Genomic DNA, 144179 nt, shown 5'->3' with positions numbered 1-144179 from the left:
AACCTAAGCCCTATGCATGCCTGGGAACCTTGTGAATATGCAGTTCTGATCCAGGAGGTATGGGGTTGGGGGTCAGGGAGCCTGCATTCCTAAGGTGTTCCCAGCGCGGGCCTGAGTTTCTTGTCGGTGGCTCACACTTTAAGTAACAAGGAGCCGGCATCTGAACCATCCCTTCCGACGGGGCTTTAACGTGCTACTGACAGCACGGGTGACCTTTGAACAACGTGCGGGGGAGGAGGGGTGCCAAGCTCCCTGTGTTTGAAAACCTTCATTTAAATCAGAGTCGGTCTTCCTCCATATATGTGGTTCCTTCATTTCTGCTGTTCCTCCGTATCCAGTTTTGTATCCAAAAATTTAACCGTGGGTCATGTAGTATTGTAGTATTTATTACTGAAAAAAAAAATCCACACGTAAGTGGATGCACACGATTGTTCAGGGGTCAGCTGTCTGTGTACTTTGTCTCCTGCAGAATGCCTCTGCCCTTTTCCTGAAGTTGGGTTTGTTATTTATTGAAGAAGCCATAAGACACCAGTGACCTAGCTGTTCTGTTTCTAGTGATTCATAAACACTAAGGTAGTGTCTATGTAGTGAATCTTCTGGATTCAGGTGACAGTGAGTCTTCTTTCTCTGGAAACTACTCCTCACATTCAAAGGGCACTCCAACCCCCAAGGCCAAATCTTAAAGTGGACAGAGCTCAGGGGCTCTAGAGCCTGGCAGTGTGGGTTCAAAGCCTGGCTCTGACACCTGCTAGCCATGTGACCTTGGGAAAGTCACTTGGCTTTTCTAAGCCTCCATTTTCTCCCCTCACTTCAAAGGGCTGATCTCCAGATTAAAGAAGATAAGATGTATAAAATGCATAGACAACAGCAGCCCAGAGTAAGCTCTCATTACGCACTAGCAGTGGTAATTTTGCTATTTCCTGACCTGATCCTTTAAGTATAGTTGATGGATCCAGGGGTGTGTCTGAGCCAGGCTAGAGCAATCACATCCCCTCTAGGAATTTGGAATTGGACAGTGAAGGCCTCAGAGAATGAATGCTGTCAAAATAGCAGCATAGAATGTTGCTGCTCAAATGTTTGTCAGAGGATCAGTAGCATCAGTATCACCTGGGAGCGTGTTACACGATACACAATCTCAGGCTCCTTCCCAGACCTACTGAATACAGATGGATTTTTCACAAGGTGAACATTTCAGTTTGAGACACACTAGGAGAAACATCTACTATCTCCTTGGAAGGCATCCATCATGAGCTTTGTTTCTTCAAACCTGCAGCAATACCAATGCAGATTTTTATCAAATTGTTCAGTCGCTCAGTTGTGTCTCACTCTTTGTGTCCCCATGGACTGCAACACGCCAGGCTTCCCTGTCCTTCACCATCTCCCGAAGTTTGTTCAAACTCATGTCTATCGAGTCGGTAATACTATCCAACCATCTTATCCTCTGTCGTCCCCTTCTGCCTTCAATCTTTCCAGCCTCAGGGTCTTTTCCAATGAGTTGGCTGTTCACATCCGGTGGCCAAAGTATTGGAGCTTCAGCATCAGTCCTTCCAATGACTATTCAGAGTTGATTTTCTTTAGGATTTTAGGTCGTATTGTATTGAGTGTGACCAGCTAATGCCTTGTCTTTTTTTTTTTTTTAACATTAAAAAAAAATACTTGTATTTCTGGCTAAGACACATTTTAGCTCCATCTTCGTTGCTGTGTGTGGGCTTTCTCTGGTTGCAATACGCTGGCTTCTCCTTGTACTGCTTTCTGTTGTTGCAGAGCACAAATTTTAGATGCTGGGGCTTCAGTAGCTACAGCACAAGGGCCCTAGAGGGCGGGCTTAGTAGTTGTGGCACACGGTCTTAGAGGAATCTTTCTGGACCAGGGATTAAGCGCATGTCCCCTGGATTGGCAGGCAGGTTCTTCAATCACTGGGCTACCACGGAAGTCCTGCTTTATCTTTTTTTGTTTGTTTGTTTGTTTTAATTTTAAAATCTTTAATTCTTACATGTGTTCCCAAACATGAACCCCCCTCCCACCTCCCTCCCCATAACATCTCTGTGGGTCATCCCCATGCACCAGCCCCAAGCATGCTGTATCCTGCGTCAGACCTAGACTGGCGATTCAATTCTTACATGATAGTATACATGATAGAATGCCATTCTCCCAAATATCCCACCCTCTCCCTCTCCCTCTGAGTCCAAAAGTCCGTTATACACAGCTGTGTCTTCCTGTCTTGCATACAGGGTCATCATTGCCATCTTTCTAAATTCCATATATATGTGTTAGTATACTGTATTGGTGTTTTTCTTTCTGGCTTACTTCACTCTGTATAATCGGCTCCAGTTTCATCCATCTCATCAGAACTGGTTCAAATGAATTCTTTTTAACGGCTGAGTAATACTCCATTGTGTATATGTACCACAGCTTTCTTATCCATTCATCTGCTGATGGACATCTAGGTTGTTTCCATGTCCTGGCTATTATAAACAGTGCTGCGATGAACATTGGGGTACATGTGTCTCTTTCAATTCTGGTTTCCTCGGTGTGTATGCCCAGCAGTGGGATTGCTGGATCATAAGGTAGTTCTATTTGCAATTTTTAAAGGAATCTCCACACTGTTCTCCATAGTGGCTGTACTAGTTAGCATTCCCACCAACAGTGTAGGAGGGTTCCCTTTTCTCCACACCCTCTCCAGCATTTATTGCTTGCAGATTTTTGGATCGCAGCCATTCTGACTGGTGTGAAGTGGTACCTCATTGTGGTTTTGATTTGCATTTCTCTGATAATGAGTGATGTTGAGCATCTTTTCATGTGTTTGTTAGCCATCCGTATGTCTTCTTTGGAGAAATGTCTATTTAGTTCTTTGGCCCATTTTTTGATTGGGTCATTTATTTTTCTGGAATTGAGCTGCATAAGTTGCTTGTATATTTTTGAGATTAGTTGTTTGTCAGTTGCTTCATTTGCTATTATTTTCTCCCATTCAGAAGGCTGTCTTTTCACCTTGCTTATATTTTCCTTTGTTGTGCAGAAGGTTTTAATTTTAATTAGATCCCATTTGTTTATTTTTGCTTTTATCTCCAGAATTCTGGGAGGTGGATCATAGAGGATCCTGCTGTGATTTATGTCTGAGAGTGTTTTGCCTATGTTCTCCTCTAGGAGTTTTCTAGTTTCTGGTCTTACATTTAGATCTTTAACCCATTTTGAGTTTATTTTTGTGTGCGGTGTTGGAAAGTGATCTAGTTTCATTCTTTTACAAGTGGTTGACCAGTTTTCCCAACACCACTTGTTAAAGAGATTGTCTTTACTCCATTGTATATTCTTGCCTCCTTTGTCAAAGATAAGGTGTCCATATGTGTGTGGATTTATCTCTGGGCTTTCTATTTTGTTCCATTGATCTATATGTCTGTCTTTGTGCCAGTACCATACTGTCTTGATGACTGTGGCTTTGTAGTAGAGCCTGAAGTCAGGCAAGTTGATTCCTCCAGTTCCATTCTTCTTTCTCAAGATTGCTTTGGCAATTCGAGGTTTTTTGTATTTCCATACAAATCTTGAAATTATTTGTTCTAGTTCTGTGAAAAATATGGCTGGTAGCTTGATAGGGATTGCATTGAATTTGTAAATTGCTTTGGGTAGTATACTCATTTTCACTATATTGATTCTTCCGATCCATGAACATGGTATATTTCTCCATCTATTAGTGTCCTCTTTGATTTTGTTCATCAGTGTTTTATAGTTTTCTATATATAGGTCTTTAGTTTCTTTGGGTAGATATATTCCTAAGTATTTTATTCTTTTCGTTGCAATGGTGAATGGAATTGTTTCCTTAATTTCTTTTTCTACTTTCTCATTATTAGCGTATAGGAATGCAAGGGATTTCTGTGTGTTGATTTTATATCCTGCAACTTTACTATATTCATTGATGAGCTCTAGTAATTTTCTGGTGGAGTCTTTAGGGTTTTCCATGTAGAGGATCATGTCATCTGCAAACAGTGAGAGTTTTACTTCTTCTTTTCCAATTTGGATTCCTTTTATTTCTTTTTCTGCTCTGATTGCTGTGGCCAAAACTTCCAGAACTATGTTGAATAGTAGCGGTGAAAGTGGACACCCTTGTCTTGTTCCTGACTTTAGGGGAAATGCTTTGAATTTTTCACCATTGAGGATAATGTTTGCTGTGGGTTTGTCATATATAGCTTTTATTATGTTGAGGTATGTTCCTTCTATTCCTGCTTTCTGGAGAGTTTTTATCATAAATGGATGTTGAATTTTGTCAAAGGCCTTCTCTGCATCTATTGAGATAATCATATGGTTTTTATTTTTCAATTTGTTAATGTGGTGAATTACATTGATTGATTTGCGGATATTGAAGAATCCTTGCATCCCTGGGATAAAGCCCACTTGGTCATGGTGTATGATCTTTTTAATGTGTTGTTGGATTCTGATTGCTAGAATTTTGTTGAAGATTTTTGCATCTATGTTCATCAGTGATATTGGCCTGTAGTTTTCTTTTTTTGTGACATCTTTGTCAGGTTTTGGTATTAGGGTGATGGTGGCCTCATAGAATGAGTTTGGAAGTTTACCTTCCTCTGCAATTTTCTGGAAGAGTTTGAGTAGGATAGGTGTTAGCTCTTCTCAAAATTTTTGGTAGAATTCAGCTGTGAAGCCGTCTGGACCTGGGCTTTTGTTTGCTGGAAGATTTCTGATTACAGTTTCAATTTCCGTGCTTGTGATGGGTCTGTTAAGATTTTCTATTTCTTCCTGGTTCAGTTTTGGAAAATTGTACTTTTCTAAGAATTTGTCCATTTCTTCCACGTTGTCCATTTTATTGGCATACAACTGCTGATAGTAGTCTCTTATGATCCTTTGTATTTCTGTGTTGTCTGTTGTGATCTCTCCATTTTCATTTCTAATTTTATTGATTTGATTTTTCTCTCTTTGCTTCTTGATGAGTCTGGCTAGTGGTTTGTCAATTTTATTTATCCTTTCAAAGAACCAGCTTTTGGCCTTGTTGATTTTTGCTATGGTCTCTTTTGTTTCTTTAGCATTTATTTCTGCCCTAATTTTTAAGATTTCTTTCCTTCTACTAACTCTGGGGTTCTCCAATTCTTCCTTTTCTAGTTGCTTTAGCTGTAGAGTTAGGTTATTTATTTGACTTTTTTCTTGTTTCTTGAGGTATGCCTGTATTGCTATGAACTTTCCTCTTAGCACTGCTTTTATAGTGTCCCAGAGGTTTTGGGTTGTTGTGTTTTCATTTTCATTAGTTTCTATGCATATTTTGATTTCTTTTTTGATTTCTTCTGTGATTTGTTGGTTATTCAGAAGTGTGTTGTTCAACCTCCATATGTTGGAATTTTTAGTAGTTTTTCTCCTGTAATTGAGATCTAATCTTAATGCATTATGGTCAGAAAAGATGCTTGGAATGATTTCGATTTTTTTTAATTTATCAAGTTTAGATTTATGGCCCAGGATGTGATCTAGCCTGGAGAAGGTTCCATGAGCACTTGAAAAAAAGGTGAAATTCATTGTTTTGGGGTGAAATGTCCTATAGATATCAATTAGGTCTAATTGATCTAATGTATCATTTAAAGTTTGCGTTTCTTTGTTAATTTTCTGTTTAGTTGATCTGTCCATAGGTGTGAGTGGGGTATTAAAGTCTCCCACTATTATTGTGTTATTGTTGATTTCCCCTGTCATACTTGTTAGCATTTGTCTTACATATTGCAGTGCTCCTATATTGGGTGCATATATATTTATAATTGTTATATCTTCTTCTTGGATTGATCCTTTGATCATTATGTAGTGGCCTTCTTTGTCTCTTTTCACAGCCTTTGTTTTAAAGTCTATTTTATCAGATATGAGTATTGCCACTCCTGCTTTCTTTTGGTCTCTATTTGCGTGGTATATCTTTTTCCAGCCCTTCACTTTCAGTCTGTATGTGTCCCTTGTTTTGAGGTGGGTCTCTTGTAGGCAGCATATAGAGGGGTCTTGTTTTTGTATCCATTCGGCCAGTCTTTGCCTTTTGGTTGGGGCGTTCAACCCATTTACGTTTAAAGTAATTATTGATAAGTATGATCCAGTTACCATTTACTTTATTGTTTTGGGTTCGGGTTTATACACCCTTTTCGTGTTTCCTGTCTAGAGAATATCCTTTAGAATTTGTTGGAGAGCTGGTTTGGTGGTGCTGAATTCTCTCAGCTTTTGCTTGTCTGTAAAGCTTTTGATTTCTCCTTCGTATTTGAATGAGATCCTTGCTGGGTACAGTAATCTGGGCTGTAGGTTATTGTCTTTCATCACTTTAAGTATGTCTTGCCATTCCCTCCTGGCCTGAAGAGTTTCTATTGAAAGATCAGCTGTTATCCTTATGGGAATCCCCTTGTGTGTTATTTGTTGTTTTTCCCTTGCTGCTTTTAATATTTGTTCTTTGTGTTTGATCTTTGTTAATTTAATTAATATGTGTCTTGGGGTGTTTTGCCTTGGGTTTATCCTATTTGGAACTCTCTGTGTTTCTTGGACTTGGGTGATTATTTCCTTCCCCATTTTAGGGAAGTTTTCAACTATTATCTCTTCAAGGATTTTCTCATGATCTTTCTTTCTGTCTTCTTCTTCTGGGACTCCTATAATTCGAATGTTGGAGCGTTTCATATTGTCCTGGAGGTCTCTGAGATTGTCCTCGTTTCTTTTAATTCGTTTTTCTTATTTCCTCTCTGATTCATTTATTTCTACCATTCTATCTTCTATTTCACTAATCCTATCTTCTGCCTCCGTTATTCTACTATTTGTTGCCTCCAGAGTGTTTCTGATCTCATTTATTGCATTATTCATTATATTTTGACTCTTTTTTATTTCTTCTAGGTCCTTGTTAAACCTTTCTTGCATCTTCTCAATCCTTGTCTCTCGGCTATTTATCTGTGATTCCATTTTGATTTCAAGATTTTGGATCATTTTCACTATCAATATTCGGAATTCCTTCTCAGGTAGATTCCCTACTTCTTCCTCTTTTGTTTGGTTTGGTGGGCAACTCTCCTGTTCCTTTACCTGCTGAGTATTCCTCTGTCTCTTCATCTTGGTTATATTGCTGCGTTTGGGGTGGCCTTTTTATATTCTGGTAATTTGTGGAGTTCTCTTTATTATGGAGCTTCCTCACTGTGGGTGGGGTTCTATCAGTGGCTTGTCAAGGTTTCCTGGTTAGGGAGGCTTGTGTTGGAATTCTGGTGGGTGGAGCTGGGTTTCTTCTCTCTGGAGTGCAGTGGAGTGACCAGTAATGGGTTATGAGACATCAAAGGTTTTGGAATAATTTTGAGCTGCCTGTATATTGAAGCTCAGGGGAGTGTTCCTGTGTTGCTGGAGAATTTGAGTGGTATGTCTTGTTTTGGAACTTGTTGGCCCTTGGGTGGAGCTTGGTTTCAGTGTAGGTATGAAGGCATTTGATGAGCTCCTATTGCTTAATGTTCCCTGAATTCAAGAGTTCTCTAATGTTTTTAGGCTTTGGATTTAAGCCTCCTGCTTCTGGTTTTCAGTTTTATTTTTACAGTAGCCTCTAGACTTCTCCATCTATACAGCACCGATGATAAAACATCTAGGTTAAAGATGAAAAGTTTCTCCACATTGAGGGACACTCAGAGAGGTTCACTGAGTTACATGGAGAAGAGAAGATGGAGGGGGTAGTTAGAGGTAACTGGAATGAGATGCGGTGAGATCAAAAGAGGAGAGAGCAAGCTAGCCAGTAGTCACTTCCTAATGTGCGCTCTATAGTCTGGACCGCTCAGAGGTATTTATGGAGTTATACAGGGAAGAGGAGAGGGAGGAAGTAGACAGAGGTGGCCAGGAGGATAAGAGAGAGGAATGAGAAGGAGAGAGGCAAATCCTGCCAGTAACCAGTTCCTTAGGTGTTCTCCACCATCTGGAACACACAGAGATTCACAGAGTTGGATAGAGAAGAGATGGGGGAGAAAAGAGACAGAGGCCACTTGGTGGAGAAGAAGGAGAGTCCAAAGGAGGAGAGAGTGGTCAAGCCAGTAATCTCACTCTCAGGTAAACTTGGGTAGTGAAGTTTGGGTTTTTAAATGTACAAAATTGACAACAAAAACCTAAGAGCAAAGATTAAAAATCTAGAGTAGAGGTTGGATTTTCAAAAATACAATATTAAAGAAAAGAAGCAGAAGGAAAAAGGAGGAAAGAAAGAAAGAAAAAAAAACAAGAATTATTAAAAACAAAAAAACAAAAAACAAAAAAGAAACAAAAAACCACCAACAACCATCCAAAGGCTATATATGGTGTTTGCCTTAAAAAAAAAAAGTCTTTTTTTTTTTTTAAATAGTAATAGTAGGTTATAGTAATAAAAATTAGAGGAGAAATAGAAGACTTAACAATTTTTAAAAAAGTTAGAAAAAAAAGAAAAAAAGAAAAGGAATGATTTTAAAAATAGTAAAAATATATCTGGCCCTTCTCTGATGTTTTGGGCCGTGTGGGATCACTTCCAAGGTGGTTCCCTCTGTTTAACTTCTTCCGTTTGCTGGTTTTTTAGGCTCACTAGTTCAGTCGCACTGTGGGGAGGGGGGATGCTGCAAACAAATAGCACTGTCGTGTGCACACAGTGTCTCAGCCCCGCTTGACCTGTCACTTCTTGCGGTGCACAAACCGCTCCGGCTCTATGATGCTCAGCCGGGAACCGTCTGGGGCCGGCCCTAGGCTGCGTGCACTTCCCCAGTCCAAGCCGCTCAGGTTCGGCGCTCAGGCCGCCCTCAGAGGCACAGATTCGGCTGGGACTGCGCTTTGTGCCCTTCCCAGGTCCGAGTAGCTCAGGAGTTTGACGAGCGCGATCGCCGCGGCTTGTCACCTTTTCTGCCGCTGCTGCTCAGCTTTCTGGGTGGACCGCTGGCGTCCCCCGTGAGGCAGATTGTGACTGTCCAGCACCCCCAGAAGTCTTAGCAAAGAAGCCTGCTTGCAGTTAGGTAAGTAAAGTCTCTCCGGGTCTGCAATTGCCCCTTTCCAGTCCTTATGGCTCTGGCTGCCTGTCCCCGGCGGGGGATGGTCTGCAGCCAGCTTTTTCCGTTCCGTCCTTTGTTCTGTGCTCGGTCCTGGCGGTGTCTTATGTTCGAGCTTTCCGTGCGGTAGCTATCCCACAGTCTGGTTTGCTAGCCCAAGTTAGATCGTTCTGGTTGCGCGTGGGGCGTTCCTGCCCGATTCTTACAAAGCACTGCAGCCCGCGCCTCCCGCGCGTCCCTGCCCTGCCCCCACTTCCCAATGGCGGATGCAGGCGTCTGTGCCGCTTTTCCGCTGGGGGAGTTACTGGTGGGCTTGTCATCTCTTGGTTTTAATTATTTCTTTATTTTTCCTTCCTGTTATGTTGCCCTCTGTGTTTCCAAGACTCGCCACAGACTCGGCAGGGAGAGTGTTTCCTGGTGTTTGGAAACCTCTCTTCTTAAAATTCCCTTCCCGGGACGGGCTTCCCTTCCCAGGACGGGCTTCCCTTCCCGGGACGGAGCTCCCCCCCCACCTCCTTTGTCTCCTTTTTCGTCTTTTATATTTTTTCCTACCTGTTTTTGAAGACAATGGTCTGCTTTTCTGGTTGCCTGATGTCCTCTGCCAGCCTACAGAAGTTGTTTTGTGGAGTTTGCTCAGCGTTGAAATGTTCTTTTGAGGAATTTGTGAGGGAGAAAGTGGTCTTCCCGTCCTATTCCTCCGCCATCTTTATGCTCCTCCTCCCTGCTTTATCTTTTATAAGTTTGGGCTAGCTTTCTGATTCTTGTAACCCTGCAGTCTCAATAGCACTGCTGACTATATTGAAGAAATCTTGCAGGACGCTATAGCTTTTCCACTGTATCCTATCATGAAGATGAATCTAGAATCAGAGGAGGGGTTTAGCTTCTAAAGTTAGCACATAAGGTGAGAATTAGGTCTGGTCAAAATGATGCCAGAAAATGTATTAGAGATGTGCCACGTGAAACAGTGCTGTGTCATCTTTCAGCCACTGCAGTACACTGCCGGAGAAGGCAACGGCGACCCACTCCAGTACTCTTGCCTGGAAAATCCCATGGACGGAGGAACCTGATAGGCTGCGGTCCATGGGGTCTCGAAGAGTCGGACACGACTGAGCAACTTCACTTTCACTTTTCACTTTCATGCATTGGAGAAGGAAATGGCAACCCACTGCAGTGTTCTTGCCTGGAGAGTTCCAGGGACGGGGGAGCCTGGTGGGCTGCCGTATATGTGGTCGTACAGAGTCGGACACGACTGAAGCGACTTAGCAGCAGCAGCAGCAGCAATACACTGCTACATCTTCACTTGAGCCCCAGCTGAAGTAGCTTCTCCTTCATGACCACATGGTACTTATTTTTAAACCCTAGATGCACATTTTGCACAAAAAGATCTCACTATGGAAGCTGAGAAATGGATGCATATTTCCCAGTTCATATCCACTCTGGGACATAAGCTCATTGAATGAAATGGCAATCAACTTTACCTGCACGATTTATTTTTTCCTTTCTTGTTCTCTCTCTTGTTTCTCCTATCTCTGTCTCTCTCTGGTGTATAGAGTTGACTGTTCATAAATTAATGTGAGCATGTTAGGATGCTAAGTCTGTTGGTTCTCAAATCTTTGACATACATGGCACACTGTCCAACTGAGGTATTTCTAACAGTTACTAAAAGGCATTAAAGGCTCTACGAGATAATAAAGAAGCCGGCAACCATCGCCACATAAGCACCGCTGCAGCGTCACCATGCTCGTCTCTAAAGGCCTCCAGGCAGCACGCCCTTCACCTGCCTTCCAGCCTGACCGTCACTTCTCCTCTGCTGTCTCCCGGCAGTTGTATCCCACATCTGGCCGTGTCACTGTCTAACAAGTTTCACCATAAACCAACCATGTGTGGCCTCAGTCCCAGTAAATATAAGTTTTTTCATATATTGAGCAAAATTTGGCAGAACATGGTGAAAGTCTCTAGTCCACTGCTCTGCTTAAGGATAGTCCTCATACTGCCATGTGGATGAACCTAAAGAATGTTACGCTAAGTGAAAAAAGTCAGACACAAAATGACAAATACTATATGAGTCCACTTCTACAAAATGTCCAGAACAGGCAACTTCATAGAAACAGAACATAAATTCCAGGTTACTAGGGGCTGGGAGAAGAAAAGGGAAGTCCCTGCTTGATGGTTGCAGAACTTCTGTGATGAAAACCTTTGGAAATCATGGTGATGGTTACATTGCATCATCATAAATATAATTATTGCCACTATAATTAATGGAAAATTTTATGGGACACATATTTTCCTACAGTTTAAAAAAGTGGGGAAAGTAGTGCTCTACTGTCCATATTACCTGTGGTTCAGGTGGTAGGAAATCTGCCTGCAGTGCAGGAGACTGAGGCTCGATTCCTGGGTCGGGAAGATCCCCTGGAGAAGGAAATGGTAACCCGCTCCAGTGTTCTTGCCTGGATAGTCCCATCAGACACACCTAAGCAGCTAATATACCCTGTCCATTTTTAGTCAGCTCAGTTCAGTCACTCAGTCATGTCTGACTCTGCAACCCCATGGACTGCAGCACGCCAGGCTTCCCTGTCCATCACCAACCCCCGGATCTTACTCAAACTCATGTGCATCAAGTCAGTGATGCCATCCAACCATCTCATCCTCTGTCATCCCCTTCTCCTCCCACCTTCAATCTTTCCCAGCATCAGGGTCTTTTCAAATGAGTCAGTTCTGCACATTACCAGGTCTGAATTCTTAAGACTCTCATATTTCAGTTAATGGTACTGCTTCATTCATCTCCAAAGAACACCATCTACTCCATTCAAAACTCTTCCCATTCTCTCTTCATTCTCTCAAAGGCCACCACACCTGTGTATGCAAACACACTCTGGATGTTTTCCCATTTCCTTAGTTTTCCACATGCTCAAGAATTACTTATAAATTATTAATTTAAAAGATTATTACCTATTCTGTGCAAGGTGCTGGGAATAGCACATTCTCATACATGGGCTCCACCCCTTAGAAGTTTGAAATCTAATCAGGGACTCAATCAAATTCATAGGTCATTGGAATATAGTGCAAAGTGATATGATCAGGGACGCAGAATGAAGAGTGGGCAGTCAACCTCTCTGGGGGCAGGGTGCAGTCAAGGAAGGCTTCCTGAGGGACGTAACCTCTGATTCTGTGTGTATATTCAATATTTCCATTACTTTGTTAAACAAAAAGAGAAAAAAGATTTTTTAGGCAATATTGTATAGTCGCCATCTAAGAGCTGAGTCAGCAGCAAGCAGTGTGTGGTGTTAACATTGCAGGGCACTGGCCAGTTAATAGGTTCTTGTCCAGAAACCATAGCTACACAACCATCCTGACTGTAATGGACCCTCTATCCTGCAGTAATCCAAGCACATCAGAACTAAAATGACCATTATTTTCAAAAGTTAAAAAAAGAAAAAGAATAAAAAAATGTTGACCAGGGTATGGGAAAACTTATTTTTATATATTACTACTAAAAATATATGTTAGCATAACCATTCCAAGGGCTATTTCAAAGCAACTGTAAAATTAAAATCCATGGTGGATGGAGGAGGGATTGATTGGGAGTTTGGGATTAGCAAATTCAAACTATAAAACATGTATAACTGAATCACTGTGCTGTACCAGAAACTAATAAAACATCATAAATCAACTATACTTCAATAAAATGATTTTTTTAATTAAAAAATATTATGATTTTCTTTTGCTTTTCTTTAAAGATTTGTTTCCTTTTTTTTGGCTGTGCTGGGTCTTTGTTGCTGCACACAGGCTTTCTCCAGTTGCAGAGAGCAGGGGCTTTTCTTGCTGCAGAACATGGGCTCTAGGTGTGCGGGCTTCAGTAGCGAGGGCTCAGTAGGCACACGGGCTTAGCTGCTCCGTGGCATGTGGGATCTTCCCAGACCAAGGATCGAACCCATGTCCCCTGCATTGGCAGGCAGATTCTTAACCACTAGGCAGCCAGGGAAGCCCTGTGATTTTCTTAAAATCTGAAGGACAGGATACCTTTAGACCAAGGAAACAGCACATATAAAATGCTTGGTCTTTAGTTTCTTTTTCTTCCCTCCTCCTTTTTGAGGGTTAGGAGGAAGGGTTCTGGAAATTAATACGTTAAACTTGGGAGATAGGAAAAAGTGTCTGTGTATGACACCTCTGAGCCATCGCTAAGACTACATGTAAATAACTGAAAAAATGGTGGCTCCTGCTTTTTGGATGTCAAGTGATACAGTGGAAAGAACACAGGCTTTGGGGCCGCTTTCTCACATGGTGGTCTTCTTAGTAGAAATAATGATAAGACCTAATTGTCTTGTCATGCAGTCAGTTTCTGCATATGCTGTCACGTTTAAGCCTCACGGTGTACCCATAAAGCAAGTACTATCATTACTCCCGTTTTATTTATTTGTATTATTTTTTGAAAAGCTCTCTGAAGAAGCTACAGAATTTTTGTTGTTGGTGTTGTTATTTTTATTTGTTTTAGTTTTGGCCATGCCGTACAGCTTTCAGGATCTCAGTTCCCCAGCCAGGGATTGAACCTGGGCCATGGCAGTGAAAGCACCAAATCCTAACCACTAGACGACCAGGGAACTCACCCCCGTTTTATAGATAAGCAAACTGATGCTTTATTAGGTTACATGCCCAAGGTCATTTTCCTCAGCCCTCAGATGGGACTGAAGGGGCTGATTTGTTGCTGTTAGACGTGATTAGGAAATATCCATGTATAGTATCTAACACAGGAGTTGGTTCCTCTGCCTGGGATTAATGCCACTGGACCACTTTAGAAAGGAGCCCTCTCTGGCACCATCCCCTTTGCTTGCTTAAGAAACCAATACCTTTTGGCTGGAGCCCCATTTGGAAAAGCCTCATGGAATACATGTCTTTAAAAAGTTTCAAATTCTGGTTCCAGTTAACACATGCACCTCAATAATTAAATGGTGATGTATATAGATTTGATGCATAAATAATACTAGCCTAGCAATGAAGGGCCAACCTACCCTTCAGAAGCTGTTGCCTTGACACACCCTGCAGGTCTAGCACAGTCTCAGCAGAGCAGGAGGTTTGGTCTGGAGATCTACCAAGGATCTCAAGGGATATAGACATCGTGAGCCCAGTGTCTGTGTTAGGGCAGTGTCAGAAGTTACTGTGCCCTGAGACTAACGAGGTAATCAGATAAACCCAGAGGGAGAAAGAAAATAGTTCCAAACTCAGAGTCCCTAGATTCTGATCAACAGTATATTTTTAACAAGCAGAAGAGTGGCCTAAATCTATGCCTGTTCTTTCAATCAATTTAGTGGCGTTAATAAAGCAATTGTTAACCTTTCTTTAAAGATAATATATGAAATATTAACCCTTTTTTAAAGATAATAAGTGAAAAGGGAGATTTATGTCAATTTAAACTAAATTATGCATCAACTCTTAGTTGTAATTATTCTTTGACACAGGCTGTTCTTACATCACAAACAAAACCTATCTGGGAAGACCAAATTTGTGTTCTAATCTTCTAAATTCATTCCCAACATAGAGGACAGTAGTTGTACAGCTGATCCGAAAGAAGCTAAATAGAATCTCAGTTTGGTTTTATAAATATGATTTTCAATCACATATTTACTTTTATACTTAGCTTTACAAAGGATTCATTGTTGTTATGTTCCTTGGGTTCTACTACAGTTCGTTTTATTTATTTATTTTTGGCTGTGCTGAATCTTTGTTGCTGCTCAGGCTTTTGGCTCAGACAGTAAAAGCATCTGCCTACAATGCGGGAGACCTGGGTTTGATCCCTGGGTTGGGAAGATCCCCTGGAGAAGGAAATGGCAACCCATTCCAGTATTCTTGCCTGGAAAATTCCATGGACGGAGGAGCCTGGCAGGCTACAGTCCATGGGGTCGCAAAGAGTCGGACACCACTGAGCGACTTCACTTCAGGCTTTTCTCTAGTTGTGGCGAGAGGGGACTACTCTTTGTTGAGCTGTGCCGGGCATGGGCTTCTCATTGCAGCAGCCTCTCTTGTTGTGAAGCAAAGGCTCTAGAGAGTTCGGGCTTCAGTGGTCGTGACACGTGGGCTCAGTAGTTGTGGCGTGCAGGCTTAGTTGCCCTGAGGCATGTGGGATTCTCCTAGACCTGGGGTCAAACCCACGTCTCCTGAATTGGCAGGCAGACTCTCATCCACTGAGCCATCAGGGAAGCCTCCTGCAATTTGCTTTAAACAAATAGTTTCATAATGATACTAATAACTGTTCTCATAACTAGGAATTCTAAAAATCTCTTGGTAGGGCCCTGCTCTCTCTGGCACATTTTTCTTGTTTGCTCCTGTGTTATAGGAAAGTTAAATGTACAAACTTAGGAAGAAACATGGCGTGTGATCAATTATACTTTAAGACATAGATGCTAGGGGATATTTCATGAGTGGCTCTTGGTCCAAGGTCCCTTTTTGTATATGGGGGTGTATACGGGGAGACTCCTACTTTTCTCTACTTATTTTTTTCTCTAGGACAGAATTTCCTACCTCTGCACTATGGACCTTCGGGGCCACATTCTTCTGTTGTAGGCCCTGTCCTTAGGATGTTTAGCACCATGCTTTGCATAAAATAAAATCCACAGAACTTATGCATCTTACCACTAAAGTTTGTGCCCTTTGACCAACATCCCCTCAGTCCCTGGAACCACCATTCTACTATTGGTGTCTATGAGTTTGGCCTTTTTTAGATTCTAGATGTAATTGAGATCATACAGTATTTGTCTTTGACTATCTGCCTTTCTTGGCTTCCCAGGTGGCGCTGGTGGTAAAGAACTCGCTTGCCAGCGCAGGAGACAAAGGAGACGTGGATTTGATTCCTGGGTTGGGAAGTTCCCCTGGAGGAGGGCGTGACAACCCATGCCAGTATTCTTGCCTGGAAATCCCATGGACAGAGGAGCCTGGTGGGCCATTGTTCATAGGGTCACGAAGACTCGGACACAACCGAAGCAACTTAGCATGCACACATCAGACTTTCCTTGTTTCACTGCCTTCAAGGTCCATATATGTTGTTGCAAGAGGCACAATATTTCCTTTTTGGTGTCCAAATAATATTCTTTCATGTGTGTGTATAATATATAATATGTATATCAGATTTTCTTTGTGCATTCATCTGTCAGTGGTCACTTAGGCTCTTTCCACGTCTTGGCTATGGTGACTGTTTTGCAATGAACATGAGCGATTTCTTTGAGGTCTGATTTAAACTTTTTTGAATATATACCCAGACATGAGATTGCTGGGTCATATGGTGCTTCTATTTTTGATTTTTTGAGGAGCCTCTGTATTGTTTTCCATCATGGTTGTACCAGTTTGCATTCTCACCAACAGTGGACAAGGGCCCTGTTTTCTCACCAAGAGAGCTGTTCTCTTATCCAACTCTTTGCGACCCCATGGACTGTAGCCTACCAGGCTCCTCTGCCCATGGGATTTTCCAGGCAATAGCACTGGAGTGGATTGCCATTTCCTTCTCCAGGGGATCTTCCCGACCCAGGGATCGAACCCAGGTCTCCCACATTGTAGACAGACGCTTTACTGTCTGAGCCACCAGGGAAGTCCTTTTTTGATACTAGCTATCCTAATAGGTGTGAGGTGCTATCTCACTGTGGTTTTAGTTTGCATTTCCTTGATGATTAGTCATGTTGAGCATCTTCTAATGTACCTGTTGACCATTTATATGTCTTCTTTGGAAAATGTCTGTTCAGATTGCCTGCCAATTTTTTATTGGATTATTTGGGGGATTTTTTGCTGTTGAGTTGTATATATCCCACACATACATTTGTGTGTGTGTGTGTGTGAGTGTGCGTGTGCATGGGTGCACACTCAGTCATGTCCAACTCTTTATGACCCCATGGATGCAAAGGGCTCCTCTGTCCATGGAATTTTCTATGCAAGAATACCGGAGTGGGCTTCCATTTCCTACTCCAGGAATCCTCCCAACCCAGTGATTGAACCAGCATCTCCTCCTTGGCAGATGGATTCGGTTACTACTGAACCGCCTAAGAATGAGATTATATATATAATTTCCACTTTGTTGAGAACTTTTACCATGAAAGTGTTGAATTTTGTGAAATGCTTTTTCTGTATTGACTGATAGGGTCACATGATCTTAATCCTTAATTCTATTAATGTGATTTATCACATTTATTTATTTGTGTATGTTAAGCCATCTTTGCATCCCAGGGATAAATCCCACTTAGTCATGGTCTGTGATCCTTTTACTGTGCTGTTAAATTCAGTTTGCTAATATTTTGTTGAGAACTTTTACATCTATATTCATCAGAGATATTGACCTGTAGTTTTATTTTCTTGGCCTGTTCTTATCTGGCTTAGGTATCAGAGTAATGCAGGCCTCATAAAATGAGTTTGGAAGCATTCATTCCTCTTCAGTTTTTTTTTAACAGTTTGAAAAGGACTATTATTAGTTCTTGAAATGTTTGGTGACAGTCACCAGGGAAGTTGTCTGATCCTGGATTTTTCTTTGTTAAGAGGTTTTTGATTACTATTTCAAATTCCTTAGTCATTATTGGTCTGTTCAGATGTTTTATCTTTTTTGAAATTTTATTTATTTATTGAAGTATAGTTGACTTACAATTGTTGTCAAGTTTCAATACACAGCAAAGTGATTCAGTTTTATATATATATATGTATGTATATATGTATATAAATTTCTTTTCAGATCCTTGGGAGTTCCCTTGTGGTCTGGCAGGTAGGACCTGGCATTGTAGTGGCTTGAGTTCAACCCCTGGTTGCAGAACTAAAACTCCACAAGCTATGAGGCCCCTCCAAAGAAAGCTGCAAAAAACAACCCCCTAAAACAGATTATTATCCATTATAGATTATTACAAGATACTGAGTATAATTCTGTGTGCCCTACAGCATGTCCTTGTTGGTTATCTTTTTATATTTAGTACTATATGTATGTGGATCCCAAATTCCTAATTTATCCCCCTCCTTTTCCCTTTGAAAATCATGGGTATGTATTCAGATTTTCTATTTCTTCATGACTGATTCTTGGTAGGTTGTATGTTTCTAGGAAAGTTTTCATTTTTAAGTTAGGCAGTTTTTGGTGTATAGTTACTCATAGCAGTTTCTTAGGATCCCTTGTATTTCTGTGATATCAGTTGTAATGTCTCCTCTTTCATTTACAATTTAGTTTATTGGAGTCTTCTTTTTCTCTTGGTAAGTTTAGCAAAAGGTTTGTCAGTTTTTTACCTCCTCAAAACACCAACCTTTATTTTCATTGACTCTTTCCCTTGTCTTTCTAGCCTTTATTTCTTTTATTTCTGCTCTAATCTTTATTATTTTCTTCTCTCTTTTAACTTTGGGATTGTTTTTTTAATCATTGTGTCAGACTCTTTTGAGACCCCATAGATTGTAGCTTACCAGGCTCCTCTGTCCATGGGATTTCCCAGGCAATAATAGGGGAGTGGGCTGCCATTACTGTCTCCAGAGGATTTTCCCAACCCAGGGATCCAGCCAGTGTCTCTGGCTTGACAGGCAGATTCTTTCCACTGAGCCACCAGGGAAGCCCAACTTTGGGATTAGATTGGTTTTATTTTTCTAATCCCTTGAGGATTAGAAGCTAGGTTGTCTATTTGAGATTCTTCTGTCTTAATAAAGGCATTTGTTGCAATCAACTTCCTTCTTAGAACTGTTTTTGCTGCATTTTATGAGTTTTAATATATTGTGTTCACATACTATTGAAGCCTAGCTTGGAGAATTTTGAACATGACCTTGCTAGTATGTGGAATGAGTGCAGTTGTGCAGTAGTTTGAACATTCTTTGGCATTGCTTGTCTTTGGGACTAAAATGAAAACCGACCTTTTCCAGTCCTGTGGCCACTCCTGAGTTTTCCAAATTTGCTGGCATATTGAGTGCAGCACTTTCACAGCATCATCTTTTAGGATTTGAAATAGCTCAACTGGAACTCCATAACCTCCACTAGCTTTGTTCGTAGTGATGTTTCCTAAGGCCCACTTGACTATATACTCTGCACTGTGGCTCTAGGTAAATGATCATACCATCATGGCTATCCAGGTCATTAAGATCTTCTTTTGTATAGTTCTTCTGTGTATTCTTGCCACTGCTTATTAATATCTTCTGCTTCTGTAAGGTCCATACTGTTTCTGTCCTCTGGGTTGGGAAGATCACCTGGAGAAGGGAAAGGCTACCCACTCCAGTATTCTGGCCTGGAGAATTTCATGGACTACAGTCAATCGAGTCGCAGAGTCGGACATGACTGAGTGACTTTCACTTTCACTTTGTTGCATGAAATGTTCCCTTGGTATCTAATTTTCTTGAAGAGATCTCTAGTCTTTCCCTTTCTAGTATTTTCTTCTATTTCTTTGCATTGTTCATGTAGGAAGGCTTTCTTATGTCTCCTTGCTATTCTTTGGAACTCTGCATTCAGATGGCTTTATCTTTTTTCTCCTTTGCCTTTCATTTCTTCTTTTCTCAGCTGTTTGTAAGGCCTCTTCAGACAACCATTTTACCTTTTGCATTTCTTTTTCCTGGGGATGGTTTTGATCACTGCCTCCTATAGAGTGTTATAAACATCCATCCATAATTCTTCAGGCACTCTATTAGATCTAATCCCATGAATCAATTTGTCACTTCCACTGTAAAATTTTAAGGGGTTTGATTTAGATCATAGCTGAATGGCCTGGTGGTTTTCTCTGCTGCTGCTGCTAAGTCGCTTCAGTCGTGTCCGACTCTGTGCGACCCCATAGACGGCAGCCCACCAGGCTCCGCCGTCCCTGGGACTCTCCAGGCAAGAACACTGGAGTGGAAAGTGGTTTTCTCTACTTTCTTCAATTTAAGTCTGAATTTGGCAATAAGGAGTTCATGATCTGAGCCACAGTCAGCTCCTGGTCTTGTTTTTGCTGACTGTATAGAGCTTCTCCATCTTTGGCTGCAAAGAATATAATCAATCTGATTTCAGTATTGACCATCTGGTGATGCCCATGTGTAGAGTCTTCTCTTGTGTTGTTGGAAGAGGGTGTTTGCTATGACCACTACATTCTCTTGGGAAAACTCTTGTTAGCCTTTGAACTGCTTCATTTTGTACTCCAAGACCAAATTTGCCTGTTACTCCAGGTAACAGCTTGTAGCTAAGTTCTCAGGGGCATGGAGCTGTGTCTGGGTCTGTAACCAAGACCGTGGTCCATGAGTCAGCCGCCTAGACGTGCATCTGCCTTCTCACAGAATCTCTCCTTCATCTGTGACCGAAAGGGGGTATTACAGTCTCCTACCTTGATCTCAAAGTGCCCACAGAGACACTTCTGTCTGTGAATAATGTCAAATTATTGCTGAAGGGGGACACAAGTGAGAAATACCTTGTGCATCCATCTTATTTGAGAAATGGATTTTAATTGGAGGTTGAATATAGGTTTCATATGAGACACTGACTTAATAGAGAGTGGCTGCCTGGTGTGGGGCTCTGTGAAAGATTCTGAGGTTGCTCCTGGGCTGAGAGAGTGCCATCCTCAATTAGTTATGTCTGCCATGGCCGTGACTTAGGGGAGTGCTGATACAAGTGCCATGTATTTGTCGTTACTGATCTGTAATATAAGCCTCAGCCAGTCATAGTAGTTGTAATTTTCTCCTGGGTGATGCCCTGACTTGGCCTTGGCAGCCCATCTGGATGCCTTGGTAGCAACTGGGTAATTGGCTGTTTATTTATCTTGCCTAAAATAGAGTACTTTTGCACTAATTAAAATTCTATTTTAATTTTAATAACGGATTGACACAGTATGCATATGTGTTTGAGCTCTCAAGAAATGTTTAAGACTTTAAAATATGTTCTGATGCCAAGAAAGATGGAAAATCTATTGGGATGCATGCAAGAAATAGATTTACTTTAGATCAAAATATGCTAGCGAAATACCATGTTTTGATTTTTTCATGAAACTTTGGGATGTCATTTCTTGTCATTCTTGAAACAAACATTTTGAAAAAAGGGCACAGTCATTTTAGAAGTTATAAATGCTGTAACATATAGAAAACCTCCAAATGATTTTATTTATTAAAAACTACAGCAAATAAAAACTAATGCAGAGTAATTTCTTTGCCTAGATTATGCCTACACTAACTGTTACACATGCCAATACTGCGTCCCCATAGTCTTAGTGCTTACCCAGAACCTTGCACTTGTGTTCCCCCAGTTGCTGAGTGGTTGTTATTGTAAAGGCACCATCTGACACTCTATAATCCCCAGATTGCATTTCAGTGGATTGCAGTTGGACAGGCAGATAAATTTTTTTTTTTTCAATTTTAGAAGCTCCCATCATACCCACAAGTATTTTTTAAAGTGATGCTAGTTTGTGTTACATGGAAACATTTGCTGAGCAAAGTCAGGGAAGGTCTGGCAACCAAAGACAATGAGCAATGCTTAAATCAATCACTTTGTAAGCTTTATCGGGGGGGAAATTGAAGCCAACAGTGTGAAGTTTGTTTTGAAACATTTAGCATATGACACTGTCATTAATTTAAAAATAGGACCCAAGAATTATGTGAGGTATGTAAGGAATGACGTTGGTCACAGCATTAGGGAGACAACCTCACTGTGACTAAAAAAATAAAAGCAAAATGATGGTGAGAGGATGAGCACAAATCAACCTCTGGTTGTAATTTCCCTAATAGTTTTGCAGTTGTTTCTCCTTCCTGGTTGGGGTGATTTTCTGAACCCCTAGAAGAAAACCTGGGTTTTCAAATGAGAAATTCTGAAGATTGTAAGAACCATTCTGTTAAAAAATGTTCATGGCCCCTTGAAATAGTTTACTGAGAAATGTATTATGCACCAGTGAAACTGAAGAGCTCTGAAATAACCCTTCATATTGGCTGTGCCTTAAAAAAAAAAAAATAAACTGGAGAAACAATAACTCTGACTCACTGCTGGTCTTCTGTGGCATTTTTTCACCTCTTCACTCCACAGTTTTCTCTGGAACCACAAAAGCTCCCAAGTTCAGTTGTTGTAACTTTGAGTCGCAGCTTGAAGACCAGCTATACAGTATGGTTGGCTATATTAGACGATGACTGGTTATTTTGGGTTCAAGTTGTTTTAAACATTGTCACAGAACCTCCCACCACCTCGTGGTATAAACTGAGACTCTGGTTAGTCTCCAGGCTTCATAGAATTGTCAGGTGGTGATATCTGCGTCCTGATGGAGTGGGAGCTGAAATCTCCTTGTGGGAGCTCTGTTGCACGGCTGAGACCGGTGCACAGGCCTGGTTCCACATGTCAAGGCAGAGGTGGCGACACTTGAGTTTGGGCTTTCTTTATGTTCCTGTTGTCCTCATACATTCATCAAATTATTTTTGAGAAGAACTTTGGATACTTTCGATAAGTATCACACATACCCTCCTTTTCTCCCCAGTCGCCTTAAGTGGTTCATTCATTCATTCAACCAAAATACTTGATAACTCACAGTGTGCCCTGAACCATGAGAAGACATAAAGAACAGATAGGTACTATAAGTTGTCCTTACAAAGCTTTATGATGCTGAAGACACTGGCAAATCTTTTGTTATAAAAAATGCAAGGAATAACTAAGTCAACTTTATATTAATTCACTTATATTTTATCTTTTGTATCTTAGAATGTTACCTCTCCTCCCTTTTATATCATGAAGAAAGGGGGGGAAATAGGCTAATTAACAATGTCACTATCTGAAGGACAAACTACTGGCATATCCCACCCAGCAGCATGCCCAGCTCTTCCCGTAGTCAGGCTGCATTTTCATCCTCACTCGTTAATGTCCAGCCACAAAAGAAAGAGAAAGGTGAGACAGAAGGAAGGGAGAGGAATCTTGAAGATTGTAAATTATTTCAGCAATCAGTTGCCCTTAGATATATGGAAATCTATTACTCTTCATTCAGCATATTCATTTTGAATCTCTATCTCTTCTAGGCACTGAGGATAACAAAGCAAATGAGATAAAGTCTCTGATCTTATATCACTTGTACTCTAATGGACAATAAATAGTTAAATTGAGAATGTTGAACAGAATCCAGCATTGACTAAAGGCAGCTCCCATAGACATTGCAAAGGTGTTTTGATGGATGGCAGAAATACCTGGTTAAGTGTATATCCTACCAAGAAGACCACAGAAGGGATCCTAAATCATTTAGGTTGGTAAACTCTAGTGTTTTCATTTTTAAAAATCATGTTTTATAGCCATTTGTAGTCATGTTTCAAGCACAAGCCTAGGTAATGGTGCTTTTGTATTTGTGAGAAGAAATCATTTGTGAAGAAATATTACTACCTTAATATCACAGAACACATTCCAAGTCATAAATGGTAACATTTGAAAGACAAATTGGTTTTGTCTTAGACAACAATAGACCCACCTTTAGAAACAGAGTAACCAAGGAAGACAGTTTAAGATCATATCCTGAGTCCAGCGAAAATAGGATTAATTACATTATCTACTTGTTTGCTCTTTACTAACAAAGACAGCCACAGGTTTCTGCAAAGTATGTTGTGCAGAATCTTACTAACAAAATTGAAAAGATTAAAAGCAATATTTAGAAAGGTACATTTTTTTTGGAGAAAAAAAAAAAAAGAGCCTGGGAGAAAACAAACCACATGTTAAGAGTACATATTTGCTAACTGGTGATTTCAGTTTTTTCTTTCTGCTTATCTATAACTTCTGTTTTTTTCTATAATGAGCAGATATGATTTACATGATTTACATAAGTATTTACATATTTATTTTACACAAAGGGAAGCCATTAACTTTATTTCAGTGACCGTATTTTCTAGCTCTTTCTTTGGAAAGAGACCAGGGACAAGGCTTGTATGTAGCTTAGTAAGCTTTGATAAAATTGTTAAGACACTAAACATGGTTTCAGGTTATACTTCTCTAGTTTCTTGAAGCCCTGGCCTTTTCTCTGATGTCCTGAGTGCTTCTTGAGTAACAGAGCTGTGATATCTAGATTTCTCCTTGCATTTCAATCAACTGAAGTGCCCTTGGCCTTATATCCTCAAGTGTGTGGTGTCACCAGTGTTGTGGTTCTTTTTTCCACTCTTGAATGGTCTACATTTTAAAAATTTCAACTTTGGTTTAAAATTTTATTTCTACATTGAGATAAGATGTGCACTGAATGAAATTCCTAGATCCTAGCTATACAAACAGATGAGTTGTGACAAATTTATCCACCTATGTGGGCTTCCTTGGTGGCTCAGTCGTAAAGAATCCTCCTGTTAATGCAGGAGATGTGGGTTCAATCCCTGGGTCAGGAAGATCTCCTGGAGAAGGAAATGGTGGCCCACTCCAGTATTCTTGCCTGGGAAATCCTTTGGGCAGAGGAACCCTGCAGCGTATAGTCCATGGGGTCAAAAAGGAGTCAGACACAACTTAGTGACTAAACAACAATGTGAAATATAACCCATACCCCAATCAAGATTTAGCTGTCACCCCAGAAGATTCCCTAGTGCCAACTTTCCAGTCAATCCCCACCCTCCATAAGTACTGCTCTTTTGATTTCTATCTCCATGGTTTCACTTTGCGTCTTCTTGATCTTCACACAAATGGAATCTTACTGCATGTATTTTTTGGTGTCCAGCTTCTTTAATTGAACCAAATGTTCTTGAAATTCAACCATGTTACTATGGACATGATTTTTATTGAGTAGTCTTTTATTGTATACAGTACCACAATTTGATTATCCATTCTTTTGTTGCTGAACTTAATACTATTGACTCTTTTAAAAAGTGGCTTTATATTTTGTAAAGTAATTCAGAAAAACTGAATAGGATCTTATATAATAAATGCTAGTGAACACTTTCACCTCTTCCTTTTATGCTCTTCTTTCTCTGTTCCGAGAGTCACTATACTGAAGTTGGTACTTCTGTTTTTATAATACTTGATTGACTTTGAGCATCTATGACTGTAGATAAGATGTCTACTATCACTCTGATTTTCGTTATTCTGTAGATAATTTTTTTCTCTCTGGTAATTTCTTTCAAAGTTCTGCATTTTTATTGCAAGTTGTCTGAGAATGGCAGAGTAGGTACAGCTGTTTTAAAACTGCTGATGGTCTAAAATGATTTAAAATTTATTTTGCTTAGTATTCAGGAAGTACTTTTACTTTGAGGACTTAGTCTTCCAATTTTCCAGTTCTGGAAAATTGTTCTTGTTGTTCAGACACTCAGTCGTGTCTGACTCTTTGCGACCCCAAGGACTGCGGCATGCGAGGTTCGCCTGTCCTTCACTATCTCCCGGAGTTTTCTCAGATTCATGTCCATTGAGTTGGTGATGCTATCCATCTGTCTCATCCTCTGCCAGCCCCTTCTGTTGCCTTCAATCTTTCCCAGCATCAGGGTCTTTTCCAATGAATCAGTTCTTCGCATCAGGGGGCCAAAGTATTGGCGCTTCAGCATCAGTCCTTCCGATGAATATTCAGGGTTGATCTCCTTTAGGACTGACTGGTTTGATTACTTGGAAAATTAACCATTATTTATCTTCAGATATTGCTTCTTCACAATTCTCTCCACTCTTTTATTCTGAAATTCCTGTTAAACAAATGTGGGAGCCTTAGAAATCTTCTCCATACTTTGGTTACTTTTTCATTCTTTCGGCTCCCCCATCTCTCATTTTGCACATCTCGGTTCTATGTTGCAGTTTGAAAATGCAGTGCGTACTCAGCTGGAGTTCATCCATTCATTGTATAGTCTATTTCAATAATTGTATTGCTTATTTCCAAGATTTTTAATTAATTTTTTTCACATTGACCTATTAATAAACTATATTTCTAAAATAGAAGTTATACTTTATTTCCATGAACAATTTTTGATTATTTTAAAGTCTATCAAAGTGTATAAATTAGTTTAATCTGGAAGGAACAAATGTTTGAAATACTGATTTTGCTGGTTATTCTCCCCCCCGCCCCCAACAAAATTTTACTCCATGGCCCATTTACTTATTGCTTTCTCCATAAAATGGTCTTAGTTCTTAAGTTTTCATTTAAATACGGTGAAACAGAGGTCCATGGTAGTTTCTGCGATAATGCATACAATGGCCTAAATTTTAATCATGTAAAATGATCCCTACAAGGATAGTGTCTAAATATTGACACACTTAAAACATGCTGTAAGGATTTTCTGATATTAAAATCATATATGCATTTGCAAAATATTCAAGTAACCTGGACATGTTTAAAGCAGAAAACAATGATTGTTTCATAAAGATTCAAACAGTTTATGAAATAAATATGTATAGACTGTATTTAAATGTTTTAAACATTTTAACTTAATAGGCCATTTAATAACAGGCATGTTTCACTTAATTATAGATATTATTCCATAATAATAAATATAAAGCTTCATCAGTTTTTTAAAGATATTTTAAAGTATTAGAGATTGGGCCTGGTTTATTTCATCAGTCCCCCATTGTTGGGCATTCAGGTTGTTTCTGGTTCACTGTAATAAACAATGCTGTGAATACACTTTTAAATATCTGAAGTTGTAAGGATCTTTCAGAATAAAATATACCACCTAAATACATTTCATTTCCCTTGCTTTTTATTATTGTGATAACATAACACAAAGTTTATAAGATGAACTGTTTGTACGTGTATAGTTCAGTGGCATTAAGTACACTCACATTGTTGTGCAATCATTCTTGCTTTCAACAAGCTGGGAGTTGAATTTACAGCTCAGTTGAATACATTTCTTCATGACGAAATATGTTGCAGACAACCCTGAAGAAATCCAAGGCGTGCTTTCAGTTTTTAAGTGTTTTGATATCTCTTCCTTGGATAATGTGGCTTTTCATCAAAGGATTAGGGAAATGCCATACACATAAGGTATCCGAAAAGAAAGACTTGAGACCTGCCTACTATGTTTACAAATGTCATAGAAAACAATACCTAAGGGTAGAATGCCTAAGGGTTAAAGTATTTTGTTCTACAAATTTTATCAGACCTGCATTTATTTTTATCTGTTTTAACAGAGTGCTCATATCCCAAGTTTGCAGGAAAATTAAGGCAGTTATCCTGATATTGACTTAAATATTATTTGGGGTTATTTTATATGTCGTAGAAAGCAACTAGCATTTATTTGGTTTTCTGAACTTAGAAAAAAGATGGAAAAAAGCCAAGATTGGATCCAAAAATAAAATGAAATAAAGGAAAAGTCATCAGTAATCCCTCTACTTGGAGTTGTAGCATTTTAGAGTATTTCCTTCCAGTCTTTTTCCCGTGTAAACTCATTAGATTGTTTTCTTCCTTTGACTTGGTTAGATCATCGTTTCACAAAATGTGTTCTGAAGAACAAATGCTCTGTATTAAAAAGCTTTTTGTGGTTATCAGTACAGAAGATGATTTCCTCAATTTAGAAATTCACAGTTCTCATTAGCATGTTCATAGCTTTTTGATTAAGAAATATCTCTAAATTTCTTTGACTCAGTATTCTCCACCCAGTTTGATTCAAGAATCCTTCTTACAGCATCTTACCATTTTCAGTAGGTATTTGGTGATGATAGCACAGCTGTCTATGACTGCATTACTTGCAGTCTGCCTATTTTCATCATTTATTTTCCCCAAGAAGCAGAATAGTTGCTTTCTTTTTAAAAAAAATTATTTTATTGAAGTATAGTTTATTTACATTGTTGCATTAATTTCTTCTGTACAGAAAAGTGATTCAGTTATACACACACACACATACACACACACATATATATACACATTCTTTTTCATATTCTTTTCCATTATGGTTTATCACAGGATATTGAATATAATTCTCTGTGCTGTACAGTAGGGACTTTTTGTTTATCCATTCTAATAGTAGTTTGCCTCTGCTAACACCAAACTCTCAGTCCACTCCTTCCCAACCTCCCCTCCTCCTTGGTGACCACAAGTCTGAGAATTCCCTTTTAGAAATGTTCTTTTGGACTGTTCTGCTTATCTAGGTGGGGGCTGATATTTACCTATTGAATCTTTCTGGGTTCGGATCTAGAGTTTCTTGTCTTCATGCCTTCCTCAATATGACTATTATTTCTTATGCCATAGTCTATGGCCAGAGAAGAAAGCACTGAAATTATGGAAGTAAATGAAGATCCCCTAAATGAGAACAAACAGAAGTTATTTACCCAGAGCTTGCTTTGGCAAGGCAGTCAGTTGCCATCACTGGCCTTTGGCGGAGACCAAAGGCAAGCAGGGAAGTGGGAAAGTTAATCGTGGAAACAGGGAGGCTCAAATCTCAGAGCAGTTGCTTTCTGTGCTATGTGACTCTAGTCTTGTGGGTATGTGAGATGCAATTTCTGCTGGACCGATAGGAAGCTAACAGAGGACACGGATTAAGAGCCCCAAATTTAGAGGCAGTCCTTAACTCAAATGCCTATGTTTCAGTTTTAATACCTGTCAAAGGAGGTTAATAAGAGTACCAATTATCCAAGATTATGAAAAAATTGACATATACATCTATCACTTAACACAAGCTTGGGGGTATTAAGTGCTCAAATATGCTAGCAATGTGGCTGTACAATTAATAGCAGTAGACTGTCATGTTAGTAGTAGTAATAGCAGCAATAGTACTAAGTAGTTGTAGCAGCATTAGTAGTAATAGCAGTACCCATAGTAGTAGAAGCTGAATGCTAATAGCAGTGATGGTCGTGCCATTGACAGTGCAGTAGCAGTATGGGTAGTATGATAGCATCCTCATACCTTCAGAAGTGACAGAATTAATTTACCTTTGGAATTAGGCCAAAATCAAATCAGTTTAAGAATTCTGAGATGGCTTACTAAACCAATGAAAACAAAATAGTAAATATCCTTTTGTAATTCATGCTACTCTGGAGTCTGGTAAGAGTAGGACAGGCTGGGTATTTTGAGTCTAGGAAGCAATTACCTTGTAAGTGCGCCTTCTGAGGCAATGCAGTCGTGGGTCAGGGAAATTTGAGGAGAGAGCGAGGCATTTATTTCACACTCACAAAATCTTCAGGCAATTTGCAGCCAGTGAGCAGAGTCGTGGTGACCCAAGTGGAATTGCATAAGAGAATAGCATGCCACAAACAGGACAGAACTGATTTATTTAGTAACATTTGGGAACCATTTATAGAAGTTGTGTCCTCTTATATTAATAGCCAGTGTTGGGGCTGATGAAATAGATGGCTTGTCCACAGTCACCGTCTCCTGAATGAAGGTGGGATGGAAAAATGGATAGATCCAAGAAAAAAGTGCTTCCTGTTACCATTAGGATTTTTCACAAATGTATCAAGCCTTAAACAGTTCTTAAACAGCATATAAAATATGCTGTTTTGGAAAGAATAAAATTGAAAAGCCATTTATTTTTGGCTTGAACAATATTTGCTAGATATTAGCAGGAAAGACTCACACAATTTCTTTGTGATAATATAAGATTAACTAATGGTTAATAAGCACTTAATATGAATAATGCCATTTAAGTTTTTTCCCCTCCAAATCCTTTAAAGTAGGTCCATTTACCATCCCACTTTTACAGATGAAGTAGGAATGAGGCCCAGAGGTTGACTTGCCCAGGGCAGGGGAGGAAAAAATTCTTCTTCCTGTTGCATTCCTAGATTCTCCAGTTCTTGCCCTATACACTGGGCCAGAAGACAGATTCACAAGAGAAATACATACAAATTTACTTAATGTAAGTTTTGCGTGACATAGAATTCTTCATAAGGGAATGAAGACCCCAAGACATGTTAAGCTTGAGTGTTTTTATCCTAGGTTTGATGAAGAGTAGAAAATCAGGAGGAGAAAATGAGACAAGGCAGATGGTTGAACACAGGTAGTCAACTACCTGTTGACTACAGGGCCTGTTGACAAACAGGGCCTGTTTGGATTCATCTTGAGCCCTCTGTCTTCAGAGGTAAGGACACTTCTCTTACAGGAGGGTCTCATGACCTGCTTCAGGGATGAAGAGGGAGGTCAAAGAGTCCTTCCTGCACATGCTTTCTCGAAGTCCTCCAGCTTAAAATAATCAATATGCCAAGGTGCCATATTTTGAGGTAGCATGTTCTGAACCTCATCAAAGGCAAAGTTTCTAAAGGTCTCTGAGCCTGATCTTTAAAATGAGTGGCTTGCAATGGTGCTGTGATTCTCATACTCATTTTAAAAAAATATTTATTTATTTGGCTGCACTGGGTCTTCATTGTGGCTTGCATGCTGTTTAGTTGCAGGATGTGAGATCTAGTTCCCTGACCAGGACTGAACCCAGGCCCCCTGAATTGGGAGCATGAAGTCTTAGCCACTGGACCACCAAGAAATTCCCTCTCATACCCATTTATATACCAGAATCACTTGAAGAGCTCTCCAAAGAAATGGAGATTCCTGGATCCAAACTTGAGAATTCTGATTTAGTAACTTTGGACATGGAACAACAGACTGGTTCCGCATAGGAAAAGGAGTACGTCAAGGCTGTATATTGTCACCCTGCTTATTTAACTTCTATGCAGAGTACATCATGAGAAACGCTGGGCTGGAAGAAGCATAAGCTGGAATCAAGATTGCCAGGAGAAATATCAATAACCTCAGATATGCAGATGACACCACCCTTATGGCAGAAAGTGAAGAGGAACTAAAAAGCCTCTTGATGAGACTGAAAGAGGAAAGTGAAAAAGTTGGATTAAAGCTCAACATTCAGAAAATGAAGATCATGGCATCTGGTCCCAACACTGCATGAGAAATAGATGGGGAAACAGTGGCTGACTTTATTTTGGGGGGCTCCAAAATCACTGCAGATGGTGACTGCAGCCATGAAATTAAAAGACACTTATTCCTTGGAAGAAAAGTTATGACCAACCTAGATAGCATATTCAAAAGCAGAGACATTACTTTGCCAACTAAGGTCCGTCTAGTCAAGGCTATAGTTTTTCCAGTGGTCATGTATGGATGTGAGAGTTGGACTGTGAAGAAGGCTGAGTGCCGAAGAATTGATGCTTTTGAACTGTGGTGTTGGAGAAGACTCTTCACAGTCCCTTGGACTGCAAGGAGATCCAACCAGTCCATTCTGAAGGAGATCAACCCTGGGATTTCTTTGGAAGGAATGATGCTAAAGCTGAAACTCCAGTACTTTGGCCACCTCATGCGAAGAGTTGACTCATTGGAAAAGACTCTGATGCTGGGAGGGATTGGGGGCAGGAGAAAAAGGGGACGACAGAGGTGAGATGGCTGGATGGCATCACTGACTCGATGGGCGTGAGTCTGAGTGAACTCTGGGAGTTGGGGATAGACAGGGAGGCCTGGTGTGCTGTGATTCATGGGGTCGCAAAGGGTCAGACACGACAGAGTGACTGAACAGAACTGAACAGAACTGAATGGGGTGAAGGTCCCAGGCACTGAATAAACCTCTGTCAGAGAGTCTGATCTGTGATGTCCTGTGTGACTATAAAAGTCAATCGGTGATCCTACAGCTTGTTGCTCTCTTGGCATCATAGCTGGATTCTGATGTGAGAAGCTGCTGAGGTGGCAGCAGCAGAACATCATTAAGAGAAAGCACAGCTAAATCATCTGTGCATCAAATGAGACTAATTACACCAGCAAAACTCTTCCCGTCAGCATATGGATGAAGTGCACCATGGAAGCAGCTGGGAGAGATGTACCCCCTTTCCCAACTCATTCAGCAAGATGGAAGTGACCTGAGGCAGCGTCCCTTCCTGGAATTTCTGAATCTGCATGATCATCAAAAGCATTTGGTCACCAGAATAGTAATACAAATCTGAAAGCTGACAAGCAACAATTCAGATCATTTTCTCAGGATAGCTTCCTATTTACATGCAAATGATGATTTTCTATTTTCTTTATAAACATGCTCAGTTCTGTCCAACTCTTTGCAGCAACCCCATGGACTATAGCCCACTAGGCTCCTCTGTCCATGGGATTTCCCAGGCAAGGATACTGGAGTGGGTTGCCATCTCCTTCTCTAGACAATCTTCTCTTCCCAGGGATTGAACCCATATCTCCATTGGCAAGCAGATTCTTTTTCACTAGGAAACCTGGGAATCCTATTCACAGTTCCACCTAAAAGCCTCTGAGTTGCTTTCTGCAAGAGCAACAAGATTTTTTAAACCATTTTTGTTTATTGCCATTAATATAATGGTTTCTGTTATGAAAGTGGTTTATAAAATGTATTACATTTCACAGTTGCCTATGTTTTTCTTCAAGTGTTTCTGTGGCTATCCATGAAATATGAAACTGGCAATATTTAACGGGTATTGAGGATTTGCTCTGTGCCATGTACTGTCCTACTTAATTTATATATTTACATCAATATCTATCTGTATCCTCATTTAGTTCTCTCTTTAATAGCATATGGTGAATATTACTCTGAGATATCTTTTCTATGATGAGGCATTGGGGGTCAGTAAGTTGTCAGACATCACACAGTTACTAAGGAGTGGGCTGTGGTTTGAATCCAGCAGACTGATTCCAGGATCTTTAGCTTTTATAGTTATATCATTATTTCCCAAAGTACAAATTTTGGAAAGTAATTGCAAGGATATGAGTGATTTTTAAAAGGAAAAAAAAAGCTTGATTAACTAAATGAAGTTGGGGAGTATTGGGCTAAATAAATGGGTTTCTTTCACATATTATTTCTCAGAGTCTAAAAGTTCACGTGCTTTACAAATCTCTGAAAGACAATTGCAGAATATAACATTTCCAAACCTCCTTGAACACAAAACTCTTTTTGGTACAGTCTCTTTGCGTGTGTGTGCACGCATGTGCATGTGTGCGTGCTCAGTACTGTCCAACTCTTTGTGATCACTGTTTTGCAAGCAAAGCCTCTGAAATGGTCTGCAAATCAGTTGTCTGTAAAGTGGGCTACCTTTCTGCCCACTGAGGCCAAGCTTTTACTTCCCTTTTACAGGACTGGGTGGAAGAGGAAGTCTCTACAGAGAAGAGGCCAAGAGTAAGCTGCCACTGTGTATCAATATTCTTTACTTTAAAAATGGTCATTCCAAGTAAATGGTAATAGCTTTCTGGAGAAAAATGTAGCCATACATATGAAAAGCCTCTTGATCTTGGGGTGTTCAAAACAAACTATTAGGGTAGAAAGAAAATATTAGAATGTCCATTTAAAACTTCTCACATGTAATTTTTTCCATATATTTTATTATACAGATGTCTGTATACATTTAAATTCATTTATACTTACAAACATTATATATATATTCAAGAATATATTGTTTGACAATGTATATTTTATATTTATGTATAAATATAATTATATATTATAGATGATATTGAAATAGTAACACGTGTATATAATTTGTAAATAATATACATGTATTGAGGATGGGTTATAATAATATTGAGGGGATCACCTAGCCATACATATGAAAAGCCCTAAATTTCCTTATGTTTTCTGACTTGGTAATTACACTTCTTGGTGTGTATTCGATTTATCCTAAAGAAATAAACTTGCATGTGTATATTTTACTACAGGGGATATTTACTGAAGAAGTGCTGTGAGCATCAAAAACAGTCCAAATATTCAATAATTGGAGATTGGTTTCATTAATTATGGAATTTCCATATAAAGAATCTTAACAGGGAGTTATTAAAAATAATGTAGTAGCAGAATATATTATTGACTAGAAAAAACACATGATTTTTAAGTTAAAAACCAGACAGATGACAAAAGATTATTGAGTTTATATGCCTGGAAGAAAGGACTGACCAGAGTGATAAACCAAAATGTTCATAGTGGTAGCTCTTAGTAGTGCAATAAGGGGAAATTTTATGCTTCCATGTGTTATCCTGTTTTATACAATAAGTGTATATTTCTGAGCAGGCACTATATTTATGTTTCAGAATTTGCAGTTATAAAAGGTATACAGTAACAAAGTCTATTTTCCTAGTCCTGTCCCCCCAGATAACCCATTTCTTTCTCCAATAGCATCCACTAGTATTGGTTTCTTGTGTATCTTTCCAAGGATCTGTTGATAAAGTTTGTATAAATATATATACATACATTGTTTTTATGTTTTATGACACAAATAATAGCATACAATACACTGCTTTGTACACATATCTATTATTTCACCCATATGGGGGTTATATCTGTAGAATACATTCCTACATGCTGAAAGTATGCATTTGGTCAAGGAGAGTATGCATTTTTCATTTGGATAAATATTGCCATATTGTCCTCTGAAGTTATGAAAAAGAAAATGTTTTCATGATTGCTTCCAGTACTTTAATGGTTTGAGTGTTTTTTTGATATTTCAATTTAGATCCATTTACATTTTTATCCTGGCTTAATAGATATTTAATAAGAAAAACAAATTATTTAAAATATTAAATTCCTCACTCATAGTGGAAATTCAAGTGCTGCTCATCCCCATCTGTTAGATCACAGGATCAGGATGCAAATAAGGATGTCTTGCAGAGGTTCAGCTTACGCCGTGGGTAAGTAACATAGCCAGGCCTCTGCTCACCTGTGTGCAGTTTTATTTACTTCCAGAGTCTCATGATAGTCAAGAGGCAAGTCCTGAGAGCTTGATTTCCACCTTCAAATGAATTTTTCACTTCAGTAGACCTCAAGTTGCTGTTTGGATTTTTCTTCTGAAATATTGTAAGTTGTTTTCATCATTTAAATAAGAAGTGGCCTCCCCTGCAGTACTTGGGTGTGTGTATGGACTGCATGAATTTGTATAGGACAGTATGAGAGCTCATAGGAAGGGAACTAAGAATTTACTCCTGTAGAGATTTGGGAGGCCTGGCAAACCAAAGCAGCTGTACTGAAATGTCAGATGGATTTGCACAGCTGACTCAAGCTGCTGAAGAGAGAAGCATAGTAGTTCCATAAATTGACCGTCTCCAACCAAGCCTTGCTTAATATAGTTACGGCATGAACTTAGTTGCAGTCACCCCTAGCAGCTCAGCAAGCACCACTGGGGTTCTTGTGGGGGAGGGAAATCTCCTCAAGGTGGTATTGACCTGGGACACTTACTAACTGGGGGAACTTCTTGAGTGAGAGAGTTTTTTCTTTTTGTAAATCTTTGTTGATTATTTCTCCTCTTGTAGTAAGAGAAAAGTATTGAGCAGAGTCATGTCAGAACATAGCAGGAATTCAGATCAAGAAGAAATCGATGGGGAGATTGATGAAGATGAAATCTTGGCCAACTTGTCCCCAGAAGAGCTCAAAGAACTACAGTCGGAAATGGAGGTGATGGCCCCTGACCCCAGGCTTCCTGTGGGAATGATTCAGAAGAATCAGACCGACAAGCCACCAACAGGGAACTTTGACCATAAATCTCTCGTTGATTATATGTATTGGCAAAAGGCATCCAGACGCATGCTGGAAGACGAACGTGTTCCTGTCACCTTTGTGCCAACCAAGGTAAGGGGGATTTGTGTACAAGGGGGAAGTGGCTTCCTGGCCTGGGCTGATGCGTGTCCCTATTGTAACTGTCTTTTCTCAAGACTCCATGTTTTGTCTTGTTTTGTTGACGTTTATACATAAATCACAATATTTAATCCTATGCCAGATCAGAACTTTCTAGAACACTTACATAGTATAACTGGGAGGAAAAAAGTGATAATTTCTTGTAAATATCTCTTTTAAAAAATTGCTGGGGGTTTCTTGTACAGGAAAACCTGTATTCTGTAGGCATGAAATGAATATTTAATGAATTAACTCATAACGCAGAAGCATTTGTCTTTTATGCTTCTTTTGACTCACAGGACCCTTTACGATGCTGAGGAAAGCTCTTTGTCCTCCTTCTGGCACGTGTACATATGCACTGTTTCACATACAATCATAAATGTGTCACAGTCCCCCTGAAGTTCAGCCACACACCCTGCAATTAAACCAAGTCCACGTAGATTAAAGCTTTTGCATCTGTGGCCATTAAAATGTCACTATTACACCTAAAAAAAAATGAATAAATAAACCAAGTCCAGTAACCAAAAAATCCATTACCACAGTGCATTAAGTATCAGTGGTGAATTTAGAGGTTGATCCTATTAGGCTGTTTTAAAGATAGTTCTTTCTTTAAATATGTTCCTTATATGAAAACTAGAAGTGCATATCAGCATATTTTTTTAATGTTTCACTTAAAAGTGACTTGGCAAAAAGAAAACAGAGATCCTCACAGGTAAAGTCTCTTGTAGCTATGCCTGCTGATTTATTTTTGGTAGGTACATCTTGTCACATTACCATCATACTAGATGAAATTTTAGGAAAGTTATTAACTGATTTCATAGTCAGAAGAGTTTAAACATGTACTGCACTTAAGAAAATAAGTTGCTGGCTTTACCAGGTTAGAGTTTAAGGTACAATTTATAGACAGTTTACAACTTGAGTAAAAGCCAGTTCTACATGAATACCAATTTCCAAGAAAAACAAACTTGGGTACTTCTAACACTGTTTCTTCCTTTTGTATAATTTAAACAGCTTAATGGTTGGCTCCCCCTGCTGAGACAAATGAGAAATGCAGAGAAAACTTTAGGTAGTTTACGTGTCACTTCCAACCTATAATGGTATGAGCAGTAAAATCAAGCTCTTTCTTTTTTTAAAATTTTAGGCTTATTTTTTATTGAAATAATATTGGTTTATAACACAAGTTTCACATATACAACATTATACGTTTCTATTTCTACATACAGTATTATTCTCGGTTGCTAAGTCATGTCTGATTCTTTGCAACCCAGTGGATTGTAGCCCGCCAGGTACTCTGTCCATGGACTTTTCCAGGCTAGAATCCTGGAGTGGGTTGCTGTTTCCTCCTCCAGGGGATCTGCCTGACCCAAGGGTCGAATCTATGTCTTCCATGTCTCTGCATTGGTGGCGGATTCTTTCTGACTGAGCCACTGGGAAGGTCCATATACAGTATACTCACCACTAAAAATTTAGTTTCCATCTGTAGCTGTATAATTGACCCCCTTTCCCAGTTTCTTCCTCTACAGATTAAGTTCTTGCTCACATAAGCCTCTATGTCAAACTTCTACACCAGCTTTCAAAATGACACCTACGAGGTATACATCCTTTATGGGAAAGTGTATAATTAATATGTAAGCATCTAATAAACATTATTGATAAGAGACTATTATTTTCCTTTCCAAACTAAGCAATTCTTTTTTTCTGAATCTCTGATAATTTTGTCCCCTTTTATACCTGGCTTTACCTCCTAGAACATTCCTTCCCAGGGAACTGGACTGGAAAGCCTGTGCCTGAAGCATCTGGGCAGTTTTCACAGAGCTAAGCAGACAAAAAAATCAAAGACAAGGGTTTTGGCATATTCCAAAATATCAAACTGCTCTCATTCCCCCCACAATAGCTTTTATTTTCAGGGAACTTTGTTGTGCACATTATATTAAATTGGCAAACATATTAGGTATGTAAATTTTGGTTAGGCCAATAAGGAAATTGTTATGTAACACAGAGCTATGGAATACAAAATTCCTATTCAGCTGTATACAAAACAAAGACTTCAGTGAATGGATGAATAATCCCATAAGGTTTTCAAAAATAACTTTTAACTGCTTCTGGAACTGAACACTGTCTTTAAAAACAATAGAGGGTCTGAAAATTAACTGGGAGGAGAAAAACACAACCAAAAAAATGTGTGTCTGTGCCTGTGTGTGCCTATAAAAATTTAGCTTTATTTTGGTTGTATTTGCTTGTAAAACAACTAACAAAGACATACTTTGTTTCAGAAAAAATATCTCAGTTTAGAATTATGTACAAAGTTAAAATCCCCACATCCCTTCCTCAATTATCTTAATTACCTCTCTTCCTCAAGGATAACTATTAATTTGATAAACATTACAACAGTTTGTTTTTCATATACATTTACAAACACACATATATATAGTATGTACATGCATACATATTCATATGTACACATAAATATACATGTAAACAAAAAGAATACTATACCTAGAGTTTATTTGCTTATTTTTTTCACTAAATAATAAATCTTTTTATTATCTTCAATAGATACTGCTCTTCTTCATATTTCTTCACTGCTACGTATTCTAACCTTTCTAAATTTCTCTTTTAGGAAAAAGCTCAAAAACAGCATGAAGCAATAGACAAAAGCAATAACAATATGTCCCAGTATTTAAAAGAAAAGCTTAACAGTGAAATCGCTGCACATAAAAGAGAATCACAGGGCAGTGACAATGTCCAAGAAGCAAATAATGATGATGAAGATAATGAAGATGAGGAGGAAGATGAAGAAGATGATGCAGAAGATGAAGGAAAAGAAGACAGTGAAGAGAGTGATGGGACAAAAAGAGAGGAAGGTAAGGTAAAGGAGCAAATCAGAAATGGTGAGAACACCTGCCAACAGGTAACTAGTAAAGTAACTGAAGAACAGAAAGGCAGACCAGAGGCTCAAGACAAAACTGAGAAAAAAATATCAAAATTGGATCCCAAGAAGTTAGCTCTAGATACCAGTTTTTTGAAAGTAAGCGCAAGGCCCTCTGGAAACCAAACGGACCTGGATGGGAGCTTAAGGCGAGTGAGACAAAATGACCCTGACATGAAGGAACTCAACCTGAACAACATTGAAAACATCCCCAAAGAAATGTTGCTGGACTTTGTCAACGCAATGAAGAAAAACAAACACGTCAAAACCTTCAGTTTAGCGAATGTGGGTGCGGATGAGAATGTAGCATTCGCCTTGGCTAACATGTTGCGTGAAAATAGGAGCATTACCACTCTCAACATAGAGTCCAATTTCATCACAGGCAAGGGCATCATGGCCATCATGCGGTGTCTCCAGTTTAACGAGACACTCACCGAACTTCGGTTTCACAATCAGAGACATATGCTGGGCCACCACGCTGAAATGGAAATAGCCAGGCTTTTGAAAGCGAACAACACTCTCCTGAAGATGGGCTACCATTTTGAGCTTCCGGGTCCACGAATGGTAGTAACCAATCTGCTCACCAGGAATCAGGATAGACAAAGGCAGAAAAGGCAAGAAGAACAGAAACAGCAGCAGCTCAAAGAGCAGAGGAAGTTAATAGCCATGCTGGAGAACGGGTTGGGGCTGCCCCCTGGGATGTGGGAGATGCTGGGAGGACCAATGCCGGATTCCCGGACGCAGGAGTTCCTCCAGCCTCCCCCTCCTCGACCTCCCAACCCCCAAGCAGCCCCCTTCGGTCGACAAAATGAGGTGACGAAAAAGCCATCGCAGCCACCGAAGTACAGGACGGACCCCGACTCCTTCCGCGTGGTGAAGCTGAAGAGGATCCAGCGCAAATCTCGGATGCCGGAAACCAGAGAGCCACCCGAGAAAACCAATCTCAAAGATGTGATCAAGACGCTCAAACCCGTGCCGAGAAACAGGCCGCCCCCGTTGGTGGAAATTACCCCCCGAGATCAGCTCTTGAACGACATTCGTCACAGTAACATCGCCTATCTTAAACCTGTAAGTAGGAGGAGGGAGAAACGGTGAACACAGGGCCACAGTCAATCTCTCCCAACTCTATTCCCTGTTCGTTTTAACACCAGGACATTCTCACTAATTGTCACTAACTGAGGGAAACCTGTCAGCATTACTGCTAGATCTAAATTATTGGTTATCCTCAAAGACACAGTTACAATCTATATGACTGCTGTAACCAGGATACTAACAGCCCACATTTATGAAGCACTTTGTATGGGCCACATCCATTATATGAATTAACTCTTACAATCACCTTGACAATCCTATAAGGTAGGTATTACTATTCTCCCTGTTTTATAAGAAGGAAATTGAGGCTTAGAGATGTTAAATAACATTTCAGAAGTGGTAGAGTTGACTTTGGAATTCAGTCCTGAGCATCCCTGGTCAAGCTTTTGTTCACTCCTGCCACACAGAACTGACAAGCTGAGATCCCCAGGGAACTGCTGCAGGAATAAGTAAGAATGAGGCCTAATTAGGCCAGTCATTTGTGGATAAGTGCTTCTGTAGGGCTTTAAAAAGTTCTTTTCAGTAGATGAGTGGGATACCACCTGCTATTGCAATTATACTCTTTATATTTTAGGTAGGCGGACAATAATAAATTTAACATTAATGTCTCCATGAATAAATGGAGCTTTAAAATATTTTACTGTTATTTCAGTTTTCTTATTATGACTCACTATTACTACCGCTGATAGACAAAAATGTTCCATTCCTTTCAGCTTAAGTTACACAAATAAATTTTTTTATAGTCATTACTATGAAGGGATTTATAGAGGCTGAAAGGTGTGTGTCCAATGGCCACAGGTGGTTGATAATTAACTGTATTGTTTTAAAATCTAATATGTAATTTAGCCACGATATTACATTAATAAAATAGTCACTATGTTATGCCATTAGAGAGTCACAGTTTTTTCAAGATAGTTTAACTATTTCCATGTAAACTTGTCTTTTCCCTGCTTTAAAGAGATTTATATTCTAAAACAATACAGGGAGTTTGCTGGCAGTCCAGTGGTTAAGATTTAGCACTCTCACAGGTTCAATCCCTAGCCCATGAACTAAGATCCTTCAAGCTGTGTTGTATGGCCCCCCACAAAAAAAATCCACAAATATGATTGTTGCTTATTCACATATATGTGTATGTCCCTTATTCCCATCCCCTAGAAATACAGAATTGACAATACTTCATTCTTCTAAATCAAAGATGACGTTCAACTGTGACTTAGAGGGATTCTGAGTCTTCCTGTGGCAGGGGCCAGGCTGAGAGTGCTAGAGGTCACATGAGATCGGGCAGGAGATCTCTGCCTGCCCTTGGGCGCAACATCAACACTTTCTGCACCTGCTCTTCTCCAGGCAGCCAGACCTCTGCAGGGGGTGAATCAGGATGCTGTTTTGAGAGAGGCTAGGGCTATCACTCCGTAACCAGTTGTCAAAGCAAATCCCAACTGCCGTGGTGGCTAGACAGTCAGAAAATAGCATTGGTCCAAAAAGAATAAAGAGAAGTCTTTTTAAAATCTGCGTTAAAGGTGGAATGTAGACTCTGAGTAGACAAGAGGGTGAAGGTTAGATGATCATCTGACCCCTCTCCCTGCCTTCTGAAGGAATATGTAAAAAAAAAAAGTGAAAGTGATCAGTCATGGCTGAGTTGTTGTGACCCATGGACTGTAGCCTACCAGGCTCCTTTGTTTGTGGAATTCTCCAGGCAGGAATACTGGAGTGGGTAGCCATTCTGTTCTCCAGGGAATCTTTTCGACCCAGGGATCAAACCCAGGTGTCCCTCATTGCAGGCAGATTCTTTATCATCTGAGCGACCAGGGAAGCCCTCTGAAGGAAGATTCTACTGAGCAAATCTGCTTTGCCTGGAGTTGGCTGAATTTCATCCATCAATTTGTAATAAATATTCTTTTAGTGCTACCACGTGTCAGGCACCATGAGCAGTGAATAAGACAGGTATAGTCTTAACCTCATGGAGCTTACAGTGTTGGTTTTTATCATTTTCATGGTCAAGATACTCTGTCTTTTAGTCACTTCAGCTTTGAGTCTAGATTCTAGAGCAAAAGGTATTAAGATAAATTCACCGTAATAATTACCAAACTGCCACACTCTAGTAAGTACTACATTTTCCATTTTCAATCAGTTCTTGATTGGTATCAGTTTTAAGTTGTGTGTGTTTAATGTCCACTCAGAAAGAAAAATACGCAGCAAAGTGAACTCTGACAAAGTTTGTGAATGGGGGTCTTGTACATCAGTCTTTGCTTTGAAATGTCTTTTATCTATTCCAAGGGATTGGCATCTTCTGCTTTCAGTTGCCTGGCTTGGCTTGCAATAGACATCTCTTGACATGTATCTTAGATACAAAATATCACACAACTTCATCAGCGTGGTCCTATAAAATGCTCTGCAAGAAAAATGTGAAAACGCATCATCCAGCTGACAAAAATTCACTTGACTGACATCAATTCGCTCGGTACGGCTGCATTTTTGCGCCTTGCTGCATACATAATAAATGTCAGTGCTTTAATGCTGATTCTTAGTGTAATCTCTCTTAAAAGACATTTTTTATCTTTTTCTTTTGAAATCATTTGAAATGTGTGGAATTTCAAAAGAGTAGAAAGAATTCTTACAGACCCAACACAATTTGTCCTATTTGCTCTGTCGTTCTTTAAGGGTATTTTAAATACCTCTGCGTGTGTTTAATTCCAACAGGGCACAGAGCTCAGTGGAAGTGCTAATGGTATGAAAAGTTATACTGTGATTGTGTGGCTGCCTGCAGCCAGCTACTCTAAAACACTATTGATTGTGAGATGCTTTCTGATGTAGGGGATATGGAAACATCAGAAAACACGCATCTTAGACTCGGTGAAATATTGTAAACGCCATCTGCAGTGAAATTTCAGGATCTCAGCAGAAAAGGGCTATTTTTGGCTGGTCAAACGAGGCACAGCAACACTCACTTTAAGGAGGTAAAACTAAAGATTATGGGGGTTCTCCCTCCCCACTTGATTGGAGGACAGAGATGTTCTTTAAACCACCAGATTTTCAAATATGAAGGTAAAACTCAATTTGGAAATCTTGTCATTCTTTCTACTGATGCTCCTAACTAAAACGCTGAATGTCCATAAACATACTTAGAACTTATTTACTCTTAAAGGAAAAAAGTTTTGTTTTTTTTTTCTCTCACGGACTTGGAGATATTATTTTTGTATTTTCTAGAGCATAGATCATGAAGTACTCAGTTTATATTTTAAAGTTATGGGTGTTTTTTTCCTTTTAATATTTATTCTCTCCCCATCACATGCTTCTGGCTTGGGATTCCAGAATTGAAGTTGCTAGCAGAAAATAAAGGACAAAATCTGTATTCTTTCTTGGCTCAAATGCTGCCTCCTCTAAGATGTTGCCTGTTTAAATCAGTTTAAGAGAGATGTATTCTGTGGGCCAGGTATTGAAAACTAGGCGACTTAAAACCCAGCCTGCAGGCCTGTTTTGTTTGGCTTGAGTATTATTGTTCAAATTATAAAATATCCCATGATAACATCCAGGTATCTGGCAGCATTTGAAACATCAGATCCAGCCACATGGGGCCTGCATATGCATGGTACAAATAAGCTGAATTGGTGGTAGTTTCTTCCTTGAGACAGGTAACGGACTCTCCAGTTTTAACTCAGTCTCCACCGTGCCCTACTGCCTAACACCTGGCCTTTTTCACTCATTTGGATTGCTTATTGGACTCCAGTACAGTTTTTTAGTTTGTTGTGTTTAGCTATGTTCTAAAGGACTTTGTCTTATCTAACTGAATTTATTAATCACTAAGTTATCTCCCTCTGAGTTGATAACTCTGAGTCAATATGATGCCAGCCCAAAAGAAAGATGTTAGACTGGTATAGACATATCCTTCATTGATAATATATGATTTCCTTTCATCTTAAAAAATTTGGTCGTCTGCTCACTGCCAGCCATCCCAGATAAGTATCTGTACATGCACTGAGATAGAAATCTCATCTGCAAAAACTATATAATTTACAGAGACCAACTGCATTTATATCATATGCAATTTTTGGAAGTGGAAGTGTCAGTTGCTCAGTTGTGTCCTACTCTTTGCAACCCCATGGACTGTAGCCCACCAGGCTCCTCTATCCATGGGAATTTTCCAGCCAAGAATACTGGAGTGGGTAGCCATTCCCTTCTCCAGGGGATCACAGGTTTGATCCCTGGGTCAGGAAGATCCCTTGGAGGAGGGTATAGCAACCCACTCCAGTATTCTTGCCTGGAAAATCCCCATGGACAGAGGAGCCTGGTGGGCTACAGTCCATGGGGTTGCAAAGAGTCGGACACAACTGAGCAACTAACACTATGCAACCCTTCAGTTCAGTTCAGTTCAGTCGCTCAGTCGTGTCTGACTCTTTGTGACCCCATGAACCACAGCATGCCAGGCCTCCCTGTCCATCACCAACTCCCAGAGTTCACTCAAACTCATGTCCATTGAGTCGCTGATGCCATCCAGCCATCTCATCCTCTGTCATCCCCTTCTCCTGCCTTCTATCTTTCCAGTCATCAGGGTCTTTTCTAATGAGTCAGTTCTTCACATCAGGTAGCCTAAGTATTGGAGTTTCAGCTTCAACATCAGTCCTTCCAGTGAATATTCAGGACTGATTTCCTTTAGGATGGACTGGTTTGATCTCCTTGCAGTCCAAAGGACTCTCAAGAGTCTTCTCCAACACCACAGTTCAAAAGCATCAATTCTTCAGCACTCAGCTTTCTTTATAGTCCAACTCTCACATCCATACATGACTACTGGAAAAACCATAGCCTTGATTAGATGGACCTTTGTTGGCAAAGTATTGTCTCTGCTTTTTAATATGCTGTCTAGTTTGGTCATAACTGTCTTCCAAGGAGCAAGCATCTTTTAATTTCATTGCTGCAGTCACCATCTACAGTGATTTTGGAGCCCCCCAAAATAAAGTTTGCCACTGTTTCCACTGTTTCTGCAACTATTTGCCATGAAGTAATAGGACCAGATGCCATGATCTTCGTTTTCTGAATGTTGAGCTTTAATCCAACTTTTTCACTCTCCTCTTTCACTTTCAGCAAGAGGCTCTTAGTTATTCTTCACTTTATGCCAAAAGGGTGGTATCATCTGCATATCTGAGGTTATTGATATTTCTCCCGGCAATCTTGATTCCAGCTTGTGCTTCATCCAGCCCAGGGTTTCTCATGATGTATTCTGAATATGTTAAATAAGCAGGATGACAATATACAGCCTTGATGTACTCCTTTTCCTATGTGGAACCAGTCTGTTGTTCCATGTCCAGTTCTAACTGTTGCTTCCTGATCTACATACAGGCAAGAGGCAAGTCAGGTGGTCTAGTATTCCCATCTGTTTCAGAATTTTCCACAGTTTATTGTGACCCACACAGTCAAAGGCTTTGGCATAGTCAATAAAGCAGAAATAGATGTTTTTCTGGAACTCTCTTGCTTTTTCGATGATCCAGAAGATATTGGCAATTTGATCTCTGGTTCCTCTGCCTTTTCTAAAACCAGCTTGAACATCTGGAAATTCATGGTTCACATATTGTTGAAGCCTGGCTTGGACAATTTTGAGCATTACTTTACTAGCGTCTAAGATGAATGCAACTGTGTGATAGTCTGAGCATTCTTTGGCATTGCCTCTCTTTGGGATTGGAATGAAAACTGACCTTTGCCAGTCCTGTGGCCACTGCTGAGTTTTCCAAATTTGCTGGCACATTGAGTGCAGCACTTTCACAGCATCATCTTTTAGGATTTGAAATAGCTCAACTGGAATTCCATCACCTCCACTAGCTTGGTTCATAGTGATGCTTCCTAAGGCCCACTTGACTTCACATTCTAGGATGTCTGGCTCTAGGTGAGTGATCACACCATCCTGATTATCTGGGTCATGAAGATGTTTTTTGTATAGTTCTTCTGTGTATTCCTGATACCTCTTCTTAATGTTTTCTGCTTCTGTTAGGTCCATACCATTTCTGTCCTTTATCGAGCCCATCTTTGCATGAAATGTTACCTTGGTATCTCTAATTTTCTTGAAGAGATCTCTAGTCTTTCCCATTCCGTTGTTTTCCTCTATTTCTTTGCACTGATCACCGAGAAAGGCTTTCTTATCTCTCCTTGCTATTCTTTGGAACTCTGCATTCAGATGCTTATATCTTTCCTTTTCTCCTTTGCTTTTCACATCTCTTCTTTTCCCAGTTATTTGTAAGGCCTCCTCAGACAGCCATTTTGCTTTTTTGCATTTCTTTTTCTTGGGAATGATCTTGATCCCTGTCTCTTGTACAATGTCATGAACCTCTGTCCATAGTTCATCAGGCACTCTGTCTATCAGATCTAACCCCTTAAATCTATTTCTAACTTCCACTGTATAATTGTAAGGGATTTGATTTAGGTCATACCTGAATGGTCTAATGGTTTCCCCTACATACTTCAATTTCAGTCTGAATTTGGCAATAAAGAATTCATGATCTGAGCCATAGTCAGCTGCTCGTCTTGTTTTTGCTGACCGTATAGGGCTTCTTCACCTTTGGCTGCAAAGAATGTAATCAATATGATTTTGGTGTTGCCCATCTGGTGATGTCTATGTGTAGAGTCTTCTCTTGTGTTGTTGGAAGAGAGTGTTTGCTATGACCTGTGCGTTGCTATGCAACCTTTGGTGCCAATCAAACAAGACAACTGTTCCTGTGCGTCCAGGTTCAGTTGCTCAATCGTGTACAACTCTTTGTGACCCTGTGGACTGTAGTTCACCAGGCTCCTCTGTCCATGGGATTTTCCAGGCAAGAATCCTGGAGTGGTTGCCATTTCCTTCTCCAGGGGATCTTCTGACTCACTGATTGAACCTTCATGTTTGGCATCTCCTACATTGGCAGGCGGATTCTTTTACCACTGTGCCACCTGGGAAGCCCAACTGTTTTATTATTCACTTAATTTTACTTTCGGCTCACTTATGTGTATCTGGACTGGTTTCAGCCAGGTGCCTAAAGACACAATTAAGTTTTTCCTTCAGAAAGATTTCACGATAATTTCCCAAGCAGCTTTAGTTAGCCAAAAGACTCTATGACACATTAGCAGTCACTATGAGTACAAAAATTTAAGATTATAGACTCCTGAGTTTTAATTGCTGGCCATTTTTTCTTTGCCTCATTTATTATATCTTATTTCTTTTGAACTAAGATTTCTAGATTCTATCCTTTTGCAATTTTCTCCTTTTCCCCATCTTGTCCTCTCTCTTTGTTTCAATTATCACATAATCTAGGACGATCCCCCAATTTCCCTTTCCCTTTAAGTCGCTCAGGGGTTTCTTAGTACCCTTATTCAATTTGTCCCCAAATCAAGCTTCCCTTTTCTAGATCTATAGTTGTTATTTCTGGCTTCAGGTTTTTCACGTTGTCTCCATTCTCTCATACATTCAAGTTTAAAGCCACAAATGTTGTTTGTTGGTGTTTGGTGCTAAGTCATGTCCAACTCTTTTGTGACTCCATGGACTGTAGCCTGCCAGGCTTCTCTGTCCTTGGAAATCTCCAGGCAAGAATACTGGAGTGGGTAGCCATTTCCTTCTTCAGGGGATCTTCCCAACCCAGGGATTGAGCCCTCATCTCCTGCTTGGCTGGCAGATTCTTTATCACTGAGCCACCTGGGAACACAAAAACCCCCAGAGTTCCCTTCATTTCCTTCCTTTTTTCTGTCCATATTTTTGCCTAAAAAAACAAAACAAAACAAAATACAAGAAGAACACCAAGAACCCAAACCCAAGAGAATCTTCAAGAGTCAAGGCCAAATCTAGAATAGAGCTTGAGCAATGTTACACTCTTAATGCAGGGAGTCTCCATGGAAGAAAGCAATGTAACATTTCAAACTCATCTCAAAGGAGCATAAGTGGACCAGAATTATACAGACCAGGAGCTGCCCTTCCCTGATACCAAGTGGGAAAAAAAAGAATTTTTATGTACGACTTTTAAAAAGTCTATGATAGTGATTCTCACATTTTTGCATGTATCACAATCACCTGGAAGATAGAATACAGATTACTGAGCCCATCTCCAGAGTTTCTGATTCAGTAGGTCTTGGATGGGGTCTGAGAATTTGCATTTCTGACATGTTCCTTGGCAATGCTGATGCTGCTTACTTGAAGGCCACACTTGGACACTCACTGTTCAGTGACATCCATGGCAAACCTTATCTCCTGATGCCTCGGGTTGACAGCTCTCACAGACACAGCATTAGGTCTCCTAGTGGATTCCGAGTTCCTCAAGGTAGATCTTCCTCATCTCTGTCCCAGGTACCCACTGAGGTGTTGACCCAGAACAGGAACTCCATTTGGGTGTGCTGAATTAAATAACCCCTGCTGAAACGGGTCTTCTCATCCTGCCCAATTGCTCCCAGCCATTGGGTATATGTCTCTGTGTGTGTACACTGTGTAATGCTATACATATACTTTAAAAAAAAACAAAACTATTTTTAACCAACAAGTGAAGGGGGAACAGGGCCCCCTAACAATAATGTGAGTAGATTCTTGTTTGTTGAAAGTTTTATAATATCAGATCTAGTTTTCTTTTTCTTATTTCTTTTTCAGTCTTTTGTGGTCTGCTTGGAAATGACTTTTTAAAATCTCATTTAAATCTTTGCCTTTCTTCCTGCTTTTGGTTTATAAAAAAAAAAATTCCATATTATAGATGAATTAAAGGGTTGGGTTTTAGACGTAAGTAGGAAGCAAGAAGTCTGCTATTTTATTTCTTTGCTAAGTAGCTAACCATTGATCAGTGACTCATTCTTTTTCCCAGTGATCTGAACTCCCAACTTGGTCACATTTTAAATATGTCAGTATATCTCTGGGTTTCGTATGTTGGGTCATTGTCATGTTTTGCTCTTGAAAATGTTTTTATTAATTGGGAACCAATCTATGCATATGTATATATGAAATAACTTACTATAAAAGTATTTTTTCCATTTGACAATGGAAAGAACACAGTTTTGACTCTCTATTGCAGCTTTGCAGTTAATTTCACTAACTGGCATTATATATTTTACTGGTGTTCTTCTCTGATGGTGTTCTCCTTGGGTGACCCCAATCAAGTTGCAGTCACACCCCTCCCCTCCTGAAAGTCTGGCACGAGGGAGGGAGAGGGACTCAGAAGCACATGGAGGACCCTGTGGATTGAAGACCAGGCAGGCAACAGCAACACATCCAAGGTTCTCCCCAGTGGGCAGGGTGTTGGGAAACCTTTTTATCCAAAGGTTGTAGGCAAAGCACTGGCTGAAGAGAGTCCATAGCAGGTGGCTGCAGTGGTCTGTCACACGGGCGGGTGGACACAGACAGTAGGAGGAAAGATATTTTTAAGTCATTATCATACAATATCTCAGGGTCCTTTGGACTTTAGTCAGCATTCTCGGAAAGTTACCTTCATGGTGGATAAGTCATTCTCCTTAGATGTAACACCACTTGAAACCTATTAAGAATTTGCTTTATCTTTGAGTTGTTCCTATGAAACAAAACTCAAAGTTGATTTTCAGTCAGACTTATACTACTCTTTTGCAATTTTTTTTTTTTACCCTTGGAAGGGGGTTCTCCAAATAACATTGTAAAATTTAGTGTCAAATTAGTAATACACTTTAAAAAGGAGGGACTTCCCTAGTGGCTCAGACGGTAAAGCGTCTGCCTACAATGTGGGAGACCTGGATTCGATCCCTGGGTCAGGAAGATCCCTTGGTGAAGGAACTGGCAACCCACTCCAGTACTCTTGCTTGGAAAATACCATGGACGGAGGAGCCTGGTAGGCTACACACACAGGATCACAGAGTTGGACACAACTGAGCGACTTCACTTCACTTCACTTTAAAGAGGAAAGAACATATTTGTATGTTCTTACAGTGGCGTTTATTTGGTGGTTGAGATGAGTAATGAAATCAGGCAGGTCCAGGTTCACATCTAGCTCTGCCACTCCCTAGCCCTGTGACCTGAAGCAGATTGCCTGTTCTCTCTGAGTCCATCCCCTGTTTACAAGATGGTCGTAAGATGAAACGAGAAAATGCTTTAAAAAGAAGTGTTAGCATTGATTATTAACTTGCATCACTTAATCCTCATGGTAGCCTTGTAAATGAAATACTATGATTTTATAGCTGAGAGAATTGATGCCCAATACTATGTAACTCCCTGGAGGAGGGCATGGCAACCCACTCTAGTATTGTTGCCTGGAGAATCCCATGGACAGAGGAGACTGGTGGGGTATAGTACACGGAGTCACAAAGAGTTGGACATAACTGAAGCGACTGAGCATAGCACAGCATAGCATTATGCAACTCGTAAGCTGCATAATGGACCAGGCAGATTCTAGCACCTGCCCTCTCTTATTTACATTGTAAGCTTCACCACATTCTCAGAGCCCTTGGATCTGTCCCTGTCATCATGAAACACCCAGTCTGTGGCGGCTGTGGTTATTGTTGTTTTATCATGATTGGGTGGGGGGCACTCTCTGGCCAGACTTTTTAATCCACTTTATACCTTTTGAGTTATGTACATTTTGCCATTTTTGCTGTAAAACACTTGAATAACTAAGATTCATTTTTTCTTCTCTTTTCAAATGCTTAAATCACAGGTGCAGCTGCCAAAAGAACTGGCATAAGAGGCAACAGAATAATCAGGGGAAGAAGGAAGTGATTTAATGATTCTGGGATTAGAACTTGACGACTGCTTCAGCTGCATACTTCTGGATCCAGGTGGTGGAACTGGGAACATTGCTAAGTGATACGAGTATTTTGTAAAAGGCAGAATACTTAGCCTGCGACAAAACAGAAGCTGAAAAGGCAGGGGGAGGAGATAAACTATTCAGGGCAACATTTTCTACTTCCAATTGGTTGGAGTGACTTAGATGAAATTTAGAGTCTTCTAGCAGAAGTTAATATTTTCATAAACCTTTGCTTTATTATTGCTTTCTTCTGGTAAATAACAATAAATATGATACAGGTGTTAACTATTATATTCACATTTTTGTTTTCTTCTTCCATCCACTCTGCTGTAATTTATCACACAGTTTCTTAAAGAGAACAGAGCATGCTTCACTTTGTGGAAATGTGCAGGGTGAATTGAACTCCGGGCCCTTTGGAAGTTTTGAAATTGAATAATTTGTTCATTACCTCTTCTCTGGAGAATCAGTTGCGATTTCTGGTTTCCAGCCCTGCCTAGCTTTCTGTCTTGGCCATTCCCGTGTGTTGGGGGGCACTCCGGAGAGGGGTAACATGAAGAGCAAACACTTAAGCCACAGGACATGGAGAAAACAGTGTTTCTGGAATAAGTAACAGGGAAAACAAACTCTGCTTATATATAAAACCTTTCCTGTTTGCATACATATAGAGAAAATGGGAGATAGCATGCTAGTTTTGTTTAAAACAAAAGACATTATGAATAATAGATTTACTGAGCTTTGGTTTTAGCTAAGTGTGTGTATATATATAGTTTAGCCTGTAAATGATCTTGATCGTCTCAAAAATCTTAATGAAACTTGCTAAAGAATTAAACTTGAATTTCTTATCCTATCATTCAAGGCCCTCCATTGCCTCTTCTCAGTTTGGTAATTGTCTTATCTGCCACAAGATGCTTTATATTATTTGTTCACCTTTGTTTTTTTATCTTATTATAGTTGCTTTACAATGTAGTGTATTTACTATTCTTGATAATACTTCCTCATGCTTTTGCTCTCTACAGAGTACCCTTAGAGACTCCGCAAAAGTCTTCCAGACAACTCCATCCCCAGTGTTTGTTCTTCTTTCCAAGTTCTCCGAGCCCACAATGATCTGTTCAGGTCACTAGGTGCAAAGAATCTGAAATTTTGTGCTGACATGGCATGAGACTTAGAAATCAGGAAGACACACTTTGATGCCTTTTCTCTCCCCCTCACCTGAGCAAATAATTGGCACCTGTCTTCTTTTATATAAGCATAGGTGACACATCACAGGCAAAACAGGCTAGGAGAGAATGGACTTAATGAGGACAAACAACACAATATTTGGAAGGAGAAGTCGTGGGAAAGAAATATGATGTTTCCATTTTTTAAAGGTAATTTAGTGGATACAAAAGTATCTGAATTTAAAGTTATAGTTCTCAATCAAGTAACTAATTTTATTTAGACTAGTCAAAGCCTGAGAGTTTTGTTTTCTCCTACTTTGCTATTTCTATAAAGCATCCCTGAATACAAATCCAGATGGTTTAAAAAGAGCTGCACTAAATACAACTTCTGAAGTGTCCAGCATATTCTGTATTTAAGAAGCTAAACTCTGATGGGACAGAGCACTCTGAACATGTTTAAAAGCTTAATTTATATTAGTAGTTGAAGTTCTGGAAAATTCTTATATGTTTGCTTATACAGCAACACTATTAATAAATAAGCCAGAAATTTTACAAAGCGTTAAGAGTGCTGAAAGGGAACTTTACTCTTAGATGTCCAGAAAAGATTATCCAAATTCAAATTTACTGCCTCATTACATGGGTTTTGTCAAGAGACAAGTGAAGTCATTCACACGCTTTTTTCTATTCACCCACTCCCACCCTAAACATCTTAACTGAAAAATTTAATTTTAGCATTTCCATGTTCGAATTTTCTATTATAATCCTTCCAGAAATGACAATCAACCATTAGTAATTATAATAGCATTTTTTTTCATTCAAGTTGTCACCTTCTCCACATTTATTGCATTTTAGTCTGCAGAATTCACCATGTAGAAAATGGGTCTAAAATATGTATAAGCCCATGTCAGGTTTAAAAAAGGATCCTATTAGGATTCAATTTTATTCTGACTGGAGATTAATAAATATTAAAAGTTTTATTAACAGTATTTGAAAACTAGCTGAGTATTTTTTGCTGCACAGAAACAGGCTCATCGTTTATAGGGTTGTCACTGAGTTTTTCAGACATTTAACACAGACAATAGTCTGAATAGTCTCACCCCGCACCCCCCAAAAAAACTTTGATAAATTTTATTCTTCATATCTAGCTAAGGGTCCAAATTCTAGACCATGTGTGTGAAATCACGGTGATATCACTGTGCTGAAGATGAAGACTGAAGGTTGGGTGAGAATTCAAAATGCAAGAAAAAGCAGGAGTGGCATATGCATCGCTTCCTCTTCTAGGATGTTCAAGAGTCTCTTCAATGAGTACTGCCCCAACTGTCTGCATGCTGCTGCTGCTGCTGCTGCTAAGTCACTTCAGTCGTGTCCGACTCTGTGTGACCCCATAGATGGCAGCCCACCAGGCTCCCCCGTCCCTGGGATTCTCCAGGCAAGAACACTGGAGTAGGTTGCCATTTCCTTCTCCAATGCATGAAAGTGAAAAGTGAAAGGGAAGTCGCTCAGTCATGTGCAACTCCTCACGACCCCATGGACTGCAGCCTACCAGGCTCCTCTGTCCATGGGATTTTCCAGGCAAGAGTACTGGAGTGGGGTGCCATTGCCTTCTCTGGTCTGCATGCTAGGGAAAGCTAAATATTTTCTATTCATCTCTGAAATCACTCAGCTGGCAAGGAAAACATGTTATGTCACCTATTTCAAAATACATGGGGAGTAAAAGGAAGAAAGTAACAGAAAATATAAACTCATGCTATATTAATTCTAATGTCTAGCTATAAAAACATATAGCGGTGCCAAGTGCCATCTAAAAGTTCTATGAACTGCGGAAGTCAATGATCATTTTCATTTCCATTTTTAAAGGTCTGTTTGCTTGGTCATCTAAAGATGCTTTTCACATTTCAAAAGATCAGCTAGTAGTGTCCTCTTTCTTCCCCCAAGGAATTAATAAAAATGCACATTCATTTCTTACCTTCTAAATGTTGCAGTTAAAAACTGAACAAAAAGAAGAAAAAGGGGAAGAAGAAAGGGAAATATTATCTTGGATACCTCTTTGTCATTATAAAAACAAAACCCATGCAATAGAAACTCATTTTATTCTGATTTTTTTTTTAACAAGCTTGTCAAGAATAATACAGGCTACAGAGCTGTAACTCCCTTAAAGAAGATGATATTTAGTTTGCAACAAATGCCTTCTAATTAATAGCATTTCAAAAATTTACAAAAAAGTTGATAAAATATTTTCCTAAGCAGCTAGCAGCTTTATGTTTGTAAACAAAATAGAAACAACTGCTTTATCCACTGCACATCAACCAGGAGGCAAAGTGATCAAGATAATTTTTTATTTTAAACAATAATAATAAAAGCTAAACTAATTGATACCCCACATATTATGACCCTAAGGAAGGAATATTTTTGGAGGAGGATGCTGAGGGGGATTAAAACAGGATAACATCATCTCCTTTCATAGTCTTTTCATTTATTCATATTGCCTTGATACTTTACAAACTCTTTCCTACAAAATAACCATACTGTTGCTGTACACTCCATGATTCTTTTATTCTCCTTAAGAAATCAGGGTGATCCGTTTCCAATCAGCTTACATAAACACACTGGAGATGTCAGACCTAACAGGAGGGTAGTTTCTTTTAGTCAGAGGCCTTTTCTCTGTGACAGCAGAGATGAGAACAGGGAGGCCTCTCTGTGCACGGTGCCACGGGTGGCTGGATGGTTCGTGCACCTCCTATTTCAAAAACACAAACGGAAAGTAGGTCTGGACAAGGGCAAACTGCAACTCGACTTCTGCTGCAACCCTATCACCAGGTCAGCTCCGTCTACTCCTTCATTTTACTGATATAGTCACTGAACTTGGTGATGGTTTCCTCCTGCTGCTCCAGGGCATCTAGGACAATCCCCATGGGTGTCCTCTTCAGACCAATTTCCTCCATTTTATTCTCCAGTTTGTTCTTGAGGTTCCGGAGCCTCAGCGACGCATGGATGAACATCACTACAGGGAAGTGAAAGGTGACGGTTAGCACCAAAGCACCCATTCTCCCGCCCCGCTTCACAACTGAAGTAACAACTTTCTCCATTAGCTACAGTCCAGTCTGCTTCCCTAACTGACCCACGTCCCAGAGTGGATCCTTAAATTTTATATAAAGCTCTTTGTCAGCCTAATGGACCCAAGTCCCTGTATGGATCCTTGGACTTTACAGTATTCTTTGTGTGTGCAGGAGAATGTCATATTCAGCAGGAAGGACCATAATCTGGCAGCCACGCTCTCCCCTTCACACATTGTTATCACTGCCTTTCAGATGCTACTTAAATACCCTAAAATTCAAAGCGAATTGATGTGATTTCAACCTACCTAAAAATGCTAACCTTTGCCGGAAAAGAACTCATGCTCAGTTCAGGGGTTATCTGTATTTTGTTCCTGCAGGAGGCACACAAGTGAAGTCCTCTTAGAATGTGCCTCCTAAGGAGCAGTTTTGCACAGTGTTGGGTATAGATAACCTGGAAAAAGCTATTGCACAGTGTTGGATATAGAATATCTGGATAAAATGCTAAGGGTTTACAGACCTTATGTAACCTGGTATTCACAGAATTTACCTGATCATTAAGAATTACCTGAGTTTGTTTGTAAGAAACAGATTTTCTCTGGCCCATCTCCTGGGCCTCCTGAACTTCCAGAACCTTTACAGGGCTGGGCTCAGGAGTCTGTATTTAAGTCAACACCTTGGGTAATCTACACCAACGCTTTTCAAACTTCTGTGTGCATACAGATCACCAGAGAGAAAGCCTGTTAGATAGGCAGATTCCCAGTCTCCAGCACCTGGAGTTGAGATTGTTGAGACCAAGATAGGGTTCTGGAATGTAATGTTTCAGTAACCACTGTGGATGATTTTGATGTGGGTGATTTGGGGCCGTCATTGTGAGAAGCACTCATGTGCGTTCTCTCTGGAGGCTCCTAATCAAGAGTGACCACTAGAAACATTTGAGGAGCTTTGTAAAAATATGCAGGTTCTTTGGACAGCCCTGTGGACCAAAGAATCAAGACCTCCAAGGGATGTGGCTGAGAAACATATGTGTTAAAATCATCCTGGATGATTCTCACAATCATCAAAGTTTGGGAATGACTGATCTTGTCTAATTCCCTTCTTTTATGGATGAGTGAACTATAGCCCATATACGGTTATTGTTGTTGTTCAGTCACTCAGTAGTGTCTGACTCTGTGACCCCATGGACCACAGCACTCCAGGCTTCCCTGTCCTTCACTGTTTCCCAGAGTTTGCTCAAACTCATCTCCATTGAGTTGATGATGCCATCCAATTACTTCATTGTCTGTCGTCCCCTTCTCCTCCTGCCCTCAATCTTTCCCAGCATCAGGATCTTTTCCAGTGAGTCAGCTCTTCCCATATAAGACAGTTGGTGCAGATCACATGGCTGGTTTCCAGCAGGTCTATGAAAAGAAACCTGGACCCTTGACTCTTAACTTACGATACGTTTCATTACACTGCTCTGTTTTTTACAAGCTGTATATGAGGCAGAATCACTGAAATACTGTCTCTAGCACATAAAGAAATCCTGAAGAGTATTTCAAAAATGTCTAAATTTAATGATTCAATTATTTTATCCAATAAGGTGTGGGGTTCACATATAAATATTCTGAGGGCTTAATCTAACAAACCCGAAACAAGGAATTGATTTTATTTAGTGGAATGGCAGCATGTGAAATGCTTTTAAAAATTAAAGGGATGTTCCTGTCACTGAGTACACTATAATTCTAATTAGATTTCCACTGATGAGACTGGAGTTTTATCTGTTCTCTATTTCAGGCTTCAAGTGCTTGGGAATCTCAGTCAACAGTGCACATACACTTTAGAAAATGTCTGGTTCTCATCACCAGAATTGGAGTCCATGGTTACCTATACTCTGGACCAACTTACAACGCTTTCGACACTAATTACGATCTTCTGAGTAAGTAGAGAGTAAACATTCATTTCTGTGTCAGCATGGGATGCCTGGCACTGAAGGGTTAAGAAAAGGATCTAATATCAGACAAATCTGGATTCCAATGCAGACCATGCCACTACTGTATGACTTGGGATCCGAATTTGTTTTGTTTACTGTTGTGTCCCCAAAAGAGTGGCACAGAGGGGGTGCCCAGTACGTATCTGTGCCATCAATGGGCTATTCAGCCTTGACCTGCTGTTGCAGAAAACTCTTGATAGTTTTGCAGACCTGCCAACGCACCTCTCAGAAACAGGTTAGGACATTCTCACTGGATGAATGGATCGACATTGCTTGATGACATAAGGCTCAGGTTCACTTACACAGCAAAGGAAAAGTGATACCGAACACAAAGACCATGACTCCCCCGAACAGGGAGATGAGGAAGTAGCTGGCTAGCATGACCACCATGACAAACACTGTGGGGTACTGCTTCTTCATCCGACGGAGGATGTCTTTATTGTGAGCTGCCCACACGAAGCCCGTGAACACCAGCACCACCACAATGCCTCCAAGGATCATGTTGAAGGGGCTCAGGAACCTGGAATACGGAAGAAAGGGGGCGCTCAGGTCAGGAGAAGGGAAATGAGGAAGCGGGGAGGGGAAGAGTAGCAACATAGCATACTTACCAAGCTTTTCATCTCAGTTGTCTCATTTAGTCCTCATATCCTGATGAGGTCGATAGTATTAAATTACGTCTCCAAGGAAGAAACTTGGGAACAGAGGTTAGAGCACAGTGGAGGGAAAATTCACAGGGAGGCAGTGTCCTACCGAACAGCCCATCACATTAGAGGCCCAGCATTTCGATAGTCTAGAGCCCCTTTGTTGGATGCACTGTCTTTAGCTTTCATACATCCTGGGCTCTGGTATACAATGATTGTATTTTCTGAGCTCCAAGGGCTTATTTAAATCCACCTAGAATCTGCCCTGCTAGATGGATGTGTTCAGGTCACATGGTGGGCTTCATAAGCCAGTGTGCAGTTACACTTGTGTCTGGACTGTACAATAATTTTAAAAACTTTTACTTGAATCCCAATGTGTGTGTGCGTGTTTAAATGCATCAACCTTGGGGTTTCTTGCTTCTCCTAGAAACAAGAAAATCTCACAAAACTAGGCCCAGTTCCCCACGTTAGCCACTAGCTAGAGTGCCTTCTCCTTTACATAGAATAAATGCTCTTCATTTAACCTCAGCCCCCACCACTATCTACGGAATCTTTGACACAGAGGCCCCTAGTGAGCTGCCATTAATAACTGTTTTTCTAACAGCTCCTGCCCTGGTCTCTTACATAAGCTGCCTGGCCCATGGAGGCATGGGGGTTTATGACCCCTGGTGTTAAAGAGGCCACTCTAATTCTTTACAAGGCCCAGAGTATCATTAGGAGATGGGTTATCAACTGAGATTTCCAGGCATAAGACCTCCAGTTTCACTGTTACATGAGCCAAAGGTTACACTGCTGTGGATAAAGGGGGAAAGTACTTCCTAAGTGAGAATGACTGGGCGTATTGTAGCCCCACCCACCCCCACACCCAACCCACTGTGTGTACAAAATTCTTAAAAGACATTTGTGGTCAGCAAGTACGATGATTTACTAACTTTTTACCCTCCTAAGAGGCTAATGAGCATGTTGCTTGGGAAGAACAAGGAGGGGTCAGTGTGTTATCATCAGCATCACTGATTTGGAAGACAGGATAATGAAAGGTGATGCCAAGAACTGACTTTCTCCGAAACAGAACAGATGAAGTCATTTCATATTGGAATTTATATTTAGGATAACTAAGATTCCTTTTAAAAAAATCTCTTGAAATTTTTCACTCTGATTCTGCCTCCTGAAACAGAAAAGCTATTTTACTATTTAATATTTAAATAGTTTCAAATAGGAGTGAAAGATTGCATATCTTAAGGGGTGAAAGCAGGGACATAATTAATGTCAAACTCCTTTGAAAAAGTTAATTTCTACTAAAATGCATGGAGCTAAACAGTGGTCAAAGTAGTAGCATGTAGTTTTAAATTAAACTCTATAATAATAAGTTGCTTATTTCATTCAGAACTCTTGGAAATACTTATACCCTTCCAGGGAAAAATCTCTTCAGAATAGATAATGTAAAGAAATTAATAAAAATGCAAAGACTGAATTGTAACAGTATTCACATGAGTGGTATTTATGATTTATAACTTTTAGAAACAATGTATATGGCCAACAATCTACTAAATGGTGACATATATAATTTTTAAAAAGTCGAAATATGCTTTATCATGTGGGAAGGCAATAATATATTGCTTAGGTAAAAGCAATAATTCTGTCTGGTAGGTGGATTTAAAACCTGTTATATAACTCAGAAGTAGAAACTTCTGCAATCAGTACCTTATTTTATGATCAGAAATAAAGTGAACATACAAAACTTAAAATGTAAAGATATAAAAGTAACTGCTCCCCAACCCCAGCCTCCCTGGTGGCTCAGATGGTAAAGAATCTGCTTGCAATGCAGGAGACCTCAGAATAATCCCTGGGTTGAGAAGATCCCCTGGAGAAGGGTATGGCCACCCACTCTAGTATTCTTGCCTGGAGAATCCCATGGATCGAGGAGCCTGGCGAGGGCCACAGTCCATGGGGTCACACAGAGTTAGACACGATTTAGTGACTGAGTGTGCACACAGACTCTCCAGCCCCACACCTCTGGCTTTGGGCAGGCCAACTTCAACAATCTTGCCTTGCTTCATCTCTCCAGTCATGCTGATGCAATTTCAATTCAAGAGCACAGCCAAGCTCTGCCTTCTCCCACTCACAACTCTGGTTTCCGGCTCACTGTCCAGATTCTCTTTCAACTAATCCACCCCACCCCACCCGACTCCCGAAGCTTTCCCAACATCCGGCTTATGTGCTTGTCTGTGTGTCCTCCTTCTCCCTCACCGTTTACATTATCTAGGTCTCTTGGCCCTTTTTTCTTTTCTTTTTCATGATTCTATCTGGGTTATACCTTCTCTCCAGCTTTGACCCTAGAATTGGTTTGGTAAAGACAAAAATGTCCTTCAAGGTCTGGGGAAGGAAAGATCTAGCTCAGGGCCAAAACAAGATCTTCTTTTGCAGGTGATGGGGAGACTGGGTAGAGAGGCTTAGAAACTCTCACAGACTAACATATTTCATTTCTAGCACCAAAAACATTATGAGAGAAATTTAAAAGACTCTAGCAGTTTTACTGGGTAATAGGATCATGGGTAGTATATTCCCATTTGCTTATTTCTATTTTCATATTTTTTCAATAGTCATATATTACTTGAAGATAAAATAATGGATATTTAAAAATAAAAGTAATGGGAGAAAGTTGCCTGAAAGAGACAAACCCCTTTAAATAGACTTGATGTTGACCAAATCAATATTAACTCAAAGAACTAGAGCAGAAGTTTCAAGTTTACGCAACTCCTTTGTATAAGCTCCAACAAGAGATGGTTGCATGCTGATGATGCTGTGTGTGTGTGTGCTAGTCACTTCAGTCATGTCCGACTCTTTGCGACCCTATGGACCTTAGCCCACCAGGCTCCTCTGTCCACGAGATTCCCTCCAGGCAGGAATACTGGAATGAGTTGTCAATGCCGCCTCCAGGGTATGTTCCTGACCCAGGGATTGAACCCGTGACTCCTGCATTGGTAGGCACGTTCTTTATCATTAGCGCCACCTGGGAGGCCTGGGAGATGGTTGGTTGGTGTAAAATGTTAAAGGTCTCCATCTCAGTTCTTCCTAGAATATCTATTAAAATAATAATTCACAAGGCATAGCATATAATAAAATGCATGCCAAGTTTTTTCTATGTTTCTTGGTACAAGTGAGGTAGACTTCTAGGCTGAATGGCTAAATCAAGCCTAGGACAAAGAACAATGAAAAATCTAGGCCTGACTCAAGCAATTCCAAATGTGCTTTTCACCTGCTCCTGTTGCTCATGTTCAAGAAGAGAGAACAGAGCAGAGAGTCCTATAGGACTGGTTTTAGCTTACCCAATGCTCAAGCTGTGATCTATAATTAGAAACCAAAGTTACAAGCTGGAAAAAATGAACAAAGTTACTTGGAGCAGAAATGATTTTCTTCTTTATTCTGCTTAAGCACAATTCCATTCTAAGAAAGGGGAAAATGCACAGCATTCCCACTGCCCTGGCACCTCCCTGTACTTGGAGCAAAATAGAATACACAGATCATCCTCCAGAGATTAAATTCATTTTCCAGTTAGTGCAGGAGTTTTGGAAACCAGTTCTTGTTTGAAATGAATAAAGCTTTTACTCAACAGTTTGGGTTCTTAGTGACATAAATCACCATAAAGCCCAAGGACCATTAGGATAAAACTTTCATAAATATGCCACCTAGCTTTCACGTGGACAACTGCCGTTGGATTTGATAGGTGCTATTTCATTTTTCAGAGGCCCATGAATGAGGAGGAGGAAGGAAGGCTGGAAGCTAGATGGAAGCAAAGGAGAGAGGGGAAGGGAGAGAGGAGGGAGAGAAGAGAGAGACCGAAGGAGAGACGGAGAGATTGTGATTTTCTGTCTTTGGTGAAAACAGGACTTTCCTTTACAAATCAAAAACATTAAATATGTTTTTCTATTGTGAGTTGAAAATATATACCTACATATATATCTATCCTGGGCTTCCCAGGTGGTGCTAGAGGTAAAGAACCTGCCTGCCAATGCAGGAGACATAAGAGACCCAGGTTTGATCCCTGGATTGGGAAGATCCCTTGGAGGAGGGCATGGCAACCCACTCCAGTATTCTTGCCTGGAGAATCCAATGGACAGAGGAGCCTGGCGGGCTACGGTCCATGGGGTTGCAAAGAGTCAGACACAGCCAAAGCAACTTAACAAGCACACACATGCATATGTATTCTACTCAGTAAGAAGATAAATGACAATATCAATATGACAGATAAATGTCATAGTTAAAAATTCTAGTGGAATCACTAACAGTTGTAAAAAGGCTTAGAATCCCATCACAGAACCCTGTAGCTGACTCTTCAAAGAGGAATAAGTGCAATCCCATTACACGGATGAATAAGCTGAGACCCAGGGCAGTGAATAAACATATTTAGAGGAATCCAGGGGTAGGAAAAACAGTGCCAGTTGACACAATTCATAATATAACCCATTCTGTGTTGTTAACCAGCTCCAGGGATTTTCCCCCCTCTACCATTTTAGAACCCTTTTCTTCTAGTTTGGGGTAAGCAACTAAAGGTCATTCTAGGAAATCCCTCAACATTTTCATTTGTCTCTAAAGGAAGGTAGTTATGAGCGGGTGTGGACGCAGGTCCTAAACTTGCCAACGTGACTCAGCTGGCTATGGCTGTAGTTTCAACACAAGTTGCTAAAAGAAAAATAAAAATCTTGGCCAACTGCAGAATTTTAGAGCTAGCATGGATCTTGAGAACACATCTCATTCTACACAGAAAGCGTTAGTTGCTCAGTCATGTCCGACTCTGCGACTCCATGGACTGTAGCCTCTGTCCATGGAATTTTCTACACAGAGTTAAGATAAGAAACAGGTAAGTTAATAAATTTGTTCCGAGGCTCCCAACTGCAGTGCTGGTGACAAAAGTTTATTCAGAGATCTTCAGATTGACTCGAGTGCACATTTGTTAATGCCTGGCACGCTGTAATGCCAACAAGAACCAAAGAGGCAGTGAAATATTTTCTGAGCAACAGAAGCAGCTTTGCACTGCGTTCCAATTTTCTAACCCCCAAAAAGCTATTTTTGCAGTTTGGTTCCTGAGGAAGCCTGACTCACTAAGAAAGCAGAGGAATCATTTACTCACAGTGCACTTCTCTAAATTGGTGATATTTTTCTGAGGTTCTGAAACAACCAGGAGTCACTGCAAATATGAATCCACCCATCCATTTTCTTGCTTCCTAGTGCTCTTAGGATAAAAACAGGATTCTTTGCACATTCTACAAGGCCCTGCAGGCTCTGGCCCCTGCCTGGCTCTGCAGCCAGGGCCATTGCAGACAATTGTGTAGCTGGTATCTGGGACAAGGGTGCTGAGCTGAGGTGGGAAACAGGAGCCTGAAATTCAGGCCACACTTCATCTGCCAAACCTGTGATTTGCCTTACGCTGCAGGAGGAATGGACCGTTTCAGTCATCAGTATGAGGGATGCCTAAGGGCTGTAGCATCTCTGCCTGTCAGCTTTCTCACACCACCGCCGCCTGATTTTCCACACCATCCACTGGGGTTTCTGTCTGTCTCTAGAGCCTACCCTGCCCCTGGCCATCCGAAGCCTGAGCACAAGCCATTCTTTCTGCCCGATTCTTTCCTATCTCCTTCAAATCTCAGCTTAATCAGCTTTTTCCTAGTCTTTCTGACTACATCCTAGCACCATCTGCCTCTTCTTCACAACCCCTAAGGTGATACACAACTGTGTGTGTGCTCAGTCATGTCCGACTCTTTGCGACCCTGTGGACTGTAGCCTGCCAGGCTCCTCTCTCCACAGGATTCTCCAGGCGAGAATACTGGAGTGAGCTGCCATAAATTCAGTGGCAATTTGATGCTTATTTGAATGAGTATCTTATGAATATCTCTGTCTCCCACTAGAGATTAAGCACTATGAGGGCAGGGACCGTGGTATTTTCTCCCCAGCACTTGGCATGACACGGCACAGAGCAGGAATTGGATAAATGTTCGTTGAAATAAAGAAAAAAAAAGGTATAAGTAAGAGTCTAGCACATTTTCCTGTTATTTAAAGTTAAGCTCAGCAACTTTGTATGGCCATGAAATAAGTGATGTGAGATCTGTCTTGAACAAATTGCTCTCATTCCTCACTGTACACTAAACGTTACTATAAAGATAGTCCCTGCTTTTGTACCTTCACAGAGCTGTGATGAAAGGAACAAATGAAAAACCTGAAGTAGGAAAAACGCCTATGTGATATAAGAAGAGATCAGATGAGATCACAGGACCCTTGGGCTTGCTGCAAGGACTCTTTTCTAAGTTCTGTCTCTAGTGCTGGCTGGGGGCCAGGAGGAGGGCAGGTAGGACAGAGGGAGATCCATCCTCCTATAGTCCTGCCTACGTAGGCCCCCCTTGCTCTCGGATTCCACAGATAACCCCAGCCATCTTCTGTGGTTACTTTGGTTCCCCACAGGGCTTTCTTCCTAGCAAGAACTATCTCTGATTATAAAGTATAAATGTATTAAACGCACAAATCAGTTTTGAGTAAACGTGATCAGTGTCTCCTGGATCTCTTGATCACAGGCAGTTAACATGGGGCAGAGTTCGTCTCTTTTGTCACAGAAAGGTCAGAGTAACCTAACCTTGAGATTCTCCTAATCGATTGAATCAGCCCACAATATTTATTGCATACTCGCTGTGTAGGGAATATTTGTTACACTGTGTGTATTGGTATCATCAAACTAAACACATCCTGATGATCCACTGTCTTGGGACAGCTGGCATGTTAAACATATCCATTGTAAGATATACTTTGGGAACCTCTGTGTTTTCTTCTGTGTTTATCAAGCTCATTGCTTGTTTTATTTGTATTAAACAATAGCTTGGACCTAAGTTAGAAGCTCAAAGTCTCACCTCCCACAGCTGTGAAGCTTCAAATAATCACTATACAAGGGATTAGACTGCAGCAGATCCTTTTTTAAAATATTTATTTATGTAGCTGTGCCATGTGGCAGCATGCAAACTCTTAGTTGCAGCATGTGGGATCCAGTTCCTCAACAGGGATCAAACCTGGGACCCCCACCTTGGGAGCACAGAACCCTAGCCACTGGGTCACCAGGGAAGTCCCAGAAAATCCTTTTAAAACTTTTTATTATGGCAAATTCTAAAGGTAAAGAGAATGGTGTAATGAACCTTCATGTATACTGATCACTGCCTTCAACAATTAGGAACTCATGGTTAATCTCATAATAATGCTTTAGAACTCAAGTGGAAAGATATTTGTTTAAAAACTGTTCTTTCTGAATGCTTTTAGTTGAGGTAACTAAATTGTTGTCACATGGCAAGTTCTTACAGCGCTGTGGAGAGAAGACAGTTGTTTGGACAAATGCTAATGAGTCTGGTGACACATAAACTCCCCTCCTACAAGCAAATCCTTCTCTATTTATCTTCCACTAACCCTGGAGAAGGAAATGGCAACCCACTCCAGTATTCTTGCCTGGAGAATTTCATGGACAGAGGAGACTGGTGGGCTACAGTCTGTGGGGTCGCAAACAGTAGGACATAAGAGACTAACACATTCACTTTCAGCCCCATTTTCTGCATTCCTTTGTATTTCCTGGAGACAAGGAGGATTTCACTGATGGGATACAAGGGGGATTCGTAGAACCAGAAGCCAAAGCCTCAGTTTTCCAGTTGGGATAGGCTTCCAACTGTCTCCATTTTGTGAATGCTCCCTGGGAGAAAAGACCAGGAAATCCTATCTATTTATATGGGTAAATGCTCCCAGAACTGAAAGACAGCCTACAGGTTTCGCTTAAGATCACAGACACAAAAGTGTTCCCAGAAACAAGAAGCCAAGCTCACCACAGGAGACAGGATGAATGTTCTAAATATTCTGAAGCTGAGTCATTCATTTATCCAAAACAAAAATAAAAAAGTCCAATGGCACTGCTCAATTTGGTAGACGTCCAGTTCACCTTTTAGAACTGCATTTCCTGTACAGAGCTCTCTGCCCCTAGTAAGCTGACTGAGAGCTTTGGCCCTCTTAGAAAGAGACCCAAAAAACCCCCAAATCCACTTATTTATTTGCACATTTACCCAGAATCATTGTAAATCCTTACATAGGGAAAGGAGATAGAAACTACTAACTCCAGTCTGGCAGCACTAGGGGAATTTTTTTTTAAGGGTATATGGGGAGATGTTGAGAAAAACAAGGTTATATACATAGTGTCAGAGAAGATGATCTAATGAATTCTTATTTGATGAGGAATTTTCAGATTAAAATTTTACTGAGTATTGATAGACCTCTTCAAGTTCTACATTCAGAAGAAACACATGCCCTGCCAGGGAAAGACATGTGCCAGCATGCCAAGTGCAGTGCCTCAAGTGCAAATAAAAGCGTGTGGGAGGGCAGGAAGAGATGAGTTCTGGGAGGACTGAGGAAGGCTTGGCGGACTTGTACTCCCACGGGTATCATCAAGGCATCCACAGTATCTGGGATGTAGCAGGTGCTCAGTAAATATCTGTCCAACTGAGTAGAAGGCATCTGAGCTGCAAGTGAGGATGGTTCCATTTAATAATCTTTTCTCCATCCACATACTCAGTGCCTCTCCCACTTTTTGATACCTGCAAGTTTTGCGATTTGGAATCATTAATGTACAGAAGAGATCAGGTTAAGTCAGGTTGAAAACGATGTGTGTTTATATATGTGTATGTTTCTGTACGCTTGCTATCAGTTCAGTTCAGTTCAGTTCAGTTGCGCAGTTGTGTCCGACTTTTTGCGACCCCATGAATCACAGCACGCCAGGTCTCCCTGTCCATCACCAACTCCTGGAATTCACTCAGACCCACGTCCATCAAGTCAGTGATGCCATCCAGCCATCTCATCCTCTGTCGTCCCCTTCTCCTCCTACCCACAATCCCTCCCAGCATTAGAGTCTTTTCCAATGAGTCAACTCTTTGCATGAGGTGGCCAAAGTACTGGAGTTTCAGCTTTAGCATCATTCCTTCCAAAGAAATCCCAGGGCTGATCTCCTTCAGAATGGACTGGTTGGATCTCCTTGCAGTCCAAGGGACTCTCAAGAGTCTTCTCCAACACCACAGTTCAAAAGCCTCAATTCTTCGGCGCTCAGCCTTCTTCACAGTCCAACTCTCACATCCATACATGACCACTGGAAAAACCATAGCCTTGACTAGACGGACCTTTGTTGGCAAGTAATGTCTCTGCTTTTGAATATACTATCTAGCTTGGTCATAACTTTTCTTCCAAGGATGTTTTCAGCATCATCCTGGTGCCTCTCTTGACTCTGAAAATTTTAAGGGCATGAACCACAGCTTATTCTTATTCTCCACTGTATCTCGTAGCATAATGCCTGAGATATTGGTAAGTGATTCATTCTCTTAGTGGAATGAATAAAGGAAGCAACACAAGTGAGAGAAATGTAGAACTGGCTTTGAAGCTGAAAAATTTCAGGAAACATTTCCATTAAGTTCAGCATAAACAGATTGCAATTAATTCTATCTGCAAAGGTTTTAATACATTCCTCCCCATCCAAGGGCTCTCTGATTCTTCTCTTCCTCTACCACCTAGAAACTTAAAAGGTATGAACAATCTGCCCATTTCTTAAAACCAGATGTTGGTAGCTACCAGCCTACAATATATAATGAGACGACACTCATTTTGAAAAACATTACAGTTTAGTCTTTTCAGGTAGATACCAGCCTTCCAAAAACTCTTTACCATCCCAAGCAACTGAAAGCAAAAAGCGGTAACTCTAGTTTCTGCCCAGTGGTAACACCTCCATAGCCCATACAGGGAAGAAGTACTTCAGCTAACAAAATATGAGCTGATTCACTCACCAGCTACACTATGTTGCCTTAAAGGAGAAGCACTAATGTACAGCATTAAGAATAAAGGTGCCTTTCTGGCTGGAGACACAGCAGAGGCATGTACATATTCACAGAATCTGTGTACCGTTAGTATTTCTGAGGCCACGTCAGAAAATACGTGTTCTAATGGCAGGGAGTATTTGTGAGAGGGAGATAGGCATGATAATACAAATGTTGTGAGTCAGGTATGCTGTTGAATTTGGTTAATAAGGAGCTTTAGAATATATGCAATGGCTTAATGGACAAAGTATTTCAATTATACTAATAAACCAAGCTTCTTTTAGCAGCTTTGGTTCAAATTAGCCTCGTGACCTTTACATCTATGAAAGCTGTGGGGTTTGATAGAATCAGTATTTATTTTTAAGCTATCTTTCTCTTTTTTTTTTTAGTTTTTAAATTATGAGAATATGATAACATGTACAGGAAACTTGGAAAATATGGAACAAAGTTACATATGGTCCCACTATATAAGTAGATAAATTAAGATTTTTAATTGAAATTTTAATATCAAACTCTCAAGAGTGAATAGAATGAATATACAGAGTAGAAGGATACACAAGACCTGAAAAGCACCATGAACCAATTCAACATAATTAAGATTTATATAATTTTCACACAATGCTAGGATAAAAATTCTCTTCAAGTTCCCTTAGACTATAAACTAGGAGACACTGGAACGTATCCAGGGACATAAAACAAGGTGCAAACATTTCATGGCCTAAAGGTACTGAAATCTATATATAGAGTCTGTTCTCTTATCACAGTGGGATTATGTTAGAAATCAATATCAAAAGACGTTTTAAAAATAGTTCAGCAGCACATATTTTCAAGTTCAATGTGACATTTACCAACAGAGATCTTTGACTTGGCCATTGAAAGCCTCAAAGTTAGAAGACTGAAACAAACACAGGGTGATTGCAGAGAAGAAAGCACTTAAATGAGAAAGTAGTATCAAAGATACTTTAAAACCTCCAAGTATTTAGAAATTAAATGTCCACTTTTAAATGATGGGTAAGAATTGATGCTTTTGAACTATGGTGTTGGAGAAGACTCTTGAGAGTCCCTTGGATTGCAAGGAGATCCAACCAGTCCATCCTAAAGGAGATCAGTCCTGAATGTTCATTGGAAGGACTGATGCTGAAACTGAAGCTCCAATACTTTGGCCACCTGATGCGAAGAACTGACTCATTTGAAAAGACCCTGATGCTGGGAAAGATTGAAGGCATGAGGAGAAGGGGACAACAGAGGATGAGATGGTTGGATGGCATCACCAACTCGATGGACATGAGTTTGAGCAGGCTCCAGGAGATGGTGGGGGACAGGGAGGCCTGGCGTGCTGCAGCCCATGGGGTTGCAAAGAGTTGGACATGACGGAGCGACTGAACTGAACTGAACTGATATCTAACAAGCCATAACAAGGAAAATTAGAACATATTTGTAACATAATAGGGATCAATACTTCTCAGTTTTAACTTAGGAGACACATCAGAATTACTTGGGGCACTGAAATAAAAAAAACACAGATGCCTGAACCTAGCCAAGAACTATACACCAAGAATCTCCAAAGGTAACATCTGGGCTTAAAGGTTGATTTATTTATATTTCCTTACTCTTTCCTTTAAACCAGATCAGATCAGTGATTTTTAAATTGTAATGCACCTAGGACTCATCTAAGAGTTGTGTTAAAATACAGATTCTGACCCAATAGGTCTGGGATGGACCCTGAGACTCTGCATTTCTAACAGCCTCCCAGGGTTAAAAAAAAAAAAATACTGCAGTTCCATGGTCTACAGTTTGGACAGATTTCTCTAGCAAATCTTTTGGCGTTCTTTTAAGCACATGGATGCCTGTCTGCAACTAGAATGCATCATATACTTGGTACTTAAATTGCACGTGCAATTAGGTTATGCCTTTGCTTTTCACTTTCAAAATAGAGAGAGACATCTATTACTATAGTCAACAGAAAAAGAATATCCAGTGCTGAGATGTCTCCTGTGAAGGATGGAGGAGGTTAAGTCATGTCCTTTTCTATCTTAGACATTGTTTCTTTCTTGTTTTAAATGATGCAAAGTCATGTTCAACAGAACATGCATTCCTCAGCTTGTTATTCATGCTTCTTTAACTCATTTGATCTCTTCTGGAGTGATGCAAGCATTTCAAAAGGAAACTCAGCTCTTCAAGGAAGCAAAGTTTTCTAAGTAACAGAAGTTGCAATTACTAAAGGGTAACTATCAACCAAGAAGAGTGGGACGGGGAGGGAGACGAGAGGGAGGTTCAAAAGGGAGGGAATATACATATACCTATGGCTGATTCATGTTGAGGTTTGACAGAAAACAACAAAATTCTGTAAAGCAATTATCCTTCAATTAAAAAATAAATTTTTATAAATAAAAATACAAATGAAAATTTCTACAGTAATCATCTAATACTTCTGCTCAAGAGAATACACAAGTTGGGAGACTTCTAAACATGTCTGTAATCTAGGATTTCATAGAATAATAGCAGTTAACATTTGAGTGTTATCATTTGCTAGGCCTAGAATCCCAGGGACAGGGGAGCCTGGTGGGCTGCCGTCTATGGGGGTACACAGAGTCGGACACAACTGAAGCGACTTAGCAGCAGCAGCAGTGTGTTTTATATTAATGAAGTCATTTGATTCCTATTCTATAGCAGAAAAACTCCAGGGCAAGTGGACTTTTGAACAGAAAGTGGATAAAAGTAAATGCCATAAGTCTATCAAAAAATAAAAAGACTGAGTCTGTGGAACCAGTAGAGGCAAAGCAGAAAAAGAATGATCACATAACAAATATAATAAATTAAGGCTAATGATCAAAGCTGTATAAAGCTTCAAATCCATGCCATTCTAATGTTTGAAAAGTCAGGAGCCAGGACCTAATGTTAAACTGCTCTGTTCTGTCCTTGTGAAACTCTGTTTTTGTAATTTGTTATAAAGCAACTTGCTTTCCAGGTGGCTCAGTGATAAAGAATCTGCCTGCCAATGCAGGAGATATGGGTTTGACCCCTAGGTCATTGGGAAGATCCCCTGGAGAAGGAAGTGGCAACCTCTCCAGTTTTCTTGCCTGGGAAAACCCATGGCCAGAGAAGCCTAGTGGGCTACAGTCCATGGGGTCACAAAGAGCTGGACATGACTGAGTGACTAAACAACAGCAACAAGGATAAAGCAACTTGCATTTAGTAAAGATGATGTTGAAGAATCATATTTTTCTTGGCAAGAGAGCAGTGGTTCTCAATTGGGGTGATTTGGATCCCAAGGGGACATCTGGCAATGTCTGGAGACATTTTTGATTGTCACAACTTAAGGGGAGGGCACTTTTTTCTTTTACTGCAAATTACGTTTTATGAATAAAACAAGTACAAACTAATGTATCAATATGCACATAGCAGAGAGCAGAGATGGTGCTAAACATCCTACAATACACAGGATAGTCCCCTACAACAAAGTAATCCACCATGCAAAATGTCAGTAGCATCAGATGGAGAAACATCACAGAAGGGTATTTCACTGCATTTGCAAGGGCAATATGAAGTAATCAAGAGTCTGATTTTTAAACTTTTTAAAATTGAATTTTTACACCATAGTAATCCTAACCAATACATAGTGAACACTGTCAGCAACAACCCCCATTAGTCTCACTCTGGGAGCATGTGGCTGTTATGTGCTGGCTGTTGCTGTGTGCTTCGAAATAATTTATTCCGTTAAGTAGGTTAAAAGTTGCCCCCACCCTCATGTTGAAACCTTATGTTCATTTATTTATTCTTTTCACTCATCAGCTAAGCATCTGCTATATTCTTGGCCTCAGGGATCCAGAGAATAAAAATAATGTTAAGCACAACAACAAGAAAACCCGCCCCACAAACAAAACCCACAGTCTCTGGCCTCAAGGTGTCAAGAGCACAGAGTGATGACAAGTGAACAGACAACCTAAAACTTGTGGGGTAAGTACCAGGCAAAATATAGACACAGGTGTGGGGAGGGAGGGAGAAGGGAGAATGTCTCCTCAAAGAGATGGTACCAAAGCCGAGTCCTATAGGAGAAGCAGGGGTAGGTGAGTAAGTTGGGGACTGGTGTTTGGGTCAATGGAGCTGCTGGGATAAAGATGCTACCTGTGTTAGTCTATGATAACACTAACAGAGATAAAAAATAACAATAAAACTCCAAAATAAATTTTTTGCAGCAAACAGTAGAGGCCAGACACTGTATTAAGAAACTTGCCTATATTAACTCAGATAATCCTCACAATAGCCCTATAACACAGGTACCGGGAATAGTCTCATTTTACAGCTGAGGAAACTGAGGCAAAGGGTGTTTCAAGTGACCTACCCAAGGTCACATGGCTAGTGACTGGTAGTTGGGATTCAAAATTGATTTAACCAGGCGCTAGTGCCTAAATTCTTAACTACTATTGTCTACTATGTGAAGAGACAGAAGACGTGGCAATTGCCCCCACCAGGTCTGTTAGCTAAGACTTAATTAGCTTAATTAGGTCTGTTTAGACTTAATCTGAAAGGCAGAACAGATTCCATATATGAATGGAAGTCATATGCCTGGGAAACCATGCTATTAGGATGAAGTTCAAACTTTTCTAATCATGAATTATCAGGCCATGCCTGATCAGGCCCTCACTCACAGATCTGTCTTTATCTTAATCCCTCTTAATCTCCATCTCAGTCTGGGCAGCCCCTTCAGTTGTTTTGGAGCTAGATGATATCCACTTTGTTCGCCCCCTCCGTTTCTGCAATGTTCAAGAGCAGCTTCACTCTTTCCTCACCCAAGCCAGTTTTCAACACAGGAACATTCAGAGTTGAGGCTGAAGCCCTCCAACAATGACCTGATGGCCTCTCCCGTGCAGCAGCGGGCGGCACCACTGAAGAAGACCCTTCAAACACAATCCTTTCCCCAGGAAACACCCGGGCCATATTTTCACACACACACTCTACCAAGATATGATGAGAAACCATCAGATACAGGTAGAGAGAGGATCCAGGTGGCAGCCTCCAGTACTGTTCTGATCCTCCCATCTATGGACGTCACAAAAGAGAAAATTTTTCTTTAGAATGAGAAACACATTCCAGAGTCAGCTAAGCTCCCTGACCCTGAAGATATTTGTTTTTTTCCAGCTTTAAAACACTCTAACCTCATGACTCAGAGGAAGGAGGAATAGTAGTTAGGAGCACAAGCCTGGGATTGTGACTTGGGGTTGGTCATGTAACCTCTCTCAGCCTCAGGTTTAGTAATAATATCTCATCTCATTGGGCTGCATTATGTAGCAAGTATCTGGCACATGCAGCACTCAATAAATGTTAGCTTTTATTATAATTAGATTATGAAGAAAGAAATGAGCAATCTGGAAAGAACTATAGGCTGGGTGTTTGTAGATGCGTAGCAAACAGGTGAAGATGTCACAAAAGATTTTACTGGGGTACAAAGGAAATCCCACACTTGACATACAATCTTCAAAACAACTGACTAGCCTATATCTTTTGTAAGTTTTTAAAGATAAGGTTAATAAACAATGAAATAGCTATTTTGCACTTTGACTGCCAATCAACAGCTCCTGCTTGAAAAGGGAACTGGGAAGGGCCAACATCTCAAACTGCCTGAGTTAGTGGGCGAAGACTTCACAATGAAGGAGCTATATTTAGTCAGCGGCTGCCCCTGGCATTCATAGTGAAAAATGAATGCCATCAAGGTAGCAAGGCTCCTGGAGCTTGTGTCCATCTGGGCAGTATATCTTTTTGAAAAGCAAGTTTTTTTGTTTTGTTTTCTGTACATTTGATTGGTCTGTGTCAAATCTTGCCCAATATCTAAGCCTTTGTGGGGGGTACCTAAAAAAAAAAAACAAAAATCCTAGCTAGATCATTAGATAAGATGCCTTTACAAGGGAAAAGAAAAAGAAAGCAAAACAAGAGATGTAATCCTATTTACCCACGACTTTTTTTAAGACATTTTTTTTTTTTATTGCTCTGGGAAATACGCATTAAGCATGAAGTTCGGGGAAGGTTTAGAAGGCAGCTGATCCAGGCCTGTCCCACTCCAACTAATTTTAACTCGGCAGAGTCTGTTCAGAGCCCAGTGCCCTCCTCACACCAAGCCGTTCTGAGTTCTTTAAGCAACACATCATGAGGATCTGAGTAATTGTCTACAGAACCCCACAAATGAGAGTCCTTTTCTGCAAAGGAGTAAACAGCCTGAACCACAACCAGAAATTAGGAACTACTTTTCTCTCCCCTGAGCTGGGTATCAGGTCCTACAGCTTCTCAAAAACTGTCGCATGCTCTTTGGCCAGGATTCATGTGTGATTGATCTTGGTGTGCCTGAGCTTGGTACAGAGAAGTGACTCAATAAATAAGCCAAAGAACAGTAAACCAACTTCAGAAACCACCCTATTCATCCTTCCTCACACCTTCCAAGTTTAGATTTTTCCTTTCTCCCAGGCCAGCTTTCTCTTTCTCTGTGTTCAATTTCAAACAGAAATGTCAGCCACTTCTTTAATGACAAGTGGATTCCTTTATAAAGTCTGAGGGTGGCTTTTTCTTTAAAGATGCATTGGATCAGCAAGATGTAGAATAGCACCACCTCATCTTGCAAAAATGAGTGAAGCATTTCTTAAAGGATGACCTACAAGAAAAAGTGGTTTCTAGAAGAGCAGGTGTTGGGTGAAATCGTATATAACACAGGACACTTAATTTTAAGACCGGGTGCGAAGATAAAGTGACCATCCCTGGCAAGTTCTGGAAGAAAAAAAAGAGCAAAAGGGACACCGTTTCTACATGGCAGACTTCGCCCCATACTGGGAGATGCGCCACCAGGCTACACCCACCCTTTTGCTCCCAAGCTCAGCTTTCTCGTACAATGTGGCAGGCGCTAGGCCGAGAAACCCATAAAGAGCATCGCTTCTCTGATATCCTTTTTACACTAACACCCCAGAAGGCAAGTTCGGATCCACACCCCGGGGGCCCAAACCTTCCAGGACGGCGTCCGTCCCAGCCAGGTGCAGGATAAAGTTACACCACTTTCCTCTTTCTTCTTATTTTTAAGAGACCGGGGCGCGACAAATATCAACCACAGCCAAAGCGTAATCGGGGCGGAGGAAGAAAAAAAAAGTCTTTTTTTTTTTTTTTTTTTCTTGCTGAGGTCGGCAATATCTCTGCAGCCCTTAGGACTCCTTTCACGCTTCAGCCCGAGGCGCGGAAAAGAAAAAGGACCCCAGATTGCTGCGGCCTCGCCCTGCGAACAAGTTATCAGGGCAGGAGACCAGCGGGGAGACCGTTTCCGCATCCCGGGATCTTGCACCCAGAGCCGCCTCCGTCCTACCCCCGATCAGTGCCCGGGAGGGGAACCCCACTTACCCCACAACGGAAATCATCATGGCAGCCACCACTAGGTAGTTGGTCTGGTAATAGAGCAGGTTGCTCACCACACGGTTGTTCCATTTGGAAATGTCCCTGAAGTCCGGCCGGGCAAAGCGGTCAGAACCTGGGAAGAAATCGTCCCAGGCGCGGAGAGGAGCGATATTCACGTCCATGTCTCGCGTCCCACCTTCTTGTTCTTTGCTTCTGGAATCTGACGGCGGCGGCGCGGCAATCGATCAGCTGAGCTGGGTTAAAGTTGACAAGAAGCTCTGCCTCGGTCGGCTCTGCGGTTGGCGGACAGTGGAGTAAAGGAAATTGGGAGCGGACGGGCGTTTCTTCTCCTCTCTACTTCTTGATTGGTTCTAAGCGGTTGGTTACAGGAAAACAGGGGCCCCGAAGCAAAGCAAAGAAGAGATGAACTGATAGAAACCAGAGGAAATGCTCTGGGTGAAGTGAGGTGGCAGTCCGAATACAAACACCCTTCTTTAAAATACCCCTTTTGAATGTCTAACCTAGGAATGTCGTCTGGACTTTAGGGAAAATTTTTGCAGCTGTTCAGATGCACCAATCTGACTGAAAGGGAGTGGAAGGCAACTGTAGTGTTACTGAAGGATGAGCTGGTTTTGAAAGTTAAGGCGTTACTAACCTTTGCACAACCAAATGCAATTCACATGTTTTCTGTTTCACTATGAGTCATCGTAAGTGAAATCAGGTTGGCAAAATGGAAAAGAAATACGTGTTTAGAGCGGAACGGCTGGTTTGTTTTTTCACTCCTCTTCTTTATTCTCCATCTTTGTTTGCTGTGGGCAAATTTTTACACGTACTGTGCCGTTCTGATGAAGTGGGCACTCAGGTCACTTCAACCTTGAGCTGAGCATGTTGTTTTGTTTGAAAGTAAACAGTGATCTGCAGAATACTGATTGTTCTGCTCTCCAGTATTTTCTGGGCAGAAACATGGATTCCACTCCACAAGTTTTTCTTACTTTTATCCTAATTTCTGTGCACAACTCTAAAAGAGCATAGTATTTTAATAGATAATGTGGTAGCTTTGTATCCCAGCCCAAAGAACTGCCAAGAGATGTCATAGTTGTAAATTTCCTTCTGCTGCTGCTGCTGCTGCTAAGTCTCTTTAGTCTTGTCGACTCTGCGCGACCCCATAGACGGCAGCCCACCAGGCTCCCCCGTCCCTGGGATTCTCCAGGCAAGAACACTGGAGTGGGTTGCCACTTCCTTCTCCAATGCATGAAAATGAAAAGTGAAAGTGAAGTCGCTCAGTCTGTCCGACTCTTAGCGACCCCATGGACTGCAGCCTACCAGGCTCCTCCATCCATGGGATTTTCCAGGCAAGAGTACTGGAGTGGGGTGCCATTGCCTTCTCCAAATTTCCTTCTAGGGGGTTCCAAAGAGTCATCTTTTTTCAGTTAAGGGAGTGGTTGATAAAGGAAACCTCCTGTTATCAAAATGCATGAGAATAAAGTATTTTGGTTAATAATAGATCATGTGATTTCTAAGATGCTAATGTCTAAAAATGAAATCTCTAAACCTGCAAGTGGTGCTGTTTTTAAAAATTGAATTCATTTTCCTTAGACCACCAATTTTCAAAAAAGTTAGAAAGTGATAAAATGTATGTAATACAAAGTCTTAAAGACATAATTTGATTTCCTTGGATAATTCAGAAGGTACTAAGGAAATTCCAGTGACTCTAAGAAATTAATCCTGCTACTGGTGTTTACTGGTGGCTCAGAGGTTAAAGCGTCTGCCTGGAATGCAGGAGACCCGGGTTCGATCCCTGGGTCAGGAAGATCCCCTGGAGAAGGAAATGGCAACCCACTCCAGTACTCTTGCCTGGAGGATCCCATGGAGGGAGGAGCCTGGTAGGCTACAGTCCATGGGGTCACAAAGAGTCGAACATGACTGAGTGACTTCACTTTCACTCACTCACTGGTGTTTAGAAAAACATGGTGATTGGATAGAATCAGTTGCTCAGTCGTGTCTAACTCTTTGTGACCCCATAGACTGCAGCATGCCAGGCCTCCCTGTCCATCACCAACTCCCGGACTTTACCCAAACTCATGTCCATCTAGTCGATGATGCCATCCAACCATCTCATCCTCTGTTGTCCCCTTCTCCTCCCGCCTTCAATCTTTCCCAGCATCAGGGTCTTTTCAAATGAGTCAGCTCTTCATATCAGATGGCCAAAGTATTGGAGTTTCAGTTTCAGCATCAGTCCTTCCAATGAATATTCAGGACTAATTTCCTTTAGGATGGACTGGTTTGATCTCCTTGCAGTCCAGGGGACTCTCAAGAGTCTTCTCCAACACCACAGTTCAAAAGCATCAATTCTTCGGCACTCAGCTTTCTTTATAGTCCAACTCTCACATCCATACGTGACTACTGGAAAAACCATAGCCTTGATGCTTTCTGAATAGTGTTTACAACGTGAAAGTGTTCCTGAGCTTTCACATTTTCTTGACTCTGGAAAAACAGGAAGGTTTTAAGTCAGAGCAAAATTAGAGTCCTAGCTCTTTTGTTGCTGGTGGGTGATTTTGGAGAAATTACTTAATCTCCTCCAACTTCAGTTTCTTCATGTGTAAAGTGGGTGCAATAGGAACATCTGCCATGTAGGTGAAGATAAATAAAATAGTGGGTGGGAAGTGTTTGGAGTATAGTGATTGCTCACAGTTAGATGTTACTGTTTACTTTTTTTTTTTTAAGATGCCTGATATTTTAGCAATTTAAAACATATGTTTTATTTGGCTGGGTCAGGTGTTGGTTTTGGCAGGTAGAATCTTCGATCTTCGTTGTAGCACGAGGAATCTTTACTTATGGTCTGTGGAGTCTGTAGCTATACCATGTGAAACTCTTTGGTTGTGGCATGTGAACTCTTCGGTTGCAGTATGTGGGATATAGTTCCCTGATTAGGATTGGAACCCAGGTCCTCTCCTTTGGGAGTGTGGAGTCTTAGTCACTGGACCATCAAGGAGGTCCCTACCGTTACGGATATTAATCATGATATAGGACATGATGGGCTGCTGTCTATGGGGTTGTACAGAGTTGGACACGACTGAAGCAACTTAGCAGCAGCAGCAGCAGCAGCAACAGTACTTTAACCTGAGTTGTTTTCTATGCTGCTATAGTGAATGTTCACTGACCCTTCTCTATCTTGTTGCAGTTTTATTTCTATGATTGTATTCCAGTAGACTTGATGGCAAAAAAAAGAAAAGGTTGAAAAATTTCACTGTGATGCCAAAAAATAAAGATAAATTTTGAGTCCTTTCCAGTTGAAACAGGTGAAAAGAATGCAGTCTTGCTATGCCTTCAAGGATCTTGCTATTCAGTAGAGACTTAAATCCTGGACAGTGAGTACTAGATAGAGGTGTGTCAGTGCTTGGTGCTCAGTTACAGGAAGTCAGAGGGTGTGGAAGTATTCCTTGGGGCTCGAGAATTTTGAGACGCAGCTCTGTGGCCAAGCTGAGTAAATGATCTCTGTTAAGACCAATGTAGGAGCCCCAGTAGGAGCTGTGACCAAGAACTTTCTTTTTTTTTTTTTCAGAGGTTCTCAAGGGTATTTTATTTTATTTTATTTTTTTTATATTTTATTTTATTTATTTATTTATTTATTTATTTTTTTAATTTTAAAATCTTTAATTCTTACATGTGTTCCCAAACATGAACCCCCCTCCCACCTCCCTCCCCATAACATCTCTGTGGGTCATCCCCATGCACCAGCCCCAAGCATGCTGTATCCTGCGTCAGACATAGACTAGCGATTCAATTCTTACATGATAGTATACATGATAGAATGCCATTCTCCCATATCATCCCACCCTCTCCCTCTCCCTCTGAGTCCAAAAGTCCGTTATAGACAGCTTCGTCTTTTTTCCTGTCTTGCATACAGGGTCGTCATTGCCATCTTTCTAAATTCCATATATATGTGTTAGTATACTGTATTGGACCAAGAACTTTTACTGTCCAATTGCTCAGGACTGCATGACCATAAGCTGTCAAGTGTGTGTTAATAATAAATCATTACTCATTGGTCATAGGCAATTGACATCCAGTAAATATTTATTCAGCGTTTTTTAATTGTTTAAACTTTCAAAGGAGTTTAAAAACAAATGAAAAAAGTTGGATAGAGCTCTGTATATAGCGTGATCCTTTTCTTCCTCTCTCCTAAAATAGTAACCATGCTTCTCTCTCTGGTTCAACTGTGAGAGACTTTTTTCCCACTACACATTTCTACCTTTATCATAAAATCATTTAAAATAAAAATGAACACATATGAAATCCTTACTTTATTTCTGGTGTTTGAAATGCTCTACTTTAGTAACAGCTCTTTGTCACTATTTATTTAGTGGGACGGAATTCAACATAGAGGCCTTTCTGGGGCTTTTCTGTCCAAATCTCTGCTTCTAGATAGGGCCGCCCAGAGTATTGTCTGTATATAAATCATAGTGGATAATCTAAAAGTTTGTTATATATTCCATTTGAAATAAGGTAAATCTGATGTAGGTTTTGCTTGCATGTCTCTGTTACTTTCATAATTGGCAAGGACAAGTGGCTATTTCTTATCAGTCACGCTGAGCCAGTGGGAGTGCCTGGTGTCGTCTATCAGAATACCACCACAGTGAGTCAGGGTGTGAGTCCCAAGGCAGGAGCAGAGCCAGATGACCTCTTCCTGGGCCAACTGGCTCAGACGGTGAAGAATCTGCCTGCAATGCAGGAGACCTGGGTTTGATCCTTGGGTTGGGATGATCCCCTGGAGAAGGGAATGGCAACCCACTCCAGTATTCTTGCCTGGAGAATCCCATGGGCAGAGGAAACTGGTGGGCTACAGTCCATGGGGTCATAGAGAGTTGGACTCGACTGAGCAACTAACACTTTCACTTTTTTCACTTTCCTGTGCCAGCAGCTTCCTGTTTCTGGGTCTCAGCTTTGTCCTCATGAAATGGTGGGTTTGAACTATGTGGTCTCCAAGGTGCCCCTTGGTTTTTTTATCATTTGAGAGGGTTGTGATGCTCACTGCCATTAATAGAAAGGTCTCCTAAAAGCATTGCTGGAGACCCAGCACACATGAGCCTGTTTTGAGAAAGAAGGGTTTAACCTTAGTAGTTTCCATCTGTAAAGGAGTTTGGGGGGGGGGGGGGAAAAAGGTTTTGGGTTGATGTTGAGACATGTGACATGGAGAGGGGCTGGTTCCTGTCTCCTGCTGTGGGACTGCGGGCTGTGAATTCTGTCCCTCCATTGACTCTCTGGCACTGACTTTCAGCTCAATGAATGTTATTGAATTAAACTTGATTGGAGGATAATAAAGAACAAGGAGGAAATTAAATATAATTTATTAGCAGCTACATTAACTGAGTGCTAACCAGGCTTTATGCTTTCCATTTCAGCAATTCTCAAGCTTTATTTTGCACAGAATCATCCTGGGTTTAGTGAAGGTTGCAGGTAGGGCCTGAAAATTTGCATTTGTAACAAGTTCCCTAATGATGCTGATGTGGCTGATCCGGGACTATATTTTGAAAACACGATAGATTTCATTTAATTTCAGTCTTACAAGGTGAACATTATCATCCTCAGTTTACAAATGAAGACACAGTAGTGCCCAAAGTCTCACAGTTAATAGGTGGAGAGTTAAGGATTTAAATAAACTGTCCTTTCTGACTCACAATCTCATTCGTGTCCCGCTCCAAGAAAGGATATATGTATGTATGTGTATGTGTGTGTATATATATATATGTGTGTGTGTGTGTGTGTGTGTGTGTTTTGCTTGTTTTGAACATGATTGTTTCTCTCTATCCAGCCATTCAGATACACAGGAACTCAGGTGCGTGTGTGTGCAGACACACACAGACACACACACACCCCTATGTATCTACCTATATGTCTGCAGATCTGTCTCTGACTCTGGAAAACAGTGCAAAGTTCTATCACCGTTTATCTTTAGGTGATGAGATGCTTTGCATATATACGTGAATCATATAAACAAATAACATGTTATTTGTATAAACTGTAATTTATACAATTTATATATATTCATAAATAAGCTACAGATGAGGTTGTATTTTCACACAAGATTATACATTGGGTAAGACTTCTCTAAGTGTATTTAATCATGACTTTAATTACAAAGAAGCCTTTAAACCCACGGGAGCCTCTCACAACCAGCCCCAGCAGCCCCGCCTCCTCCCCGCAGTCCCCGCCCCTCTTCACCGGCCCCTCATGGCCGGTCCCGCCCCGCCCCGCCCCTTCGCTCCTCCCACCGTGGGGGTGCCTGGGAAGAGGCGGAGAACAATATGGCGGATGGCGAGGAGCCGTAAGTACCCGGGCTCTGCAGGCGCCCCGGGCCGGGCTGGGTTGTGAGAGAGCGCGGCGGTGGGCGGTCGCCGCCTCCACCCGGGGTCCTCCCACCCTCCGCCCCGTCCCCTCGCCCCCCATCCCCTCGCGGCGCCCAATGTGTAGCGTGATGCTGACCCTTCTTTTATTCTCTCTTTCTTTTAGGGAGAAGAAAAGAAGGAGAATAGAGGAGCTGCTGGCTGAGAAGTTAGTGCTGCCGGGAGGCCGGGGCCCTCTTCGGGGGCCCCCGCCTCCCTTCACCCCAGGCCTAGGGGACCAGCCGCAGCGGGCCCGGGGGGCTGGGAGGGGGGGCACCCGGAGCGCAGGCCGCGCGGCCTCATCCCCCGACCCCCACCCGCAGCCCCAGGGGCCCGGCGGGCCCTCCCGGTCTCTGTCTCGGGCGGGCGCTGGGCCCGGGTACCGCGCTCAGGTTCCGCGCCGGCCTGCCGGGGTGCCTGACCGAAAGGTCTTGAGGAAGGACCCTTGCGCCCCTCTTCCTCCATCCCAGATTGTCAGAGCCGAGACTTTGTGAGAAGGGAGTCTTACCAAAACACATGAAACGGACGATGGGCCTTTTTTTGGCCTTTCGGAAACACGGAGACAATAGTATTAATTGCAAACTTTTGATGAGAACTTTTAAGTCTGGTATCGTACTAAGCACTTCAGTCATTTTTGCAAAATCATTGGCTCTGAAAGGAGAGTGTTGCCTCCAGGGAGCTTATGTTCTCCATGTATTACACACCTGATTTCATATCAGATGCCTAGTTTTGTGCTAGTGAGACAGGTTTAAACGAAGTGTGTTACACCCCGGGCAGCATCACCTATTTTTATTTCCTCCTCACTTGGGACGGGAAGAGAGTGCTCTTACAGTGGGCGTGGTTAGTTAGTCATTTCTGTGGCAGTCCTCAGTAGCAGGGCCTTAGGTATCTCAGAAAGTTGAATTTCAATCGCGAGAGGACTTGGAACAAGTTAAGTTTCACATTTCTTCCCACCTTTCATTTCATTCCACTTTTGCTTAAAATGACAGCTACGATTTGAATGTTTACTATATACCACGTATTGTACTAAGGCCTCTCTGTGGATTATCTCTATCATTCTGACGTTAAGTAGCTACAGACAAGCTACAGATGAGGTTTATGCTGTCTAGTAATCTGCTGAAGGTCACAATGCTATTAATTGTGGAACCAAATCCAGCTGTGACGTCAAACCCTGTAATCTTTATTGCTAGGCAATACTTGGTCCGTTTTGTAAAAATTGAATGTTACTAAATATGTTTGAAGGTAGAAATTGTGGGATTGTAGGAAATTTGAAAATTAAAAATAGTTACAAGGAAACATGAGTCTTGCAAAGAATAGAAAACATGTTTTGTTAGAGGAGTCCCTCCTTACTGGATTGTATGTTCTGAAAGGTTTATAGATGGTATTGCCTACCTGTGACATAATTATAACCTAAAACTTTGCTTGTGTTTAGTGGCAACAGAAGCCACCTTATAGTCCTAAGAGATTCTTTTTTGAAAATTAGGACCCCAGAGAAAAATATGATGTTCCTCTCATCAGAAATAAGTTATACTTTTCAAACTTGGAAACGACACATGAGTTATGTTAGATGTCAAGCATTAGGATTCTGGAAGTGGAGGGATATTTTTGGTTTTTGTTTTTTCTTGTAGCTTATATTTTCTGTTCCAAGGCTGTTTATAGAATAGATTGGGCAGTTTGCAGTGTTCAGTAAGTTCCAAATGTTTAGAAAGCCCATTTCTTACTGATAGATCAGTGTCCCAAGTTTGATTTTAGGTTATTTTAGGAACCCAGAAACGTACTGATTATTTCCTCAATCTGTTCTTACCTTTATATAAACTATATAATAGCAAGAAAAGACAATAAAAGCATAAGCATAACTACATTGAATTATTACCCTTTGTATTTGAGCAGATCTGGTGTGGTTACCTTTTCATTTGGGGAAACCATATTAGTTGTAGGTGTGGCTTTTTCATACTGATCTTTGCAGCTGAATTTACTGTGTTCTGTGCAGAATGGCTGTTGATGGTGGGTGTGGGGACACTGGAGACTGGGAAGGTCGCTGGAACCATGTAAAGAAGTTCCTCGAGCGATCTGGACCCTTCACACACCCTGATTTCGAACCGAGCACTGAAGTGAGAAATGTTTATTTTTAAATAACTCCTCTAATAGTTTTATGTTGCAAATATAATAAGATGCTTCCTTTTTAATTTACTCATAATAAAAATACTAATAGAATTGTGTAAGTTATCTTGAAATAGTAAATAGAATATTTGCAACTGATTTTATTTGAATAATATTTGAGTTATTTTCACATTTTTCAAATGTAATATGTTAATTTTCAAGAGTAAAATGACTTCATAACCTCACTTAAAATTATGTTATACTTCATTTAAAATTCCAGTTTAAAATTACTTTTGAGACACACCGTTTTAATCCCTGCTATGAAAAATTTAACTTTCATAGAGATACAGATGTGCTTGCTTAAATTTTAAAGTTTATTTGAAGTGAGTATCTTTACTTAGAAATGAATATAATTAGTTTTGGAATTGAATATAATTAATTTATAAATAATTACTTAGAATTCAATATAATTAATTGCCTGTTAAAAAGTATAAAAAGTATGTGACTGCAGTATCATAGAGGAATAGAATTTGAAACTAGTAGTGTCTGACTTAAAGCAAATGTTCAACTAGAAACAACTTTTTTTTTATTATGGGATGGGAAATATTCCTTTACAGTAAATTTTTTATCTCCTTTTATGTTGATGAAGACATATGTTTTGAAATAGAAGTATTGTGCTGCTCCTGAATATAAGGTGCAGACTTAGGTTTGACTCATTTTATGTGAGTAACCTGAGTAATCTTGGACAAAATTGACAGTCTTCTGTATTTCTTTGAATAATCCAGCATATTTTCTCATGCTTCTGATTTTCTTTTTTTTGCGGGGTTGAGGCAGGGAGCTAATAATTTAAGATTCTTGTGTCAAGTGGTGGTTTCAAATCATATTTCTGCTGATAGGCAGAAAATAAGAGTTTTATCTGTTTTTTCTTCCTTCCATCTCCTGTTTTGTAAGTGTAACCAACTGTATGGAAAAGCAGCTGTTATTGTTCTTACCCTTTTTTTTTTAAAGACCTCTAAACAGCTTGTGCAGTGCTTAATCTTCAGTCCTTATGATTTTTACACTTTTCTATTTTTAAGAAGTCAATTAAATAATTGAGTTTGATGCTCTCCTTTCAAAGTTAAAAAAAGAGACAACTCTAAACTAGGCATATTTTTTCTTGTTAGAAATAGTAGCTTTTTCATTTCAATCAATAAAACTCAATTTAGCAACATTGAAGTTGGAACTCGCAGAAATCATTAGGGTTATACAGTTTCTGGTTCTACCTTGTTCATAAATTTGAATAATTTATGAATTTCAAAGGCTGCTCTTTATCTTCAGTTGCATTTTTCATGGAAACAGAAACTCTTTTATGGTTTATTGGTTTATTGATGGTACTTATGGTTTTTATCAACTAGATTTTAATATGCCTTTCGTTCTTTACAGTCTCTCCAGTTTTTGTTAGATACATGTAAAGTTCTAGTCATTGGAGCTGGCGGCTTAGGATGTGAGCTCCTGAAAAACCTGGTAATATATATATAAAATATGTACTTTCCTTCTCTGTAATAATTAAACCTTTTTCCTTTTCTGCCATTTCTTTATTATGATTGTAAACTGTTTCTCCTGAGCCTTTGTTAAATAAGTTTAGCAGGTCAAATTCCAGATAGTAATTAAAATGATGATGTAACTTAACTTTTTAAACTCTAAAGTCCTTGGCTATAAAGTAATGATTGATAGACATTTTTATTTCTCCTTTCTTCTCTTCTTTTTAGCCAGCAGATTTTTGTGCTTCCTCTTGCAAAGTGCTCTTTAATTCAGAGAAGTAAATAGCAAAACTGTTAATTCATATTTCACATGTAATTTCAAAGTATTTATTATTTTGTATGTCCCTCAAAATAATCCACTTAGGTGAATAGGACTCTATCTCATTTTATATAGAGTAAGACACAGGTTCAGGGATGTTTAGTGACAGGTTTTTTCTGGATTATGGTGGTGTGTCTGGAATCTAATCCAGGCCATCAATTTTTAGTCAAGTATTTGACTGAACCATTGTGTCATTACGTGATCTAATCATACAGTAATTTTTTTTTGATAACCATATGGTAATAGACTCATAAAGTATGGGAGAGCTAAACCTTTTTTTCTTTTTTGGTCAGTCTGTTTTAAATGAACATCATCTCAAGAGGGTACTATTTAGTGAGGCTATTCCTGTGTACTGGATGGAATCCATAATTTGTGACTTAATTAGTTTCATTGACTTCTGATAACTACAAAGTAGATCTTTATAAGATTTTATCAGTTTATTTAACAAAAATGGTTAGGGGAAGAATTGATTTGGAGCTGTTGTATGCTTGCCTTCTGATTAGTATGTGGAAAAGTGAAAATGGTAGAGCATACTCCTTAGAAAATGAAGCAAGTAACAGCCAGATGAAGGATCTAAATAGTCAGCCTTGGGACCTAAGTTTAAATATAAATAATCACATTACTTTTGCTAGGAAACACTAATGTCAGTCCTAGTGAGACTGCAAAAACTTAATACACTTCCTGGTACTTAGTGTTTGGTTCTGTGGGCATTGCAGGTCATCATGATGTATGTCCGAAATGAATTTGAAGTATTCACACAAAATAAATAGCTGTATGTATCATATAGGGCTTACCAGATGGTACAGTGGTAAAGACACTGCTGGTCAGTGTAGGAAATGCAGGAGATGCAGGTTTGATCCCTGGGTTGGGAAGATTCCCTGGAGAAGGAAATGGCAACCCACTCCAGTATTTTGCCTGGAAAATTCCATGGACAGAGGAATCTGGTGGACTACACTACATTCCATGGGATCACACAGAGTTGGACACGACTAAGTGCACGTGGACACACACACACACACACGATGTGCCCTGTGAGAGACACAGATACATATGATGTGCCCTGTGAGAGAGAGACACACACACACACGATGTGCTCTGTGAGAAGAGACACACACGCACACACACACGATGTGCCCTGTGAGAGAGACACACACACACACATGATGTGCCCTGTGAGAGACACACACACACACACACACACACACACACTATTTGCCCTGTGATAGGATGGAGAAGGCAATGGCACCCCACTCCAATACTCTTGCCTGGAAAATCCCATGGACAGAGGAGCCTGGTAGGCTGCAGTCCATGGGGTCGCTAAGAGTCGGACACGACTGAGCGACTTCACTTTCACTTTTCACTTTCATGCATTCGAGAAGGAAATGGCAACCCACTCCAGTGTTTTTACCTGGAGAATCCCAGGGACAGGGGAGCCTGGTAGGCTGCCGTCTATGGGGTCGCACAGTCGGACACGACTGATGTGACTTAGCAGCAGCAGCAGCAGGATGCCAAAATGACAGTACTTTATTAGATACAAATACCCTTGCAGCACAAGAACCAAAGGATTTGGGAAAGGTAGGCTGTGGTTTTCCTAGGCATTGTATGCACAAATCTCCTAAATAGTTAGCTTTTTCCATTTCAAAGCTGTTATTGCAAACGTGATAGATACCAGTTTAAAATGTAAAGTAATTAGAGGTTAGATCTGAGGAGTAGTCATCAAGCAACTTCAGAAGTGGCTTGTTGTTCAGTGCATTGTAATAATCTCTTACATGGGAGAAAACTGGGTTTTCAATTTTACCACTTGTTACTTTGCTTGTTTCACACATAAATAACAAAAGAGATAAAAAATGCATGCATATTTTTTGAACTGATCGTAAGCCCCCAGAGGCTCATTCTAAAATAAAGGATATGACATTAATATTATTGATAGAGCAAATATTTATTAAACCTCTTTCTCTATATACCAGGTACAGTTTTATATGCTAAAGATACAGCCTTGAACAAAACAGGTGTTTGTATGTTGAGGGCTTTTGTTTTAGTGGAAGGAAAAGACAAGTGAACTATGTTGTATGTCAGATGGTAATAAATGCTTAAATGCTATGGAGAAAGGAAGGATGGAATATAGATAGCCTGGCAGGAGGGGAAAGGGTTCACAAAAAGGTGCTATTTGGGCAAAAAGGTGAGCAAGAACATTCTAAGCAGAGGGAATATCTGGTGCAAAAGCTGTGAAGTGGGAACATAACTGTTATGTTCCAGGAGGACACGGAGGTCATTGTAGCTAAAGCAGAAGTGAGGAAGAGGGGCATTTTCTAGGAGGATGAGATAACAAAAGGAGCCTGGAGTGAGAGTTGCAAAAGGCTTGAGGTGCTGCTGTAAGAACTTTGCCTTTTACTCTTAGTCAGGAAGTCATTGGAAGAGGTTTAAGTCTGTGAGTTGACTCCATACAACTTTAACCTGGATCGCTGTGGCTGATATATTAAGAAAAGGCAAGAGGAAGAACAGACGAGGAAGCTGAGAGGCTGGTTTGAAGGTTGTTGAAGTCACCTAGGCAAGAGGTGATAGGTAGTCCCTTAGAAGAGGGTAGTAGTACTGGAGGTGGTGAGAGGAGGTTGGATTATGGATGTTTTGAAGATGAAATCAATAGGATTTGCTGGTGGATTGGTGTGGGACGTAAGAGGAGTCAAGGCTGACATGATAAGGTTTTTGCTGTGAGCAGCTGGAAAGATGGAGTTGGCTTTTGCTGAAGTGAGGTGGGCTGGGTAAAGAACAGATTCGCTGGTTTGGGTCAGCAAGGGTGATTGGCTTTGGTTTTGGAAAATGTTAAATTTCAGATATTAATATCTGTTAGACGATGGTTTACCTTCCAAGATGGTCTGAAATCGCTGTAAGTAACCACAACTAATAAGTGCAAGGGCGCCCCAAATTCTGGCCAGTAAATGAGGAGGAAAACTCTTGAGCAAGTAGCGAATGGGAAACCAATTTTTAAAAAGTGTTCAGATTCTTGTGAGTGAGGTGACTAGGTGAAGAAAGTGTTTCAAGGAGGGGAATTGATCCATATACCCTGCCAAATACTTGAGATGGGTCATGTCAGAGAAAGAGTTGGTGATGGGAGGTCACTGGTGACTGACAAGTGTAGTTTTCAGTGGAGTGAAAGCTTGTTTATAGCAAGTGCAAGAGAGGAATTTGAGAATGAAAGTATAGACAACTCTTACTATAAAGAGGGCAGAAAAATGGTGAAATTATTACCAAGTGATTCAATTTGATTACCTAAGTAAGCTGACCATAACCAGAGACGCACAATTGAGTCCTGAGACCCTTTTTTTTTCACTAATCTGCTAGTAAGTTTGAACACCTTGTACTGTTAAACTATGTGGCATTATCATTGAAACACACGAGTTTTGTTGCTTTTCTCAAGCTCTTTGATTGCTTGCTCTTGACTTTGCTTTTAAGGTATTTCTTTTACATGTCCAGGATGTGTGTGTATATATATATATGTGTGTGTATGTTTATAATCTTATAGGTATTTCTGATTGGCAGCATGCTTACATTAGTATAAATCTTGTAGGAATTACTTTCAACAGTATTCTAGAAAAGAATAGCAACTATAGTTAAGTAGTAAGAATAGTAATATTAAAATGTCTAGCAGCAGCAGCAAAACAAACTTTAACAGATGTGTTTATGGGATTATGAAACAACCATAGAAATTTTGAGTTACTCTCTTTGGGTTATGGATGTATTGAAAACTGAGTACCTACACTTTTTTGACCTTTACAAGAACCTTGAGTTTTATATACCTTGTATGACTCTTTAACCATTGAATACAATTGTGCAGAACTTATTACTGAGAACTTGTAGATTTAAAACCATTGAAAAGAAATTTTTAAAATTTCAAATGTGATGAACCTTTTGCTTAATTAGATATTTTTTTTCTTTTATTCTCACAGGCCTTGTCTGGTTTTAGACAGATTCACGTTATAGACATGGACACTATAGATGTTTCCAATCTGAATAGGCAATTTTTATTTAGGTGAGTTTTAATATCCGATTTTAAAATTGTGGTGATCATTCGAATTTGAGTACATTTTCAGTTTAATAATAAACTGCTGAGAGGTTATTGCTAATTTTGTTAAGAACTGTCACTCCTGTCTTAGGTAAATTTTGCAGGAATATTTTGGGCATTCTAGCAAAAATAGTTCTGTAAACAAATATATGTTTTTGTTGATTTTAAAGAAATGTCCAAAAGGTGAATGTGATCTTTGGGATGATTGTGCCTTGAAGACACCGAATTCCACTCTTTTCCTCCTGTTGATTTCATAAAAGAACAATAAATATATATTACCCCCTAGTGAGATACATTGGTAGGGACTTATGAGCCAAGACTTGAGTGGTGACTCTGGGGCAGTGAAGTTATGACACAGTTTGAACTTTTTATAGAAGGTGAAATAAGATGGTGAGTTAAGGAGAAAAAACCCAGGAGCAAGTGAAATGGAACAGAGAGGGGTAATTACCTTAGGTGTAAGTGAAATGCGGTAAACATCTAACAGCAGCTTATGTGGAGTAACTTTAAATACTAGAAGTAGTCCTTACATGCAGATCTGAGGAAAAGTTCATTAATGAATAATACTATGTAGTATTTAGGGACTTGAATGGCTTAGATAACAGTGTGTATTTGTTACTCAAAGAATTATACGGATGGGCTTTCCTGGTGGCTCAGATGGTAAAGAATCCGCCTGCATTGTGGGAGACCTGGGTTCAATCTCTGGGTTGGAAAGATCCCCTGGAGGAAAGCCTGGCAACCCACTCCAGTATTCTTGCCTGGAGAATCTCCATGGATTGAGGAGCCTGGTGGGCTACAGTCCATGGAATCGCAGAGTCAGACATGACTGAGCAACTAAGAACAGCACAGAGATAAGGACTTTTTTCTCTCTCTGTAGTGATCATAGAGTACTGACAAAAGGTGCTCAAATAGTCTTAGGATGCAGGATGAGGTTAGGTAGCAGAAAAGATAAAATTAACTTTAGGAAAGATCTTAAACAGGTTGAAGGATGGGTTAAACTAAGTCAAGTTAATGAAGTATTGTAATTGTAGGGTGAACCCTACATTTAACTTTTAAGGTTTGCTTTGTATATTTTTTCAGCCCTTGACATTTCTCTTGATAGAAAAAGTTTGTGGGCCCTGTCCAGTCTGACAAATATTTAGTGTAGGACTGCTCTTGAAATGACACCACCAAATTGATTGGTTATTGACAGTAAGCTATGCCCTTTAATACAGAGCTGAAATAATGATTGAAGATCATAGTGACAATGAAGATTTGTGAAGTGCTTAGGATATATTGGACTTACCTGGTGGCTCAGACGGTAAAGCGTCTGTCTACAACATGGGAGACCTGGGTTGGATCCCTGGTTTGGGAAGATTCCCTGGAGAAGGAAATGGCAACCCACTCCAGTACTCTTGCCTTAAAAATCCCATGGACGGAGGAGCTTGGTGCAGGCTACTATCCATGGGGTCGCAAAGAGTCTGAAGTCTGAGTGACTTCACTTTCTTTCTTTCTTTAGGATATATTAAGTACTTTCTGAGCTCTTTATCTATACTACTTAATTTAATCTCAGAGCAAACCCCACGATAGGTTCTTGTTTTCCAGGTTAAGTAATTAGGCCAAGATACCTTGCGAGGATGATGTGTTGTTGTTGTATAACAGTGCCATTCTTGCAAGGATGATGTGTATGAAAGACCATTTTACTCAAAGTACAGTTTTTCGGAGGAGCAATTGAATCCCCTAATTCTGGGATGGTAAAGTAGCAGTTCCCACAGAAACCATCTTAGAATTCTTTTTTTGGGATCAATTATGAAAGCACATATAATACACAGTCTGAAAGATTCTTGAAACTATTTTATCTACTCTGTATACCTAAAGAGTTCTGTCCAGGGTGGGTGGATGCAATACTGAAATCAAGTTCGTTGACTTGTGCTAGAGTCTCTTGTAATTACAAGTTTGGATAAAGAATAAAACTCTTACCAAAAGTTTTGAGTCAAAAAAGCATTCTGCCTTATTGGAGAGAAGAAATTTGACCTGTTAAAGCATTTTAAAAAATTCCTATTTTATTTATTTAGCACCAGAAACATTTTGTGTTGGAGTATAGCTGATTAACAATGTTGTAGTAGTTTCAGGTGAATAGCCAAGGGACTCAGCCATACATATACATGTTAAAAATTCCAATTTTAAATAAAATATGATTTCTAATGCACACAGTGACTGTTTAATTTTCATTTATTTTTCAAGTGTTTACTCTGTGCTTAGCTAGGAAGGAGTACAAAGAGATAAGAGTATGGTAACTTTCTTCCAGTTGTTCATAGTCTGGTAGGTATGATAGACCTATATATATATTACCAAAAATCATGTTGTGAAAAAGTAGTAATGAAGCGCTTATTATGTATACCTGAGGGAGTGATTTATTCCCATGACGAGAATGAGAAAATATTAGGAAAGAAAAATATCGTTCATACTGAGATAAGAAGAGAGAACTCATGTCCTTTCCTGTCTGTAACTGTGGTTATTATCTAGGAGTAACCTTTTGAAGTCTTTTATTATTACCTTCTTGAAGATAGTGGTAACATTTGCAATTCTAGATACTGCCTTTGAAATTATTCCTTCAAAAAACATAGTTATGGCTACTTATGGGATACAGCATTTACTAGTTAATTAGCACACATGGGAAAAAGGGGGTATATGAACATTCTCGCATCCCTAGGATCCCTTGATTTTTTTTCTGCCGAGACCTGCATAGTAATGCCTTGAAGTTCTGGGATTCAGGGCAAAGACATGGAAATCTCTAAATCTGGGATAATTTTTTATGTTAGGAAATACAATGTTGAGAAGTGTCTGGGAAACATGCTATTGTTACACTTTACCTTAAAAAACTTATTTTCACTTAAATACTTAATTAGACTTGTTAGTACTTAAAAATACTTAATTTGGAATATCAACAAGGGTTTACATTTAGTGTTGAATGACTCATTATTCATTAGAAATACTTAGGTAAAAATATTCCTTCTAAATAGCCTCTAGATAAATTCACTGTGGATATTTTTATGTGTGAAAGTAGATTATGTATATAATCTAGATTTATATCATGAATGATAATTTAAATATAATTTTTTCTGTAGGCCTAAAGATGTTGGAAGACCTAAGGCCGAAGTTGCTGCAGAATTTCTAAATGACAGAATTCCTAATTGCAATGTAGTTCCGTATCCTTTTGACAAATAAGTTACTCAATACTTAAGTATTTGAAGCTTATTATATTTATTATTATACAAGAGATGTTTAACATAGAGAATACAGATAGGCAAAAAACATAAGCAGCAGCAGTAAGCTTATTACTGACATACCTTTTGGTAACACTTTGTTTAATGTCCTCTCAATCTTTTCTTTTTAAGGTTATATAAAATGTTTTTTGCCCTAAATTAAGCTTAGGTAGCAAATACCTTCATTTATTTGCATATGTCCTCGACTAGACTCTTAAGTTTGTAGGCTGGATACTGGTAATCTTTGTATCGCCTTATCATAGCAGGCAAAGTGAAGAGTCAGTATATTATTAGACAAATGGAAGGTGTGTCAGAATAAATATATTTTTATAAGAAACATGTTTTAAAAAAGGACTCTTCATACTTTGTTGATTCCCATACTTTTAGGTCCAGGGAACTTTTAGTATTTTATAGAAACTTAGGAAATGGGATTTGTTATGTTGGAACTACCACAAGATACAAAAGTCGACATACACAAATCATTTGTATTTCTGTATACTAGCAGTGAACACATGGAAACTGAAATTTAAACTACAGTGCCATTTATAACCACTCAAAAAAAGGAGAAATACTTAGGTGTAAACCTAACAAAATAAGTATGGTCTTGTATGCTGAATATTGCAAAATGCAAATGAAAGAAATCAAAAGCAATCTAAATAATGAAATGATAGTGTTCAAGGACTGGATGATTCATCATAGTAAAGATGTTACTTAGCCCCAGATTTGTGTACAATTTGTATACAAGTTTCTATCAAAATTCCTGCAAACTTTTCTGTTGCTCCAAATAGATTATTCTAAAATGGATAGAGTTAAGGATTACCTAAGACAATACTGTGAAAGAATAAAGTTGGGAATCACTGGCCAATTTCAAGAGTTATTATCTAAGTACAATAATCAAGACTGTGGTGTTGCCAAGGAGAGAGTATAGACACAGATCAGCAGGACAGAGTAGAGAAACCAGAAATAACCACATGGAAGTATGGCCAATTTATACTTGACAGAGGTACAAAACAATTCACTCTAGGAAGGACCATCTCTTCAGTAAATTGTGGTAGCAAAAAAAAAAAAAAATGCATCTCAAAACTCAAAATTACAAAATAAGCTCAAGATAGATCATAGGTTAAGTATAAAATGTAAACCTGTAGAACTTTGGAAGATAACATAGGAGAAATAGCTTTGGGATGTAGGGTTTGATAAAAATCAAAACATCAACACATCAAAAGAATAATCCATAAAAGTAAAAAAAAAAGGTAAATTGAATGTCATCAAAATTAAAAATTTTTGCTCTGTGAAGGATCTTGTTAGGATGACAAGATAAGCTACACATTGGGAAATACTTATGAAGTAGGTATCTGACAAAAGATTCATCAAGAATATATGAGAAACTCTCATAACAGTAAAAAGCAGTTAGAAAATGGACCAAAAATATGAAGGGATATTTCACTAAAGAAAATAGTAAAAAGCTCATGATAAGAAATTCAGTATCACTAGCTTTAAGGGAGATCCAGGTTATGATCACAATGAGATTACTACATGGATAGCTGACATAAAAATAGTAATGAACGTTTGCAAAGATATAGGAAAACTGGAAGTGTAAAATGATAGTCATCTGGAAAACAGTTTGGCTGTTTTTTTTTAAATTTGAATATATACTTTGCATACAACTCAGCAGTTTCATTCCTGGACATTTACCATCTGTATAAAAACTTATCCTCCAATGTTCGTAGCTTTGTTTGCAAGTAGCCAAAAACTGGCGACAACTCAAACATCCGTCAATAGGTGAATTGTTAACCTGTATTACAGTTATACTGTGTATACAATATACAATTATTGTACTCAGTACAATAATACTGAGCAATAAAAAACTAATGAGGTACAGCTTGGATGGATATCAAGAACATTATGCTGAATGAAAAGTGCCAGTCTCTAAATGTCATATGCTGAATGATTGCATATAACCTTCAGATACTAAAATTGCAGAAATGGAGAGCACATTAGTGATGGCCAGGGATTTGGCATGTTGGATGGGATAGATGTGACTGTAAAGGGGTAGCAGGAGGGAGATGTTTGTGGCACTGTAAGAGTTGTGCATCTTAATTGTAGTTACACTGATCTACATGTATTTAAATGGCAGAACTTAACACACACATTGTACCAGTGTCCCATTTGTAATTTTGATATGGTTCTGTGGTTTATATATGATGTAACCGTTAGGGGAAATTGTGTGAAAGAAATATGGGACACTGTGTACTGTCTTTGCAAAAATAAAAAGTTTAAACATGCAAATACATGTCCTTATAGGGAGAAGAGGGAAAGAGTGTGTAGACTCTTTTGTCTCTCTCTTGTTTAGATCTGGGGAACTTTGGGTATTTTGTAGAAATCCAGGAGATAGCATTTCTTGGTCTGGCTCCTGGGTCTCCTGTTTTTGTTCCGCTAATGTTTGCTCTGGTTCTCTTTTGACTTTTGTTTTCTAGCTGCAGCTTATACCTCTCGTTTGCCTGGTATTCAAAAGGAATAGGGGTCTTGGTGGGTGAGGGCTAGAATTGAACATATTTATTTGTAGGCCAGAATAATAATAATAAAATCTAGAGCACACATACTATGTATTGTCCCTCTTTTCCATTTTGGTTTTTAAAGCCTGCAATGGATGATTTGTTTTAGGGGAGTGTAATTTATGTGTTACTAAATGAAATTGCTCCATTAGAAAAAATTAAAAAAAATGCTTTTTTTGCATATGTATGCTGTTCAGATGTTAAGTACTATGATTCACATTCACAGCCGGTTTTGAATGGCGTTCTTTTGGCACCCTCCAGGCTGAGGAAAGCCTTCTTATATGGTGCAGGTTGGGTAGAAAGAGAGAGACTTGAAGAACTGAGTTTAGTGAGAAAGGAAGAAAATTCACCCTTCCCTCCAACAAGGGGAAAAAAATCGATAACAAATCATTAGCACCTGAAAAAACTATTGGAAATGTTTGTGTTGTCTAAAAATTAGTTTTGCAGTAACTTTTTTTTTTTAATTTCCTATGTCTGACATATAAAACTGTAAAGGTGTAGGCACCCTACTCCAGTACTCTTGCCTGGAAAGTCCCATGGACGGAGGAGGCTGGTAGGCTGCAGTCCATGGGGTCACAAGAGTTGGACAGGACTGAGCGACTTCACTTTCACTTTCCACTTTCATGCATTGGAGAAGGAAATGGCAAGCCACTCCAGTTTCTTGCCTGGAGAATCCCAGGGATGGGGGAGCCTGGTGGGCTGCCGTCTATGGGGTCGCATAGAGTCGGACACAACTGAAGCGACTTAGCGGTAGCAGTACAGTGTATTAATTTGTGCAGTACGTTAACTCCTAGAATCCCCTTTGTAAGTGGGAACTATAGCATATCTGTTCCCTTCACTAAACAAATTTTTATTGCCTCTCTGCTTGATGCTGATGGTTGAAGACACACGTTCTATTTTCCCAGAGTTTATGGTTTTACATAAGAATTGCAGCAGAGTAGAAAGTATAACAGACATACAGTTATACTGATATGGAAGCTTGGGGATGAGAGAAACTATTCTATGTCATTAGGGGAGGAGTGTTTAGAAAACAGTTTTCTTAGGAGGTAGGATTGTTTTCATTTTATCAGATTCCTTGAATTCCATTGCTTTGAACACTGATGGCTTAAGTCTTGTTTTAAATATACATTTATAATTTGATCCTGTGGGATTGTTGAATTCATCTTACAAATTAAAAATTTAGCAGCTTAAGTTCCTTTACTTATATTCAGACATTTCAACAAGATTCAGGATTTTAACGACACTTTCTATCGACGTAAGTTTTCCACTTGAAATTCAATTCTCACTAAATTTTTATATTTTTTAGTTGCTATTTACAGATTGCTAGCTATTTGATTACTATTTCTTTATTATTTCCTTTCATTTCTTGGTGTTGGCTTTTCAGGAATATTGTTGACTGACTGAAAGGATGGCAAACTGTTTTTAAATTCTTAGTTGGCACCATTAGCTGCATTTTTATATACTGTTTTGAGTAAGGATTACTCAAGGATTGGAAGCTGTATATTTATTTTATAATGAAAAATGTTTTTTGTTTCTTAGAAATTGTGAATCATTTTGTGTGGCAGCATTTTTAAAAACTCAACTTGCATTTTTTTTCTTGTAGAATTTCATATAATTGTATGTGGACTGGACTCCATCATAGCCAGAAGATGGATAAATGGCATGCTGGTAAAGACTCAGTGTTTTTACAGTTCTCTGAAGTTCTTCCTGCTGCTCTTAACATACTAAAAATGAGACTTTGCCTCATATTTTTGAAAAATCAAAGTTTATTCAATTTTCAGTAATAGATGTAGTTAATCGTTTATTGCCAGTCATTAATTTGCAGGTTTGGATGTAAATTGCTACTAATGTAATCCCTTGATTTGGTGTATTTATATTCAGTAATGTGATTGACTTTTAGAATTGTTGAAAGCATTCTCCTGTTTTGAATTCTTATCCCCTCTCCTTTTAAACCCTCGAAACAATTTTCCTAGATATCTCTTCTAAATTATGAAGATGGTGTATTAGATCCAAGCTCCATTGTCCCTTTGATAGATGGGGGGACAGAAGGTTTTAAAGGAAATGCCCGAGTGATTCTGCCTGGAATGACTGCTTGTATTGAATGCACGCTGGAACTATATCCACCACAGGTAATCACAAAAGCACCTGCATCTGTTTGATAGTATCTTGGGGTGAAATAAGGGTTGCGTTATTAAGATTAGTCAATATTTTTGATTTTTAATTAGGATTCAGTTCAGTTCGGTCGCTCAGTCCTGTCTTGACTCTTTGCTACCACATGAATCACAGCACATGGTTCACGGTACACATACTGCTGAAGCCTGGCTTGGAGAATTTTGAGCATTACTTTACTAGCGTGTGAGATGAGTGCAATTGGGCAGTAGTTTGAGCATTCTTTGGCATTGCGTTTCTTTGGGATTGGAATGAAAACTGAGCTTTGCCAGTCCTATAGCCACTGCTGAGTTTTTCAAATTTGCTGGCATATTGAGTGCAACACTTTCACAGCATCATCTTTCAGGATTTGAAATAGATCAACTGAAATTCCATCACCTCCACTAGCTTTGTTTGTAATGATGCTTCCTAAGGCCCACTTGACTTCACATTCTAGGATGTCTGGCTCTAGGTGAGTGATCACACCATACTGATTATCTTGGTTGTGAAGATCTTTTTTGTACAGTTCTTCCATGTATTCTTGCCACCTCTTCTTAATACCTTCTGCTTCTGTTAGGTCCATACCATTTCTGTCCTTTATCGAGCCCATCTTTTCATGAAATGTTCCCTTGGTATCTCTAATTTTCTTAAAGAGATCTCTAGTCTTTCTCATTCTGTTGTTTTCCTCTATTTCTTTGCATTGATCGCTGAGGAAGGCTTTCTTATCTCTCCTTGGCTATTCTTTGGAACTCTCCATTCAGATGCTTATATCTTTCCTTTTCTCCTTTGCTTTTTACTTCTCTTCTTTTCACAGCCATTTGTAAGGCCTCCTCAGACAGCCATTTTGCTTTTTTGCATTTCTTTTCCGTGGGGATGGTCTTGATCCCTATCTCCTGTACAGTGTCACGAACCTTCATCCATAGTTCATTAGGCACTCTGTCTATCAGATCTAACCCCTTAAATCTATTTCTCACTTCCACTGTATAATCATAAGGGATTTGATTTAGGTCATACCTGAATGATCTAGTGGTTTTCCCCACTTTCTTCAATTTGAGTCTGAATTTGGTAATAAGGAGTTCATGATCTGAGCCACAGTCAGCTCCCAGTCTTGTTTTGCTGACTCTATAGAGCTTCTCCATCTTTGGCTGCAAAGAATATAATCAATCTGATTTTGGTGTTGACCGTATGGTGATGTCCATGTGTAGAGTCTTCTCTTGTGTTGTTGGAAGAGAGTGTTTGCTATGACCAGTGCATTCTCTTGGCAAAACTCTATTAACCTTTGCCCTGCTTCATTCCGTACTCCGAGTCCAAATTTGCCTGTTACTTCAGGTGTTTCTTGACTTCGTGCTTTTGCATTCCAGTCCCCTATAATGAAAAGGACATCTTTTTGGGGTGTTAGTTCTAAAAGGTCTTGTAGGTCTTCATAGAACTGTTCAACTTCAGCTTCTTAAACGAACAGAAATCATTCTGTCGTTTATGAGATTGCATCCAAGTACTGCATTTCGGACTCTGTTGTTGACCATGATGGCTATTCCATTTCTTCTAAGGTATTCCTGCCCACAGTAGTAGATACAATGGTCATCTGAGTTAAATTCACCCATTCCAGTCCATTTTAGTTTGCTGATTCCTAGAATGTCGATGTTCACTCTTGGCGTCTCCTGTTTGACCACTTCCAGTTTGCCTTGATTCACGGACCTGACATTCCAGGTTCCTAAGCAATATTGCTCTCTATAGCATCGGACCTTGCTTCTATTACCAGTCACATCCACAGCTGGGTATTGTTTTTGCTTTGGCTCTGTCCCTTCATTCTTTCTGGAGTTATTTCTCCCTGATCTCCAGTAGCATATTGGGCACCTACCAACCGGGGGAGTTCCCCTTTCAGTATCCTATCATTTTGCCTTTTCATACTGTTCATGGGGTTCTCAAGGCAAGAGTACTGAAGTAGTTTGCCATTCCCTTCTCCAGTGGACCACATTCTGTCAGACCTCTCCACCATGACCCGTCCATCTTGGGTGGCCCCACATGACATGACTTAGTTTCATCGAGTTAGACAAAGCTGTGGTCCGTGTGATCAGATTGGCTAGTTTTCTGGGATTATGTTTTCAGTGTGTCTGCCCTCTGATGCCCTCTCGCAACACCTACCATCTTACTTGGGTTTCTCTTACCTTGGACATGGGGTATTATCTCTTCACAGCTGCTCCAGCAAAGTGTAACCCCTGATTTCGGGTCGGGGGTAGCTCGTCTTGGCCGCCGCCCCCGACCTTAGATGTGGGGTAGCGCCTCTTGGCCGCTGCCCCTGACCTCGGACGTGGGGTAGCCCATCTCGGCCACTGCGCCTGACCTCGGATGTGGGGTAGCTCCTCTTGGCTGCTGCCCCTGACCTTGAACATGGGGTAGCTCCTCTTGGCTGCTGCCCCTGACCTCGGACGTGGGGTAGCTTATCTCGGCCGCCGCCCCTGACCTCGGACATACGGTAGCTCCTCTTGGCCGCTGCCCCTGACCTCAGACATGGAGTAGCTCCTCTTGGCTGCTCCTGTGCCAATGCAGCCTGGCACTTGGTTGCCGCCCCTGACCTTGGGCAAGGGGTAGCTCCTCTCGGCCATGCTTCTGCGCGATCCGTCGCAGCCGGTGTTCTTCTGCAAAAAGGCATGCTAAGAACGATGATGAAATACGAAATTTTGCTCTATTTAAGGAAAGATACATAATGTATCTTCCCTGATGGCTCAGCGGTAAAGAATCTGCATGCAGTGCAGGAGGCTTGGGTTCCATCCCTTAGTCTGGAAAGATCCGCTGGAGAAAGAAATGGCAACCTACTCCAGTATTGCCAGAAAAACCCCATGGACAGAGGAACCTGGTGGGCTCTAGTCCGTGGGGTTGCAAGAATTGAACACGATTGAGCAACTGAGCACACACATACATAGACTCAATATCATTTTGATACTGTCCTGTTCTTATAATTCATTTCTGTTAGTTTTTTATTTGGAGAGTAAGGATCAAGGGATCAGTTAGAAAGTTATATGTGGGATGGAGCTGTAATCTGTTTTGTTTGGTTTTTGCCTGTGTTTCAGGGATATAAAGACACCAGAGATGAGAATGATATTTCCAATGATGAGGCTCTTTAATCTGCATTTCCACATGAAAGGGCATTTAGAAGTCTGATTTATAAATTTATTAGTTTTTATTTGAAATTGATTTGGTTAATTTTATATCTTCAGATTTAAATCTTAAACATAATAGAGTACTCATATTTGAGAATTTATTCACTCCTATTCTTCCCATGTTCTAACAAAGCTTAACTTTATATATTTTTTTAAGTGTAGGGCAAACCTATTTTTCTAGGGAGATCAACCTAAGTGAAGTGACTTAGATCAGCTATGTTAATTTCAGAAGCATTCTTAATAGTATTAAATATTTTGTTTCTGTAAGGGAAAGGCTAATGTGAATTATAAGAAACTTTGCAAACTAGATCATAACTAGAAGTTGCATTTTAAAATAATTTATTTAAAATCCACTAAAAAAGGCAAACTGTGTTTTTAGGTTAATTTTCCCATGTGCACCATTGCGTCTATGCCCAGGCTACCAGAACACTGTATTGAGTATGTCAGGATATTGCAGTGGCCTAGGGAGCAGCCTTTTGGAGGTAATAAACCTAATTTCCTAATTCAGAATTACATAAGATACTTGTCTATATTATTTATTTGGACATTTACTTTAAAAATAATTTGATTTATGTGTACATGTTTTTGTCTTCTGTTCTTTTTTCCCCCCCTTTCCTGACAGAAGGGGTTCCATTAGATGGTGATGACCCTGATCATATTCAGTGGATTTTCCAAAAAGCCCTGGAAAGAGCATCACAATATAATATTAGAGGTGTTACATATAGACTCACTCAAGGTAAGTTAGTGAATTTTCATTAATAACGATCTTAAGATGGTCCCTTTTTCAGAGGATATGATGCTTTGGGCGAAATAATTGATAAGTGATTTCAGATGGTACTGTCCCTTTGCTATTCAGTAAAGGTGCTCTGGAAATAACAGTTTCCAGCTGCCCCAAATTTGTTAGAAGGAAACTGAGTTTACTAGAATCCATAGCAGTTTTTAACTTGGAGGAATTTAATCATTGAATCTTATTTACTTAGGCTGGGAGGAGTCCCTGAGTGATCCAGGGCAAGCCATTCATTCACTTTATCTTTTGCCGTAAGAGCAGTTGATCTGTTTCTGGAGCAGTCATTTCACATTTGGACAGTATTGTTAAGACAGTTCTTCTCTGTATTGAAGAAAAATCTCCATCTTTTTCGTGTGGGCTGGATATTGTCCCAGAGTATGCCATATGCTTATGCCATATGTAAATTTAATTTTCTTTCAAGTAATAGCCCTTAACATATTGAACCCTCCAGATTGTTATCACTCCCATCAACCTTGCTAGTTACTTTAACCCATCAGCATGTTTCCATGACTCAAATTCCTATCATGCTGTTTTCTTCTAACCATATTTCAGTTATCCATACTTCTCTGAACTATCCAGGTGAGAATGCAGTGCTCTAGGATGAGTCTTTGGATATGCTTCTGAGCATTGATGCAGTCTTAGAGGAGGCCAGGGTTTTGTATTGTTTGTGGTTTACATTGATGCTCTACTTTTGATTCCTTTAGGTTACTGTCTGCTAAAATCTGGAAGTTTTTTTCACATATGCAATTGCTAAGCCACATCCCACTGTTATAGATTTGGCAGTTTTTGGGGGATGGCATTTTTTTTCTTTCTTTATATTCAGGTATAGGTCCTTTTAAGTTTATTCTTAAACTCATCCTGCTGTTCTGTATATATGTGTATTAGGTTGGTGCAAATGTAATTACAGTTTTGAACTGAATTTTAAATCGTTATAACTAGGCTTGAACATATCCTTATTAATCAAAGTAGGAACCATTATTAATCAACACATTTTTGCTAATGAAAAATAAGTTTGTTTATTCCTATAGTATAAAAATCTGTGTTTTGGGATTTGACAGTCGCTTGGAAAGCATTTTCTGCTGCCTGCTGGTTGTGGAAGCATTTTCCCTGCAGAAAGTTGTCGAGATGCTTGAAGAAGTGTTAGTCAGTTGGCGAGAGATCAGGTGAATATGGCAGATGGGGTGAAACTTTGTACCCCAGTTAGTTCAACTTTTGAAGTGTTGGTTGTATGATGTGTAGTCGAATGTCTTGGAGAAAAATTGGGCCCTTTCTGTTGAGCAATGCTGGCTATAGATGTTGCAGTTTTCGGTGCATCTCATTAATTTGCTGAGTATACGTCTCAGTAATGGTTTCACTGGGATTCAGAAAGCTGTAGTGGATCAGATGGGCAGCAGACCCCCAGTAGTGACCGAGACTTTTTTTTGGTGTGAGTTTAGCTTTGGAAAGGGCTTTGGAGCTTCCTCTCAGTTCAGCCACTGAGTTGATCATCACTGGTTGTATAAAATCCACTTTTTGTTGTACATCACAATCCCATTGAGAAATGGTTCATTGTTGTGTAGAATAAGATGATGCTTCAAAATGATGGTATTTTTGATTTCCAGTTAGTTCTTGAGGCACCCACTTATTGAGCCTTTTTACCTTTCCAGTTTGCTTCAAATGCCAAATGACCGTAGAATGATTGACATTGAGTTCTTGGCAATTTCTCGTGTGGTTGTAAGAGGCTTCACTTCGTTGATGGCTCTCAATTGTCATTGTCAACTTCCAGTGGTTGGCAACGATGCTCCTCATCTTCAAAGCCCTTGTCGCCCTTGCAGAACTTCTTGAACCACCACTGCGCTGTATCTTCGTTAGCAGTTCCTGGGTCAAATGTATTGTTGATTTTGTGAGTTGTCTCCGCTGCTTTATGGCTCATTTTGAACTCAAATAAGAAAATTGCTCTGATTTGCTTTTTGTCTAACATCATTTCTGTAGTCTAAAATAAAAAGAAAATAAACAGCAAGTTATAAGTCATTTAGTAAATAAACATAAAGTGAGAAATGTACATCAAAATGATGTATAACATAATCACATTTATTTAGAATGTATTCCAACATCAAATGGCAGATTTCAGCACTGCAAAACCAGTTACTTTTGCACCAACCTAATATGTTCTTTATGCCTGCCAACTTAACGTATTCTTTTTAGCTTCATATCACTTGTTTTGATATCTTTTTATCTCTTTTCCAAATACTTAAAAATTTTAATAAGACTAAAGTGGCTGAGAACAGATAACTGAATCATACTTCTGGTCAGGACCTTTTAGATTTATTCCCTTCTGTTGACCATATGTTCTTGAGTACTTCATGTTTCTTTATCTTGTTCACAAGGGTGTCATGAAAGACCTTTCCAGATGCTCTGTTGAGACTCATCTTCCACATTTCCCTTGGCTCCAAAGCTAGTCATGGTAATTAAGTGAGGTAGTCTTGTGACTTGTCTCAGTAACAATCCTAACACTCAGTTTTAGTGACTAATGTTTCTTAGTGTATCTACTCATAGTTCACCTTTCCAGGAATTTTGTCCAAGATCATTAAGCTCACCAGAAAGAGCTTTTTCTTTCTGAAAATCTGCCATTTCTCTCCTGTAATTATTTCCTGATGTTTTAGTACTGTCATTTGAAAATTCTCTTCTTACACACTCCTTGTTGCATTTGTACACTCATTGTTCTGTTGTTCTGACCTGCTTTGTCTTCCTGGAGCACAGCGAGCATGATCCCACCTTAGAACTTTAATAACTCCTGATCCTTATGCCTGGAATACTCTTCCTTGGATTCCCCTCAGGGTTGGTTGCCTGTCCCTCAGGTATTAACTTAACAATTTCCTGATCATACCAACTGATAATGACTTATAAACCATTCACTATTTTACCTTTTTATAATTGCTCAGAATTCAGATAGCCTTGTTTTCCTATATGAAGAATATTTCATCCTTAGAACTCTGATTCATCCCTGTTTTGGGACCTTTGTCCCTGCCATGTTCACAATTGCACTTGCCCCAGGTCATTGCATGAATGGGTCTTTTCCATGGTTTAGATTTCTATTCAAATTATTACCTCCCCAAGGAGATGGTCTAATGGACTCCTCCATCACTGTAAGATAATTTTTTTTTTACTGCTTCTCTGTACAGTACCTAGAATGGTATCTGGCATATAATCCACATTTATTTGCTAATTGTTTGAATTAACGAATGAATTCCGTTTGTCGTGATCAGGAACTGCAAACTCATTTCTGTGTGTAGTCTTTATTTATCCTTCCATACCTTTTAGCAAGGCTTGGTGTGCATTTCTTAGCTTGATGATTGAGGGCCTTGACAAAGAGTAGAGAAGCCAAATTGGAAGTGGAATCCAGATTTTTTGAGGGGTAAGAGATGGGTGAATCTTTTATTGGACAGTGTGTCTTCATCTTCTCACTGTTTGTGACAACCTGTTTCTCCTTCCACTACATCCTGCTCTTTGTGTTTCACTGGAGAGCTTCCAGGAATTGCCAGGAGGTTAGCTCCTCCCTATTACCTCTTTTCTGAAATTGCACATAATGGTCAGATGGTCAGAATTAATTTTTTAAAACAGCTTTCTAGCTCATTAACTATTTTCCTTTCACATCTTAGATATTTGCCTTTCTTAAGTTTTTAAAGCCTGACCTGCCAACACCTAAAATCTTGAAAACACATCTTTCAGGGCTCTCTCACAGTCTAAGATAATATAGCTACTTTTATCAGAATTTTTGTTTTCTAAAATGAACAGTACAGATGTAGTTACAGAATATTTATTTTGTACTTAAAAAATAATTTTAGGTGGGGCTTTGGTTATTCCCAATCTGTGGATACTAATATGAAAAAAGTTGGGTAGAAATAGAGAACTGTGTTTAATATTTTGTATAGTCCATGTTGTAGAGGGAAACAAAGTGTTTAGGGGCAGTTTTTCTGTTTGTCTTAAATTTTTGTGAATAGAATGGCTAAAACTAATAGACGAAGAAAAACTAGTTAGCTCTTACTCCTCTTACTTTACTCAAACCTTACTGAGGATAGCATGGTATACTGTATCAGTTAAGATTATGTTCTCTTGCGCTCTCTCTCTCTCTCCCTCCCATGTGCGTACGCGCTTACCCTCAACCCGCGTTGATGCGCTCTTCCACTCTCTTCTCTTCTTCGAGGATGGATTCTCCTGCTATCTTCTAAATAAAATAGAGCTGTAACACTGATTTGTCTAAGAGCTATGGCATGGTTTGTTCAATACCGCAGAGCTGTGACATGCCGAGGGCTTTAACGTCCGATGCTCCAAATCATTGTTGTGACGAGACAAGAACCGAGAAGCATACACTTGCCTGACAATTATGTACATTAGGGCAGATCTGGGTTCATATATCACCCCTATATCTTACAAGATGTATAGCTGTGGATGTTGTTTATTTCTCTCAACATCATTTTCCTTAAAATCAGAGTAATAAGACTAACATGATGTTATGCAAATTCAGTAAAATTTTATTTAATTTTCATACTTTTGGAGCAAAATAAACACCCAAAATTTTAGGATTTATTAGTATATTATTGTCACATCTTTATATGAAATAGTGTGAAGAATTTACTTATCTTTCCTACTATAACTTGGGATTCTGAATATGCTGTTAATACAAAATAATGTGAGTGTGAAAGAAGATTGTTTCATGGTTAAACTTAAGTCTATTTTCTGACCTGAAAGCCTGAAAAATCAAGTAATGGGCATGATATTTAATAATAATCATTGTCTAATGCAAGATACCTACTTTTAAAAAAAAGGAATAACCATATTTTAATTAATATATTTTTTAGGAGTAGTAAAACGAATCATTCCTGCAGTAGCTTCCACAAATGCAGTCATTGCAGGTGAGGAAAAATGGCCACAACTTAATTTTATTTCCTTCCCTTCAGATTTTCAGTACCTAAGTTGGTATTTCTGCAGCTACATGATCTCAGAAAACTAGTGTTCTGGGGATTTGATTATCTTCTTGGGTGGATGGTAGTATAATTAAGCTGCCCGCAAAACTACTGGACAAACTATTGGACCTTGTATATACCTCGTCTTACATTATTTCATACATAAACTGCTCTATAATAAGACATTTTAGTGTCATTTCTTTTTAATCAGTATAACAGGCTACTCAATCTGAAGAAGAGGGAAGAAAACTTATAATTTTACTTTAAAATGTTACTTTATCATTTGGATTATACAAAACATAAAATGTTATATTCTCAGTTTTTAAAAATAATAGTGTTTTTGTATGTATTTTTCTATTTATTTTGTAATCGATAGCTTTGTAATTTTATCTGTTCTGATTTATAACTAACTTCTGTTTTTAAATGTCTAATTTTCATTGAGTTAAAGCATCTTTATTTTCTTTCCTCTTCAGCTGTGTGTGCCACTGAGGTTTTTAAAATAGCCACAAGGTAATGAGTTTCGTTTTTAGTATGTATGTAAGTCTGTGCTTTGATCTGGCTCAGTTATATAAAAATGAACACTTTTTTCATTACAGTGCATATATTCCCCTTAATAATTACTTGGTTTTCAACGATGTAGATGGACTGTACACGTACACATTTGAAGCAGAGAGAAAGGTTAGTAGTAGTATACTAATGAAAGCTTTTTTGATTATGCATACTTTGATTTTTAAATATTAATTACTGGTTGGAAATGTGAATGAAATTTCCCACACCATTAGTATTTTCTGACTTCCAGAGCCCTACTTACTGTATATCTTTTGTAGTACAGCCTGAAATAAATACTGTGTGGTGAAATAATTTAGGAAAAATGGCCCATTGGGAAAAGCAGGTTTTAAAACATAAAAATTTGTCCATAGGAAATAAACTGATGATAAAACAACTTGATTTTTATTTCATCATTATAAATACACTGTAATTGGTACATGTGTCACCATGATTTGTGTTTTATGTCTAGGAAAACTGCCCAGCTTGCAGCCAGCTTCCTCAAAACATTCAGTTTTCTCCATCAGCTAAACTGCAGGAGGTTTTGGATTATCTAACCAATAGTGCTTCTCTGTAAGTGTTCAGGACTTTTGTTATGTTGTAGAAAAAAATTTGTGATTTTAAAACTTGAAAAACTAGAATTGCTTTTTTTGAAAAATGATTCTGACTTTTTTTTTTCTTATAATTTAGGCAGATGAAATCTCCAGCTATCACAGCCACATTAGAGGGCAAAAATAGAACACTTTACTTACAGGTGATCAGTGTTCAGTTTTTTTTTCCCCCCACAAAATTACATTAAAAGTTTAATTTCACTTAATGTGCTTTACATTATTGTTTTCTAGTCAGTAACCTCTATTGAAGAACGAACAAGGCCAAATCTCTCCAAGACATTGAAAGGTATTTTAAATGAGTGTATTTACTAATGCTAATCAACTTCTTCTGTTTTTTTTTTTTTTCAGTAAAAGTAATAAAGGCCAGTTTTAGATTTGCTCTTAATGCTTTTGAATGGTAATACCATTCTAATTAGTTATATCTTAAGAAACATTAATAGAATTAATTGCTCTTTGAGTAGTGTTAAAAAATCTGTGTGAAATAAAATATAATATTACCTTGAGTAAAGAGAACTGGATTTTGATGTTTGTTTAGACCATAATTTGCTATAGTTTGTGAATGTGTTATCTCTTTTCTTGAGATTTATTTTTTTGCTTGGGTTAATTTAGCTTTTTTTTTTTTTTTTTAGAATTAGGCCTCGTTGATGGGCAAGAACTGGCAGTTGCTGATGTCACCACACCACAGACTGTACTATTCAAACTTCATTTTACTTCTTAAGGAAAATAAATCTTCACTTAGTAGAAAACTCATGAAAATATTATACTTCGTGGATGCTAAGAAATATAATTGATGTCATTTTTAGCATTAGTGTTGCTGGAATTTGACTTTTTAAAATATGAGCCATTTTTTTAACTTTATACCTTTCCCTTGAAGACAAAATTTTGGGGTTGGTGCTTGTGAGCATTTTCATTAGTAATATGGAAAACGGTGCCTGGGGAGGGAGATTAATGAGCAAATATATTGCTTCTTTTAGAGGAGGAGGCAAATACCCTCTTGTATGAGAATTTGGATATGGTCAAAGAATGCATTCTTCAGTTTTCATTTGAGCACCCACATATACAAAAAGATGTCCCTTAAAAAAATAAGAAAATTAAGTTTTAAATAATATTAAATACTGACATCTAGAGCATATGTTCAACATAGCCTGCTTCTTGCTTGATTTAATATTAATTGTGGCTGTCCAAATGAATATTATTGCAAAAGTTACCTTGTCCATAATAATTTGAAAACGGTATATAGCTGAACACCTGTGCTTGGAAATGGGGTATATTTTCATGTGTTTACCTTCAGTGCCATAGAGGCCAATATGCACAACATTAAAGCCAAGACATGGATGTTTAAAAGAATTTAATGTTTAAACCATTACCACTGATGCTTTCACATTATTTATTAATAAAATCATATATTGTCTAATTTTGTCACTGAAATTTTTAAAATATATTTAGTAAGTAGTTCTGTACTGATGTAGAAATAATTTTAAAACATGTAGCAGAGTTACTAATACAAAAATTTTATAGTACTTGAATTAGTACTTTAGCAACAATAAATACCTACTGATTTAATTTGCTCTGACATAATAACTTAATGAAATGGAATGACTTAATTTTTATATTAAGGCCTCTTGAAATGCTTTTTCCCCCTTCCAAAAGTCTAAGGCTTAAAACAGAATTAAACATAAGTACTGAAAGTGAGTTTTAGTATCTTAGTGTGGGAACATATAGTACATGTTCTTTGTTTTTGATTTTTCTGGCAGCTTTCTGTTAAATGCTTTGTGATTATGTATCACCAGGTTAGATTTTCATTTATTTTTATTCTTTCTAGTTCTATATTGACAAGTAATTTGTTTCATTATAAAAACATGGTATAAATTCATACAATCTCCTTAAAAAGTTACACATTGAGTTTACAGGTGCTATATACAGATTCAACTTACAGGTGCTGTATACAGGTACAACAGTAATTCTTGTGCAAGTAGCCTTGTGAGAACGTGATAGTATCTTCATCTGAGAGCTGAATAGATTTAGAAATTTAGGTCATTCGCCTCAGACTACACAGTTAGAGGTCTTGGAAGGGATTCCAAGTCTAACCTGACACTTCCTCAGGTTATACATTACTGAATTGTAAAGGTTTCATTATGCACATTTTTACAGAAGTTAGATTAAATTATCAGAAGATCATAACTTTCCACGGGCAGAGTTTAAATCTGGCTAAAAAATAAATGAAAATAATTCATTTATGGCATGTTTCCTTGCAGTGGGGTAAAATACTCATTAGGCAAAAACAGGTGAGAGTGGGAGAGTGTAATTAGAATAGTGGGGACTGTGACATCCTGGAGTGAAAAATATTTGTCAAAAGGGGCAACTGCTCCAGCTGACTGTTGCATGTTGGTGTACATATTTTTCAAAATCAGCTGGAAGTCTGGGTTTTTGTATGAAATCTTTTAAATGTTGATAGAATTTTAACATGGTGGCCAAACCAAACAGCTGCTGACTAGATTAGGAAGGCCAGCAATTTGTTTGATGAGCACATGCAAAAAAGGTGTGTTTTAAATAATATGCACTGTATAGAGTACTAGTCTTAATGCTAGTTTGTTTCAACTGTAGCTGAGAGTCGACCTGTATTGTGAGGAGGAGATTGTGTCTTGTTCTAATTCCTCCTTGTGGAAGATGGCTTTTTAGTTTCTCGGATCAGGTGGGTCTTTTATATGATGCGCAGTATTTTTAGACAAACTCAAACCCAAAGTTCTTCTTTGAGGCCGAACACAACTGATTTAAATATTTGAGAGAAGGCTGTAAGAGAAATGCAAGAGCCAACTTCCCTATTTTTATTAATGGCAATGCGCTAGCTCTTAGTACGAGAGCTGTTTTCCAGGAAGGAACCCACTTGAAAACCTTCGTATTCCTCCCTAAGGAATCGGTCTCTGCTGGTTTAGCCTCAGAGTTTATCCCGAGGCGAAGAAATTTTGTGGTACGCCTGGAACCAGTTTCAATACGAAGCGTTCCGCGTTCTTCGGTAACTATAGGCGAGCCTGCGTCCCCGGAAGTGACGTCAACGTTCTTCAGTTCTTCCGTCTATCGGCGGAACTCCGGGCTCCCGGAGTTGCCGGCTGTGTACGTGGAAGCAGCTAGCGCCTGCGCAGTTGGATCTGTCGGCTCAGCTGTGTGGGAAGCGCCGCGGGTAACATCTCGGGCTCGGGGGAGATCTTCGGGGTAATGGTTTCCCACTGACAGGGCTCGCTGAGTGGAGAAGCAGGCGAGGCTCTCCGTGCACCCTCCCCCGGGCCCCCGACCGTCGGCCTGTCCCTTGGCCTTCCCGCTTGGTGCTGCCGCTGCCCGGCGGTTGAGAAGGGGAGATGAGCTGGTTCAACGCCTCCCAGCTCTCCAGCTTCGCCAAGCAGGCCCTGTCTCAGGCCCAGAAGTCCATCGACAGGGTCCTGGACATCCAGGAAGAGGAGCCGAGCGCTTGGGCCGAGACCATTCCGTACGGAGAGCCGGGTAAGGGCGCGAGCGGCGGCGTCCCTCTATCCCCCGGGCGTCTCTCAAGAGGCCAACAGGTGAAGCGGGGGGCGGGAGGCCTGGCTCCTGCCTGTCGCTGAGCGACGGACTCCTGAGCGTCCTCGCCCCCAGCACGGCCCCGAACACTGCTTTGGCCTCTCAGTTGAGCTTTGCTGGGGTCCCTAGGGAAAACCCAGCCCCAGGGTCCCTCCTTTCTTGTGGCCTTGGGTTGGGGGCTGACGGGGACCCGATTCCGTGGGAGTGGCCCCGCGCCCTCGCTCCACAGACCACGGAGCACAGTCCCCTCTCCCCCTCCCCCGAGCCCCGGTGCGCTGCGTTCTCCGGACGCCGGGGGAGCCCAGTATCGAAATCGGTCCTCTGGGACGGGAAGAACAGTCGCAAACATTTCGCGAGCACTGCGAGTTTGCAAGCGCTTCCTGTTCTCTGTTATGACCGTCTCTCCTGAGACGGCTCCTCGGGTTCGGGTGCTGCCCTGAGTGTGGTACCGAGACGCGCGGTCACTTCCTCTCGGCCGCTCCACCAGGGGGAGGGTCCGTGGGGGCGCGCCGGGCGATTGCGGCTTGCTGCGCAGTCTAGTCCCTAAGAGCCCAGTCTCTTTCTCAGAGACCTTGGGCTTCATCTTTCAGGGATCTTCAGTTGTTTTTGGCGCTAAGTCTGAGGAACAGTTTATCCTTTTGGTGTGTGGCGTGAGGATGGCCCCTCTTTCGGAGTGTGAACCTGTAAGAGAAAGAATAAGTTATTCCTGACTACTTCTTTCTGGTTTCTAATTTTACATCGTTGAGAAGTCAGGACCTAAATTTGAGGTACCTCATTTTAAGATGGTTTGGCGCAAGTGTTTATGTCATCATCCTGTTAACTTCAGTCCTGAATATTCATTGGAAGGACTGATGTTGAAGCTGAAACTGCAATGCTTTGGCCACCTGATGCGAAGAACTGACTTATTGGAAAAGACCCTGATGCTGGGAAAGATTGAAGGCAGGAGGAGAAGGGGACGACAGAGGATGAGATGGTTGGATGGTATCACCGACTCAATGGACATGGGTTTGAGTAAACTCCGGGAGTTGGTGATGGACAGGGAGGCCTGGCGTGCTGAAGTCCATGGGGTCGCAAAGAATCTGACACGACTGAGCTACTGAACTGAACTGCATAGGACCTTGGTGGGAGTAGCTCAACTTCCTTTTTATCAGGCTACCCCACATATTGAATGACTAAACTTTGAAAGAGAATATTAATTGTAAGGATACTTCTTTCTGTGACACCCGGGACTTGAATCCTGTACTGTGACTTCAATTTAAAAAAAAAATAGGTTATCCAGAATAGGTTCAGGTTTTAGTGAAATGCCATAAATGTTCACTGATCACCTGTGTTTTATGCTGCTATCACTAAAAGATGACGAGTGATTATCACATATTTATAATCACAATCACAAGTGGATATCACATAACCCCGCGATTTGTGTAAAACTTTCTCCAATTGGCAAATTTGAGTTCTGTCATTCATTGACATAACTTAATATAGCACTTTATTTTGCTCATTCCTTTGTATCTTTAATTTTGTTTTTCAATGTTCTGCTATATTGAATAAATGGATATAATACTATACCCCCAAGCTAAAGTTTCCTACATACCTCCAAAGTCATATTAAATTAGGATAGACTTTAGTTTCAGGCTTGACAGCTTTTAAGAGCTTTTAGGTACTTGTGCTCTGCCCAACAATTTCTAATTGTTCACAGTATGTGATAAATTCTGCTCAGCTGCTTTTGAATTTAGAAATGGGTGACTTTTTTTTTTTTAAGAAATGCTTAAAGTATTTTAGCAAATATGCCATTTTTTGTTTATCGTTGGGTTTTTCAGTAACATATTATTTGTATGACTGACACAATTACCTTTTTTGCCCAGAAGATGGTTATTTTCTCCCAGGGTTGTTTTTTTTTTTTTTTTTTTTAAATCCTAGTGTAAACTGCTATCTTTATCAAAAAGGCAATAATTCTAAACATATTTCTGAAATTCATATGAACTTCTACTAATTATTAACATAATTTAGAATTCAGCAAGAGAACAAAAGTTTCTCAGGAAGTGGGTTTGGAGAGTGGGACTCAGAAAATGAGTTTGTCATTAAGTGGATGGAAATGAGTTCGTCCTTTAGAAGTTACTGTTCCCATTATTTTACTTTGATCTTTGATAAAGCATGTTTGTCACCAGTATTTTGGGTTCAGTGTTGAATGTTACTGTCTGTCTAGCTGATAATGATGCTTTATCATTGATATTCTAAGAATAAAATTAATATGAAATTATCTGTATAGAAGGTAGATTCTATCTTTCATGACTCCACATGACCTGTAAGTGAATATACTGCCTATTATTGTGAGATGCATAGTATGTACTTTGGACTTGGCATGGATTATTAACATCTACCATTACTTTATTAATTTGTTGTAGGAGGGAATAACATACTTGTTTCTGGCATATGCCAGGTCCAGTCTTTCATCTTTGTTCTTAGTTCCTCCTGGGCAAATGCATACCAGTTTTCATCTTTATGGCCCAAAGTTAACTGATGAACTAATTAATTATGTTGTAAGTGAGGAGTGTAACAGATACAAATTATAGGTTGTACTTTGTAGAATTTTAAAAAGATGTATTTATATTGACTTACAATAATTATTGCAATTTGCATGTTTTATATATATGTGTGTGTGTAAAATTTTCTTTTTTAATTTGTTTTTTGTCAAAGGAATAAGTCCCCCTGTCAGTGGAGGATGGGATACTTCAACCTGGGGGTTAAAATCCAACACTGAACCTCAGAGTCAGCCAGTAGTCTCTCCTAAAGCAATTACAAAGCCAGTTCGGAGAACTGTGGTAGATGAATCTGAAAATTTCTTTGGTGCCTTTCTCTCTCCAACTGATGTCCAGACCATTCAGAAGAGTCCAGTGGTATCAAAACCACCAGCTAAATCACAGCGACCAGAAGAAGAAGTGAAAAGCACCTTACAGGAGTCCTTGCACACTGGACAGTCAAAAACAACTGAAGCCACTGAGTCAAAAGTAAAGGACTCTCCTCCATGTGTATCCGAGGAAACTTCGGCAGTCAGTACTCTGTCACCTAAAACTGAGGATAAGCACGAAGAAACGGTTAATAAAGAATCTGATACAAAGGTGCCAGCAGTGCATTTGAAAATATCTGAAAGTGTTATGAATGTGAAAACAACTAGGGAAAATGTATCTAATATGTCTACACAGCCTCTCACAGCAGAAACCAAGGACATGGCTTTGGAACCTAAGGAACAAAAACCTGAAGACCGACAGAGCAATACACCTTCTCCTCCTGTTAGTACCTTCTCGTCAGGTACTTCTACCACTAGTGATATTGAAGTTTTAGATCATGAAAGTGTAATAAGTGAGAGCTCAGCAAGTTCTAGACAAGAGAATACAGATTCAAAATCAAGCCTGCACTTGATGCAGACATCCTTTCAGCTTCTCTCAGCATCTGCTTGTCCTGAATATAATCGTTTAGATGATTTCCAAAAACTCACTGAGAGTTGCTGCTCATCTGATGCTTTTGAAAGAATAGACTCATTTAGTGTACAGTCATTAGATAGCCGTAGTGTCAGCGAAATCAATTCAGATGATGAACTGTCAGGGAAGGGATATGCTCTAGTACCTATTATACTTAATTCTTCAACTCCAAAGACCAAAACAATTGAATCTGTTGAAGGAAAACCTGCAGAAGCAAATGAAACATTAATTATGCCCAATGAGGAAACAGAAATGGAAGAAAGTGGACGAAGTGCAACTCCTGTTAACTGCGAACAGCCTGATATCTTGGCATCAGTAAATGAAGGACGTGCTGTCCTGGCTGAGGAGGCTGAGCAGCCTGAAGCTTCAAGTCAGCCAGAGGCACCTTCTGAGAAGGAAGATGTCTGCAAGGTAACTCAGAAATGGAAGAGGGTTTTTTGATATCTTCTTCAGAGATTAAATCATTGGTTTATTTTTAATGTTCAGTGATGCCTAATGATTTGTCTTGATTAAAAAAGACAGGCCTTTTGCCATTTAAGTGTGGTGTTAAGGATCTTAAAGATGAAGAATTATTGACGTTATTTGAAATTTCTCCAAGGCAGCTATGGTAACATAAGTTGATATTTCAGTATAACTGAGCATAAACAATTCCCATCATAGGCCTTTACTGTTGAGTTCTTATCACCTTAATATTGTCTTTTGCTATATATTCTTTGTTAGTTTGTAAAGGACTATCTTATGTAAACAGATACCTTCAACTCCTTTGCAGATAGAGGAGCTCAAGCAAATCTAAATGTTACATGATTTTTCTTACACCAAACATTTTTTGCATGTTCATATTATTTATAGGGAGATGTTAAATGAAAAAATTTGGTTTCAGATCATTGATGTTTTTCTGTTATTAATTGCTTCATTTTGTTTTCTTGTTTATGTTGTTTCTGATACTTCCTATTGATAGCTGTCTTAAATGAAAAAGAGAAATGTCCAAGGATCAAAGGTGTTGCTTAGGAATGACAAATTGCTTTTACCTAGTAGATAAAAAAACTTCCCAGGTGGTGCTAGTGGTAAAGAACCCTTTTGCCAATGCAGGAGACCGAGAGATGTGGGTTCAGTCCCTGGGTCAGGAAGATCCCCTAGAAAAGGGCATGGCAATCCACTCCAGTATTCTTGCCTGAAGAACCCCATGGACAGAGGAGCCTGGCAGGCAAAAGGAAAGTGGTGTAAATTTTTTGACATTAAGTCACAGTTTTGTTTTTTTCTATGATTTTTAGATATAGAAATTGACTCTAATCTGGCATCTTTAATAGACTCCTCTGAGATATAGGATATCTTGAAGAAATGTTCTCTAAGTGTCATGTATTTGAATTATTTAATGTACAAAAAGTGCCAGATTCTGTTACCTAGGTTTAATATTTTTCACAAACAAAATGTCGTGCTCCAGCTAAAATAGCAGTTTGAATTCCTATAAACAACACTGTTTATTATTAAGATATTTTTGAACCATTCTTAGGAGGTCAGTGATTTCTAAGTTCACCTAGACCTAAATCAGGTTAGGACTTTATTTTTTAGTATAAAAGGCACTGTTCCTCATGCACAGGTGTATTACTGCTTCAGCAAGCCCTAAAGAATTAGCTAGTCTGATCATTCCTTTTTGCTTGGCGTTATACTGATATATTGGAGAAGGAAATGGCAACCCACTTCAGAGTTCTTGCCTGGAGAATCCTGGGGACGGGGGAGCCTGGTGGGCTCGGTCTATGGGGTCGCACAGAGTCGGACATGACTGAAGCAACTTAGCAGCAGCAGTAGCATACTGATATATTTTGGAGATTTTAAAGTTACGTGCCTATGGATTTTCTAAAATTACTTTTTTAAAAAGTATTTATTTATTTTATTTGACTATGCCAGGTTTTAGTTGTGCCATGCAGACTCTTCAGTTGCAGCATGTGGGATCTAGTTCCCTGGCCAGGGATCGAACCCAGGCCCTTTGCATTGAGAACATGGAGTATTAGCCACTGGACCACCAGGGAAGTCCCTAAAGTTACCTTTATTTTTTAAATGCAATGTATCATGCTAAAAAGCTTACACATTAGGGTTAAAAAATAATGTGGAGAACCAAACACTTGTATGTCCACTACCCAGATAACGTAGAGAACATTAGTAGAAGCTTTGATCTCTTTTGATTGCATCTAATTTCCTCTCTTCTTTTACTGGACATGTCCACTCTTCCCTACATTTCTGTTATTATAAACTGCTATAAATGTTCTTGTACAATTATGCAAGAGTTTTCTCCTCTGAGGTACACCTAAAAATAGAATTTTCTACATGAAAGGTTATATAGATTTTCACCTAGATATTGCTTGTTTTCCAAAGCATTTTACCAAACCACCAGCTATCCAGCTTTGTGGTTGTACTACTGATTTATACCATCCTACCCACTGTGTGTAAGTTCTTGCTGTTCTATGTCCACTGTGTTCTGTTTTTTTTTTAAATTCTTTTTATGAAATAATGCTGATTTATTATAGTGATTAGGTGACCTCTACAGTGTTTACCTGCATATAAAAATGATGTTTTAATGTTAAATGTTGGACTTTTGTGTATTCTTCTTATCCAGACAGTTGAATTTCTGAATGAGAAACTGGATAAAAGGGAAGCTCAGTTATTATCTCTTAGTAAAGAAAAAGCACTTCTAGAAGAAGCTTATGATAATCTGAAAGAGTAAGTACTTTACAAATATGAGTAATTTTATACATTTTGTAGTGGCCCATGCACTTGGTTATTACTTAAGCATGTTTTTTAAATTGAAATATTTTATATTTTAACCTATTTATAATTACTGAAAATTGAATATCATTTCAGTTCTACCCTTAGAGATTACTTTTCTCCTCAAATTATCTTACTTTTTTACCAGTGGCACTGAAGAGAGGTGTTTTGTAAAACAAAACCAGAAAAACTTCTTCCACTTTAGTTATTAATAATCTTTTAGTATTAGAGATTTAAAAGGTATATTTAGGGAAAACTTAGATTACAGTTTAAAAAAATATTGAGCATTGCATTGGTTTGCTTTAAGGAGGTGATTAGCAAAATGTGACACAAAAAGATTCAAAAATAACAAGCTTTATCTTTTTCTAATTTTTGCACATCAAATATTGGTGACATTTTCAATTTCTAATGAGTTTTCTTTGAAATGTTTTAAAATAAATTAAGGAGGTAGTTTTCTTCTTAAAAGTTAATACTCCTCAAATTAATCTATTTTAGTAAGGTGCATGTTGAAGAGAATGTTGTTATTTTGGGGGGGCAAACTGAACTCAACTTTGGAATATATAAACAAATATTTTCAGTCTTAGCATTGTTTTAAATTTAGTGAAATGATCAGAGTGAAAGAAGAGAGCAGCAGCATTTCTTCCTTGAAAGATGAGTTTACACAAAGAATTGCAGAAGCGGAAAAGAAAGTTCAGCTAGCCTGCAAAGAGAGAGATGCTGCTAAAAAGGTAATGGAAGTTTAAAATAATATTGCTCTAACTCTATAGAGACATATATTTTTGAGGAGTGCATTAATAATATTTTGGTATTGGGAAAAAAAGTAAGATTAAAAGACTGATTAAAAGATTAACATCCATGGAGTATATTAACACTTAAATTTTAGATTTTCCAATACCTTTAGAATTTCAGATTTTTGATACTTAAAAAAAATTAAGCATATATTTGTTTGTATACTTTGTGTATAAAGTCCTTGCAAGGTATGTAGCAAGGATCTTTAGAATAATTTTTATAAATTAGAATTCCATCAAAATAAATAACACTTAAATCTAAATGGTACTCTATCAGTTTTAAAAGTTATCATTATTCTCATTTGTTATTTTCACTTCCACTTCAAACATACACACACACACACACACACACTCTTTCAAGTTAAAGTTCAGTTTAGTTCAGTCGCTCAGTCGTGTCCGACTCCTTGCGACCCCATGAATCGCAGCATGCCAGGTCTCCCTGTCCATCACCAACTCCCGGAGTTCACTCAGACTCACGTCCATCGAATCAGTGATGCCATCCAGCGATCTCATCCTCTGTCGTCCCATTCTCCTGCCCCCAATCCCTCCCAGCATCAGAGTCTTTTCCAGTGAGTCAACTCTTCGCATGAGGTGGCCAAAGTACTGGAGCTTCAGCTTTAGCATCATTCCTTCCAAAGAAATCCCAGGGCTGATCTCCTTCAGAATGGACGGGTTGGATCTCCTTGCAGTCCAAGGGACTCTCAAGAGTCTTCTCCAACACCACGGTTCAAAAGCATCAATTCTTCGGCGCTCAGCCTTCTTCACAGTCCAACTCTCACATCCATACATGACCACAGGAAAAACCATAGCATTGACTAGACGGACCTTAGTCAGCAAAGTAATGTCTCTGCTTTCGAATATACTATCTAGGTTGATCATAACTTTTCTTCCAAGGAGTAAGCGTCTTTTAATTTCATGGCTGCAGTCACCATCTGCAGTGATTTTGGAGCCCAAACAATTAAAGTCTGACACTGTTTTCCACTGTTTCCCCATCTATTTCTCATGAAGTGATGGGACTGGATGCCATGATCTTCGTTTTCTGAATGTTGAGCTTTAAGCCAACTTTTTCGCTCTCCTCTTTCACTTTCATCAAGAGGCTTTTTAGTTCCTCTTCACTTTCTGCCATAAGGGTGGTGTCATCTGCATATCTGAGGTTATTGATATCTCTCCTGGCAGTCTTAATTCCAGCTTGTGTTTCTTCCAGTCCAGCGTTTTTCATGATGTACTCTGCATAGAAGTTAAATAAGCAGGGTAACAATATACAGCCTTGACGTACTCCTTTTCCTATTTGGAACCAGTCTGTTGTTCCATGTCCAGTTCTAACTATTGCTTCCTGACCTGCATACAGATTTCTCAAGAGGCAGGTCAGGTGGTCTGGTATTTCCATCTCTCTCAGAATTTTCCACAGTTTGTTGTGATCCACACAGTCAAAGGCTTTGGCATAGTCAATAAAGCAGAAATAGATGTTTTTCTGGAACTCTCTTGCTTTTTCCATGATCCAGCGGATGTTGGCAATTTGATCTCTGGTTCCTCTGCCTTTTCTAAAACCAGCTTGAACATCAGGGAGTTCACGGTTCATGTATTCCTGAAGCCTGGCTTGGAGAATTTTTGAGCATTACTTGACTAGCATGTGAGATGAGTGCAATTGTGTGGTAGTTTGAGCATTCTTTGGCATTGCCTTTCTTTGGAATTGGAATGAAAACTGATCTTTTCCAGTCCTGTGGCCACTGCTGAGTTTTCCAAATTTGCTGGCATATTGAGTGCAGCACTTTCACAGCATCATCTTTCAGGATTTGAAATAGCTCAACTGGAATTCCATCACCTCCACTAGCTTTGTTCGTAGTGATGCTTTCTAAGGCCCACTTGACTTCACATTCCAAGATGTCTGGCTCTAGATGAGTGATCACATCATCATGATTATCTGGGTCATGAAGATCTTTTTTGTACTGTTCTTCCGTGTATTCTTGCCCCCTCTTCTTAATATCTTCTGCTTCTGTTAGGTCTGTACCATTTCTGTCCTTTATCGAGCCCATCTTTGCATGAAATGTTCCCTTGGTATCTCTAATTTTCTTAAAGAGATCTCTAGTCTTTCCCATTCTATTGTTTTCCTCTATTTGCAATGATCGCTGAAGAAGGCTTTCTTATCTCTTCTTGCTATTCTTTGGAACTCTGCATTCAGATGCTTATATCTTTCCTTTTCTCCTTTGCTTTTCACCTCTCTTCTTTTCAGAGCTATTTGTAAGGCCTCCCCAGACGGCCATTTTGCTTTTTTGCATTTCTTTTCCATGGGGATGGTCCTGATTCCTGTCTCCTGTACAATATCATGAACCTCATTCCATAGTTCATCAGGCACTCTTATCTATCAGATCTAGGCCCTTAAATCTATTTCTCACTTCCACTGTATAATCATAAGGGATTTGATTTAGGTCATACCTGAATGGTCTAGTGGTTTTCCCTATTTTCTTCAATTTGAGTCTGAATTTGGTAATAAGGAGTTCATGATCTGAGCCACAGTCAGCTCCCGGTCTTCTTTTTGTTGACTGTATAGAGCTTCTCCATCTTTGGCTGCAAAGAATATAATCAATCTGATTTTGGTGTTGACCATCTGGTGATGTCCCTGTGTAGAGTCTTCTCTTGTGTTGTTGGAAGAGGGTGTTTGCTATGACCAGTGCATTTTCTTGGGAAAACTCTATTAGTCTTTGCCCTGCTTTATTCCGCATTCCAAGGCCAAATTTGCCTGTTACTCCAGGTGTTTCTTGACTTCCTACTTTTGCATTCCAGTCCCCTATAATGAAAAGGACATCTTTTTTGGATGTTAGTTCTAAAAGGTCTTGTAGGTCTTCATAAAACCGTTCAACTTCAGTTTCTTCAGCGTTGCTGGTTGGGGCATAGACTTGGATAACTGTGATATTGAATGGTTTGCCTTGGAGATGAACAGAGATCATTCTGTCGTTTATGAGATTGCATCCAAGTACTGCATTTCAAACTCTTTTGTTGACCATAATGGCTATTCCATTTCTTCTGAGGGATTCCTGCCTGCAGTAGTAGATAAAATGGTCATCTGAGTTAAATTCACCCATTCCAGTCCATTTTAGTTAGCTGATTCCTAGAATGTTGACGTTCACTCTTGCCATCTCTTGTTTGACCACTTCCAATTTGCCTTGATTCATGGACCTGACATTCCAGGTTCCTATACAGTATTGCTCTTTACAGCATCGGATCTTGCTTCTATCACCAGTCACATCCACAGCTGGGTATTGTTTTTGCTTTGGCTCTATCCCTTCATTCTTTCTGGAGTTATTTCTCCACTGATCTCCAGTAGCATATTGGGCACCTACTGACCTGGGGAGTTCCCCTTTCAGTATCCTATCATTTTGCCTTTTCATACTGTTCGTGGGGTTCTCAAGGCAAGAATACTGAAGTGGCTTGCCATTCCCTTCTCCAGTGGACCACATTCTGTCAGACCTCTCCACCATGACCCACCCGTCTTGGGTTGCCCTGCAGGCATGGCTTGGTTTCATTGAGTTAGACAAGGCTGTGGTCCTAGTGTGAGTAGATTGACTAGTTTTCTGTGAGTATGGTTTCAGTGTGTCTGCCCTCTGATGCCGTCTTGCAACACCTACCATCTTACTTGGGTTTCTCTTTCCTTGGTCTTGGCGTATCTCTTTACCGCTGCTCCGGCAAAGCACAGTCGCTGCTCGTTACCTTGGACAAGGGTTATCTCCTTACCCTCGCCGTTTCTGATCTTCAATGTGGGATAGCTCCTCTAGGCCCTCCTGTGCCTGCTCAGCCACCACTCCTCGGGTTGCTTCTCCCGGCCGCCTCCCCTGGCCTCGGGCTCGGGGTGGCTCCTCAGGGTCACTGCCCCTGGCCTCGGGCTCGGGGTGTCTCCTCCCGGCCGCTGCCCCTGACCTTGGACGCGGGGTAGCTCCTCCCAGCCGTTCCTGCGCCGTCGCAGCCTGGCACTCTGGGCCGCTGTCCCTGACTTCGGACGTGGGGTAGCTGTCGGCGGTGCTTAGTGCGCTGGCCCAACGCCGCCGCCTGCGCTTGAAATTCCTAATGATTAGTGACATTGAATGTTAGAATAAAATATTGATTCTCCACCTCAGCATTGTTGCTATTTTGGGCTGGATGATTTTATACTGTAGTGCACTGTCCTGTGCATTGTAGGGGGTTTACCAGCTTCCGAGGCCCATATCTACAAGATAGAGTATTGTCTTGCCTTACCCACACGCCATCCCAATCCCCCCTCAATTGTGAAAATTGAAAATATTACCAAATGTCCCCCAGGAGCAAAAATACTCCTGGTTGGAAACCATTGTTCTAGTTCTTATCATTTGGAGCAGTTCAGAAATATTTTCTTGTAATTAGAGTAAATATTTCTTATAATTTGGCTATTTTAGAAATTGGTAACCAATAGGTTACTAATTATTGCTTGTATCTCAACTGTTAATAGTAGCATTTCTCATTAGGTGCCTTTCTAAGCTTGTTTTCCCCTTTCTTCACCAATGTTATAATTTTTCTGTGCATGTTTTTACAGAAAAGAAATAATACATGATATACTTCTGTCTTCTTGGCTGATTTAATTAGTGACTTCAATTAGTATCATTTCAGACAGTAACAATAACCTGAGATTATCTTAACTAACTGAACTCTTCTTGTTCTTGCTCCATTCCATCTGAATACAGTACAAAAAGTAGATTTTAAGGAATGTTTGTCTTCTGTAGTGCACTTTGCATTGTAGATCTAAAATAGATCCAAACCAGTATGTTACTAGGTGGAAAAACCTTGGGTCCTAAGTTTTTAAATACATTTTATGTGTACTGCCATGTATGAAACCCCTGCTTAGGATCCATTGTAAATTTAAAGGTGAATTGAATTACCTTAAGTGAAGAGTTTGCCTTCCTAGTTTGAAAGACAAATAATATCAACAAACATACAGTAGTAGGTGGATGAATAAGGATTTTGAAATGGTATCATGGAGGACGAATTTTAATCAGAGGAACTGAGTAAGTTTTCATGGAAGGTATGACATTCTTCCTGGACCTTGATGGATGGAATTTTGGCAGTTGAAAATGGACAGCAGTGCTGTTGATAGTTCAGAGCATAAGCTTTAGGGACTCACAGACCTGTGTTCAGGTTATAACTCTACCTCTTTATAGCTCTCTGACCTTCAAAGTTTGCTCAAGCTTTCTTAATCTTAATTTTCTTACTTGTGTAGTTGAATAGTACAAATTCCTCCCTCCTGGGACTGTTGTAAGGATTAATGATAATGGATACAAAGTATACTTTAAATACTTAGTAAATGTTAGTTGATTTAAGCTGTTGTTTAGTTTCAAAGCATTGTGAAAAGCAAATTTTAAATCATAGGACACTTTATATCACCATTGTTTCAAAAGATGAAATATCATAACATGTTTCTGTTAAATCTCTGCTTAATTAAAGTAGATTGAACCTTATGAAGTTATGTTTTTTTTCTCTCACTTTGCAACATAGTTTAAAGTATGAGGATGAGGAATACTCATTTTAAGTATCAGGTGAGGAAAAGAAATACAGTGAAAAATGGAGATATACTAGTTGAATGTTCCAAAAATAATGTCTCAACTGTAGAAAATATGTGTAGAAATACTCAAAAAGGGTGTTGAAAGTTAACTTACACATATTTACATTTCCATAGTAAAACCTGCTTATGTCTGAATTTAGATTTTCTATGTCAGTTTCAAAGGTCTTTACTTGCTCTTAATTAAACAAGGTAATATAAACTCAGGTTAACAAAACTTATGGATTGTTACTGAAAATACAATTAATTGAATATGGAAAAAAATGAAAAATATGCCCAGAATGAAATTAATTCTTTATGGTATTCATGTTTTTTTTTAATTAGGAAATCAAAAGTATGAAAGAAGAACTTGCTACTAGATTAAATAGTAGTGAAACGGCAGACCTTTTGAAAGAGAAAGATGAGCAGATCCGAGGGTTAATGGAAGAAGGTAAGTAAAATATTCAGTCGGTCGTGAAAAATATTGTGACAATAAAATACTTACCATGTGAGTAGCTGCTGCTTTTTCCTAATGTAAAAACATGGGAAGCAAGAAAGGTTTGGACTTAAGCTTCAGAAGTGATAGGTAACAGTTTATGAAAGAATGTGGAGCAACATGTAGAGAAGTAGAGATATAATGTATGTAGCTTTATGTTTCTAGGGAGTTAAAAAAAAAAAACGACTCTGTGAGAAATAGAATTTTGTGCTTTCCTAAGGAAGCTTGTAACAGATTTTAGAGCCCTCATTTAAACCAAGATATTTGAAAGTTTTAATTCTAGAGTTTATATAATATCTGAATCTCTAGCTTGGGTACTATATGGTATCCTTCTGTTGTTCTGGAATTTGATAGTGAATTTTTTCTTAAATTCATATTTTAATTTTTTCAATTATTAAACACTTTGTATATGAAAAGACGTAATTAATAGGGTTATGAAAATTAAAGATTCTACAGGAGACTAGACATTGCAGTTGGACATTGGAATGTCATAGGAAACAAGGTAGTTTTGGAAAAGATGGTTAAATAAATTTTTCTTTTTCTTAAAGTTTTTTAGTTGTAAGAATAATGCTTCCTACTTCCAGAAAATTTTTAAGTTACAGGAGGTATATGAAGAAAGAGAAAAAAGATGATAATCCAGTTTTATAAGGAATTATTCATTTCCTTTTATTGCATTTTAATACATTTTTAAACATAATATCATATATCTAATTTGCAGTGTTCTCTTTTAAATTTCCTTAAGCCAATAAATGTGCCTTGATAGCATTATTAATGACTGTATTAAAGTGCATTATATGGATATATTTGTTTTCTTTTCCTAATGTTATGTGTTTATTTCTAAAATGTTAATATTACAAATCATAGTGGGATGAACATTTCTGTACTTAAATCACTGCATTTAAGTGAATTTCCAGCCTGAGAGTAATTGGAAATAATCACTGCATTTGAAATAGTTTCGTCCAGTTTTTCTTTTTCATTTATTCAGCTTATATTTAACAGCTAGTTGGTCAGATTCTGTGTTTCATATAGACAGATGACAAATTTGTAATAAATGACACATTCCCTGTCCTTTAGGCACTATAGTTTAATGAGAGGGAAATAGAGGTACAGAGATAATTAAAAACAACCTAAGCACTAAAATAAAAGAAAGAAGGAAGAGTTAATTAAACACATATCTCAAGATATCTTGCAGTCTGTTACTATTTTCTGTTATAGCATTAGAGACTGAGGGGAACGCTAAGTACATGGTTTCATAATTTTTAAAAATTATTAAAAATATCAATATCAAATTTCACTGTTGGAATTTATTAATTTAATTGGGGAGTGAGGTGATGTTTTCTTTTGCTTAATTAGCTTCTTTATAGGGAAAACAGAATGATTTCATATAGATGTATTCACATACTGCTCCTGTATACCCTAGAGGTATTTTTAAAGTCATAGCTGAAGAGCTGCAAGTCTCAAAGCTGAGAGTACACTATAATAAGTATCTGATTACTTCATTAACTAGAGTCATTGACTGTTAAGATCTAGCTATACCGCCTCCATATCTTTCTGCACATGCATATACTACCCTTTTGCCTAACCTCTTGAATGTAGTTGACAGATATTGTATCATTCAACTCCTAAATTCTTTCTTTAATCCAACTTTGCTGTGCTGTGCTTAGTTGCTCAGTCATGTCTGACACTTGCGACCCTGTGAACTGCAGCCTGCCGGGTTCCTCCGTTCATGGGGATTCTCCAGCTGAGAATTCTGGAGTGGGTTGCCATGCTGTCCTCCAGGGAATCTTCCAAAACCAGGGATGGAAGCCATGTCTCCCGCATTTACTGACTGAGCCACCAGGGTCACTTAGTTGTGTTGACTCTTTGTGGCATTCTCCAGGCAAGAATACTGGAGTGGGTAGCTATTTCCTTCTCCAGGGGATTGTTCCAACCCAGAAATCGAACCCAGGTCTCCTGCATTGCAGGCGGATACTTTACCATCTGAGCCACCAGGGAAGCCCAAGAATACCGGAGTGGGTAGCCTATCCCTTCTCCAGGGGATCTTCCCAACCCAGTGATCAAACCGGGGTCTCGTGCATAGCAGGCAGATTCTTTACTGAGCTGAGCTACCAGGGAATAATCCAACTTTGCTGAGGTATAAAAGTTGTGTATTTGTAAGGTGTATAGTGTGACTTTTTTATATGTATATATTGTGAGATTACTACCACAGTGAAGCTAAGTAATGTATCAGTCACTTCACATATTTACCATTTTTGTGTGTGTGATGAGAAAGCTTTAACATCTACTCTTTTTAGCAAGTTACAGGTTTATAGTATAGTATTAGTAACTCTAATTTATAGTCACCATGCTGTAAATTACATCTCTAGAACTTACTCATTTTGCATAACTGAAACGTACCCCTTGGCCAACATCTCCCCATTTCTTCTACCCACTAGCCGTTGTTGACCACCATTCTGTTCTCTGTGTCTACAAATTCAACTTTTTTGTATTCCACATTTAAGTGAGATCATCTGTATCTGTGTCTGGTTTATTTCATCCTCTAGATTCATTCATGTTTTCACAAATGGCAAGTTGTTTTTTCAAAGCTAAATAATGTTTATATCTCTCTATATATAGATTTATCAATCTATGTCACATTCTCTTTATCCATTTGTGCATTGACTAAACATGGATTGTTTCCATATCTGGGCTATTGTAAATAAAACTGCAGTGAACATGGGGATGCAGATCTCTCTTTGAGATCCTGACTTCATTTCTTTTGGGTGTATACTCAGAAGTGAGGCTGCTGGATCATATGGTTGTTCTATTTTAAATTTTTTGAGGAATCTTCATACTGTTTTCTATAGTGGCTATACCAGTTTGCATTGTCACCACTGTTACTCAAGGGTTCTCTTTTCTTCATATCCTCTCCAGTATTTATCTTTTATCTTTTTGATAATGGCTGTCCTGACAGGTATGAGATGACGTTTCACTATAGTTTTCATTTGCATTTCCCTGCTGGTGGGTGATGTTGAGCACCTTTCTCTATACCTTTTGGCCATTCATATGCATTGTTTGAGAAATGTCTCTTCAGGTCTTTAGCCCATTTTCAAAATTGGCTTTTTTTTTTTGCTATCAAGTTCTAGGAATTCTTACATATTTTGGATATTAATTCCTCATCAATGTATGGTTTGCACATATTTTTTTTCCATTCTGTAGATTATCTCTTTACTCTGTTGTTTCTTTTAATGTGCAGTAGTTTTTTACTTTGATACAGCCTCACACATCCTTTTTTTGCTTTTGTAGCCTATGCTTTTGGGATCCTATTCAAAAAGCAATTCCCAAGACTTAACGTCAGAAAACTTTTCCCTTTTTTTCCCCTATGTTTTCTTCTGGTAGTTTTACAGTTTCTGGTTTTATATTTAAGTCTTTAATCTATTTTGAGTTGATTTTTATTTTTGATGTATGATGCTATAGTGTTTAGTTTTTCTGCATATGCATATCCCAGTATCATTTATGGATGAGACAGCCCTTTCCTCATGGTTGTACTCTTGACATCCTTGTTGAAGATCACTTTTTAAGCTCTCCGTTTTGTTCCATTGGTCTATATGTCTGTTTTTATGCCATTACCATACTGTTCTGATTTCTATAGCTTAGTCATATGTTTGGAAATTAGGAAGTGTGATATCTCCAGCTTTGTTCTTGCTCAGACTCACTTTGGTTGTTTGAGGTCTTTTGTGGTTGCATATGACTTTTAGGGTTTTTTTTTCCTTCTATTTTTGTGAAAAATGTCATTTGGATTTTGATAGAAATTGCATTGACTCTGTAGTCCACACCTCAGTTCTCCAGTCTGCATCTCCCAAGGGCAATTTTTCTTGACAGGCACAACATTGTCATCTCATCTAAGAAAATCAGCATTAATTCAAAAGTGTATTCTAGCATGTGTTTTGTGCTTTATCTCAGTTGTCTCTAAAAATGACTCTCATGTCTGGTTATTTGTTCTGCCCTACGATCGAGACTGAAGCGACTTAGCAGCAAGATCCAATCAAAGTTCATTGCATTTGGAAATTATATTCTTTCAGTCTTCCTCTAATCTAGGATATTTTTTTCATGACATCAAAGATTTTGTGGAGTCCAGTTGTCCCGTTGACTAACCCCTGTTTAGGAGTTTGTCACTTTCTTCATGATTAGATTCAGATCAGATTTCTAGTAAATATAATAGGTGATATTGTGCACCTTCTACTCCATCACATCAGTGGACACATAATGTCAGGCTGTAGCACAGTTTAGTGATGTCAGAATTGAATGTTTGGTTAAGATTATAACCAGATTTCTCTGTTGTAAAAGCGCATTTTTTTTCCTTTTGTAATTTATAATATGTGGGAATGATTGTTTAAGACTGTAAATATTTTGTTCCACACCATCCTTCTGCCTAGTAATTTTAGCATTCATGTCCAAATCACTGATTCCTGTCTAAATCACTTTAACATTAACTGTTACAGCATTGTGATTTTAAAAATATTCTGTCATTTTCTGTCACTGGTTAGAGAAAACATTCTACTCACATTCTTAGAGAATCATCATTATTTGAACTTATACTTTTTTGCCATTGCCAGGAGAGAAACTTTCAAAACAGCAGCTGCATAATTCTAACATCATTAAGAAATTAAGAACTAGAGACAAAGAAAATGAAAATATTATTGCAAAGCTGAACAAAAAAGTTCAAGAGCTAGAAGAAGAGTTACAACATTTAAAACAGGTGAATATTAACCATTCTCTACATACATGTTGCTGTTACTTCCAATATGAATAGTTGGCCATGGGTTATAAAATATTTGGAATGAATTATTAAGGTATGTCATTTGGGAGGAATTTTCAAGCAAGTAAATAGTGAATGTTAAGGTTTTTCTTCGTTATTATTGATACAGTGCTTGAGATTCCTAGAACATGGTTGTTTACTGTGGTGTATTTTTTTTACTGAAATATACCTTTGTCTCTTTTTATAATATAGGTCCTTGATGGCAAAGAAGAGGTTGAGAAACAACATAGAGAAAATATTAAGAAACTAAATTCTGTGGTAGAACGCCAAGAGAAAGACCTTGGCCGACTTCAAGTAGACATTAATGAACTTGAAGAAAAGAACCGAAGTATTCAGGCTGCTCTTGATAGTGCATACAAGTAAGAAAATGAACAAATGTGCAACTCATTGAAAATAATTATCAGAGCAAGAAATGGAAGAAACACTTTTCTTATTATCTGATCACTAATAACATTTATAAGCTTCCTGGTATATGGACTTATGATTGGTTAAAGCAAGCTTCACAGAGAGTCCTCATTGTAATCAGTGTTTATTACGTGGTAAACTTCCTCATTCTGTAGATCTCATGGAAATCTACATGGAAATTAATTTGGTCATGTAATTAAGTGTATATTATTTTAAATTAAAAATTATCTATTTTTAAGAGAACTTACTGATCTCCACAAAGCCAATGCTGCAAAGGATAGTGAGGCCCAGGAAGCTGCTCTAAGTCGTGAAATGAGAGCTAAAGAAGAACTTTCTGCAGCACTGGAGAAGGCCCAAGAAGAATCCCGTCAGCAGCAGGAAACATTAGCAATTCAAGTAAGCATTGGATGATAATTAGTCTTTAAAAATCTTTGTGCTTCTGCAAAATAAAGAATCCATTAGTTAATTTGAATAAAACCTTATATAGTGGCATATGTGTTGCATTTCCTTTATAATCTTATTGGACACTTTTCTAAGAATACTAGATTGTGCCAAATTTAATTAATTGTGTGTTTTTTAAACTGTTAAAGTGATGCTTACATTAAACCAGTATTGCTTATTATTTTTATGAATTTCAAACTTATTTGAGAGTGCTATGAAAACTAGGGACATTCTTAACCAAAAGAATGCATGTATGCAGATAAATACTAAACATTGCATATAATTTCCGGAGAATCTGTTTAACTCCTGAGCTCATTCATAGCATCTATGGGAATCCATGGACTTCAAATGAAGGAGTAAAACCAACATTTGTCAGGCTTTGTCTTATAAAATCATCAATTGATAGATATTTGGGTTATTTACACTTTTAAATTTTATTTATTTTATTGAAGTATAGTTATTTTATAATATTATATAAATTTCAGGTGTATGTCATAGTGATTCACATTTTTTTAAAGGTTACATTCCATTTTTAGTTATTATCAAATACTGGCTATATTTCCCTTGCTGTACAATATATCATGTAGCTTATTTATTTTATATGTAGTAGTACCTTTTACGGAAAATGCAATGGGACCCCACTCCAGTACTCTTGCCTGGAGAATCCCATGGATGGGGGGAGCTTGGTAGGCTGCAGTCCATGGAGTAGCAAAGAGTCGGACACGACTGAGAGACTTCACTTTCACTTTTCACTTTCATGCATTGGAGAAGGAAATGGCAACCCACTCCAGTGTTCTTGCCTAGAGAATCCCAGGGACGGGGGAGCCTGGTGGGCTGCCGTCTATGGGGTCGCACAGAGTCGGACACGACAAGCGACTTAGCAGCAGCAGCAGTACCTTTTAGTCTTGTACTTCTGATTTTCCCCTCCCTTGTTTTCTGTTCCCTCTGGTAATCACCAGCTTGTTCTTAAAATTCGTGAGTCTGTTTCATTTTTGTTATATTCACTAGTTTTGTTTTTTTAGATTTCGCATATAAGTGATATTATACAGTATTTGTTCTCTGACTTATTTCACTAATCATAATACACACCATCCCTGTTGCTGCACATGACAAAATTCCAGTCTTTTTTATGGCTGAGTAGTATTTCAGCTATATATGTATCACACCTTTTTATCTGTTCATCTATTGATGGATAGTTATTTGCTTCCATATCTTGGATATTGTAAACAATGCTGCTATAAACATTGGAGGGTGTGTATCTTTCCAAATTAGTGTTTTCACTTCCTCTAGATATATACCCAGGAGTTTTTACACTTTTAGGTTATTATGAATAATGCTGCTCTAAACATTAATTTACAAATTTCTGTGTGACCATATGTTTTAAATTCTCTTAGATATATACCCTTGGGTCATATGCTAATCTTACATTGAACTTTTTCAGGAACAACCAGACTTCTCCACAGTGGCTGAACCATTTTACATTCCCACCAGCCATATATATGGGGGTTTCAATTTCTCAACATTCTTGCCAGTGTTTCTCATTGTCTTTTTTTTTTTTTTTTCACTGTAGCCCTTTTAGGGGTGTTATATGGTATCTGTTATGGTATTGATTTATATTCCCTTAATTATTAATAATGTTGAGCATCTTTTTATGTGATTATTGGATTTCTGTATCTCCTTTGGAGAAATTTATTCAAATATTTAAATCCTCTGCCCATTTTTATATTATCATTTTTATTGTTCATTTGTAAGAGTTCCTTATATATTCTGCATACTGCTGCTGCTGCTGCTAAGTCGCTTCAGTTGTGTCCGACTCTGTGCAGCCCCATAGATGGCAGCCCACCAGGCTCCCCCATCCCTGGGATTCTCCAGGCAAGAACACTGGAGTGGGTTGCCATTTCCTTCTCCAGTGCATGAAAGTGAAAAGTGAAAGTGAAGTCACTCAGTCGTGTCCGACTCTTAGCGACCCCATGGACTACAGCCTACCAGGCTCCTCTGCCCATGGGATTTTCCAGGCAAGAGTACTGGAGTGGGGTGCCATTGCTTTCTCTGATTCTGCATACTAGACCTTTATCAAATGTGGAATTTGTAAATATTTTTCTCCCACTTTCTATGTTGTCTTTCACTTTCTTCAGCGTGTCCTTTGATACAAAAAAGTTTTTTAATTTTGATGAAGTCCAACTTACTTATTTTTTGTTTTGTTCCTTGTGCTTTTGATATCATATTTAAGAACCTCTTGCCTAATTCAAGATCACACAGATTTTCACCTATTTCTTTCTATGATTTTTATAGTCTTAGTTCTCACATTTAGGTCTTTTGCATGTGAATATCAAATTGTCCAGCACTACTTGATGAAAAGACTATTCTTTTCTCACTGATCTCATTGCATTTTTTATTTAATTTTACATAAATATGTAAAACATTTACATCATTCCAAAGTGAAAGCTACATAGCAAAATATACTAGGGTAACATTTGCTTCCAAATTAGTCCCTCCCCATTCCCTTTCTTTGCCTATAAATAGCTATTTTATTACAATTAGGTTTTTTTTTTTTCAGTGTTTCTATTTGTAAATGCAATAAATTCCATATCTACATTTATTTATATTCCTCCTCAATGTGTGTATATACACATACACTTTACACATGTTTATTTGTATCTCTTTCATCTTTTCTACATAATGTATAGTTTACTGGAGAAGGAAATGGCAGCCCACTCCAGTGTTCTTGCCTGGAAAATTCCATGGACAGAGGACCCTGGTGGCTACAATCTATGGGGTTGCAAAGAGTCTAACATGAATGAGTGATTGAGCACACATCCTTTCTACATAAAATACAGCTTTCTATTTGTTAATATGCTGTTTTATAGATTGCTCTATGTACTTAATAAAACATCCTGGTGATCATTTCATGATACAGCATAGAATTTTTTTTTAAATTTCTTTTTACAGTTTTATAGTTTATCATTCTGTGACTATACCATTCAGTCAGTTCCTATTAATGTATATTGGGGTTGTTTCCAATATTTTGCTGTTGTAGATCACACCATGTTCCATATACCCCTTGTGTTTCTGCTGCTCCCTCACTGGGATAGATAAAATATTAATATTTTAAATTAAAAATACATTGGGACAATAAAGAAAAATTGAGAAAATTGAGATAAAGAGTGCATGGGGTTACCATTCAAATATCACCTTTTACAAGTACTGTCAGTTTGTGTATTAATTTCTTGTCCTTATCTCTATATACATATTTTTTTATAATTTGATATGAGCTTCCCTGGTGGCTCAGATGGTAAAGCATCTACATGCAGTGCAGGAGATGTGGGTTTGATCCCTGGGTTGGGAAGATCCTCTGGAGAAGAGAATGGCCCCACTCCAGTATTCTTGCCTGGAGAATTCCATGGACAAAGGAGCCTGGCGAGCTATATAGTCCATGGGGTTGCAGAGTTGGACATGACTGAGTGACTAACAGTTTCACACTTTTTTCATATTATGTTGTAGTTTTTTTCATTTAAGATTAAATTATACATTTATGCATGTTTTTTGTGGTCATATTAATTTTTATTGGGCATATTCATGTTGTATCAACATTGGCAAAAATAAATTACTGCTAATGGGTATTTGCAGTATTTCTTGTTTTGTTTTTGTTAGTTTAGCTGACAGTGTAGAGAATATTTTTGTATGTTTATAGATCTGTTTCTATAGAGTGAATTCTCAGGACTAGGATGATCAGATGAAAGAATGTAAAAAGTTTGATGATTCTTTCAATATGTTGCCATAATGCTTTCTGAAAAGGCTATAGCAGGTTTACAACCTGTGCAGCTGTGTGTGAATATAGCAGCCAGTTTTTATAGCTCATATAGTTCCTATCACATTCTGCCTTACACTGCAAACATTTATGGATGCACTGTGTTTCCTCCTATATTGTATGTCAGTGTCTGGACCTTGTATGTATGTATATGCTCATGTGTGTATGTGTGTGTATGTGTGTACACCTATTGTGCTTTCATAAGTACATATTGAGTACATGTGGTTCAGGGATTGCCTGAAGAATGAGATAGGTGATAATTGTATGTAAATGCTCACTGGATAGCATAGTATATTATATATGAATCATAAGTCAACACAAAAGATAATAGCAGGAAGTTATAGATAATACTTGACACTGGTTGTGATAGTGTGTTGGTTCTCTTCTTACAGGTGGGGGACCTTAGGCTGGCACTGCAACGTGCAGAGCAAACAGCTGCCAGAAAAGAGGATTATTTACGCCATGAGATCAGTGAACTCCAGCAGGTACTTGTCAGAGTTTCCCTAAAATACAAATCTTGAGATGTGTTTTTCTAAAAATAATAAATGACTTAATTGGACAATGTTCTTCAAGTTGAGAAGATTTCTGCCATACTCTTCATTTTCTGTATTTTTATGTGGTTTATGTGAATAAAATCAGAGTGGGCACTTCAAAAATTTATAAGAAAAAAACTAATTTTGTTTTCTAGAAAGTAATTTTATCATGATAGATATGTAGTATATTGTTTTTTTTCATTTGTAATGGCTGATTGATTAATTATTTTCAGTCTTTGATTACTATGGGGCAGAAAGCAATGCCTAATTTTTATGCTACTACTCTGTTGATTTCAGTCAGTGAAGTTGTGCAGGAGAAGGGGGAGAAAATTCCACTCATATTGATCTTCCTGTTTTTATAAATACTTAGAAATATTTAGAGAGAAGGCAACTACTAAGAAGTTTGGATGATACTCTTTATTACCTTAAGGTAATCAAAGGCTGTCATTACATAGAAATGCTTTGAAAAGAAGCATAAACTTAGTTACTCCATTATGCAGCTTAACTATAACTTAAGGATTGAATAGTTAGAAAGTAATAGAAAACAAATAATTTTTTCCCAAAATCTCTCATAAAGTTTGTTTGCTAGCATTTTTAGTGTTTTTACTGCTGTCAGTAATAATGACTTAAGAATGTCATAATTCAGAGACTCCAGGAAGCAGAGAATCGAAACCAAGAACTGAGTCAAAGTGTTTCATCAACAACAAGACCATTGCTTCGACAGATAGAAAATTTGCAAGCAACTCTAGGGTCCCAGACGTCATCATGGGAGAAGTTAGAGAAGAATCTTTCTGATAGACTTGGTAACTGCTTTAGTTCTTAAGCTCAATGCAGTTCTTAAGCCCTTCGTCCTGTTTTAGAATTAGGGTAATGGCATGAAATTGAAATTCACTGAATCTGATGGTTTTATTTTGTGTCTCACTTGTAGATTTTGACCTCTTCTCCTCTCTTACATTTATTTTCTAATATCTTAATTGACTCTTTTCAAACCATGCCTTACATAATGTGTCAGGTACTGTCTAAAATACTTTCTTGTCATTCTTTTGCTCATTTTTACAAACTTTTGCAGTCTATTGTTTCCTTGTCCATTGCTAAATCTGACCTTGTTTTAGCTTGTTGGCGGTAGTGTAGGAGATAGAGATCAGATATGATTCCAATCAGTGGTGGGATTCCAAGAGCAGAGATAAGTCTAAGTTAAATCAAGTTCAGATTCTGGTAGACAGATGTTATGAAGTCTTAAGATTCCATATTTTGCTTCTTTACAAAAATACCCTGTGCTGTTAATAAAAAGAAAATTTTTTTTCCAAGATACTTATTCAAGCACAAAAATGTAGAATATGTATATATTAGATATCCCAGAAGCTAGCAAATGGTGAAAAATTCCTGTTTCTTTTCTATGCCTAAAATTAACTGTTAATTTGAGAGACATCATGGTGTAGTGATAAGAGCCGACGTGAATGGGTGTCAAAACATTTGGAGTCATAGGTTTTATGGTTTGTTTTCAGTCATCCAGCCAAACACTCTGGAGCAAGTCATTTACCTTCTTTGGACTATGCCCTGTAAAATCATGAGGGGTGAGCTAGATTAGTGGGTTTGAAACAGTGTTCAGTAGATCTCTTGTATGTCTTAGTGCTGGCTGTCATGGTGAGAGGGAAGCTCGATAAGTAACGTGCTGGGCTTCCTCCAGGCCTCTTTAATGAAAGTAGTGCCTCCTTTGACTACCTTTTTTTTTTTTTCCTTGTAGTTTCATGTAAGATTTTGTCTGAAATAGATTCATCTGCTTAAAAAGAAAAATCCCTAAACAGATGGACCTTCATCTACTGTTTAATTTCTAGATATAAAATTTAGGTCTGTCATTTATGTTGGACAGCTTTTTGAGACTGATTTGTTATGAAGTATGAGATCTCTGAAAATGACACCTTCTAAAACAAATACTTATTTAGCAATAAAATTGAAGCTAGAAGCCGTTATTTCTGTGGCTTTTACCTGAGAGTGTGTATGGTATCGTGCTACAGTGCAGGCAAAGCCACAGGACGAACATACTTTATAATGCTATAAATAAGAGCATAGATACAGTATAGAAAAGAATATATAATGTAAAACAGAGATATGACTGGGTCTACTTTAGTGGGGGAAAATAGGAAAATTTTTGCCTTGGTTAAATCTCAAAATTTTATCCACTAGTCTTTTGTTTTTTAAGTTGAAATTTTCAATTGAGATAACTAGATTCATACATAGTTATAGTATATGCAGAAGTGATATGGAATGGTCCCTTGCACACTTTCCCCAATACTCAAATTTTAATGTTTTGCAAAATTGTAGTAGAATATCACAACCAAGGTATTGACATTGAAACAACCTTCTGATTTTATTCTGATTTGCCCAGAATACTGGTACTCTCTTGTCTATGTATGTGTGTTTAAGGCTATGTGTGTATTAAGTTTTATACAAGTTGACCACGTGTAGGTTCATGTATCTGTCACTACAGTCAAGATATTGAATAGTTCAAACACCACAAAGACCCCTCATTTTGCCCTTTAAAACTGTACTACCACCCTCTTGGCCTTCCCTCCCAGACCCAAATTTCTGGCAATCATTAATCCTCTATTTCTAAACTTTTGGAATTTCAAAATGTTATATAAATAGAATTGTATAATATGTGACATTTTGGGAATGGACTTTTTTTGCTCAGTATAATTCCCTGAAGATTCATGCAAGTTCTTGTGTATATTAGAGATTTAGTCTTTACTGCTGAGTATTTTTTCTGTGTTTATATATAGCACATCTTGTTTGACCATCTACCTAACAAAGGCTGTCAGGGCTGTATCTAGATTTTGACTGTGCAGATCAAGCTGTAATGAACATTTGTGTACAGGTTTTAGTGTGAACTTAAGTTCTCATTTCTCTGGATATATGCCCATGTGTGCAATTTCTAGGTTGTATGTCTAGTTGTGTGCCTAGTTTTTTAAGCAAATGCCAAACTGTTTTCCAAAGTGGCTGTCTATGAGAGTAATCTAGTTTCTTTACATCCTAGCCAGCATTTTCTTTTGGTTTTTGCCCCTGTTTTTTCTTTTAGTCATTCAGACAGGGGTGTAATGATGCCTTATTATGATTTTAATTCACATTTTCCTCATGAAAGATGGTGAATGACATTTTATATGCTTATTTTCCATTAGTACATCCTCGTCAGTAAACTGTCTGTTGCCCATTTTCTAATTGGACCATTTATACTTTAACTAGTGAGTTTTGAGGCTTCTTTATGTAATCTAGATACTAGTCTTAGATAATATGGTTTGTATTTATTTCCTCCAAGTATGTAGCCTGTCTTTTCATTTTTTTCACATTGAGCCAAAGTTTAAAATTTTGAGGAAGTCTGATTTATCAGTTTTTCTCTTTATGGCTCATGGTTTTGTGTTAAACCAAAGTACTCTTTGCCTATCCTTGGATCCTGAAGATTTCTTTGATTTTTTTCCTAAAAATTTTATGATTAAAAAAAAAAATTGAAATATAATTGACTTACAGTATTCTATTAGTTTCAGGTATACAATAGTAATTTGACATTTTTATAGATCAGACTTCATATTAAGTTTGATGAAATATTGGCTGTATTCCCTGTGCTGTACATTACATCCTTGCAGCTTACCTGTTTTATACTTGGTAGTTGGTACCTCTTAATCCCCTTCACCTGTTTTGCCCCTCCCCTCAGTATATTTTATTTTACTTTTAAGTATGTAATCCATTTGAGTTAATTTTCATATATGTTGTGAAGATTAGTTTGAGGTTATTTTTTTTTTGCCTTTGACTGTCCAGTTGATCCAGCACTGTTGATTCACTACTCTGCTGATACATGACTCCACTTTCAAATTAAAATATATTGGTGAAAAAAATGGTAAAGCACCTAAAAATTAAGATTTGTAAAATTTGTCTCTGTAGGCAAGTCTGCCTTACTCAGTGAATATTTAAACAGTTTTAAGTGTGGCTATTTGCATCATTAGAAGTTTGAAGTCAGAATCTGTTTGGTATTATTATCTTGGCCTCTTGAATATATGTATATATGATCGAAATTTCTTACTTATCCTACCATCAGGTGAATCCCAGACCTTGTTGGCAGCTGCAGTTGAGAGAGAACGTGCGGCCACAGAAGAACTTCTTGCTAACAAAATTCAAATGTCTTCCATGGAGTCACAAAATTCTCTCTTAAGACAAGAAAATAGTAGATTTCAGGCTCAGCTAGAATCAGAAAAAATTAGGCTAAGAAAACTAGAGGATGAAAATAATAGGTGAGCATGTTTCTTGAGTGTTATTCTTGATAGTTTCTTGACATTTTAAAGCTCTTAAAAAATATGCTGTTGGTTTTTAACTTCATCGCACTGAGAGCTGGAAATACATACTTTTAGTGTTTAATGTCAGAGTCATTACTAATTAGGATGTGGAACCAAGTTAGGTTTAGGATTCACTGAACCTTATATAGTCTCTTGAACATGTGTGGCATGTTCTGAATGTATTTGCATTTTCTAGGGAAAAGATTCATTGCTTTAATCAGATTTTTTTGAAGGAGTCTGTGACCACAAAGTAGTTGAAGACCACACACTGGAGTTATTTGTGTATGACAAGGGTTTAAGCATTGTTCCTCTTTCTAAATAAACGTCTGGGCTCTTTGGAAATCACAAGCTGTAACATCTATCTGTGTGAAGTTAATTAAGGCTGTGAGGACGGGTTTTATCCTGAGAGTTCTTTGGAAGTTTTACTTTTTAAAAAAAGTAGTCAGGGAAAAATGATTTATAAACTAAAGAATATGAACTTTTGCAGACATTTTCGTAGAACTCCATAATGCTTTTGTAGAATCTGAACGTATTAATATTATGGAATGGTGGTATTCGAAATTCTATTTAGGAAGTCTCTTTTTAAATGAAATCTTAACCCAAAGAACCAAAAAATACACAGACATGGTAGTTTAGCTTCTGAATAAAACCCAGGTAATCTGGAAAATACAGTTGGAAAATCAAGCTGATAATAAAAATGACTACTAAGTATGTAACTAGACGTAATATAGTAGTATGTTTTTAATAGTCGGTACTGTCATCTTTTTTTGTTTAATTCCCTTTGGCTTAATAGGTACCAGGTTGAATTAGAAAACCTAAAAGATGAATATGTAAGAACACTTGAAGAGACAAGGAAAGAAAAGGTATTTCTATTAGTGTTCACTTACCTCTTAGAGCTTCCATTAGAGAATGGTTGGGAATGGTAGCAAGTTAATGAGATGACAACACGAAATGGGTGATGTTTCTGCTTTTGGTACTTGGGTCTTTAGTGGTAGAACAGATAAGACTGTATACCTTATATTCCTAATTTGGAGATTGACTTATGATGACTTAGATTCACAGAAATAACCTGACTGTCTCTCTCCATTAGACACTGTTGACTAGTCAGTTAGAAATGGAGAAAATGAAAGTTGAACAAGAGAGGAAGAAAGCAATTTTCACTCAAGAAGCAGTAAAAGAAAAGGTATTAAATTTTGTTATTTTCTTTTTTGATGTAACCAGTTAGTAGTTCTTGGGATTAGTCATTGTTTTGTAATTCAAGCTAAACTTTATAAATACCATTTCTTAACATTTAAAGTCAGTATAGTGATGAATTCTAGTAGTATAATCAGTGTTCTCCTCAGAGTGGATCCAAAGTGACTTGAGTTTATACAAAGAGATCTGTGATTTCTAGGAGATGAATTATGGAATGTCTTGTCCCTTTTTAAATGAATTTTGTGGTCTCTCACTGATACTGATGCACCTCATTTGGCCCATAGGCACCTGGGCGTGAAACTGGTTTGTTCACTTTGTTTCTGGTTAATGAAGGTAATTTTTCTAACGGGAGTTTCCTGTATTTAAAGGAGTATACTCAGTAATTAGCATAATATGTTAAAACCACCTATATGTACATTGAGACTACCTTCTAAATTTATTTGGTCTAAAATACAGTAAAAATAAAATGGATAAGCCAGAAACGTTACAGTTTGTAAATCTTGGTAATCTTATTCTAGAGAAATATGTTTAATTGGTGATATGTTATATAATATGAAACAGTTCATATAATTGCTCTGTTAAAAACATTCACATTTCATTAAACATAAACCAAATTATATTGTAGAATATAAATGAGTCCTGTGATGATTTGATCAACTTTGTCTATACTTTTAAATTACTAAATAATTGTGCTTTTGATAAGACTTCAGAAATCATATCTGTAACCATTTTATGAGGAAATTAGAATGAATCTTTGTTGTCATTGATCCTAGGAAAGTTTCTTGCTTTTTTATTTAACATTTTACCTTTTAATCTGAATTTAATTTTTTTTTCTTTACACCCTAAGGAGCGGAAACCGTTTTCTGTTTCTAGCACTCCTACAATATCACGTTCAAGTTCGATAAGTGGAGTTGATATGGCAGGCCTACAGACATCTTTTCTGTCTCAGGTGATGTTTTATTTTTTGTATGCATTCTTAAGTTGAATAATAATAAAGAGAGTGTGCAGGATAGTAGTTTGGCTCTCACGATGACCTTGCCATTCTATGAACAATTTATCTGCATTTTTGTAAGGGAGTGCTAATTGCACTGGGGAAATAGAGAAAATTTTCTGCCTTTAAGAAAATCATAGACAATTTAAAGCAAGAACTGACCAAACCATTTTGTTTGAACCTTGTGCATAGTCTATAGTAGCTAAATAACTGTATGTACTTTCTTTAACATAGGATGAGCCTCATGATCACTCATTTGGACCAATGTCTATGTCAGCAAATGGAAGCAATCTTTATGATGCTGTAAGGATGGGAGCGGGATCAAGCATTATTGAAAATCTACAGTCTCAGTTGAAGCTAAGGGAAGGAGAAATTTCTCATTTACAGGTATTGTAAAAATGAAATGTGCTATACAAGTAAATGAAATTTTGAGGCCCAGTAAGTTGCATCCTTCATTTCCACCTGCTTTTTGAGCAAATTGAGAAATAAAGTGATAGTGGCCTATAAAGCCCCAAATAAATCATATATATTAAAAATAAAGGCTGGTTGGAGAAATTAGCCAAGAATGAAAGTCAGATGGGTCTGCTGAGTGCCAGAATTTGGGAGACTGTCACAGAAAATGATAGGCTAGAGTAAGCCTCCCCACATGTGATAGGTAGCCTGCCTCAGTAAGACTTAGAGGCATCTAGAAGCAGAGAGCTCCTTGCAGGCAGCTTTTTCCAGACATGACAAAAGTTAAGTTGCTGAGCTGAGCATAGCCATTTAATTCTTCCCAGATTCACCTCGTAGATAAGTTACTCCAGCACCCACTGTGAGGAAAGAACAAAGGTGATGAGAGAGATTAGAACTGTAACCTGCTATACAAAAAGGAAAGAGTGTGAGTGGGACATCCTCTTATCTCATCTTGCTTTTCATAAACTTAATGTGATGGGAAATGTTAAAATGTTTTACTTACCTGTTTTCATTGCTAAACTTGATACACTCAAAAGGAGAACTTTTCTGTTCTTATTTTATGATTTTAGTTAGCTGAAAATGTAACTCTTATTAAAGAAGTTGTCCTTGAATCCGAAGAAAATAGATCAGCATGATCTTAATACCTTTTATGTTTATGTAGCCCTGTGTAATGCTTGAGGGTGCAAACAAACTTCTTTGGTAGTTGATAAGTTCTTACCAATATGACCTACACAGTTGGCACTACATTAAAGTTAGTTTTTGCTTCCCTGGTAGCTCAGTCGGTAAAGAATCTGCCTGCACTACAGAAGACCCTGGTTTGATCGCTGGGTCGGGAAGATCCCCTGGAGAAGGAGATGGCAACCCACTCCAGTAGTCTTGCCTGGAGAACCTTATGGACAGAGAAGCCTGGCAGGCTACGGTCCATGGGGTCGCAAGAGTTGGACACAGTCTAGGGACTAAACCACAGAATAACTGAAATATATTGCTATTTCCTTAGATTAGAGAAAAATATAGAGTTGCATGTTACAAACAGATTATTAAATTTTCTTTAGTTCTTTCTTTCTCATAGTAAATCTAAATCCTGTGAATGATACACCTCTGAGGAAAGTTGAAACCCTTTTTGTGCCACTATTTCCTTTTATTTAAGAAAGAGCTTGTTCTTGGTTATATATTCACATATCTATTTCTTAAAAATTAGCACATTATATATGTTTATATTAATGGGATTATTAAACAAGATATATTTGATTTAAATCACTCTCTGGTAATGTGCCTCAGCTAGAAATTGGCAATCTAGAAAAAACACGCTCCATAATGGCTGAAGAGCTAGTTAAATTAACAAATCAAAATGATGAACTTGAAGAGAAAGTGAAGGAGATACCCAAACTTCGAATGCAGCTAAGGGTAAGTATCCTTCACTCTTATTTTCAGTTTACATGCACAGTGATTTTTCACAATTATGTTTAGTCCCAGCATAGGAAAATAACTAGATTTCATTTGGCCAAGGCTTTAATAATCCTGAACTTTTGCATGATCTGAGTAATATTTTATTGATTAGTGTTAAATGTATCCTCACAATTAGCATATTTGGATTGCCAATTGCTGTTAACCTATATATGAGAATATATTTTCTTTTGGGGTAAATGCCAGATAAAACTACTGGGAATCATACACTTAAATTGCATCAAATGTGCTGAAATTAATGGGAGAAAAGACAGATTAAGCTACTAAATCTACAGTTGTACATTTAGTGAAGAGATATGTTAAGATTAATAGCTATCTAGTCTAGTATTTGTTTTTTTAGTCTTTTATTCTAACAGACTAAAGTGCAAGTTTAATTTTTATGAGAGATGACTATATACTTATATTTAGATTGTAATGTCTTTACTGGTGGCTTATTTATGATAATATAAATATAATATTAAAGATTTTCTGTACCATTATTTAAAAGTTATAAACATATATTTTATAGGATTTGGATCAAAGATACAACACTATTCTGCAGATGTATGGAGAAAAAGCAGAAGAGGCAGAAGAACTTCGATTAGATCTTGAAGATGTAAAAAATATGTATAAGACTCAAATAGATGAACTTTTAAGACAAAGACTCAGTTAACTTCTGCAAATTACATTCCCATCAAGCTGAATGTAAACATTTAATATCTACGTGCAGACATCCAATAAATTCTTTTATAGAATTAGAAGGTGGAATTTACTGTAGTGTTAAAAAATTGAAAAAATTCTTTTATAGTATATAGTAATATTTCCAGTTAAATTATTTTGTGCAATATTTGAACTTTATTTTTAAAACTATTCTTTAAAAGATTTATTTTTTAAAAGGTCTTTTTTTTTTGCCTTGAATAGCACAGAGATTTATTACTTGATCCTCATATCAGTATGGTTAGAGAAGGAGAATGGTTCATATGTTGTATTGTAGATATATAACTAATTGTATCTATAATTTGTATGTTTTTGTATATATTGAGAACATTTAAAGAGTTATAGTAACATTGACACTTTGAAATCTTTCACATTAAATCTTCAATATATCTTAATTGCGATTCATGAAAATGGACATTGTTTTCAAGTAAAAATATTACTAAATCTGCAGTTATTAAAATTTTGAACTAATTTTTTTTCTTTTAAAAAAAATCTGAAGTTTAAAAGGTAAATAATTAAAACTTAAAAATTTTTGTGATCTCAAGTTTTAATTCAGTCAGATTTCACAATTAAGTCTGTACAAACTTTGGTACCTATTTGGAGAAAGCAGTAGCTATTCAAAGTTATCTAGGCATAATTGAATAGTGGAAAAATCTACTTAAAAAGATTTTGTGATAACTTCATTAACATTTTAGTGGTTTTAAAGAGGTATTGTTTTAGCACCCTATAAAATGAATCAAAAGAAATAAAATTACTAATGTAATTTTCTTTTTAATTGTTCACATTTTGTAAAGTCTTATTTTTGGCACATTAAAAGTAAATGTTGACATTCATAATAATATTCATAACAAAATAGAGAAATTATAGGAGTTAAGTTTGACATTTTGCAGTTTTCTGCAATTTATCATTTAATTTTTTTCTTGGACCTTTAGAATCAAAAACAGTGTAGAATAGCTGAAAAAATAGCTATTCCTTCTCAGCTGTGTTTTAGACTTGTGAAATATTTTGATAGATTTTATTACTTGTAAAGTCATTTAGATGCCTTTACTTGATAATAAGAACTCTCACTTAGTTTTTAGTTACAGTTTAAACACTAGAACTTTAGAGTATAGCTACAAGTAAGCCATGCTGAAGATTGTGGAATGCTTTTCAGGGCAATTCAAGTGACCTCATTTTTGTTCTTTTTGGATTCAACACAGTATTTCTGTCATTGGATCTCTGATTTGTAGCATTAATAAATATTCTTTCAGTGTGAGCCAAATTCATAAAATTCATTTTCTATATTTTAGTGGTAAAAAGCAGTAAAATAGCTTTTCTTTTTTAAAAATTATTATTAATATTCAGGGGTTGACAGAATGACAAAATTGATAGCAATAGGAAATTTACAGAATTAGAAAATACGGGAAACACAAGTTACAAAATTCTATCAAGTTTTTGAAACCAGAAGTTTAGGAATTATGAAATTGTTCTTTTATGGTATCCATTAATGAAGAGGGAAAAAATCCTTCAGTGGAGAAAAGATTGAGATAAAATTCCTTTACTTTATAATTTTATAATATTAAACATTCTCTTTTCTTAATCCTTATTAACATTAATAAAATCAATTCAACTTAAAATTTTATGGTGTTTTTAGTTTAATTTAAAAATAACAGCAGCTATTTAATATTTAAGTCGTTGACTGTATATTACCATATAATGTTCTTTATCCACAAATTAATAGCTGATATTCATAAATGAGTTTGTTTTATTATATGTTTAGATTTTCTACTACATCTATAAATTGAGAAAGTATACCAATTACTTTCTTGAAAAACTCCACTAAGTGGCAGAATACCTATTGGATATTGGTTGCTATATTTTGCTGTTTGTCATTAAAAATTATCTATCCATATTCTAGAAAATATTTGTATTTTAATAGATAAGAAAATAGTTTGCAGTCAGATGTTTCCATTCTTGAAAGAAAATAGATAATAT

General features: G+C 38.7%; 4 protein-coding genes and 1 non-coding gene across 6 annotated transcripts; 3 read left to right on the top strand and 2 right to left on the bottom strand.

Moving 5' to 3' along the window:
- Positions 1 to 13495: 13495 nt before the first annotated feature.
- Positions 13496 to 13567, bottom strand: TRNAE-UUC (transfer RNA glutamic acid (anticodon UUC)). The gene has a single exon. It is a non-coding gene; the product is annotated as a tRNA-Glu (tRNA).
- A 20835-nt stretch (positions 13568 to 34402) lies between these two features.
- Positions 34403 to 50354, top strand: LMOD3 (leiomodin 3). The gene is made up of 4 exons (XM_052650451.1): positions 34403 to 34532; positions 34985 to 35300; positions 37966 to 39342; positions 49974 to 50354. The coding sequence occupies exons 2-4, from the start codon at positions 35010 to 35012 to the stop codon at positions 49998 to 50000; spliced, it is 1695 nt and encodes a 564-aa protein (XP_052506411.1). The 5' UTR covers positions 34403 to 34532; positions 34985 to 35009; the 3' UTR covers positions 50001 to 50354.
- A 2937-nt stretch (positions 50355 to 53291) lies between these two features.
- ARL6IP5 (ADP ribosylation factor like GTPase 6 interacting protein 5) lies at positions 53292 to 74718 on the bottom strand. The gene is made up of 3 exons (XM_052646740.1): positions 74127 to 74718; positions 56548 to 56765; positions 53292 to 54221 (listed from the first exon to the last, which is right to left on the bottom strand). Exons 1-3 carry the CDS (start codon positions 74300 to 74302, stop codon positions 54049 to 54051), a joined length of 567 nt encoding a protein of 188 aa, XP_052502700.1. The 5' UTR covers positions 74303 to 74718; the 3' UTR covers positions 53292 to 54048.
- Positions 74719 to 80390: 5672 nt separating this feature from the next.
- Positions 80391 to 107895, top strand: UBA3 (ubiquitin like modifier activating enzyme 3). Of its 2 annotated transcripts, XM_052646709.1 has the most exons (18): positions 80391 to 80445; positions 80631 to 80672; positions 82494 to 82614; positions 84026 to 84106; positions 88387 to 88469; positions 91607 to 91687; positions 95508 to 95551; positions 95900 to 95964; positions 96270 to 96425; positions 99982 to 100084; positions 100225 to 100338; positions 105228 to 105281; positions 105806 to 105842; positions 105929 to 106010; positions 106351 to 106451; positions 106569 to 106632; positions 106721 to 106775; positions 107119 to 107895. In XM_052646709.1, exons 1-18 carry the CDS (start codon positions 80426 to 80428, stop codon positions 107205 to 107207), a joined length of 1392 nt encoding a protein of 463 aa, XP_052502669.1. In that variant the 5' UTR covers positions 80391 to 80425; the 3' UTR covers positions 107208 to 107895. The 2 variants fall into 2 exon arrangements, with proteins under 2 accessions (XP_052502669.1, XP_052502677.1); XM_052646717.1 differs by lacking the exon at positions 80631 to 80672 and having other exon boundaries at positions 80412 to 80445.
- Positions 107896 to 109842: 1947 nt separating this feature from the next.
- On the top strand, positions 109843 to 142161 carry TMF1 (TATA element modulatory factor 1). The gene is made up of 17 exons (XM_052646683.1): positions 109843 to 109984; positions 112736 to 113928; positions 116129 to 116232; positions 116879 to 117005; positions 122950 to 123055; positions 127696 to 127838; positions 128091 to 128257; positions 128543 to 128699; positions 132945 to 133037; positions 133732 to 133888; positions 137173 to 137365; positions 138201 to 138270; positions 138498 to 138590; positions 139449 to 139550; positions 139827 to 139979; positions 141324 to 141449; positions 142018 to 142161. The coding sequence occupies exons 1-17, from the start codon at positions 109843 to 109845 to the stop codon at positions 142159 to 142161; spliced, it is 3270 nt and encodes a 1089-aa protein (XP_052502643.1).
- The last annotated feature ends 2018 nt before the right edge of the window (positions 142162 to 144179 follow it).

This window comes from Budorcas taxicolor, chromosome 1, assembly GCF_023091745.1.
Source record: "Budorcas taxicolor isolate Tak-1 chromosome 1, Takin1.1, whole genome shotgun sequence".
Lineage (NCBI taxonomy): Eukaryota > Metazoa > Chordata > Mammalia > Artiodactyla > Bovidae > Budorcas > Budorcas taxicolor.
This window is presented reverse-complemented; position numbering and strand designations above follow the sequence as displayed.

What these genes read in the sequence shown, in the direction of transcription:
- TMF1 (XM_052646683.1), top strand. Translation starts at nt 109,843, where the DNA reads ATGAGCTGGTTCAACGCCTCCCAGCTCTCCAGCTTCGCCAAGCAGGCC. An exon ending in AGAGAGATGCTGCTAAAAAG is followed by an intron (nt 117,006 to 122,949) that starts GTAATGGAAGTT and finishes TTTTTTAATTAG; the next exon opens with GAAATCAAAAGTATGAAAGA. An exon ending in AAGAAGCAGTAAAAGAAAAG is followed by an intron (nt 138,591 to 139,448) that starts GTATTAAATTTT and finishes TTACACCCTAAG; the next exon opens with GAGCGGAAACCGTTTTCTGT.
- LMOD3 (XM_052650451.1), top strand. Translation starts at nt 35,010, where the DNA reads ATGTCAGAACATAGCAGGAATTCAGATCAAGAAGAAATCGATGGGGAG. An exon ending in TCACCTTTGTGCCAACCAAG is followed by an intron (nt 35,301 to 37,965) that starts GTAAGGGGGATT and finishes TTTCTCTTTTAG; the next exon opens with GAAAAAGCTCAAAAACAGCA. An exon ending in ACATCGCCTATCTTAAACCT is followed by an intron (nt 39,343 to 49,973) that starts GTAAGTAGGAGG and finishes CTTAAATCACAG; the next exon opens with GTGCAGCTGCCAAAAGAACT.
- UBA3 (XM_052646709.1), top strand. Translation starts at nt 80,426, where the DNA reads ATGGCGGATGGCGAGGAGCC. An exon ending in TGGAACTATATCCACCACAG is followed by an intron (nt 96,426 to 99,981) that starts GTAATCACAAAA and finishes CTGTGTTTTTAG; the next exon opens with GTTAATTTTCCCATGTGCAC. An exon ending in CATTTGAAGCAGAGAGAAAG is followed by an intron (nt 106,011 to 106,350) that starts GTTAGTAGTAGT and finishes TTTTATGTCTAG; the next exon opens with GAAAACTGCCCAGCTTGCAG.
- ARL6IP5 (XM_052646740.1), bottom strand. Translation starts at nt 74,302, where the DNA reads ATGGACGTGAATATCGCTCCTCTCCGCGCCTGGGACGATTTCTTCCCA. An exon ending in ATGATGATTTCCGTTGTGGG is followed by an intron (nt 56,766 to 74,126) that starts GTAAGTGGGGTT and finishes TCCGTATTCCAG; the next exon opens with GTTCCTGAGCCCCTTCAACA. An exon ending in TATCACTTTTCCTTTGCTGT is followed by an intron (nt 54,222 to 56,547) that starts GTAAGTGAACCT and finishes ACTTCCCTGTAG; the next exon opens with TGATGTTCATCCATGCGTCG.